Source organism: Acanthopagrus latus, chromosome 13 (genome assembly GCF_904848185.1).
Source record: "Acanthopagrus latus isolate v.2019 chromosome 13, fAcaLat1.1, whole genome shotgun sequence".
NCBI classification, from domain to species: Eukaryota; Metazoa; Chordata; class Actinopteri; order Spariformes; family Sparidae; genus Acanthopagrus; species Acanthopagrus latus.
Genome location: NC_051051.1, coordinates 11,085,726 through 11,203,543, shown reverse-complemented (window position 1 = coordinate 11,203,543; position 117,818 = coordinate 11,085,726). Strand labels below are relative to the sequence as shown.

At 45.2% G+C, this 117,818-nt stretch overlaps 1 protein-coding gene across 2 annotated transcripts; it reads right to left on the bottom strand.

Annotated features, from left to right (window-relative positions):
- Positions 1 to 25,476: 25,476 nt before the first annotated feature.
- LOC119031516 (protocadherin-16-like) lies at positions 25,477 to 113,945 on the bottom strand. 2 transcript variants are annotated; one of them, XM_037120050.1, is made up of 29 exons: positions 113,304 to 113,945; positions 96,895 to 97,743; positions 96,599 to 96,796; positions 95,649 to 96,422; positions 47,984 to 48,172; positions 45,672 to 45,903; positions 45,058 to 45,294; positions 43,097 to 44,155; positions 42,676 to 42,863; positions 42,368 to 42,464; positions 42,088 to 42,245; positions 39,664 to 40,101; positions 38,858 to 39,153; positions 38,604 to 38,719; positions 35,390 to 35,629; positions 34,738 to 34,863; positions 34,432 to 34,641; positions 33,635 to 33,891; positions 33,303 to 33,509; positions 32,807 to 33,203; positions 32,571 to 32,684; positions 32,244 to 32,455; positions 31,963 to 32,114; positions 31,506 to 31,636; positions 31,122 to 31,408; positions 30,491 to 30,632; positions 30,204 to 30,375; positions 29,712 to 30,121; positions 25,477 to 29,604 (listed from the first exon to the last, which is right to left on the bottom strand). In XM_037120050.1, exons 2-29 carry the CDS (start codon positions 97,723 to 97,725, stop codon positions 27,560 to 27,562), a joined length of 9,915 nt encoding a protein of 3,304 aa, XP_036975945.1. In that variant the 5' UTR covers positions 97,726 to 97,743; positions 113,304 to 113,945; the 3' UTR covers positions 25,477 to 27,559. The 2 variants fall into 2 exon arrangements, with proteins under 2 accessions (XP_036975945.1, XP_036975944.1); XM_037120049.1 differs by lacking the exon at positions 113,304 to 113,945 and adding an exon at positions 104,022 to 104,104.
- Positions 113,946 to 117,818: the final 3,873 nt, after the last annotated feature.

The following is a 117,818-nucleotide window of genomic DNA, read 5'->3' as shown; positions in this document are numbered from 1 at the left end:
AACGACAAAGAGGGCTGCTTTTCTCCGGATAAATGCGCCACTTATCAAACGCATATTCAACCTTCCCAATCCACACAAGAGGAAAAAAAAAAAAAGAGCAACAAATCGCAAAACAGCTGCGTCTCTCGTCCCAGTGAACACACCGCTGTTGGCCTCCCTTCACCTCTGTCACCCCCTCTGTACCAGCAGCTGTAGCAGCAGGCCAGATGTTTGGACATGGAGGTGCAGAAAGATCCTCCCCAGCCACCCCCAGAGACCCCCAGCTTCATTCGGTCTTCGTGTTTCAGACTGTCAGCCCCCCCGGTGCCAGGCGCCGTGCACATGACGGAGGCCTGACAGACAGACCGCCGTCACCGGTCACGGTCAGCGACGGCTGGCGGGAATGATTTGGAGGGCGATTCTTCTCACGCACGCGGGTGCATTCGCATTCTCCTGACATCGTCTTTTAGCATCCAGTATTTTTTTTTGCGCCTAGGCATTTCTTTCATTCCTTTTTTCACAGACGCTCTCACAACACACGGACGTCAACATTCCTCTGGACCATACGTGTTGCGCTAGAGACGTATTAGTCTTTTTTTTTGGCACCACAATTATCCTGTCAGTGCACGCAAAACTCAAAATCGCAAGAGATGGACGAGAAAAGATGTCTGCTCACACGCGACATCGTGCTGCAGTGCAGTGATGAGTATTTGGAAGGACCGAGTGCCGACTTGTGTTTTGTTAAATTCTGCGAGATCCCACACTCCTGCGCTTCTTGTGAGCGCATTCAAATGTTGCCTATATCCTCAGTGTCTGCATAATGGGAATTCCGTTGTGATATTTACTTTAAGAATGGTGTTTTTCCGTGTGGGCTTGGGGGGGATATCTGTTGGAGTTCGTGCAATCAGTCACGGGGCAGAATTGGTCCATTCCTCTTGGGCTCCCCCCGCCCCATCCTGAAATGCGCTGAGAGAAAAGATAGATGCCTCCAGTCCTTTTAAGCCATTAAGAGGGTGAGCAAACATCCCCTCACAGACCCCTTTAAAATGACACGTCCGTCTTCCCCTACCTGCAAAAGCAGGCAAATAACCTCTCCTGCTCCTCCTTACTTTCCTCATCTTCCGTCCTCCCGATTTCAGCGCCAACAATCTCGGGGAAAACAGCCCATAAAGCAAAAGCCAGTCGTTGACCTCTGCCTCCTAGAGCTGCCGCTGAGAGAGAGAGGCTGACATCCGTCCGCAGACACAGGATGCCGTTAATGGTTTCGAAATTATTCAGTCCAGAGAGTCAACAACAAACCTTAAAGAAGAGAAATCCATCACTTTTGCCGGCCAAAAACAACAAATATACAGCACCCGTGCAGCAGCATATAGACACAGACAGCTCACTCAGTTACCTGTCACGGGGGACCTCAAATATAATCTCGCCTGGAAGTGAATTCCTCAAGAGGGTTTAATTTATAGACAGCTTATAAGGATTTAGGTATGCGGGGGGGGGGGGGCGCCACCCAAACAGCCGCTTCTTAAGCCTCTCTTGCAGTGGATAAGACTGCTCATCAAAATGAACTTACCCGTCAAATCTTTTAAAATAAGAGGCCAACAGTGGGGCGAGCTCATTCCAGAGACTCAAAACCGTTGACCTCTGTGTCTGTGGCGCTGTGTCTGCCTCCGCCTGTCCCTCTCCTCCTGTGTGAAACTCAGGGCGAGCACATTTGCGACCCCCAGCGTGAAGTGAAAGCGAGTCAGACTTGGCACAGTAGGCCGCCGAGAGTTTTAACAGGTCAGACGCGAGCCCTCAGGCCCACCTGCTCTCTTGCAGATTTTTACGCTTTCTCCGTTTTCCCCTCCTCTCATTCTTGTATTCCCTCCAAGCCCAATTCCATGTCTCATCCCCGGACTCCTTTAAAGGAGCAGTGCGCCGCAGAGGGATCCAGAAAAGCTTCCAAAGATGAGAAATTGTTGCATTTTTCGAACATCACGGCATCCAATACGACACGATTGGATGGAGAGCGCCGCATGTGACGTTGTAAAAATGCAGAGATTGAGAAACGATACGAGGGCTTTCACCGACTCCCTTTCGGGCACTCATGCAGAGACCGAGGATTTACGCAAATGTTTTATTTGGGAGCGAGACAAGATATTTCAAATAGCAACTCATAAAAAAATAAAGTTGATATTTTATCGTACGCGGTGAAAACATATTGCACTGATAAAGCAGATTTGAGGGGGAAAAAACGCCATCTCAGTGAGTAGTTTAAGTTTTATATTCTTATTTCTGAGGCATGCACTGTATGGATTTTCTGCCAGTAACCGCTAACACTAAGATGAAAGATCATTTCACATTTGTGTATTTTTAAAAAGGAGGTCACAACAAGCGTGAATAAGGCTAAGAAGTAGTGAGCAAAGATGGATGATTTAATAAGTTTTGTGTTTTGTTCCCTCCTCCCAAAACCTTATGGGACAAATTGTAATCCTGTTGTCTTCCTATGAAAACTATAATAGAACAAACACAGTGGCAACGACATGTCTGGCTCTCTAGTCTACATTGCGTTGATTGTTCCATTCTATTGCTCTTGTTTTTTTTCCTACTTCTTCTACTTGTTTGCCTCCTTCTCTTTCTTCCTCTTCTTGTTCTTATCCTTGTTTGCCTCCTTCACTTTTTTCTTCTTTATCTTGTTCTTATCCTTGTTTGCCTCCTTCTCTTTCTTCTTCTTCTTCTGTTCCTTCATCTTCGCCTCCTCCTCCTCCTGCTCCTCCTTCTTGTTCTTGTTCTTTTTCTCCTTCTTCTTTTTCTTGTTCTTCCTCCTCTCCTTGTTCGCCTTCATTTTCTTCTTCTTCTTTGATGAACAGTTTATTAGCTATGATTTCATCATAGGCTGATAAATTGCCAATAATATACGTTTCCAATACTATATATCATGGATCCCTAGTGTTTACGTAATTTACTTAAGTAGCTCGCTAATCACTCTCACTGTCAGAATAATCTGGCAATGGCCAAAAGTATACAGTCAGAGTGTTGAACATATGTTGACATCAAAAACACATCAAGGACATCATGAAATACTCTCTCCTGGCCTCTTCTCTCTTCCCAGCCCTGAAACCCAACAATAGCCACCACATGACCCTTCACCGTCACTTGACCTGAACCGATACATAATCCCGTTTCTAACCTTCACCCCCGAGGCTCGCTTTGACCTGAAAACTGCCTCTAGTCAGGCAAAAATGTCCTTACGCACCCTCAAGGTCTAAAACTGCTTCAAAAGTACAAGTTCACACACACACACACACACACACACACACACACACACACACACACACACAGCTGCATTTGAGATTGCAGATCAGGAGACATTATGTCCTTATATGGTCCTGGTGTTATTTCTCTCCCAGAGCTGCTGGCTGGACTAAATCCCGGTGTGTTTGGAGAGTTTATGAAAACCTGTGAACTCGGGTTAGCGCAGGACTAAAAGGAGGAGAAGAGGCCGGAGCAGCTCCACCAAGTGAATCCTGGCAGCCGCCGGGGGACGATTGCGCAACCGCAAGTGTGTCATCTGAGTGCAGGGTTGCAGTCGTTCACAGCTGATCGAGACCTGTGTCACAGTCAACTTGTGGCATTTGTTTCATGTATACTCATTTGTTTCCACAGCTTAGTCATAATTAGCAAACCTCAAATCATCATTTCGTGACTTTGGGGTGTTGGAGATGTCTGAGTCCAAAATCCATCTGACCGTCCTCTTCCACGTGCCGTAAAGGTCTCACTGCGAGCGAGTGGTTTAATACTTTCTTCTTCAAGCTCAGACTTCCTCCTCTCCTCTCCGTCTTCCGAAACTCCTCAAAGAGGGGACGTTCGCTGGATCAACCGCGCAGATTAAACCACCCGACACTAGCCAGAGAACCAGAGTGAGCCCCACATTCTCTTACAAATCCTCATCCTACTACAGAAAGAAAAAAAGTTGAAGAAAAACAGCCTCAACTTTACTCTGGGCGAGCACGGCTTCTAACAGCCTTTCATTGTGGCTTACTGCGAAAGCTGCTCATCTCAGTCCTGCTGATGTTTCTGAGACATCTGTCCTTCACAGCTCAGTGTTAACTGTGCCCCCGTCCACATCAGCCTCAACAGTATATCTGGGGTAAACCAGGAAAAAAAAGGGTCTTACTATTGTGTACCCATCTGTGGAAGCTTAAGAACCACTTTAATACCTTGGACTGCTTGAAGCTCAGCTAGATTTAGACTTCGGGCTTTGAGATACAGCGAAGTGTTTTTTTTTTTTTCATCCTGAATTTTAACGAAGTAAACTTCGGCGTTCTCTGTTTAAACCCCCCCTGCGAACTCTTCCTTTCTCTACATCTCTCTGTCATTCTCAGAAATGTGTCAATTGGCCAAAAGGGAAAAATTTGAATACACATAATCATCTGTCGTGGAAAAGTTTTATCGGCTGACGAGCGCGAACGTTCCTCCGTAACTGAAAGGATGTTTGTTTCTTGGGGCCCTTCCACTCGTTCTCGCACATCATCATTCACCAGCGGATGTTTGTGTGTCGGAAAACTCTGGGATCCTCATCCTTTATCAGCTTTTCTTTCTCCTCGTCCTCCTGTTTTTCCAGATTTTTGAAGAAGTGCGTCGTGGGAGACACAAGCACGCACAGCGTGATGTATCTGTCGGTGACAGACTCAACACAAGTAACAGCCAATACAAGTTTTCCCTTTCCCGGCTGGCTGAATGTCATGAATATGAAAAACAGGTTGTGTTTTGTTGTGTTGATACTTTTGAGTCACACTTGGTAAAAATATTTGCAACCAAAAATAGACGTCTGATGAGTCCGTGTTTTTTTTTGCTTTGGCTGCATGTCAGGACGGCCAGATCTGTGACCAGTGATTGAATACTGCAGTCTCGCCTCCTCCTGCCATTTTATCCTGTTCTTATTGCTGGAAATGTGTTTAAGATGAGCCTAAACATCTATCCCATTTTAGCCCAGAGTAGGTTCAAAGTTGATGTTGAACCCTTTTGGAATATAGGGGTATAGGGGTAAGCCTACAGATGGAAATCTCAATGGGTCGTACATGTTTTACATGGTCCAAGCCCAAATAAGATAACAAAATCACTGCCTCCTGGCTAAAAATTAAAAAGATAAAAAAATGCAACTGAGATCTAAAATATCCTTGCCTGCGAATAACAGGGGTAAAAATTAATTACAGTTCTTTATTTTCTTATTGACACTAATTTTATGCATAAAAAAAAACAGGCATTTAAGTGAAAAAACAGCCTACTCAGTTTAGGAGTATTGTTATAATAAGATGATTATTGTTAGATTTGAAATCTTTATTGGCTACACAGCACATCAATCATCCAGAGGCAGGCGGGAGATTAGAAGCAAGAGAGTGCAAGTCAGTTGTCTACACGATCACTCATTGGTGGTTGTAGGCACTAGGAAGGGCATAGAAGCTCAAATCTGCTCAAATGAGCGGTCAATTCAAAATGGCTGCCGTCTCAGGATCTGCGGAGTAGAGAGATAATGGCATCTGCTGTGAAATGAAGAGTTGTTTTTGTAAGATAAGAGCATGAAAAAGTAACTTATTCATGTATATTCTTATACCGTGCTTTAGAGCAAATGTGAGACTGAAATGGATCTAGTGGATAATAGAAGAAGTTTTTTGTTTGCTTGTTTATACATTGATTTTTTTTTTTTAATTGTGAAATGATTTGGATGAATATGAGTCATGAGAATTAAAAGCTTTCTAACAATGTATGGCAGGACCTCACACCGAAATGGTGGCGTTGGCCTATTCGCTCAAAACTGTCACCTCGCTTGTCGTTTTATGCAGAATTTGACCTGTTGTGGATGACACAGAGTCCAGCACAAATGCAAATAAGATCGCACAGCAGGAGAGCTTTATATGACACAAACGTCTGGTTAAATAAATACATTTCTCGCTCCCTGTCTATTCTCCCAACAGTGAATTGTTCTTTTTTGTGTGGAAATCTGCTCTGCGTAGGATCTGGATTCAGATTGTAAAGTGAATGTGCATCTGTTTTATGTTTGTCAAAGCGCCAGAGATATCGCAGACATTTCCAAGCCAGCACTAATCCAACAAACTCCCCATAGTCCCTCATTATGCCCTGATATTCTCAGGTTTTTTTTGTGTTTTTTTGTACAGAGATTATCCTGAAGAGTGAGAGCAGCAATATATGAGGGGAGAAGGGAGGTATGTGAGGTCTTTTCTGGTATGTGATGTAGAAAAAAAACAAATGTTCAAGGTGATTTATGATTAAAAAGGAGCGTACTGGAGCAGAATTTCTTATTTCCAGTCAGTTGCTGCAATCTACACTGTGAGGTATTCAGTGCTTTTTCTGACTTTCAGCACATTTTATGCACAAATCTGGTCAAATCAGGTCACAATATTAGTTTGTTTTCTTTTCTCTCACAGTCAACCGTGTTCCTTGAGATTGCAGATCCTTTCTCAGTCCTCTTAAGCACTCTGTATTTCGACCTTTGACCTCTATACCCACATCACGCAAACCTTCATCCCCCCCGGGGGGAAAGGCCAAGCCCCCGGATTCAAATATAAAGCACAGAGGGACGAAGATAATTAAATTCAATCAAATAAAGAAACGGGACAAAAAAAGCAACAAGCAAAGGCAGGAGACTCTCGCCATTTTTTCTTCTCTTGTTGAGACACACTCGTCATTTGGTCTCTCCATTCGACATGTTTCTGTGTTCCTCAGAGGGGACTCGCTCACCTATTTGATCCGACTCCACCGGCCAGATGTGGGCTCGCTGCAGCCAACCGAGAACCCCGCAGAGAAATCCTCCTCCCTCGCGTGGTGCTAACACACAAACAAGTAAATCAATATATGCATAAATCGCTCTCCTCACCACAACTGGACCCAAAGGAGAAAACGAGGAGAGGGGAAAGAGGAGGGCAAGTGTGCATCTCTTAAAAGAAAGCCGGCGCTGAACCGCAGATGCTGGTTTTCGCTTTAATGAAGCGAGGCTGTCTCTCCGAATTAATATACGCGAGAATGAAAGTAAAGGATAGCAATCGCAACAGAGGAGCGTCGTCTCAGAGAAAAAGGCTTCATGACTTATTCATGCACCCTGTGTGGCTGGTTAGAGTCCCACGGGAAGAATTAGATGGGAGGCAGTGTACTCCATGAGGTCAGCTAGTAGGCAGACGCTCTCTGAGCGCAGTCTGCCCTCCACTGACCTGTTGTAGCAAGCCCGAGACAGCCAGTTAGACGGCACATCAGCAAACACAATTACCTCCCCATAAATATACAGTAAATGTCTCTTTGGGGCAGGCAGCCGACCACGGATTCATCATCGGCTCTTTGTTCAGCTGAAGTCGCCCCAGACCAGCGCAGACTTCAGGAGCGCTTCGTTCATTTTATGAATTATTTGTATGGACGAAGAAGTCTTTGTTCAGTGCCCAACAGCTCCACTCCCTCCCTTTGGTGTCTGCTGCTTGCAACTCAAACAAGCCGAAGATCAAAAATGGACAGTGTTTGTTTAGACAAACAAAAACATGGCCTCCGTTGGCTACGGGCCGTAGCCTGGGAGCTAGCCCAATGATTGCATTGGCTGCCGAGTGTGACAATCCAAACCGTACCACGCAGCGAGAGGCAGGGCGAGGCGGCGCGCTGGAATGACATTAGCAGATGGATATAATTCACTGTGTAGGAGCTCCCAGGGTTGACGTTGAACACACAGACACTTAAACGTGGATTCAAGCGGCTCTTGGTCCACCTCCAGCAGCACTGGAGCTGCAGCCCTGCGAGAATTTAATGGGACTCGAAATTGTGGCGTTGACTCAGTCGGATGGTTTAGTGTGGTGACTATTCATTATGGAAGTGCCCTGCGAGCCCGGCCTGCACTCAATTCGGCAATTCTGTTTGCCGAATTGATTGTCGGACTTAACGCTGCCGTGCTACTCCGTGGCCGCTTGCGCTGCCGGGAAGCGTTCAGAGTTAAAAAACAAATGTGTCTTTGATAAATGTCGTCTTGGCCGCAGAGACAAGCATTTGCATGATGCAACCTCTGAGAATAATGGTTCACTTAATCACATAATGATCCTCAAGGCACTCAAATAAAGGGATGGTAAATAATGTGTTTGTCACATGAAACATGCCTTCTATGTCCCGATTACTCATGTATCATAAAACAAACAAACTATTCAGATGTTTTTCCGCATCTGTCTTTTAGCGCATCCCCATATTGCTCCTACGCTGCTTACTGAGGAGAAAGCGAGCTATTGTTACTGACATAAAACACACATGCACAAATGCTGACAATTTAAAATGAACAATACATCAGTCACTTACTATTTATCAAGCAGGGTGATTAAAGGATAAAGAAATACATGTGATGAAGTTTTCCCTCAAGTATTTTCAATTTCACATGTACAACTGAATATTCATATTCACATGTTATCGAAAATTGTCCACCTGAAATTTACATTTTCGTGTGTGGATTACATACACAAGGGCCTCTCGCGCAGCACATTTTTATTGGCTATTCTCTTCCTGGGGCTAAGAAGGCACGAGGCCAAGAGCATTGTGGAAAACCGTACCAGAATTGAAATGGCTACGTTGGTATTCTCAAAAGTGTACTAAAATTTGAACACGAAAATAAAATGATGTCACATGTGACACCTGGGCATGATCACTTCGACTGGAAAAGCAGCTTATGTTAAATTTACACAAGTGCCGACCTCTAAAAGTTTGGGCCGAACAAGCACAGGAAGACTGATGTTAGTGTCCAGTTTGAAATCTAAGTCAAAGGTCACAATTTTACCATATTATGCTGTAGCTAAACTACTAACACCATTAAGCTACGTACGCAACATACTGTATTTACATTCAGAATGGGAGTTACAAAGGTGATACAATAATTCTAACCCAAACCAACATGTTTTCCTGAACCCAACCCACTGAAAAAGAATTCCGGTAAAGTATAGCACGCTGACATTCAAGTCAACCGTGTGAAGCTCCGTGATAGGAGACACAGCAAAAGACTCGGACAAGAGAGAAGGATGGATAGAAAGAGAAGGGCAATAAAAGTGTTGAGGAGGGATCTTTATTTAGTTTAGGACTCAGACTCTAAAGTGAAAGCAGATGGGACTCTCGTCTGGAATAGTTTCCACTTGAAGTCTTGGACGCGTGTTTGCTCGGCTCGCTCGTTTCTGAGCCCGTTCCAGTTTTCTCCAACCTGTGTTTCTGGGCCTGCAACACAAGGTTTTTTTCGAACCACACGCAGGAACACACACACAAAACCTGCCCGCGCTCACAAGGACTTAGGTACGAGCGCCGGCACACAGACGTTAGAGCGTTTCCCTGCGACGTGCGCAGAGATGCTCCGGGAGAGAAACGCTTCATAACAAGGCGAGAGTTCGCCGTGTGAGGTCAGCAGGGTGGTACTGGAAAGACCCTCCGCAGTGACAGGGCGAGCGAGCGTGAGAGAAAGCACAAAAGCAAAAACAATAAGATGTCTGGCTCGGCTAAACAATGCCGAGCGAGGTTCAGGAGGGGTCAGTTGACAGTGTTGCCGGACAATAACTTACAGTAACAGCTTACAATGCTGAGGCGGTTTATTTTGTTCCCCCCCTTCGGGTGACAAGAATGATGTTTGCGAACGCGAACATCTGCAACGTGACACAGACGAGCAGAGTCGGGGAAATAACCAACCCTCGTATTTATCTTTGTGTAAATGCAAAACGGACTCTGGCACGGAGCTGCACAAAGCGCGCGAGCCAAGTGCGTGATCTCAGCACGCAGAGATCCCGAAAAACAAGCATCTACGATATGTACTCCGTCTGCGTCCTCCGATCTGACAGGCGAGCCGCACTCCCATTCATTCACGACGCCTGAGAGTGAAGAGCGCGTGCGTGGGTGTCTCAGAGCCGGCCTTCAGTTTAGAGCCGACTGTAAAAAGATCCATATATGTATTTATAGCCGGCTGTAAATGAAGTACAATCAGCGGCTGTTGGGTTCTCTGAACGCACATATGCCGGGCCATGAGTGATTGTCCTACTCTGGAAGTTTGGGTCTCTGAAACACGCATTTACTCTATGTGCATTGTGTAGCCGCACACACACACACACACACACACACACACACACACACACACACAATGTAGGGGATGATTAAGCTGTTTTCAACATCTCTGGCTGTACTCTCTGGAGAGTCACTGTTTTGGTCACCTTCTCCATCACTTAGAGTTGTGCTTGTGCAAGTTTTATTTTTAGCCAGTGATTAATGGCACGGGCCGCTCTTTTGTGAGCGGCCTCCCCGTTTGCCCATTATTCAGTGGAAAACACTGGAGCGCGACGAGAATAAAGTATTTTCTCGTTGCCGTGCCTGAATCCGTGCAGGCCAGCTCCTTTTCACACGGTGTACTATTCACAAGGTCCGCAGACTTGGATCCGGTTCAAGCATCAACCCCATGATATGCATTTCTCACAAATCCCAGCGTCTGCTGGCCCCGAGGATTACACTGTCCCTCACCCTCAATCACTTTTTCCGTGTCAAAAGGCCAGAGTAAGTGTGATGCCAGCCTTAGTTTTAGCTGCTGCTCTGCACTTTTTAAGCTTCTGGGGAGGGAACAAGTGGAGCAATAATTGGAGTTTCTAGACAAAGAATTCAAACATTTAAAGTTTAACTAAACTAATGAGTAACTAACTTAAGTGTGTAAGTATTTTTAACTACCGGGTGGTACCTATCCAAATATGACAGGGTGTGGTATGAGCAACCAACCTGGGGTAATGAGTTGTGTCAAATCTTATAAATCCACTGTGTTTTGAAATGAGCATACATAACTACCAACAATGGAGCGACAGAGAAGACTGAAAGACAAACTACAGTTTGTGTTTTATGGTTTGGAGTGGTTTGTGCATTAGTGAAGCACAAAAAAAATTGCATATTTCTCAACACATCAAAGCTTTACACTCACAAATATCAGTCAGTGGAATACACTGTATCATGTATAGTACGTTGAAAGCTGATTCAAACTGCATGATGTTGAAACAAAGCTGCCGATTTAGACATTGGCTACCTGCAGATGTGGGAGAGGATTCACAGCGGGCAGAAAATTCTTTATGTCAAAAAAGCAGGAAGGCAAAAACTAAACAGTTTCACTCTGAGCAGCTTCTGTAATGAAATGGAATTCGCACCTCATCCATCTTATTCCAAACACTCCAACCTCCTGGGCACATTTCTCTGCCTCTCTCTCTCTCCCTCCTTCATTCAAGGCTCGCTGGCCTTGACGTCTTACTGTTCCTCCGAGTGACACGCCGCGCTGCCAGGAATCCAGTTCATCTGAGCTATGCGCGACCACAAAACCGTATTCTTTACAACCTGGACGATTCTCACAGCAGGGGGGGGCAGGAGAGGCGAGAGGAAGAGGGGGTGATAGAGCCGAAGCAAAACTCGCCTCCTGTCAAAAATCCCCCCCTGCGGTGTGTCTGAAATGTTCGGGGAGATAGTGGTTTGTATTTACTTGTATGTCTACAAATAGTAACCGCATGTGCTGAGTGTTCAGACCGCTGAGCACAGAGAGCTTAAAGGAATGTTGCGAGGCTGACAGGGAAAGTCAGGGTTGCTTTTATGCTGGAAGCACTGAGGGATACGAGAGAGAAATGGTGCCCTTTCTTGGCCACGACGATGGATTTTTAAGATCTTGCTGTTTTTTTAAAATGCTATCCTGTCAGGGTCTCAGAGTCTCCGGTTCAAACCTCTGACCTTTCAATATAGCAGATTTGTCTCTCTTTGTGAGCACATCAAAAACTGAAAATTTTGTCAGGACAAATCTGCACATGAATCAACACGCACTGCTATTGACAGACCAACTCCTTCAGTCGCACCATTTAAAAGGTGCTACTTTTTAAAATTTGCCTCGACACCAGAGGTCTACAACAATGCAGGATTTGTGGTTAGCAAGGTAACTTCAGGTCCAACCCTGAGCTTTCAGGGTAACGATGATGGTGGTGCGCTTCTTTACCGGGTACATCCTCGTGGTATTTTATGCTGCACACCTAACCCGCTTCAGATTACAGATCAGCACTTGAAAAGCACCACACACTGGCCAATCAGTTCTCTCGGAAAAAGTTGCATCGCCCCTTTTAGAAGATCCCACGGAGCCTGAAACGTAGCTCGTCAGATGATTCCATGACGCGGGCTGACTGGATATGTTGAAGCTGCCCCGTTGTAAGGGCCTCAGGACTGTTATCATGAATCAAAACACTAAATAATCCTTTCAATGAAGAGGATTTGTTGAGGAAAAGGGTTTAATGAGGTGAAAGAGTAATGTTTCCCTCCAGAGAAAGAATTCGGTTCGTCAACTGAGAAAATGAATATTCTTCCAATTTTCTCCATGTCAGCCTGACCTACGTTACATAAATGGTTTAATCAAGTATAAAATAGCTAAGTGGACCTCTGAGCACCTTGTGTCCACTCCCCTGGCACTGTGACATGTTTATGCGTTACAACAAATGCTTAAGCCAACGAAGCCTGTGTCCAAATCTCCCCTGTCTTTTCCAGGGGAAGAGTTAGCGTGCTGCCATCTTTCACACTGACACTGCTGGAAAACAAACCTTGAAGCACTGACCGGTACCATGTTTCATTACGCGAAGGTTTAACAAAAATAAACCACGGGCTAAAAGAAACCAACCAGTGTTGAGCGACTGCAGTGAATCAGGAGGAGATAAGAATGGACCAGAGCATCGCCAGCAGCACAGTCACTTGCAAAAAAAAAATACCTCCATTTTTCTTGTTACATTTTTTTTCCTTCCTTGCCTGCCGCCAGGTTCAGATAACTCTTGTTTTTCCTCAATCAGCAAGTGTTTCAGGCTGTGTTTTTCCTCGCCAGATATAATTCAAAATGACAGTGCACTGTAAGTATGATAGAGAGGGGCTTTGGAAAGGTGCAATACCCCGATGCATCTATCTAAATCTCTGTAACTATCGGCCCGGGGAAAAGGGGAGGCAAAGGGAGTCAACAGCAGAGGACACAGTAGGGGAGGTGGCAGTGATGAGAGTGAACTCTCATGCTCAGGTTACGGAGGGAGTCTGCTCTCCGGACATGACAGGAAACGTGGGAGCCATGGGGGACACCTCTAAGTTATCCACAGCGCCCCCGTAAATCTTCATCATTCACAGCTCGCTATGCCTGATATCTCTATTACGGGGTCTGCGGCTGTCATCGGTAAAGAAAGCCAAACCGATTCTTCCGGAGGTTAACCATTCATTATAAGGCTAAAAAAAAAAAAAACCCACCTCGTTTAAATCTGACTCATTTAATCTCCAGCCTCGCCACCCACTTCGACAGGGGGACAGTCCGCTCCGGTCGCCTGACCTTTCGGGCGCGTACGCGGTCGTGGAATAAGCTTCACAAGAGGCTCGGCATCGCTGTAAATCAGAGAAAGCGAGCCAGGTTTATATCAGCCAGAAAACAACATTTTTGGAAGTCGCAAAACCGTAAACCCTGTTAATGCGATTTCTCTCTCTCTCTGCTCCCTCTCTCACTCCTTTCCGTGCAAGAGAGAAGAAATGTGGTTTCATTACTCAAGTGGGCCAAAACAGATTGTCCTTTTTTTCTTTTTTCTTTTTTTTTTTTTTCGTATTTTACTCACAGAAACAGCCTGTGAGAGACACCCTGGGAGACATGTGGAGCCCTGAGACACTGGCTTATAATCAAACACAGGAACCACAGTATCCTGACTCAGCTGCTACTACTACTGACAGCTGCAGTGACTCAGCCCTGTCAAAGAAACACTTGGCTGCCATTTACGGTAATGATTTATTATATAATGAGCACTCCGCACTACTCAGTTTCCCTGCTGAGTTTCTTAAAGGTGGTGCCACATTCCAGTGTATCATCAGTCTTACCTTAATCAATACAAGGGTGACACAGAAACAAAATGTTCAAAGAACTGCGGGGGCTTTGGTAATACTCGCCAGACCTTGCCTGGGTTTAGCTTCCATGAATCATGACCACACCTACTCACTGGATGCGGACCAGCCATCCCATTGGCTCCTAAATGTCTGATTGAATCGTCAACAGCTCTACTGCTGCCACCAACACAAAATATGACAAAGAGGAAACAAAATGGCAGCAACCAGACCATATTCACAGGGCGGCCATTTTCCTTTTGACTGAGAAGGAAGCTCAATTGTTTCCAACTGTTTTACAGCCTTATAATATCACCACTTACCAGTTGATCCACAACTGAAAAGATGACAGTTATGAAATCCAGAGGGATTTGGGCCATTTTTCAAGGTAAAACAACATATTTTTGCAAACCAGCTAGCGAGAATGAGACTTCAGCCAATAGAACATTTCTGAAGTCAAGGGGTAAAGACAGCAAGAGAGTTAGTTAACTACACTGCAAGCTTGATTACATTCATTGTGTTACTTAAAGGGGTCCTGTGGAACTTCACTTCTGTGTTGTACTGGAAGCCAGTCATTAGTTTATGTTACTGAATTCCATTACTAGACTACTGTCGCTCTCTGTTAGCAGAACAAAGACAAGTTACTCAAAAATGTGCACAAGTGTAACGTGAATGGCTCCTGAAGTAAAAAACTTTACATGGGCATAGTTTTTACACTCTTGATATTCATGGAGAGTAGAAATGCTCGGTGTACTGTAAATATTATTAGACCAAGGTACTAATTTATTATTTTTCAGAACAATTTTAAATGTTAGTTTATGAATTTGTTTGTTTGCCTTTGTTTGCTTTATTTTTTATTGGATTATGTCACTGTCTTATTAACATTATTCTATTGTTACATATGTTTGATCAAACCAGAAGGTGTGAATTTTCAAAAATCCAATATAATACTAATCACAAAAACAAAGACACCCACAGTCCAAGAGTGTCTGTATTGGCAACTGAGAGATGGAGAGGGTCTAATGTTTCTCGTCACGTCAACATCGTCCAACATCTGGCCAATAAAAAAGTGACTCATACCTGGAAATTACTACAAATTGTTGCACTGAGCCTCTTTAAATAAATGTGTCCAAGATGTGGGTTATTTTTCAGAGTGAATTACTCCATTCTTTCACATTGTGTGAACGGTAAATGTTGGAGAAGAAGTCATTGATGGCTAACGTTAGCTGTTAGCATTTGTCTTTTCAGTTGCTGATCAATCAGGAAGCATAGAATTGATAACAAATTGAAGTGTATATGGTCTATGGTAAAATGTAAAAGTATTCGCTACATTACACATATTCATTATTGATAAGGATATCTTCTTCTTCTTGCTGGAACTGGCTGACCAGTATAGCTTTACTGGCTGATCCATTGAGATAAGCATTGGTTGTACTAAATGCTGTTGTACTTCCATGCTGTGAGTTTGGAAAATACTTTAAAAAGAAAAGACACCGCTGTCTTTACATGCAACCCACATAGATAATATTATAATATTTGAAGAGAAAAAATAGTGTTAGATTTTGCTCCACGGCTCAAAACTAAACTAATGCTCGTATTTTCAAACGCCAGCCAGCAGTTCACACTCTTCAGCTGACAACTCAGAGGAGCGCGATGCTCCCGCTCTGTCAGAGAGTGTCTGTCAAAAAGAAAAAAAATCCTACTGAACTTGAAGTCAATTCATTTAAGTGCATATAATGTGGATATAAGCCATCGTGCTTAGCAACACTTTTTTCTCTCCAACTTAATCTAAACAAAGTGTTGTGCACATTTTTCATGCCTGCAGTACTTAAGGAGTCCAGTGCTTTAAGCTGAGACGACAAGCATTTGGCTTGTCTCAGTGATAAGCCTGAGCCACGTCTCTTCTCGTCCAAAACCTTCCATACAACTGATCTCCCTCTTACTGTAAATACTCCCTAATTCCCTGTTTTACTTGCTCCACTTTGGGAAGACTCGTCTGAAGCTATAAGACTCGTCCGTGCTGAAGACAGAGAGATGGAGTACTTCTTGTCCAATCAGCCACAGGAGGTTTGCTGGGATTATCTTTTTGGTTAAAGACAAGCAGAAGCTGAGTGAGCAAAAGTTCTGAAACACATTCTGATCTGGAAAGTTTGTCAAAACAACAATTATTCATTTTGTTGCATAAGCAATATTCTGGATTTCTAAATGTATACGTAATCTACTGTACGTGTGTCCATTATCAACACAGAAAGGACACAAGCGCTATATTATATTGAATCAATGTTCAATTTACATACAATGCACTTTGATTATATTGTGCTAACTTTAGACAGTCTAGAGTTGTTTTGCTTTGATTAAAGACAACACGATTAACCAAAAATAACAAGGAAATGTGAATCATTGTTCACAGCACATGAACAATATCAATAACTCTGTTACTGACCTGGTCCTGTGCAGCCCTCTCCCTCTTGCTCTTGGTTGTAAGAATATCAGACTACAGCTTTGAACGCAGCCATCGAATGTAAATCACTGCAGCAAAATAGCTGCATATGAATGTAACTCGCATGAGACATGGTTTGGAGAAAGACAGATTAAGGAGCGAGAAATCATGAATAATGTGCAAAAAAAAAGGGGGGGGGGGGGGTTGGGGACAAAAAGGCATCTGCTCCAACTGACAAAAATGGCTGTAATGGTACAGTAAATCTGAATGCAAGTTAACGCTCACTAAAAGGATGTCATGAAAGTCATCCCCTATGTTATTTTTCTTTTACCCATTTTCCACAAAAACCCTAACCCTAACCCCCTGCCGTGCCTCTGATTTACTCTGACGTCCTTTTTCCTACCCAAACCATCTAACCAACCATCTAAAACAAACTCTAACCAAGCTACGTACTTTAACCAATCAAAGGGACACTGGGTGGTTCTTTGTCTGACTATTCGGGTTCCTGAATACTGGGCTGCCAGAACAATAGGCCTCCTCAAAGTAAGACAGTTTCAAAGTTAAGCTTTGTGTGGTTTGATGTAAGGCATCTCGGTGTCTCATACTGAGCGGTCTGATGTTGAAGAATTGGATATTCAAAGTTTGACTAGAAGCAGAGCACACTCCTTCACCAATGCCCAATGTTCAGTAAAGCCTAATCCAACATCAGCCTTGTATCACTCTAAAGATGAAACCACCCATAACTGCTTAACCATAATGTACTTTAAGGCCCCCAGATTAAAGATCTGCACCAAATTGTCCTCATGCATAGATACCAGCAACCTACCTACCTACCAACCTACCTACTTACCAAGCAACCAGCCAAGCAACCAGCCAACAAACCAGACATCCAACCAACAAGCCAACCAACAAACCACAAAACAACCAAACAGAAAACATAACCTTCTTGTCGGTGGGGAATAATGATTCCAGGGTGAACTACTGGCTGCGTCTCTGGCTTCTAACTTTTGACTGCCACCGTCTGTAAGAACATGCACTGTAATCCGAATCACAAAACAGCTGCACTCCTGACAGTCTCACGGAGAGACTCTTGCACCAGGCTGATGGGCACATGCTCGGAAAATGCACATGTTTAGGGAGACAGAAGCTGTTTACAAATGCGAGAGAATAAATCAAATAATTACAGAGGAATCATAATAGAACTGCATGAACAGAAGTTGCTACAAAACAACACTGCAAGCTCCTTCATTACTGGAAGCTTATTATGCATGGATTGTGTCTCCATGAATACACTCTTGTCAGATAGAAGTCATGGGAGATTAGAATAAAATGGAAAATTAATTAAAAATGAACTGGGAGAGAGCGCTGTGACTTTGAGTGACGACTTTTCTGCTATTGTTTTTTCGCTGCGCATGGCCAAAATGCAAAACAATAAGTGAACGCTCTGAGATCGGATGTCTCTGCTGATTTGCTCTGCTCTTATTGAATCCATTATGAAAGCTTGCGTGCGTGAGAGTTTGCTCAGGAGCGAGTAGCAGACGAATAATCCAGATGGAATGCCTGTTGTAACCCCACAAGTAAAGCTTGCCGTTATTGTTTTTATTCGAAAAATCTGCAGAGGATAATGCCTGATGTTTCCTTGACAGTGAGAGGTCAGCGACCTACACCTCCGTACAGAGATTCGGGATATGCTCCACACGTAGCGGCAAAACATCAGGTGTGCATGTGACATGCAGAGCCACGGGGAAATAAGTAGCCAGCGGCTGTGTTTTAAAAATGCTGAAAATGCTCGGCGCAGAATACAGAAAATGTTCCATCTGAGAAAAAGCTTGTCTCCATCAATCCATCAATCATAAATCAGCATGATGGCTTGTAATGTGAAACACGTTGGACCTCCACCACAATCACAATTTTTCCCTTTTAAAGGGCTCAGTTTAGCTCAGATTTTGTTTGCAGGGCTGGAAAGAAGTGGTTTTGTTGTCATGTTACTTTTCCTCACTGCCTGCAGTGTTGGTTTAACCTTCCTGATTGAGGGCCACGAGTGTTTTCTTAAGTTCGGTATCTGTGTCAGACCTTTGGCTCACATCTCGGACGCGAATAAAGAGGAGAGAGCGCGAGAGAGGGAGGGTGGCGGCGTCGAGTAGTAAACGGAGAAACGGTGAGCTTTCAAATCTCTATGCAGAGGGATAAATGAAAGGACGAAAAAAAAAGGCAAGTCGGGACTCTGAACCTTATCCTGAACTCAGAGAGAGCTTCTGCTGACATCCCGACAATCCGCACGGGCTAACGGGCTGACAGGCAGTCGGACCAGGACCAGCTCTCCCGCTGCAGTCGCCTACTGTAGAAACACAGATCGAGAGAGAAAACAGAGGAGAGGGGATGAAGGAGAGGGGGGTATGGAGTCCATTAGGACTTCTGCAGAGCAGGAATGATTGAATAACCTTGGCTCGCTCGGCTTCCCTCCTTTCCCTCCACACCTTCCAACTGGGTGCCATCCATGACCTCTGACCTCCGCCTCGGTCGCCACGCTCTGCAGTTCACGCAAATAAAGAATCGCTAGAAAGAAAAGGCACCCCGCCCTAAAATGTGTTGGCCCGGGCGACACCACAACCTGTGCAGGGCTGAATGGCTCATTCAAACTCGGAGCATGAGATCACGAATGAATGCTGCTGCTCTCCATTCTTCACAATCAGTAAAAGCAGTAGACGGCTGCGAGGCGGGACTTTGCTGTCAAAGGTTTCGTTTATTTCTGGTTCTGCACTGTGGTGGTGGACGTGGTTTTGTCGCTGACCTCGCTCCGTTCAATTTGCGCCACGTATGAGATGCAAAACATCAGGAAATTGTACCAGAACTTTGAACAATGATCATTCAAAGTGCTACCAAGCACTTAAAGTCTCATTATCAGTGACCATGGAAGGTTTGAGTGGCTTTGCTAATAATTTAATTTTAAGGTCACCAAGTAATTGGTGGTCTTAAGATAATGAACAGGCTTACATGTAGCTAATAAACAGCCTCAGTTGGCTAGTATCATCATTAGTCAATGAGAGCTTTTGTTAGCAAACAGGAAATGGATATTACTGTGATATTCTGGGGCCAGTCCAGTGATTCTATGACTCCTGTGTGACTAAGGCCGCGCTGTCACCTGGCACCAGCCAATGGACAGCTCAAAGAACAGAGTGCAACCAAAGTATTGAGATCCAATCCCATCACTCAGACCATTCGAAGATGGTGGCCGCACTCTCTTAGCAGCAGCTGACGTCCTCCCCACAAGAGCAAAATAAACACACGCCTGATTTCCATCTCGTTCGCTGTAATACAAATTATGTTTTTGGAAAGCCTTACCTGCCGAGATGAGCAGCAGATGTTTCAACTGATTGCCTCATTTAACTAGTAGTCACAACACATCAATACTCACTTAAATGTTGCGCAATTTGAAAAGATGTTGTACGAGGAGAATAAACTTTGGGGAAAGGCAAAGGCAAACTCTGATTCATTTGTGTCTTTCTTGTATATTCAACTTTTTTTTTTTTTTTTTTTCCTTGGCCAGGGAAGCGACTCTCACATCTGACCTGCCAACATCTAGCAGACAGATGCACCGTTAAATGCATGAAAGGTCACAACATCTTGATGATGATGCACGTGTCAAATTTGACAAATGCAGTAAACACCAGCCAATACATGTGCTACTTCTTCGTCCCCTGTGGAGAAAGTCACCCAGACTCCCTGGAAAGAGTGCGCAGTTTTGTGAGTTGTCGAGTGGAGAGGAACTCTATAAACTCTGTAGCAAATTGAGAATTATTTGGGCCTCGTTAATTCGGCAAATGTTACAGATTACCATAACTGTTTTTGTGTGTGTGTGTGTGTGTGTGTGTGTGTGTGTGTGTGTGTGTGTGTGTGTGTCCCGTTGTCCTAGCATTTTGGTAACTGCCGTTTTGGCCATCGGTTAAAGAACGACATTGTATTTGGTCTTCTGCTGACACTGAAATGTTCTATGTGTTTCTTCATATGCAGAACGGGGAAGTGAGCTCTGATCACAAGTGGTCAAAGTGGCCAAACTGCTAGCGGGTCTGTCACTATTGTGAAGTTTACTACTTGATATTTACACTCGAGCAGAAGTCCTGAGTTGAACCATAACGTTCTCACACTTGTTAAGAGTTCTTGGAACGAGTTGTGTGTAGTTCATATTTCATGTCTTGCCTGAGGCATTTTGAGCCAACAGATTGATTGACTGGCCGTAAACTGAAATGGTTGCGCACTCGCCGGAATATTTGACACCTGCACGCTCTCGCGGGGAAACGATCAGGAGCCGCAGGGATATTAGCCTTTTTATTTGGAGGCATGTTGCGTTTTCGTACATTCATGCTTTGCTTTCGCCGACTGATTGCTCTGCCCCGCAATCCGGAGAGCAATTTTTTTTTTTTTCTTCAAGATTTAAATACTTGATTAATGCCGTTATTTTTAAAACCACAATGTGCATTAAACAATCCGTCAAGGCGGCAATTAGAAAAGGCTAAAACGGCCCCGAACCCTCAGCGGAATTATTCCATTCGATTCTTGTCATTTCTGGCTAATTAAAAAATGTAGCAGAGTTCAATCACCGGCCAGTTGTTTTGGCTTTAGAAAGCACGAGTCCGACCGCACTGCCAAAATCCAGACAAGCACCGTGGTCGAGCTACGTTTAGTCTTTTCCTTGCCATCTCCACCGTTCTCCACTCCATCACACTCTCTGTTCTCCTGCTGTGTGAAGTGTGAGTGACACTAGTGAGGGAGCCCTGTAACGCAAGGTCAGCGCAAATGAGAACCAGGCTCACACTGACTCAGCTGGCTCCTCTCTCCTGTCATTTTTTTCTCCACTTGACGCCAAAGAGAAAAAAAAAAAAGAAAGAAAAAATCACTATAAATAGAAAGTCAGAGGCCCGGTGACTGTTTTTCCTCCACGAATACTGTCGGTCACATATGTGGTACAGCACCGAAGGAAAGCAGAAGTGCACTCAGTTTAAGCTGCCTCAGTTTTTGGTAAGTTTACCTTCGGACCTCGGCGTGAGAGGATTCCGCGCCTCTTTTAGCGCTTGAAACGAACGGAAAAGCAGTTGAATCGCAAGGATCAGCTGAAAATCGAGGATGATGAAAGTCGATAAGTTTACCATATGACGGTATCAACGTCCAAACAGACCAAAAAAAGCACGCAACACAGAGCACACATCTCGCTAGTGGAGGACAGTGGAGAAGCTTTTCCTTAGCCAGCGGCAATAACAACCGACAAACAGCATGGAACTGGATCTCGGCACCAGAGGTACTGCTGGGAGCCTTTGGATGTCAGTGCGTAGGGACGTATGTGTTCATGGTAATTTCCTGGGATGTGGGGGAGACAAGAGAGGGGGAACAGATTCACTGGGGGACCGACTGACCTTGGAGTCGGAGTCGTCTTAGCCAACTTCCACAGGTCCCGTTTGTAGTTCTGGGAATCTCTTCAAAGAGATTCATGGGTGAAAAGGACATTTTGAATAGATTCTTTGAATTGATTTAGTCTTATCTTTCCATACATGGGAATGTAACATTGTTGACTCAAATGAAGCGAAATGCAAAACCAAAGGACGATCTCATGACTGTGAATGCAGTCAGCAGAGATCAAATTGGTGCTCTTGATTTGATAAAAATGTCTTAGCTTTGTGGGAAACACTTCTCAGACTACGCTGTTGATGTAATATTGTACGTCCATAAAGTGAGTTGACTGACAACAGACACATTTGTAAATTTCCACTAAAGAAGAAGTAATTCTGATCCCGCGTTTCCCCACAATGCAACCAGGCCCTGCCACACCTCTACGGTTTAATGCAGGCTTTCCGATAAAAACAAAAATCTCACGCCTAAACTGGGTGTCATCCTTGTTTTGTCATACTTTGGAAAGTCCCCTCCAAGTCACAGGAGACGTGACAGGAACCAAATTTTTCATCTGTCTTTTGTCAGAAGGAATTAAGTTTTAGGTAATAAGAGGTGGATGATCCAGGCAAAATGAGTCACATATTTTAGATGCTTTTCAGTCTTCTTCATACGGAACACACACGAGAGCGCCACATGTGTGCAACAGACACCACATTTGGGTCTTATTCTAACAACACTTTTTCATTAACTCGTCTTAATGGAAACTTTACTCTTTTCTCTGACAACAGAAACAGCGAGAGCTGTCCTTATTCCTGTTCTGTTTTTGTTTTAATCATTTTTTTTTCTCCGTTTCTCTCCCTGTGTGTGTGTGTGTGTGTGTGTGTGTGTGTGTGTGTGTGTGTGTGTGTGTGTGTGTGTGTGTGTGTGTGTGTGCACTGACCTACATTCTCGAGTACTGTAGCTGGTGCGGTGCATCAATATTTGTCCCCAGTACACACTGCACAATGCTTCATACTTAACAGCTGCGTGCATGTTTTCTGATTTAGTGGCTGCACATTAATGTGCATGTACTGATTCGCCATTAACTTCATCAGAGTCAGAAGAAAAGAGCACCTGGATGCTAACTACAGCGCGGGCCAAGTCTAATACGATGTTTACAGGCCCGATTCCCAGAGAGCGCAGCTGCAGATTATCCAGACTCACTGGAAAGAAAAGGCTCTCAAACAAAGTGAGCTGTTATGGAAAGTTTTTTTTTTTTTTTTTTTCTTCCAAGACTGACATTTGTGAAGATTTATCAGTGTACATAATAGTGTTTCTCCAAAGCCTTCACGTCTTCTCCAAACTCTCAGGATGACTTTTCTGGCATTTACAATTAAACAAAGTCCAAAAGTTGTCAGTGGGAAAGCGGCGCTTGAAGTTCTGTATTTGTGTTCCGATGTGAAAGCGCAAACAGCGATAAATTCAAACGCTCCCTTGTTTGTCACTTGAAGTCTTCATCTGCCATTAACAATGCCTGTGGTGCAATTCTTTATGTGATCCCGGAGCCCAATCAAACTGAGACATGTCGCAAACACCTCACCACCCGTGAAGCCATTGTATTCCTACGGCACAGTGCGCCTTACTCGCACTCCTCTCCTGCGCCACGTGTCGTGTTTATAAGAAATGTTTTCAGCTTTTCAGCGCAAGTATCACTGCTTTTCCATTATTTACATACGATGGACAGTTGCGCACACAGCCCTCATCCACCACACTGTTTTGTCCAAAAGGATTTTCCGAGGCGGTTTTAAAGCGAACGCAACTGTTGCATCAAGTCTCCGTGTGATCGGGGCCTTGCATCGAATTCGAGAATTTACAGCAATATTTAATCTCAGCAGGTTCAGAAGGAAGACGTTAAAGTAAGAAAGTTGAGTTTTGAGTCTCTCTTTGGGGATGGTGGCCGATCTGATGTACTTTCCCAAAGCGTTAGCATTTGTTCAGTTCGAAATGAGACTCGAAATCAACGCTCTTACAAGCTGGACGTTTGATCATATTAAAACTCAACAAACTTGGTTTAAAATCTTTAGTATTTATCTTAAACATCATATATTCATCTCTCATCTCGGCCTGTATAAATGAGCCTTTTTCGTTGATAGGGGTTCGGCGAGTCTCCATCATCGTGGTGGTTATTACTTTAACACCAGATGAATACGATGTGAGGCGCTGTGTTGGGTCTTTGTAGGGGCCGCCGCTCTCTCACAGGCTTTACCCGCAAACACACACATATCATAGTGTACCAACAAGGATTTCATATGTGGCTTACAACTTCCTCAGGGGATAGACGTGCGCTCCAGATAGATTCCTCCCAGATTTTGCAACTAAAGAACCTGCCAAGTATGTGCCTGTAGGAGCTGGAGCTGAGCCAACATCAGCTGGGGAGCTTGTTGTGGGCCATGTGTGTCACTGTGTAGTAGCCTCGAAGTAGGCTATGTGTGTGTGTGTGTGTGTGTGTGTGTGTGCGCTTGTGATTTCGTGGAGTTGTGCGAGGTTAGTGAAGGAGTAGGCTGCAAAAGCAGTCTTGGGACAGCAGGCTGTAAACACAGCTGTGTGTTGAGGTGAGAGTGTAAGAGAGGGGAACAAGCTTTTTTTTTTTTTTTTTTGTTCTTTTACAGCCCAGACTATATGTTCTTAAGTTAGTCAGAATACGCTCTAAATATACGTGTAACTGATCCGTGGGTGATTTCAAATGCCACACCGTTCACCGTGTAAAGAACACAATCAAAATTCTAAATGTTTGCATTTCAAATGTGCCATTCATCATCATCTCTCATTCTGCGAGACGTGAGCAAACGGGGCTTCTGTCTCTCTCTCTCTCTCTCTCTCTCTCTCTCTCTCTTGCACCTTGTCAAAATCAATGTCCAGCTCTTTCTGTACATAACAATAACAGAAGAAACAGTGCCGGCTGTGTGTGATGACCAAATGAGGCAGAAATCCACAGCAGCTATGCAAACATGTCTGTGTTCCACATGAAATAAACATTTTGCAATTATTCAGCTACATCAACATCATACGCCTTCATATGAGCTGGGAGATCTGAAACCCACTGTTGACGGGAGCTTGGCTCCATCTCCGGTTTTGTCATTCCCACTAGATGCAAACCTTTACTGTATCCTGTGAGAGGATAAATGCTTTTTTTCCCACAGATTTACCAAATGCACATTCGAGTTTAAAGCACATGCAGGAGAGTGTTGGTTGGCTATAAGTGTTCTTTAGAATTTAAGTAATAATACTTAAGTAATAATGTATGGAATATATAAGCAACTGTCATATGTATTGGCATTTTGATTGTTCATATAAGGAGGCAAAGTCTCTTTATAACAACAATCCAGATGAAGACCTTGTTTTCGGAATTACAAAAATAGTGAATTACATTTTTGATCCTTTCTAAATTATGTCAATTTAGGACATACATTTAAGGGTAAAGAAAAAGTCAATTTGTCGTAAAGATAGTAAAATACCATTAAGCTGTGTGTTTAGCTAATATGATAATATAATGTATTAAAGCCAGATGGTGACCTGGATGTAGGTCTCTGTCTCCCGGCTCACCGTCCTCTGCTGTGATTCTGCCCAAAGCCAAGTCTGCCCCGCCCTTATAATGGTCTTCTCATAAATGACTGAGGTGAAACTCCAGTTCTTCAAAGCTACCACTCACAGCGCAGATAGCAGGAACATTGTTAAACTTTAATTGCTTTTCAGTTCTTCCCTCAAAGCCTTGGATTAACTTCCCCCCACTAAAAAAAGATGAAGTCTGACTCCAGTTTGTCAAAAGAGATCAGTAGGAATTTATTATTTGCTTTAAATACATGTACAGCTCTTTTTTATCCTGCCATCGCTCCACTGATCAGTCACTGGCAGGCATCTCAAACTGAACTCCAAATGGACGTCCTCCAATGGCGAAATGTTTCTGAAAACAGCATCATTATGAGTCGAGAGAGTGTTGTGCTGAAGTTAGGCTCATGGCATGTGTAGCTTTTAGCTGCAGTGCCAGCTTTGCATCAAGCGATTTGTAGGGTTATGTTGAACAAAGAACAGAGGTAGAAGCCATCTTTTCTTTTTTCAAAACAAGAGGACATTCCAAACACTGTAATTACCTCCAAAAGATTAAAAACAGGCCAGAAGGATAAAAAAAATCATGAAAAGACAGTTTTAAAGCCTTTTGCTACACAAGCAGATTGCTAAAACTGGATCCCAGTGAAGAGAGAAAGGAAAGAAGGTGCAGATGATGAGTTTAACACATGGAACCTGAAAACACCTCATCATGTTGGTGACAATCGTGAGTGAATCATAGCTATAAAATGCGCAGAACAGAGAGTTAACATGGAAATAAATACTGCACCGGTTTCGAAATCCCTTGTACATTCATCAAGGCTCATGCATTCAGGCTTTTTTGCTTCCCGCTCGTCTGGCTCGCGTGCTACGTTGCCACTTACACCACCTTCCTACGAGAGTCCAAGCCTGTTCTTTGCACGCTACTTTTGTTGTGCTGAGATGAACAACTTCACAGTAAAACGCATTTTAAGTTAGTGAGCGATGTAATTGACTTTTAGGAAGCACTTTCTTTCAAAGACACAGAGGTGATCAGCAAATTGAGTCGTCCCTGAATAACAAAGGGAATGTGCTGTTGTGCATAACTGCAAACCACAGCAGAGTGCTGAACTGCTGGAGAAGCAGGCATTTAGATTTATCACAGGTTTTCATTAGATTTCTGTTCTGGATTTGGGATGATCTACAGTTTGACAAAAAAAAAAAAGAAAAATCTTAAGGTAATAACACAGCGTAGCATGAGCTGTGTTTGGTTTCCTGCTGTCAAAATGTGGCAGCAAGTCCTCTTTTCATATAAATAATGCTAGAAACACAAAAGTCTCCTTCTCACTCACATCAGAACTGTCACAAGAGTCTCTAAAAACCTAGGAGACAGTACATAGCGTAGCCTGCATACATACAAATATACATATATGCAAATACACAAAAACAATAACCTCTCCATGTGGAATAATGGCATTTCTGGATCTGAAATCATAATTTCATATAAAAATATATAAAAATAAAAGTAAAAATCAAAAGAAGTGTCATCGATCGGTGAGGAAAAACAATAATCTCCATTGCTCGTCCACTTTGTGATGCATTGGCAATTCAATGAATCAGTGTCTTTGTGAGCACACAGTTTTTCTGTCCATGGGAGTCTCACACACATACACACGCACAAACACGCACACAAACACACGTCCAGAGGCCATTTTAAAAGCAGCCGCTAGATGAGTTTAATACTGGAGTGTAAAAATGTCCACAGACACAAAGAGAGGAACAGGATCCTTCGCTCTCTGGCCAGCCAGCGAGGTAACAAGAAAACTACACATCTATCTATCTACACACTAAGGGATCTCTGACTGCGGGGCATGGTAAGTGCACATTCCCATGAAGAGGGCGGTTTCCCCTCCTAAACCCCGTTCAGTTCATGAAGACCTGCGTCACTGTTCTGTTGACATTGAAGAGTGGGCTGGTCCTGTCAACCCAGGCACATGTTCCGTGTTTGTGTTTTCCTGTAACACTGCCGACCCACAGAAGTACTCCAAAGAATGCAAATATTCTACCAGGAAAGGGATAATTGTGTTTTTGTGGGTGTGTTTATCGTCCAAAATTCATATGGTCGGACACTTAAAACAAGTGTCACAATCTGGACATTTCTTCATTAAACTGTTTCTGAGAATGACAGTACAACTGATAACTCCACTCTCTGTCTTTTGTTCCATGAAAAAGAACAGCCAGAAGTATGCTTCATCATGCTTTGTTTATGTTGTCTGTCTTTTAAGTTAGTCCTTAAATAATCTTTTAATTTTTCCTTCATATTCTCATCTCGTGATCAGGACTCTGGTCCAGCGAGGGCTCCCTGGTGCTGATCATGGATGCTGAGGGCCCTTGGTTGACTCCAAAGGGTGAAACAGCTGGAGATCGAGCTGCCAGCGGGGACAGAGAAGGGGAGAAGCTGGGGGACATTGCTGCGGATGAAATGGACCCCTCGTGACTGATAGGGGACCTGCGCAGTGACGCTAAGTGCGGGAATGTCCGTCCAATCACTGGAACCTTCGGGGGAACTGACATGGCCCCCGGATGGGCCACTGATGTGATGAGTGGTGGAGGGTCGATTCTAGGTTTGGGATCCATTTTGTGCTTGGGCTGGAAGGGTTGGCGAGGGTTCTGGCTCTGCTGGGCAGTCTCGTCCTTCAGCCTGGCAATCTCTGTGAAGACATTAGCCAGAGGCTGGAACTGAGGGCACCAGTTGAGCAGGTAATCCCAGTTATAGCTTCCACGTAGCTCCTCGTCGCTGGCAACGATAGCTGTGAGGGAGCCATCGACTGACGGTTTACCATCCTCAGGGAAGGCGTAATCCTTGGGGAGGGAAATGTTGAGACCACGACCTACTCCGAGGTACCCACCTCCCTCATCTCTATAGACTGGGAGCTGGCCAGAGAGCAAGGTCCCACTGAGACTGCCTCCCAGTTTCTTTCCTTTGAACCATGTGCTGCCCTCCAAAGCTGCAGGCTCGCAGGAGATATCAGAGAGCTGGTCAGCGTCCTGCTGAATTCCGGAGTCTGGTCCTCTGGCCGAGATGTGCTCCTGCATGGACGAAGTAATGGAGGCAACGCGGGGGTACTCGTTAATCATCCTGATCTCGTCGTCCTCTGCCGCTTCAGCTGACCCTCTTCCACTGGAGTGAGAAGGATCCAGAGAACCCCCTCTGGTATAGGGACCACCACCGGCACTCTGATCTCCAGCATAGCCTGGCAACGCCTGGTGGTAGATCCTCTCTCCTCCCTGCCCTGTGTTGCACTCATCCAATTTCTGTAGAGCTGTTCCTGAGGCAACAGCTCTGTTTCCTGCATCTTGGCCTTTCTTCCTCCTGCGTGACTTGACAAGGAACACCACCACAGCCATGACCACAAGCAAAACAATAAAACCAAGCGATACAGCAATGATGCTAATCAGCAGGATGTTGACATCAGGGGCCAGGCCGAAGTTGGTATTTGTGACATCGATAGAGACTTGGGCTGTGGTGGTGCGAGATGCCTCTAGAGGACTGTGGGCCTTCACATCCAGGGTCATCAGCCTGGCTTCCCGTTTGTTCCGGCCTGATCCGCTGCTGCTACTGCTGCCTGAACCATCCAGCTTCAGGAAGATCACCCCAGTGGTTTTGTTGACGTCAAAAAATGGTGAGCTGGTGGGAAGAGAATACAGAACAATACCATCCACCCCTCCATCCTCATCATTTGCCTGGACCTGGCCGATGCTCTGGCCTTTCTTAGCTCCTTCTGGGACTTCGAAGGAGAAATCAGAGGATGTAAAGAGTGGGTCATACTCATCCTCTCCTGTGACAAACACCTGCACAGTTACAGTGGCTGAGTGGTTGCCTGAATCGACTGCCAGCGCCACAAAGTTGAAGGAGTTGATCTTCTCAAAGTCAAACGGGACTCTGCTTCTGATTTCTCCCGAGTTCTGATCCAAAATGAAGCTGTCTTTTCCTGCACCAGACCTCTCCACCATGTGGTACTTCAGCTGGCCAAAAACCCCTGTGTCATGGTCTATGGCATGTAGGACAGTCACAGCTGAGTTTGCTGGTTGGTTTTCTCTGATACTGGCTGTCAGGACTTCCACAGGGAAGAATGGATGGTTGTCATTTACATCTTTGACTTCAACAATGACTGGAGCTAGTGCAAAGTGACCCTGTCCGTCTGTGGCCTGGATGATGACAGTATGTGTGGACTGGTGCTCACGATCGAGTGCTTGCTGAAGTCGCAAGGCTCCAGTCCACTGGTCCATGGTGAACAAGTTCACCTCATCACCAGAGCTGATGGTATACTGGATCTCAGCGTTGGGAGTTGAGTCTGGATCTGGCAAAAGACAACAACAAAGTAGAAGTAAGTATTTGAGGTACATAGTAAGAAAGGAATCATGAAAAAGTGAGGTAAAAATGAGAGATAACTAGACTTTAGCCCACCTGTAGCAGTCAGTCGTATGATCTCCGTCCCAGAGACAGCTCCCTCACTCAGTGACACAGTATATTCCGCTCTGCTGAACACCGGAGGGTTATCATTCACATCACTGATGGTAATCACCGCAGCAACACTAGAGCTCCTCTGGGGCACACCGCGGTCCGACACTACCACAGTCAGGTTGTAAAGCGGTTTGGTTTCAAAGTCAAGCCCCTCCGCCAACAGCAGAGTCCCAACTGTTTGAAAGCCCCGACCTTCTAGGAACCGCACACTGCTTTCAATCTGGAATGCATTTCCTTCATTCCCGTTAGCAATTGCAAAGTCAAAGCCGCAGTTTTCTCGGGAAAGGTCACTGTCAAAGGCCTCAAAAGTCAGAACCGTTGAGCCTGGGATGGCATCCTCAGAAACTGTGGCCCTGCAGACAGAAGGACGATTACATATGAGAACAGCTGAGGTTACACCATAGTACTCCCAGCATCTAATGAATGTAGACTGACCTGTACTCTGATTGGTGGAACACGGGCGCGTTGTCATTGACGTCAGAGATTTGGACCTGGACAGTGGTGAGGGAGGAGAGTGAGGGCGAACCTCCATCACGTGCTTCGATAACAATGCTGACTGACGGGCGTTCAGGGTCAAACTCAGCTCTGTGATTGATGAACAGGGTTCCTGGATAAGGAAGACAATGAGAGTGAGTTACTTTCTGAACGTTATCAGTTGAATATGATTTTCTTTTTTGAAACTTGAATCAAACTATATCAGGAAGCAAGCCAAGGTTGTTCACCATTATTGGGGTTGATGTAGAAGCCCTCCTTTGTTGATGACATTACTCGGTAGGTGATCTTTCCATTCTCTCCCGAGTCCCTGTCAGTTGCTGTTACTGTGACAACTGCACTTCCTGGCGGCGTGTGCTCAGGCAGAGTTACCTGGGGTGCGGAGATATAAATAACAACATTTGAACATCAGGGCAAAACAAACAAGTATGCCAACAACAGATTGCAGAAATAGTGTATACTGTCTTCCCAAACTCAGGAAGTCACAAAGCACTAAACTCACAGAGGAAAAAATTTCATCTAATACTGAAGTTCCTGTTTTTCTTAAGTTTGTGCTAACTTTTTCCTGAGACAGAGGAGGAGATATTGTACATGCTCATCTCTGCAACCGTTCCCCAGTTAATATTAGGCAGTTAACATTTATGACCCACACTGTGTACATGTTGGGAATGCACGTGTGTTTTTTACAGTGTGTGCAATTTTCTCCTCCCAGGATGAAGTTGTCTGCTGGAGAGACACTGTTTCTGTAGTTATTCAATTCCTCATAAAATGTTATCAACACGCATTTAATCAGACAGAATGAATATAATGAATGCACCTGGGGAAAAAAAGTGGACCTGCTTGAATTTTAAGCCATCCTACCTGATAGAGATCATGGGTGAACGCAGGTGCATTGTCATTAATATCTTCCACCAGTATTGTTATGTTAGCCTCAGTTTGGTGCTGGGTGTCCGTGGCTCTGACAGTCAGGGTGTACCACGTCTTCTCCTCAAAGTCCAGAGGGGCGGTGAGTGAAACGCCTCCACTGTAGCGGTGAATCCCAAACTTGCCCAGGGCTGTCGGGTCCAGATGCAAAGAGTAGGCGAGGGCAGGACTGGAGTCGACATCATTACCCGTCACAAGAGTGATCTCTGTGCCGATCAACATGTCTGATTGAAAGAGAAAGACAGTGAACATGAAACTCATATTGCTGCATATAAATAATGAAGTACAAAAACACCACTCTGAATGAAATTATGTACTCACTCTCTGGGATGCGGACTTCCTTGGGCAAGGGAATTGTGGGGCTGTTGTCGTTCTGGTCAACAATGATCACTGTGAGTGTAGCGGAACCAGCCAATCGCGGACTTCCTCTATCAGTTGCCGTGACTACCAACCTGTGGGGTTTTATTTAATATAAGAGAAAATTAAAAATCTTATATTGTCACAAATGTTTTGAAAATGTTAGAGTGAACAGCAGGTGATTTACAGTGTTGGCAGTCAGATATCACTTTGCACCGGTGCTTCTACCCTCAGCAGACTATGTAAACCTCCTCAAAAAGCTATCTAAATACAAACCAGCAGAGTGAATATGATTGATGATGTGCTACATCTTGCCTGTTTGTGAATACACACTGTTACCTCCTTTTCTGTACAAGCTGTGCAGGTAAGATAAATGTGCACACAGAATTGTTTCTTGCAGAGTTTTCAGATCTGTTCTCACTTGGTCTGGGTAAAGATCTCACGGTCCATGATGGCCGACGTGGTGATGCTTCCTGTCACCGGATCAATCTTGAACAGGCCGCTCATGCCTGATGACTGGATGGAGTAGGTCACCTGACCATTCTGGCCCTGATCCACATCCTCAGCCATCACCTGGGAAAAGGTGGAGGAGGACGAAGAATAATTGAGAATAATGATCTCTACCATTCACAAAACTCCAGCAGACCTAATGTCAGTATGACTTTGTATTATTTACTGTGTGGTTTTTCTATATGGAGATACCTGGATGATTGGTGTTTCATATCCCTGTGCTTCTCTCATGTAGGCAACATAATTCTGCAGCTGGAAGCGAGGAAGGTTGTCATTGACGTCCTGCAGGATCAGGTTGAAAGCCATGAAAGACGTGGAGGACACAGTTTCCGCCTTCACAACAAGACGCAGTCTGGGGGTGTCTTCAAAGTCAAGCCCCCTGGAACTCTGCACCCTGATTTCACCTGGAAAATGAGGGCGAGGGAATTACAAAATGGCAGACTTTTTATAACCACACCACACTGACTAATCTGTTAGTTATGTGTTGTCAAAAACAGCAGCGTTTATTGTGACTTTCACCTGATGAGGAGCTGATGGTGAAGGCCTGCTTTCTGTTCCCACTGAAGAGGCTGTAGCTGATACCTCTTTGTGTGCCATCTGGGTGCTGAGCCTGCGCCTGAGCCACAGCTGTGCCTGAATTTTTTTAAGTAGACAAGAGAAAAAATATATATATTCAACTGTGACAGCAGAGAGCGGGACAAATCGACTAAGATGATGATTCCAATCCTTAAAAAAACACTGTATCAGTGTTGCACCTTTCAAGGCGTTCTCCTGTATGCTGACGTCTCTGGCGTTTCTAGAGAAGCGAATGCCGCTGTATTCCACCTCCTTCACGTAAATCACCACCACGCCCTGTGCAGACTGAGCTGGCGTGCCCTGGTCCATGGCCTCCACTATCAGGGTCCTCTGAGCCTGGGACAGTTCCCCCAGAGGCTCGGTTGCCTGGATCTCCCCAGTCAGGGAGTTGATGCTGAAGCCCTTCACTGGAGTGGCGAAACGATAAAACACAGAACCGTTGGCTCCGAAGTCCTTGTCCTCGGCCTTCATGGTGGCTAGAACCCGCTGGGAACGCCTGCTGGACACTTCAATGACGAGTGGATCCTGGATGAAGAAGGGAGTGTTGTCGTTGACGTCTAGGATGGTGACAGTCACCTAGAAGGAAGATTAAAAATATATATAGATTTACAAATATTAAAAAAAAGAACATAACAATCAGATAAGTGAACACTTGTAATCTAGCCCTTCATTTACCTGAGCGGAGGTGTTCCTGGGGGCAGCAGGTGAAAGGTCGACAGCAAACACCTGGAAGCTGTATGACGCCCACCTTTCCCGGTCCAGGGGGGCCGATGTTGTGATAACACCGGTGCTCTCATCCACTGTAAACGCTCCGTGTGCCTCTCGGCTAAGGAAATACAGAACCTTTCCATTAAGGTCATCGTCAGCATCTACAGCTGACACCTGTAAATAGATAAACACATTTTAATGATTGACACATGAAATCTTTTGTTGCAGAAGTCAGATACACCTTCTGTCGATGAGATATTCTCAACAAAGCACGTATTATGAGTCCCGTTTCCACTTACCTCCAGAACTTTGTACCCCTCTGCAGCGTCCTCTGACACCTCAACAGTGTAGCTACTTTTGCTGAAGACCGGGCTGTTGTCATTGACATCCAGCACTTTGATTTCCACTGTGACGGTGGTGCTGAGAGCAGGGCTGCCTCGGTCTGTAGCCACGATCTCCAGAGTATATTCAGCCTTTGTCTCTCTGTCGAGACCACGTGAGGTGGAGAGGGCCCCTGTGCTGGTGTGGAGGTGGAAATCTCGATCAGGGTCCCCAGCTGAATTGGAACAAAAGAAAAAATTGTCAAGAATTTTTGTGGATTGAGTGTTAAAAGAAGACAAGGGAGTGAAACTGTGCCAATTCTGCACTTAAGACACATTTTGAAAGTGCTCTAGACAGGTATATGGAATGAGCTGTAATTGAAATAATACAGAAGAATGTCAAGAACGGGCCTGTATGCAGCTCTATCTATACAGAGCTCTGTCAAAAGCAATATATACACAGGTCCGAATGCTGGATATATCCATTCCTGACTTGGGAAGACCTGCACAACTTTACATACCACCAAAAATGACGCCATTTATTTGCTTTCATCGCATACATACGCACTGAACGCACATTGTAATAATCTGTCGACAATCTGTAAAACTTTACCACTTTAAGCCTGAAAAACACCAGAAATGACAAAAATTCATTGTCTCTCCCAAGATATTTTTGTTCTCACATCCGACACGCCCTGCAACAGCAATTACAGCAATTGTGGTGAGCCAAATCGCTCTGTAAACTCATTCTAATGAAACACAACACTGTTTCCCACCAGTGATCCTGTACTCCAGCTCTCCACCGGGACCAGTATCAGGGTCTGTGGCCTTGAGAAAGAAGAGCTCTACGGGGGCCTGGTTCTCCGGCACCTCCAGCCCGTACCACGGCTTTGCAAAGACCGGAGCGTTGTCGTTCACGTCCTGCACCTCCAAACGGACCACGGCCTTGGCAAAGTTAGGAGGCAGCCCTCTGTCCCTGGCATACACTGATGAAGAGATGGAAATTGTGAAGCGGATGAGATCCCACACAAAGATTTGTGGCTACATGTGGAAATAACTTCAGCTGAGACAGTGGATGGTACCGGTGAGTGTGTAGTGGTTCTGTAGCTCAGCGTCCAGTTCCTTGGTGGTGGTGATGACTCCCGTCACAGGGTTGATGATGAAGCCCTCCTCTGTCACGCCTCCGTACGTCACTTGGCCATTAGAGCCTGCATTGAAACAGAAAACAGACCTAAGAAAAAACAAATGGCTGCGCACACTACAAAACAAGCAATAAAGTAAAAGAGGCTACGTTCAGTGACATAAAGCAGTGATATTAATGAATCCAAAGCTGCATAAATCTGCTGGCAAGCCCTAATGAAAGCTCCAGAAATATTATGCTCTGGACGATTGACTGTGACCACACGTTTTCATTAGCATGAGCTTGTGGTTTGGTTTAATGTGATTTGGTTTCTCCAAACCATTTAAATGTCTCTATTGTTTAGTTCTCTGGCCATTGATTTTTTTTGAGGCACTGTACTGTAAACCAGCTGTACACATGAACTCATTCTGCCTTTATTGAATTTTAATAACTTTCCTTATTTTATATTTTGCACTACATCCATCCAGCTCAACAAGAAGAATATATTTTCCTGTGAAGGTTCATATGATATTATGAACTTATTATTTTGTAAAAATTATCAAGCAGAGTTACTCTACTTATTGTAATTATTGAAATTAGACATTTAAACAAACCTTGGTCCCGGTCAGTGGCAGTAACTGTGAACACAGTTGTGCCCGGTCCTCGGTTTTCCATCACCTGGGCCTCAAACTCGGCTCGCTGGAACACTGGAGCTTCATCGTTCACATCGATCACCTGCACGGACAGCACCTGAGAGGTGGACAGCTGAGGTATCCCATGATCCTCTGCTACAATGGTCAGGTTGAAGACTTCCTGCTCCTCCCGGTCTAAGGCTTTAAGGATGGAGAGAGAGCCTACAAAAGAGACAACAAAGAAGTCAGTGAGGAGTGGGTGAGGAACTTCCTAAAACTTTCCAGATTACTTCACTTAAAACCTCTATTCTTAATTCGCTTTTTGTTTTGTTTTGTTTTTTTTGGACTTGAAGTGTGTGTGTGTTTTGTGAACATGTAATCTTGTGTACCTTCGAGAGGCAGTATTTGTATGCCTAGAGGGCCAGTAAAAACAAAAACCCTTTGCTTTATGAGAGTTTCCACAGTAAGTGAAAGACCACGGTTACTTCACACCAGCTATTCTGTTCTGGCTCTTAAAAGTGAATCAGTGGTGTGCTGCGCTGGTGGAAGAGGCACTCTCATCTTTTACTTCAGCACATGTAAAAATACAACAGGCAAAAAATAGTCCTGTCTTGAATTCAAAATGTAACTCACTGTCAGTAACAGTGCAGAAGTATTACTATTAAGTAAGTACTCATTATTCTGAATGGCTTCTAGCATTATAATGTTGTGGTTCATCAATGTGGAGTTGATTTTAGATACCGTCGATGTCATTAAGTAGATTTTTGATACATACATACAAGTGCATCATATCATATAAGAACAGTTATGGAATGGAACCAAGTAAATTGTGTACTGTACTTTAGAACAATTTTCAGGTACTTGAAAGTATTTCCATTTTTTGCTACTTTATACTTCAACTCCACTTCAGTTGGAGGCAAATATTGCGCTTTTTACTCCTTGACATTTACTTGAAAACACAAGTTACTGGTAACCTTGCAGCATCAGGGACAAAGCAGCACATTTTTAGATGAATTAAATTACTTAATCAGCAATCGGATTTTAAAAAATGATTCTGATAATCAGAAAAAATGCCGAATATCAGATTTGATACATTCAAGATGTCAGTAATCTGTAAACCACAGTCTACAGTATCTACATACACGTGAATACCTGTAGGATTTACTTTTACTCGTACTGTTGATAGCTAGATAAATTTGATAACAAATATTATAAGACTTTGACTCACTGATATATATATGGGTGACTCACTTTTATGAAAGTAATATTTTAGATGTCTTAACTTTTGGGTAGTTTTAACAACACTGAATAAAGAAAAAAACATAACTGTGGGTACAAGAAGTATTAAGTAGCATAAAATGTAAATACTAAAGTATATTCACACTGTACTTTTATATTGTACTTGAGAAAATTTACTTAGTTCCATTCAACCACTGGTGTGCTTCATCAGTGGACTGGTATGATTATTGCAAAGCATGAGTGCAGCCACGCAGGAAAACACATACAGGATCCAGACTTAAACCTGGAATAGCAATAAAACTACATTTTGGGCTTAACATAACAGTATCAGTTAGCATTAGTTGTGTGTGGGTGTTTTATGTAAATCGAGTTGATTCAGATAGAGGCTTTGAATCAGACCTCTACCTCTCAGCCTCTGGCTTCGGTTCCTCTCCTACCAGTGACTACAAGGAGGGTCAGCCAAAGTGAGAGGAAATATGAGTGTGTATCTTAGTGTGTGTGAGTGTGTGCTGCTCACAGCGGTGTACAACTTAAGCTGGCATGCTGTGCCTTAGAGACATGTGTAATTTATATATGCCACGGCATGCCAAACACATACATGGTGTGTTGACTGTTGGCTCAGATGTTCCTGTGAGGTTTTGCTTGCTGCCGTGTTTCAGCCAAACAGATGCAAAACATTTACTGTACTATGTTATCCTCCTCTGCAGCCAATTTAATGTTACTGATACGGTACCAACCGTATGATAAAGATGCTCTTACTGGATTAGCTTCGCTCAAACTCACATGAAATTCTATTTTGAGGCTACCGAAGATCCTGGGGTTTCCAAAGATTTAAAACATACTGAATTACATGGAAATGAGCATAATATACTGCACAAGGCACACAAATCTTTTTCATTTTAAGCAGTACTGCAGCTATAAAGACTGTGTTTAGGATTTATTTTACCTCAACACCGTAAGAAGGACATAGCTTTAAGGATGGAACAGGCAGATAATGCTCTCAAACAGCATGCATTAAATGTTTTATCTAATTTTGAAGCTACTTGTGAAAAATAAGGGATAGACATATCAGAAATATTAGGTTTGAAGGGATCAGTAAAACCAGCAGTAAAGCAGCTGTACTGAGAAATAAGTTCACGTTGGCAGCGCAGGCATATAATTCATAGGCGGTAATCAGGCTAATGATACCCCCCACATTAGCAGGGCAGTTTGGCAAATGTCTTCCCAATACAATGCTAATCTGCTTTTACAGCTATTATTAACACCGCGCAGTCTGAGAAACAAACCAGAAGTGAAATCAGCCCCTGCTAATACACCAGACATTTGACAGTAATGAAGTAAAGACTTTCTTCCATCTGGAAGCTGCATTAAGTGTCTGTCTTATGGCTCCTAATCCCATCCCAGCCAGATCTGAGCGCGCCCATACCGCCCAGCTCTGACGATGAAGAGATTACACATACACACACACATATATAAGATATCAAAGGCCGGTCACGTCCATAGTCCCAAATCGGTTCCCATGAACAAATCCGTCAAGAAAAGAAAACCAAAGCATTATTCAAGTGAAATATTGCTCCAAGGCATTGAAAGATGGTCTAGTAAAGCGGGTTATGAGGGTTATGAGTGTTTTAGCAGTTGAGCCCCCGTAGACGCAGCACTTCAGTGGGTAATTACGATCTTCTGGAAAGTTTTGTTCCAGGGGGCTTCCACGGGTGGGACGCTGATTATCTATCAATCATAAAACCCAACAGAAAAAGGCCACACCACTCCTGCTGTGTTAAATCATTCAAAGCAGGATTGTAAACGCAAGAAATGATGTGAATTCTGCCCTAATCATCTCTTGATGGGGTGTAAATTGGGTATTTATGGGAAATCCCCCGTCTGCACAGACCCTCTTAGATTATTGGAACATTACTTTATTTTTAGATGATGTGTCTCACCCTAAATATAAGCTTACCAGTGTTTGGGTTCAGACTGAAGCGACCGGCGCTGTTGCCTGCCTGGATTCTGTAAGACACTCTGCCGTTTTCTCCTTCGTCGTCATCTCGAGCCATCACGTACAAAATCACAAACCTGTCGATAAAGATACCAACATGAAAGAACGCAACAAACATGACAACCGCTTCGAGTTTTTAACTCCGATGTTCTTCGGATGGATGATATCGTCAAAGCAATGACAGTATTGTACATCAATGTACCGAAGTCACTCACCCTACAGGCTGATCTTCCATGACGCTGACTGCAGACGGTGAGCTGAAGACCGGAGCGTTGTCGTTCTCGTCTGTCACAAACACCCGGGCGGTGACTGAACCCCAGCGCCTCTGAGAGGGATCCACTGCCTGGTCCGTGGCCCGCACCACGAGGTAGAGGGATGGCGTCGACTCACGATCTAACTTCTGCCCCAGAGTCAGGACTCCGCTGGAGGGGTCAAGGGTCAGGAGATCTGGCATGTTCGGCCAGTAGTGCTCGATGGAGTAATGTAGCTCACTGTTTGGTCCGCTGCCGTCCTATAAAGGAGAAAAGAGATGATTTACAAAGCTAGCGGAGAGTTTTGATGTTGAGTGCGCTTCTGGGAACACAGCTGAGGAATGGTCTGAGGAACAAAACATAAAGCTCAAGGTGCTTGCCTGGCCGCCAAATCCCCCAGATCCCGATCTAATCGAGCACGCATGGGACGGACCAAGTCTGATCAATGGAGGCCCCACCTCACAAACCGCAAGACCGTGTCATGCCTCAATGGGTCAGAGCCAAGTCCCATCCATGGTGAGGCTACCATGGATGATGGCCAAGTATGATCCACGGAATCAGAGATGCTTGAATCAGATTAGGAACAGGAAAATTTGGAGCTGGATTTTAGGGTTTTCCAGCAGAACATTTAAGTGTATCTAGAATTAATCACCGCCACTGTCAGTGGTCTTAATGGTGTGGCTGTAGCCCTTGTTTACAATGACAACAATCATCAATCACTGGTTAACATTATAACTCTTCTTTAGCGGATGATATTAACTGTTGCCTACCTGATCCGAAGCCTGGAAGGTATAAATTGAAGCCCCTGGCTCGATGTTCTCTGGGATCACAATGGTAACAGGATCCTCTGTGAACTGGGGGGCATGGTCATTGCTGTCCTGCACGATGATATCCAGCCGCACCAGGTGGCTGCTGGGAAACGCCTGGGAGAAGTCGGACACCTCGATGTGCAGTGTGTAGCTCGACCCCTTCTCGTAGTCCAGCTCGCGCACCAGGTACACATCGCCCTTTAAACGGTCCACCATGAAGGTCCCATCTCGGTCAGTTCCCCCCACTACCAGGTAGGTCACTTGGCCTTCCAGTAAGGGTTCCTGTTGGTCATGTGGGCGCACAGAGCCAATGATGGAGCCCGGAGTGGCCCCTTCCACTGTGTTCAAGGTCATGGAGAGCATGTTGGGCTTTGGGCTGGACTTGGCGGAGCTGAGAACCTGAAGGAAAGGTAACCAGAGTCAAAGAAGCTTCAACCAATCGTATCGTAAAAGTTCTCTCTGTGAAACCATTTCGATATAAATAGTGTTATATCAATAGAAGAAAAGTGTCAAGGCCAACATGACTGGATCTGACATCCCTTGATATTCTGCAGACAATGCAGCTATATGGCTCTCTCCCAGCCTATCCCTAAACAAAACCTTGGGCTGTAGTCTGTTTCTGTTTTGTTGTTAGTACTATAATGACCCTCACAGGCATTCTCATTGTGCACGGAGACATTATGTACGATCCTTCCAGTAAATATCTCGACACTGCAGCATTCTGGCTGCAAGATGAGAGCCAGAGTTTGTGACCTGCGACAAAATAATGAAGGGTGTAATGGCAGGGAAAACTGTAAATATTCCAGTTCAAATAATGCAGAGCATTAAGCGCAGCCTCCATATGCCGCACTCCGGTCAGAAGGGAAGCGAGCGCGTGCCAGAGGGTTTTCGCCACTCTGAGCAACAGCCTCGGGGTTCAACATCGCTCTCGGACAGATCAAAGAGCTCCGAAGACAGCAAACAAAAGCAGATTTTAACAAGCTCTGGTTTCATCATCAAAAAAGAAAAAAGAATCCATACACACAGCATTCCTTGGTTTTTCGTGAGCAAGATCTGTTGCAGTGAATTGCATCTTTTCTTTGTCAAACATGAATAGCGAGGATAAAATAAAGGAGAGGAACATGCTGCGGATAATGTGCATTATTTAGCCTCATACACGCAGGCCCCATGTGCAGACATTCGACTCCCGCTTCTGTTGAAAAAGCAAGAAAAGGATCATGTCCTATTTTTCGTCTGTTTAAGTGAAATTCAGTGACTGAATGCATTTAATTGAGCTTTCTGGTGTTGCACCTACAGATGTTTGTACAGGGGCTGACAGGGCTGCAGCTTCAAGGAGTCTTGATGTTTTTAAAGTCATTTGCTCAATTACATTCCAGTGTTTCAATTACCTCGAATGCGATTCGCTGATGCTATTTGTACTTTTCCCCCGTGCATTTTCCCTTTACAAGCTGTAGCACCGTAGCACTTGTGGTGTACTGCAGTATCCCTGTGTCTGATTTTACCCACAGCTATGTGAAACGCTATCTCAAAATCATTATCTGGAAATGTTAGCTCATGAGAGTGTTTGAGTGTGTCGTTACTGTGAGCGAGCGAGCGTGTGTGTGTGTGTGTGTGTGTGTGCTTGTGTGTACGTATCGCCGCCTGCTACCGTACGGCGGTGTATTCCCTTTCTCTCCGTGTGTGATTCGACGCAGCTGGCCCTCATCAAATCTCATCTGGGAGCATTTGATTCCAAGGTGCCTGTTTCCCCTCTGTCTAATCTCAGTGTTGCACAAGCGAAATCTAAGGCAAGTACTCCCGCCGTAATTAGCATCCTTTTCCTTTCTGAAATCACATCACATAAAAACACGGCGCTCAAAGCTCCACAGTCAAAGCAAACCACCACCCTTCTCTGGCTACATGCCTCTTTGCTGTTGAATTCCTGATATTGTGTGTTGATATGCGGGATTGACCCTCCGACAGAAAGTTCAGAACAATAACTCAGTCCAGACCAGCTCCCTCCTGCTGCTCAGGGTTTCTCACCTTGGGTTTTGGTTACCCCATGAACTTTCGGAGCAGGAAACACACGCTAGATTGGATAGATGCTTTTGTTTGTTCAGGCACAGGTTCAGTTTCTCTCCTTCTCATATTTACCTCCTTTTCCAATTCCTTTGACAGTTATACTGTTCTCTTTGTGCACAGTTTGAGGAAATTACTCGCAGCGAGGAATGCAAAAGGACTGAGGTAATGTGTGGATGTGACAGTTTTGGGCTTGGTCAGCAGATTGGCTTTTGTTTCCAACTGCCTAGTGCCTCAGAAACAATTTGGAGACACAACAAATGTGTAGCAAATGTGCACGCAGCCGTGGGATGAATGAGGATACGAAAATGTTCGGCTTATGTTTACCTGTATCTGTAGCTGGCAGGTGGAGCTGAGGCCTGGTGTGCCGTGGTCAGCGGCGGTCACTGTGAAGGTGTACTCCGATCGCTCTGCCATTCTCAGGGGGGATGCTGTTCTCAGCTCGCCAGAGGACGGGTTAAGGGAGAAACGCTCTGCTCTGGGGCCTTCAGAGGATGAAACAGGTACAGTTGTCACATTAAAGTCAAGTTAAACACTAAATAAAGATACTAACACCTACATGAGTATGGAAATGTTAAGTGGGGGGGCTTTGCAGATATGCACTCACCTGATAAAGAATAGTATACGGTCCCGTTCTCTCCCTCATCTGGGTCTTTAGCTGTTACTGTCGTGAGGACTGTTCCTGATTGAAGTCCTTCCATTACCTACAATAAGATTTTATAAAATAACATTTTCTACATACAATATCCTACTATCATGTTTACCCTTTTCACTATCGTGTCTTTCACAGCAAGTTTTTCACATTATAACAAAATATATTTCAAGTTATTACAATCATGCCTCACTGGATTAAACTTTAAAACGTTCAGAACTTGCTGTTTATTTTCAAACGTTTATTGGAGAAGTCATTCTCACCTGAAGGACCAGCTCTCTGTCCGGCCTGGCGTGCGTGAAACTGGGGGCGTGGTCGTTTTCATCCAACACAGTGATATGGGCGGTGCCGGTGGCGCTGCGGGGAGGCGTACCGCCATCGTGTACGACCACAACAAGCTGGTAGCTGGACTGCTGCTCTCTGTCTAGGGCGAGGCGAGTGCTAATCTCACCTAAGGAAAAAGAGCAGGGTAGAAGTCCTCAGCTTACATTACTCGCAACAGCTACGGGGTAATTACCACAATCCTTTAATTGACAAACAGCAAATCATTATTTCCACAAGGGAAATCACGCTGGTATTAGGGGTGTTTATGAAGTAGCCACATGTCAGTCAGTGGAACACAATTAAAACAAATTTGCTTCAAGTGTACTATTAGTGTTTTCCAATTCAAACACAAGTCTTCACCTGTTTGCGAGTTAATCTGGAAGTGTCTGTCAGTGTGCAGCAGCCTGTAGGTCAGTCGAGCGTTTAGTCCTGCATCTCTGTCTGTTGCAGACACCCTGCCAAAGCCCGTCCCCGCCAGCAGGTTCTCTCTGACAGCCAGGAACACCCTCTCCTGGCTCAGTCTTGGGGAATTGTCATTTTCATCAGTAACCGTCACCCTGACCGTTGCGCTTCCGGTTCTCCCCGCTCCTCCTGGGCCTGAAGTGGCCAGGACAGTCAGCAGGTACATGTCCTTGACCTCTCGGTCCAGAGAGCTCCGGACAAAAAGCCACCCGCTATCTGGCATGATGCCAAAACCAGCAGCGTCACCATCGGGCCTGAGGCGGTAGGAAATAGAGGAGGAGGAAGAGGAGGAGGAGCTCCCACCATTCCCAGAAGCTTCTATGTTGAGTGCTCGGACCTGGAGGAAGCGTGTGTTGAGAGGTGTGTTTTCTCGCAGCTCCACGCGGTAGGTCAGGGTGTCAAAGTTGGGGCCTTGTGCGTCTTGCGCTTGGATGTGGACCACAAGGGTGAAGGTGGAGCTAAGCTGAGGCGCTCCACCATCCTTGGCAACCACTTGAAGATCGTAGCGTGGGACGCTTTCGTATGACAAACTCCCTATTAGGCGTACCTCCCCGCTGCCACGGTCAACACCAAACGTCCTCTGGCCGCTGCTGCCTGCAGCTCCGGCAGAGACAAGGTCGAAGCTGAGCTGACCGTTGTGACCGGAGTCCTTGTCGGTGGCCTGAATGGTGTAGATGACAGTCCCCATTTTGGTGATCTCAGGGAGAAGGAGGGACTCGGAAGAGGAGGGGAGGAACGTGGGGCCATTGTCGTTGACGTCTGAAATGGTTATTCGTACACGGCTGGTGCCGTACGCCGGAGGAGAGCCGGAGCGTGCCTGGATCTCCAGATCAAGACTGGAGCAAGTTTCGTGGTCCAGAGGAAGGGCGGTGCGAATAGTACCAGAGGCGCTGTCCACTGTGAAGTAACCATCAGGGTCACCGGAGGAGATGGAGTATAAGATATCCTTCGAAACACCTGCATGGAGGAGACGGAAGATGGCAAAAGAAATGGTCAGAAAAAGCCGAGCTGTAATTTAATGAGGTTGTTTAAAAAGGCATGTCACAATTGCAGAAAAACGTCAAATTATCACTTTTGAGAAGCTGGAGCGAGCAATTTGAGGCCATTTTTGTTTGCTAAACTGACAGAAATTGCCACCACATAAAAAACGCTGATGACAGATCCATAGCCACTTCATGCAGACAGCAATGCGGTGTGTTTATCTCACGTCTAAGTGTTAATGAAAGGCTGGATTCACTCAAAGTGGGTGCGGAGATGGAATCACTGAAGGCCTTGTACAGCAACACAGACAGATATAAGTGATCTTCTGCCCACTGCACCGCTGAGAACACTTTATTTTGACTCCCACTCAGAACCACAGCCCCATCCAAATCCATTTCTCCTCCACCGTTAATGCTGAGAGAGAATAAAAGTCTGGCCACGGTGAAAAAAATCCCTGGTGAAGCCCATGCTGTGTGATGGATTGGATTTCTTAACGGAGTGCACGCTCTTGTGTATTTGTGCAACTGCTTGGGTGAAAGGTAAGACATCACGAACTCTCCAGCCCATTAGTGCATTTCCATACTGGTGTTTGTCAGAAAGTTGAAACCTGTGTGAGTCACATAAAGCGGGTTCACGGCAAAAACTCAAAATCTGAGAAAGGAACATTTCAGACAGACACTGGGACTTTTTTTAGACAATTTTAGACAATTTTCTTCTTCTTCATATAAGCAAGAAAGACCTCACATTCATCGTTCATTTTCTTGTTTTTGAAGGCGTTTTCCCTCATGTTAACATACATTGATCAAGCCTGACATTACAAATAGACGCTGACAGATTAATGCCAGACTCGAGCAGACGGCTTGAGAGCACAGACTGACCTGTCTTGACAGAGGCACGGACCGCTCCCACCAGCGTCCCCCTGAGGACGTCCTCGGACACCGTGAAGAAATACTGGGCCTGTTCGAACACAGGAGACGCCACCGAGCCTGCCACCACGCTCACGTTTACCCTGGCATTGACCGGCGCCGTCAGACCCCCACCGTCCTCGGCAGATATCACCATGGAGATTACCGTGTTGGCTTTGCCGTGGAGCGAGCGCGAGAGAGAAATCACACCTGTAGGAGAAGACAGATAAGAAGACAAGATGAATTAGTCCATGTCCTTTTCACTTAACAGTTACCGCTAACCCCTGACCCTTTAAACACTCAAATGCAGGCCAGCTTTACAGCTCATCCATATTTGAATCAAGCCATTTGCAGCTAAGTGTTGACACACTTGGCTGTGGTCTAGAAATGACTCAACACAGGTCAGCCAATTCTTAGTAATGGTTGCCCATTTTGGGTAGGTTTCGGGTGTTATGGCTTGGGCTGTTTTATCTGGATTTCGACCAGCTATGGCCCATGTGTGGCACCCTGAACTTGGGCTACATGTGGCCATTACAACCAGTATTTACTTTGGATTGAACATCAGAGATGGACGGGTGAGCACTTACCTGTGTCCTTGTTGAGAGTAAAAAAAGCCGAGCCTCCTCCAGGTACCGTGCGGTAGGTCACCCTGCCGTTTTCCCCAGCATCAGGGTCATTTGCCGTTACCTTGACGACAGAGGTTCCAGGGGCACTATGGGTGCTGAGACTGACTGTGTAGAGGACCGGGTAGAAGGCGGGCCTGTTGTCATTGATGTCCACGACTTTGACCCGCACACGGGCCACTGAGGTTAAACCACCCTGAAAAAAGGGGAAAGATTCTTCCCATTAGATTTGATGCAGGACACATTCAAATATAACGTAAGCAGAGCAGGCACAAATGCTGCAAGGAATTAAGGACTTCAACTGACTAGTTTATTGAGGCAAAGGGAGGTTAAATCATGAGAATAGGTATTTGAGTCAGACCACATCCTCCCTCCCTTCCTGCACTGTATATCCCCGAAGACAACTTTCAATTTGTCTCCTAACCCTTGGTGAAAAGCGACAGACCAGGACTTTCATGTTACGAAACTGCGACAAAAGATTTATGTTAAGAAGAAGCAGCTGTAAAAGAGAGGGGAACGGATTCTCTGTTGAAGATCCCTGAAATATGGAGCCAATCAAGCGTAGTATGCATTTGTCAGTGAGGGGAAGAGTTTGCACTCATTACACTGAATCTGCGGGCTTAGTTTTACGAGCCCATTAAAGACGAGGATAGCCGAGACGGAGGGAACAGACACCAGCTGAACGGGGCTGGGAATGTGCTGGGGGGGCTGTTGGGGGTGAAGATACACTGTTGGGGCTGGGTGGTAAATTATAGACCTGAATTCAATCTGTACCTGAACTGGGGTAAATAATAAGAATAATAAGTTTGAACACGACCCAGACTAACCAATCAACATATCGACGGACTAACAGTCGTAGTTTTATTACTTTACGTAACCCTAACTCCTTGTGTGGAGTTCCAGTGCCTTTTAAATTTCAGCCAATGAGATTAATCGATTTTTCAAATGCGTATGGGTCTACTGGGATGATGTTAGAGAAACAAGTGTGTAAATGTGGTCGAGTAAATCATCATGTTTAACTAAAAAGGCATCCTACAGTCCGACCTTTTTGTAAACTGACTGTTCAAGTGGATCTGTTTTCCTACTTCTTTACCTCTCTGTTTTGCTCTGATTGCTTTGCCATGCTGCTGCGGTTCCCCCTTGATTTGTTTGAAGACGCACAGTAAGGGACAGGACGCTGTCTTCTTCAAACACGTCTCTTTGATCAGATTTATTTGAGTGCAGCTGTACACATCTTTAATTTGCCTTTAACTCGAAGCTTTGATCGGACGATGCGTTACACACTCGGTAAGCAATGTGTTTGGTCGTGGAGCAACACAAAGAAAATAGCTCTACAGAGTCCAGCGTAATTTGGTGTTGCACAAACCGACTGATGTTACCTAGCAAGGCAGTTGTGACCGTGTGATCTCGAGAATTCAACTTGCCAGGCTTTAAGTTGTGCACACGGCAGTCAGCATCCAATGACTGGTGGCTCAGATTCTGTTACATCAGAACTGAAGAGTGTTTCTTCATTGAATGGAAAGGAAAGAAAGGCACTGAAAGCTTTTCTCAGTGGAAGAGATGTTTTCACTCTCTTCCAACTGACTTAATTAGGAGTTTGTTTCACCGACATTCTCCGCCGATGGCACTCTTCTATTGATGATCAGAACTGTTCAACTTAGCCTGTGATCGAGGTGACGAACAGATGGACCGTCCAATCACCTGCCAAGTATTTTTTAAAACTCGTTGCCCTTTTCCAGACAGTTTCTAAGGATGACTTCACTGATGATTTTTTGCAACAAACCAATCGTTTTGGGGAAAAATACGCTTATTCTCTTGTCTCTTGTCTGTTGATAAATAGTTACCTCCATCCGCCAGTTAGCTTAGCTTAGCACAAACATTGGATGACTAACAAAATCCACCTACTGTCATGGTTTGGGTTTTTGGATTAGTTTTTCCTGTTTTGTTTAGTAGTTATATCATCATGTGACTTGTTGTGATTTTCCACTTCCTGTCTTTGCCTCTTTCCTGTCCTTTGTCTGTGCGCACTTGTGTTTCTAAGATACACACACTTATTTTATAGGGGATCTGTTAGCTTGCTGTGCTTGCTGTTTTACCCTGCTTCCAATCTTTGTGCTAAGCAAAGCAAACCTGCTGGCAGTAGCTTCATATTCATGCTTATCGTATACGTAATAGTGGTATCGATCCTCTTGTCTTACTCTTGGCAAGGAAGAGAAGTACTAGGCTACAACTACTTAACTGCTATTAGTACGAGTTTTAGGAGTGTGTGTTCTTACTCCATCTGTTGCAGTGACGGTCAAGTCAAACTTGTCCATTCCCTCATCCCGGTCCAGAGCCGTGCGGGTACAAAGCTGGCCAGATTCCTTGTCAATGGTAAAGAGGGACGGTGCTGTGCTTCCAGAACCAGAACCAAGGGTGTAGGATATAGAACCAAAGGAACCACGATCCTCATCTGTGGCGGACACCTGAGGAAAAAGAAACACAAGGTTAAGACACGGTCGATCCAGCAGCCGGCGAGACATAAGGATTTGCAAAAGGCAGGAATCGGCGTGAAGGAAAACCTACATGTGTCACGATTATTATATACGAGCTAAGGGGCTTACTGCTATCACAATAATGTCCCGTAATACAGTCATCGCACAGGCCCATACATCTGCACTTATCCAAATATCACACACCATAGCACTACTTGTTATGATTTCCAGGGTGCTATAAAAATCGAGCATCTGCGAGAGCGATTCGCTTTTATAGATTACAGATATAGGGTATGAAAAAGAAAGGATAGATCTCCCCTGTGGTGCATTTGAAAAGCTGGCAAAAAGACAGGTGCTATCATGCATGCAGAGGGAGGGAAGTGACAGGCAACCCTGAGTAACAGAGAGGAGAGTTTGACAGAGTTTGGTTCAGGGGTCAACAGAGGCACTTTTAAGGATGTTGGAAGGTCGAGTGACGCAAACTGGCTTTTCGCTGGGTTTTAAATAAGATACAGACTGACTGACTGACTGGGAGAGCCACTTACAAGCACACCTCAGACCTTAATCCTCACTCCATATTTCTCCTACAAGAAGACTTCAAACTGTTTACGCATGCACTCACAACAGACGGAGGTCTTGACCTAACCCTTGACCTCATTTGTCAAATCTGCCTAACATCCTTCTTTCCACTAAAAACACGCGTGCACAAACATCACATTGTACGCACCGACTACATCTATTAAAACACTCAGAAATCCCATAATACAACAAAGATTTCCTTGCAAAACACAAAAGGGAAATGTCCCCCGTGCTCCCGGGTCCTGCCTCTGACAGACATTTTACACTGGTCCATAACATTGTTTGGTGGCGTTTATGACGCTTGTTAAAAGTAGCGTTCGCCCTCAGATCTCGAAGCCTTGAATGCGAGCCAAGACCCAGGAGGCCTCACGACATCACTCCCTCTCTGTCGCATAGTCTCTCCTCATAAGGCAACGTTTTTGTTCGTTCTCTGAAAACTTTTACAGTAGTAAAGGCAGTGGTGTCCAACTGAAATGATACACCATAAACGCTATATGATAATACAGTATGCAACAAACAAAGACATTGTAGTGTGAGAGATAAAACAATAGAGCTATGTGTGTATGAGTATTATGGTCAGAGAGTTGTTTGTTGTATGATCGGAAGATTCAAGAATGAAGTTGCAGTATCATGAGAATAAATGATTGAACACAAAAAGCTTTAATATTTCAAGAATGAAGTTTGTAATCTGATGGCGTCGTGAGCTAGCACGCTGTCCTGGAAGCTAGTCTTAGTTAGTCCGTTGAAAATGTATCTAATGATACTCAGACAGATACGTTCATGGATGCGTTGAGCACATTTGACATGAGTTGTGTTCGCTGACTTCCATTCTCACTCTCTGATGTATCATTTGATGCTTCTGACAAAGTTGTGGCAACAGGAGACCAAATCAAACAGGTAAACGTTACCTTGGAAACATTTTTTGCAGATTTCTTTGGGTTTAAAGTAATTTCTTGTCGTCCTCATGTGTCATAGTATGCTATGACCGGGTATTTTTCTCGTTTTCCCTGCCTTTTGATTGTCCCGCCTAGTTTCACCTGTCCTCAATTAGCCTCCTGTGTATTTAGTCCATGTGTTTTCCCTATCTACGTTGTCAGTTGGTCTGTGTTTGTCGATGTTTGTACCTTGCGTTCCAGCCTGTGTTTCTCATGCACTTGGTTACGTTTTTGTGTGTTTTGTGTTTCCTTGGTTCTTGGTTTGTCCTCCTGATTGTTTTCTAGGTTTAAGCTGCCTGCCTGTTTTGATTTATGTTCAATCATTTATCCGGCTGGAGTCAGTAATGGTGTCCTTTTTGCTGCTACCATGATTATTCTCCATGGATGACTGTAAGATGAATATTGTTACATCGTTTTGTCTTTTTTTAAAGGTGGCCCCAGTATTGTATTGTAACATCCTCATATAGAATCCTTTTCTGACGATGCACATCCACTGATTTGCCAGCATGTTTTCCTCCCTTATGCCCTCAAAAAAAAAAAAAAGGGTTGCAGTTAGAAAATACAGATGTAAAAAAAAACATTTCGTACATCTGTGCTTGTTGTTTGATGATTTCATCTTATGTCTGAATCACGAACCACAGCCTGCTCTGGCCCTGACCCCCACAGAGCACAGGCCCGCTGTAGCAGACATCCGCCATGGACTTCCTTCCGTCCCACTGACAGATGTCTTCACCATTACATTTACCTACTGGCTATGGACAGATAGACAGAAACATACCACCTTGACTCTTACTGTTGCTCCTCTAGGATATCAAAACACGAGATATTAAACCATCTACTTCAGAGTTTTCAGTCTGAGCGTAACCGTGGCTGGACAGCTGTGGTTTTTGAGGGGTCATACTGTCCACCCGCTTTTGGTCAGTGGGGACTTTAGATCATTGCTGGGACTTCTGAGTGTTTTGTCTAACACTATCTTTGGGATCTACAGGCTCATGTCTGGCTGTTCCTCATATCTTCCTGACTGACTGTGATGGATTAGCCACCTGTGGTGATGATGAGAACTGGACGTAGGTGTAAATTCTCACACACACACACACACACACACACACACACACACACACTGAAACTTGTGTATATGATGACCCCATCCTCTTCAGTAAATCTAATTAAAGAGGCTCAAACAGCCATGACCGCCCACTTGGTCATACGGTGACTTCATCCCCACCTCTATCTTTACCCCGAAGAGTAGATCACAAACAAGGACAAAGGAAAGGGTGCTTCAGACATGACTGTGGTTGTTAGCTTTATGATATACAGGGGGTTGGAAACAGTGTACATAAATAATCTTGGAAGTAGTTTTTGAACTGGTAAGAGGCTGGGAACAAGAGGAAGAGCACAGCATTGATTCTCCACACGCTATGAAATTTAAAAAAAAAAAAAATCCTCCGCAGTATGGTATGGATTCTTCATGCTGGAAAAAAAAATATGCAAGAAAAACACTCGGTTGCGCGATGAGAACGCCTATGCAAGTGCACTTTCATGGAAACCTTGGGAGCTGTAAAATAAAAGATGTACATAGATGATTTGAGTTTCTCAACCTACAGCACAGTGGCTGTGCGGTTCTGGGCTTGAAAACACCGAAGCAGGACAAAAAACAGGAGACGGAGACAAACCTCCATGGGTGGAGTACATGACAGCGTTGTCAAAGCACAACAGCTTGAGATGTGTACAGTAGCAGAGGAAAATCGTATCAGCCCTCCTGAAGAGGCAGGAGCTTGTGAGGATCAACTCTGTCATCAGAACATTTCCTTCCTGTCAATCCATCTGACAGCGCGGCACCAATGCTCAGTCTTACACTGCGCAGGCCGGAGGGTTGGATCAAACTGTCACGCCGGCTCAAGAGCAAAAACTCCCAGGCTGTTGGCAAATTCAACATTTACGTCACTTATCTCGACCAAAATAAGCAACGGAGTTTTAAAGCCAATAAGATAATCTAGTAAACACTCCCATCTCGACGTGCCTTCTTAAATCAAGAGGCCTGGTAGGCCAGACGAGGGTGCGGGAGGAATTCCTCCCACGCCGGAGTCTGTTCTCCGATCCATGACCAGCCAGACAGCCAGACAGCCGCGGCTCTGCTCACCTATTCCTCATCTTCCTCCCCGGAGTTATCCCGCTGCGGTAAACACACAACTACATAGCAACACATACACAGACAGCAGCCCATACCTTTCAACATCTAAATCTCTCCGGCACTCGGGTGCAAGCTTGCGCAGCGCTCGTTTCCGTGATGTTTGTAGCTACAACGACATTTACACAGACTTTTGGACACAGGCGTCTTGTCGGTGGCAGGGTGGTCTAGTCATTAGGAGGCCTGTTTTTTAACTGAGGGTTCAAAAGTTTGGTTCACGTGTATCGGACCGCTGAACCTCTCCTGCGCACCGAGTCGCTTTCGGATGACGCGGCTCATACAGATACAAGAAAAGAAAAGAAGCGAGAAAAGCATTCACATCCTATGGTGGTCATTATCATATTAAAAGACCATAACGGTGGTTTTTCGCAGGCACGAACCAAAACTAATGGCCGCCTGGAAGGTGGTGAATGCCTGGAGTGTGGTTCACTTAGCAAAACGCTCTGCAGTAAAGCAAAGTACACACAATTTGTACTTAATGGGTTTAAACGTGGAAAAAAAAACCCACCAGTGTGGTTTTAATTCCATGGGAGCTCTGACACTCCACCTGATGGGGTCACGAAATGCAGCAGCGTGCGGGGGAAACGCGGCAAACGGGCACGGCAGGGAAGAGCGTCGATGCCAGCAGGCTGAGGTGACAAAAAAAAAATCAAAAGGGTCAAAATGACATATTCACTCAAGAAAAATCAGCTAGGATGATGAGAAATTAGGTGATATCCACCTTCAGCCTCTTTCACACATTATATCTGGTAGTTTCTTTATCAGGTGGACATCCTTAACATGCCCTTTTCCTCCAATGTGAATGCTTTCCTTCGCAGCACTGCCGCACCCGCAATGCTGGAAATGTTGCCAAACATTTCCACAGAAGAACGTCTGTGTGTGACAGGAACATTGCATGTGAATGATAAGTGACCTGCGGACGAATCACTTCAACTTGATAATTCTAATATGCATTACCTGATGTACCTGCTGCGTTGGCTTCCCTTTCTGATTCCGGGAAACATGTGCATTTATCAGTGGAAAACCCATCAAACGCGCTGCTTCTGTTACGCATCTGCCAACCATCTGAGCTTGTAATACATGAACCGTAAATCCATCCAGCATGCTTCCAGCTTAAGGTTTTCATGCAGTCCTTTGATTTACCTATCATGTGAGTGCATTGACCGGCGACTTCGTATCTGCTGAAAGACGCGGCCTGAGCCTCGCCCCGGCCCATGTCTGCCCGGTGAGGACTATGCGAAAAACAGCCAGGAAGAGCGTGCCGAGCGTCGGCTTCAGCCAGGACTGCAGGGCCAGGAGCTTTTTGTCGTCCACAGAGAGCCATTCATCCCTGGCCGGGACAGCGGAGGGGCAATCACTCACCGGAGCATTAGCAAAGATCCAGACCTCATCATTCATTTGCCTCACTCTCCTCAACAGCCGCTCTCTACCTTTCCACTTCTGCCTTCCTCTACCATATGCTCCTTCTGCAGGCACGGGTTAGATGGCCCTCCAAGGGTCCACTTAGATCTCAGGCACACACCTTTCCAATCTGCAATTCAATGCTCAAGTACACATCACCCGGAGCCGCCTGTCAGAGGCATTCAATGCTATCCTGTCTGTAATGGGGTGCAGATAAACAGACACTGTGTAATGATGCCAACAGGCGAACATCTACCCCAAAACCTCAAGGTCGACAGGTATGACATCAGATTACATTATTCAGATTTTTTTTTTTTTCCTTCTCCAGTCCTTCGTCACCCCTCCTCTCTGGCCTTCTCTCGTTCATTATCCTCATTGCCCCCCCCCCCTCCCTTTTTATTTTTTTTTTTTGCTGTACTCTATCTCGTCTCTCCTTCCTCTCCTCTATGCTCATTCTCTCCAGATGTGGGCGCTGGTCCAGGTGGATCCTGCTGCTCTCTGCAGTTTGTCTCTGTAAAACATCAGTTAGTGTCAGAGGGAGTCTGCACACGGCTCCTCGGACGCAGCTGCAGCTCCACTCCGCAGCGGCTCTGGACTTTTATAGCTTTCTCATGAAAGCGAGAGAGAGCGGGGAGAGATTCTATAGGCTTTCGTAGCAAAAGCCTGTAAAAAAAAAAAAAAAAAAAAAAAAGCAGAGAGTTGTCCCAGCCTAATCCACTCTTTTCTCTGATGTTTATAAAGCAATCATCATCTCCGAGGTCAAACAGGCCAAGAAGAAACCTAATATTAATGCAAATGTTGTCCAACCATATGCTGAATTAAAGGATAATTTCAGTTTATTGCGACTTGGATCTTACTTTAACAGCTTTGGCAGTCATTTCTGTCATCTATGCAGTCGGGATGACATTTCAACTTTGCGCTGATTCTCAGTTTTGTTTACTTTGATGAGATAGTTGCTCATTTAAATGATCATACTGGGTTCTTTTGCAGTTTTTCCTGCATTTTGTTCTGTTTCACTTTTGTTTGAAACCTAAATGATTGTTTACCATACTTTCTTTCCCTATCCAACTTATTTTTAGGGGATGCCACTGCAATACCAAATTAACTAAAGGAGCAAAATCGCATTATTACGGACCTAACTGGTGCCAGAAAGCACAAGAATAAGACCCGGGCTGTAATAAACCCCTTTAGAGGAGCAGCGATGACCATAAAAGAGCATGACAGACCTGGAGCTGGTGAACTGAATGCATCATTGTTGGATAATTGCACACAAGCTGAAGTTATTTACAACAAACTGAAATAGGAGTCTGGGTTTAAAGGCAATAACTGTGCTAGAGTGTCAGAGAGAGCGAAAACATTCATTTAACTTTTCCACTGACACATTCCTCTGCTCTCCAGCGGGCTGCAGTCCTCACATTAGGCATTCTCAAGACTCTGAATCAATTTCTGCCTCTCTGTCGCACATGAGTTGAGGCACTATGGGTACAATTAAGATATATCGCAGGGAAGGGGAGAAGGGAGGCGAAGGTGGGAGAGGAGCGGGGGGGGTAAATAGTTTGGCAGAGGAACAAAAGGCAGGGCTAATGATAACATGGGACCTTGAAAATGTGAACGAGGAGGGCTGAGGCTTCATCTCGCTTTTCGTTCAATCTCCGTTCCTCCCTTGACCTCCCCGTTTTTCCTTTTTTTCGAGCATCCCCCCCCCACTCCTCTTTTTCTGTCCTCTCCCTCGCCCGCTCTTTCAGCACCCTATTACGGCAAGTGCTTGTTGTCTTTCATGTGGAGTTCACGGCTGGAAATGATTAGGAACATCAAACCACTGAAGGGGAGAGAAGGGGAGGGAGGTGAAGGAGACGGAGCGAGAAAGACTGACTTCTATATTTGGAAGAAAGAATGCTAATATTATTAATGAACATAATGAGGGGTGATGGCCACTCAACGTGCCTTCCGACTTTTTTTTCGCAAATGCACATACTTCTCGATGTGTACGCACCCGGCAGGACGTGTGTGCAACACTTGGAGCTAAACAGTAAACTGTTCTATAGAGTTACAGCTTCAGCCCATGTGGTGTGCGTTAGGAAGTTTATCTTTGGGTCTGCATCTCATGTTAAAGGACACAGGAGCTGTTGATTGGGCATTTTCACAAGTCTGTCCCAAAGCTGAATGATTTTCTTCCCGCCCCCCCTTTTTTTTAAAAAAAAATCTATATATTTCAATCTTAAAACACACCCAGCAATTATGGCGGATCAGTCCCAATCACTTCTGTAGATCAGGAACAAGCTGTCATCTCTTTTCTGAGACGGGCTACGGAAGGCTTGACTGTCAATGGAGGTTAAAAGTGAGGTCGGAGGGAGATAAAAAGCCAGTTAAGGGGATGGACAGAAAGATAGGGCAACACAATAAGGGATGACATCACCTCACTGGACTCCGAATACCGATAAGAGACGCGGGGGGGTGTGGGGGGGTGGGATTTGGATGGTCTCGATCCTATCTTGCGCAAATCCCTGCGGTGTGGCAACTCTTAACCCAGGGATGCAAACGTGTGTTTGTGTGTGTTTGTATTATACCACTACCTTGTATGTGTGTGTGTGTGCCTCCCTGCCCCCTTGTTAAAGGATCTTTTCAAAGTGAATCCTGTGGGCCCTGACTGACAGCTGGCCTAATCAGCAAAGAAATCGGTCCTATTTTTTACCTTCTGTTAAATATTTATAGCCGTTTAAACCCCAGTCTCTCTCTTTTTCTCTCTCTCTCTCTGTCTGTCTGTGTCCGCGGCCTCAGCAACGCTCGCTCTGGCTGATGCAGCAGCTGCTAGCAACAGTGACTATCTGTGAAATACCAGGGGGGGTTTAACGTAGCTATTTGCTAACACTGAAGCTAATGAGGCGCCCGAGGTCAGGTGTCGAAGTTGAAGGGGTGGATGTGCATGTTCCCCACCCGCGGAGACGAATAAATTATGTCGCTTTTATATTAGGGCTAAACTACCGAACTCTTTTATTTCAAAGGTGCAAGATGTAGGACTATGTAGGACTTCAAAAATGTACCAGAGCTAGCAACAGAATGTGCAGATATAACGGCGTCAACGTCACGTCAATGTCGCATGTATATTGTGTTGCAGATATCCATTGAGGCTAGCAAGCAACTAGTGTTCTCTGTCCCGATTGGATAGATTAGGCGGGGAAGCCAGAATTTTTTTTTTTCCCTGACTTACACTGCATGAGCAGGTGGAGGCGAGACACGGGTTACTGGCCAAACACTCTATAACAGTGATTACTGTTGGACTATTGAGCTAATTAACACTAATCTCAGCGGAAATATGTCACATACAGCAGCTTTAAGTTGGCAAATGATAGAAGCAATATGGCCCACAATCATCCAAAGTCCTCAACATCAGCTGAGGAGCAGGGTCGTTCTTTTTTAAACGCGTAATTAGAGAAATCAACGTTGCGCCCTCGCAAGTGATCCTCGGTCAACAATCAAACTCAGACAAACGCGAGCTTAATGAGGCTCAGCGCTGTTACATTGTTGATGAGAAGTGCGACGGGTCTGTTTTATGTATCCTAAGAATATCAAATTACTGCAAAAGTGAAACGAACGCTGCCAAAAAACAAAAAAAAAAAGAAACAGAGAACAAAGTGTGCGAAGAGGAAAAAAAAGTTTTCTCTAGGTCATCATCTTTGATTCGCACAGCGATTGTCACTTATTGTCTCCCCCGTCGTAATTTAGCTCCAGCGACGAGGAGAAAACAGTAATTAAGGAGCGAGGGAGCACAAAGACGGGACCTCAGATGGGGGACCGCTGCCTGAGACTGTTGTGTTTGCGGATGAATGAGAGGATGAATGATTGAGAGCGAGCGGCCCACTGCTGCCTCGGGGGGACACCGCTCTGGGTAATTTCAAATCCTCTAACTGGCTAAAAGCTGCAGTGTGTGTGTGTGTGTGTGTGTGTGTTTGGGAGGGTGCATCTGCGTTTCAGCTGCAGCAGCATTCCTCCAAGCATGGAAGAAGACGTGTGTGTGTGTGTGTGTGTGTATATATATATATAAATTTTGGGCATTTCGGTGGTTTATCCAACACAAACATGACAAGGACGCAGAGAGAGTGTGGAATCTGTGCTGTTCTTTTCCGCCCCCACTGGGACACCGCAGGATTTTATTCCCTGTTCGACGAGTGTGTGACTCTGTTAAGTGTACGCTATCGGGCGCGGGCGCTTTGAGGGTTAGCATCTTGTTGACGGTTATTGTTTCTAATTTGCGTTTTATGTTTGAAGCATGTCTGCTCGGAAAGTTGGGAAGAAAGGAAAAAAGGGGGGGGAAGATGGAAGAATAAACTCATCTACTGTGTTGGTGATTTTTTTTCTGTCTGGCTTTGCAAATTGGCACATGTTGTGTTGTGACTCCTGATCTGTATATCTGTGCGTGTGTGTTTGCACGTGTGTTCTGCGGGCAGATGCGGTGAACAGTTCTGATTATGAGTATTGATCAGTCCATCTGTGGGGGCAAAAATGCACACAAAAGAGGAGATCGATGGGCGCAATTTGAACAATCCATCACGGAGACGGCTGCCAAAGGAGTGAAGAAAGCCAACGCCAGCCTCCTCCAGAGATCTGAAATCTTCTAAATAAGATCCTGTCATCGCCGAATCTTATCAAAGCGGAGACGAAAATGTTTTGACAGAGCTTAAAAGTTAAAGCTTTGAACCGGTGGTAAATTGTCGAGAAAAACGTCCGATATCGTCATGTTTACATTCTGTTGGTGAGTTCTTCTGATAGAGCTCATGTTTAACGGCCTTAAAATAAACAGCATTGCCGCCGTCACGATATCATTCCGAGATGTTTTGACAAAGCTTTCCAATCTGGGGCCAACTTTGGGAAAGAAAAACAAAACAAAACAGAACAAAAAACTGCTGCCTTCTCAATAACACGGTTCAAGTTGATACACAAATAGAGATACAGGCAATACCTTTCCAAACATGCCGCACAAAGGGTCCGAGCTTATCCCTGCTGATTGCACGGCTTCGCTCCACTTAACCAAAATAGTGTGTCTAAGCCTCTGAAGCCCTCCGCCCAGAGAGTCATGCTTCCTGGACGCGATCCCCGAGGCCAGGGGACAGTTTCGTCATGGCCCCGTCACCGGTGAGCCCTAAATCGATAAACTAATCAGCATCAACACCAGATTTTGGTCAAATAATGCATCAGCGTTTATTAGGGCTCAGTCACAATTCAGTATTCTCACCGACCGGCTTGTAGAGACAGCAGATTGTGATAATGTTTACCATCGCCGGCCACGGTCAAAAGCAAACTGCCTGTTAAATCAAGCCAGTCAGTCGCTCGAGGTTTTGGTTTTTGCACATTTGAAGGGCTTGGTCTCGTGTGGGATACGAATGTGCTGTTTTGAAAATATACCATCAAAGTAACTTGGGAATATCTGAGTGTTGACTCGCGGCACGAGACAAAAAAAAAAAAAAAAGTAGCGTATTTTCTTTTGCAAGGCAAAGCCAAACATGACTCATTGAGAAACCACAAACGTTTCTCCACCACTCCTAAAAAGCTCAAAGCACGGCAGATTAAAAAAACAAAAAAAACAAAAAACAAAAACGTCTGACCTCGTCCAAACACGGAGGTAAACTCCAAGAATGATTAGTCACTGCCACAATGATGCCTCGTATCTCACGCCTGTGGCACCGCCGCGGTCGGGGCATTGTTCTGGGCTGCCAGATGGAAGCCTTTAACTCGAAGACTTATTACATTATTTATCTATTTCTATCTCCCGCCCAGGGGCTAAGAATACAATAAATCTAGCCAAACTTGAGTTAAAGGATTCTACACTGACATGTTTCCAATTCAAACTAAATCACAGGTTTATAAAAGTAAATCTGATTGAAACCAAGTCCCCCTCTGAGGAGCAGCGGGCTCTGCTAGACGCGCACGTTCAGGCTTCCAGGCCGGTCGCGGCCTGATTTTCTCCGCGTAAACATTTATGTTTCGGTGTCATTTTATTGCTCGCTCTGTAAACCAACACGCAGGCTGTGTGGGAGGTTCCACACTATTAAGGCAGCGTGTGTTTATCATTACAAGTAAGCTGGGCTTTATTGGGGGAGAGAGTGAAGCGCCCTTTTCTGCCCTCCAGAAATGGCCCCTCAAAGGGCCGACACTCCTCTGACGGTATTGGCTTCATGGATGAGGGGGTCTGTGTGTGTGTGTGTGTGTGTGTGCCTGTGATCAAATCAGACTCTTAAAGGTCAAAGGTGAGCCAGCTGTTCCTCTCTTTCCTTGACCCCTGGAGACGAGTATTGCGTGTGTGTGTGTGCGTAACAGGTCATTCAGATGAATGCAGATGCAGATGAATGCATCACCCGACAGAATGAAAGGGGCGTACCACCTGTTGTCTTTGCACATAAGGAAAAAAGGAACGGCCTGCGCGATGTGGGCGTTCATCTGACATGGTTTTTTTTTGTTGCTTGTACTGACGAAGGACAGAGCAGCACACGGAACAGATCTGACAAGCTGTGTGTTCACTCTGCTCTCTGTCCGCCCTCTCTTTACACCTGAGCCCCTCGTCAACATCTGCACTTTCTGCGCCCTTACCCCCTGTTCTGCCTTGAGGTCACGCAGTTGGCAACCTCCAACTGCCCTCGGGGAAGTGACAATAATAAAAGATAGCAGGAGCACCCCTCTGAGCTCTGAGCGTACATCTGGTGCTGGGTTACTGTGATTGTTGTCGACTGCAGAGAGGCACAGCAGCTCCGAACCAGAGAGTCTGCCTCACTTCACTTCAAACTGTAAAGCAGTAATCCCATCGTGTCTGCGTATCAAAGTAAAGATACACTGTGCAAAGCTTTGTAAGAGTGGCAGTCTTTAAACAAGGGTGGAACACAGGTCAGCATAAATGAGTAAAAACCGCTAACAAGCCCGCATGTGGCAGCAGCTGTAACAGCTCCCCATGCAAGGGCACCCAATCAAATTTAAGTGAAAATATTTAGATGAAAGCGTTGTTCTGTTTGAAACGAGCAAAATTCAGCTGCCAGCGCAGTAAGTGGTTTTTCAATCACGATGTCTTAAAATAAGTCAACCACGAGCCTCAGAAGGGCTGATTTCAAGAAAAACTCTCGCGCAGCTTAGTTAATTGAATGAAATGCTATTTAACGGTCAATACTGGGGGGGGAGATCAAATCACTTCAAATAACATCAGTGACAAAATGAAACACAAGCACCACTCGCCAAAACCAAAGCTGCTGGCAAGACAAAAGCAAGTGGCGTTTTGCTTGAATTAGATCAGACAGTCTTACGTGGTCAGCTCCCGGATAATTCAATCTATCAAATCAAGTCCGAGCCGGTTTTAAATCTAAATACACGATCGCTCACGATCACGCGTCGTGTCCACATGCAGCCACAGAATCAGCTGTTTTAACCCAAACACGCTGATCTTTTTTTTTTTGTGTGAGTTGAGTTGAGGGCCTCATGAATAAAAACAACACCAAAACAGATGTTAATTAAATGTGAGATATTTAAATGTGCTTATTAAATTTGTTGGTGAGGAAAAAGGAAAAAAAAAAAAAGACATCTTGCAGCTCTAACTTTTGGTGATGTTCATGTTCGCAATTAATTAAAGGCCTGAATAGGAAATGATTTCAAGACATTTCTTGATAAAATAAAGAATAACAAGATGTCGCGCAGCACTCCAAGCAGGGCAGCCATTAGAGACAATAAGCTAATTGAAGTAGCATGGCACGCAGTGGCCTATGGGATGTTACGGTGAGAGATAACTGTACGCTCTGACGCTCAGTGTGACACGATTGATCCTCTGCACTGTGTAAACAAAGTGCACGTTGAGGGTCGCACAGAGGCTGTTAATGCCGGACCTCGGACCGACAATGCGGCTAAGTTGATTGCGTGGTCAGGAGCAACGGGCAGCTATGATAACTGGATTAGCCCCACTTTGACCTGGGCCTGAACCGAGGCCGGAGTCAGGGATGGGTCACCCGCACGGTGACTGTTGAGAGAAACATATAGAGGTCCTTCTGTGCGCGTTATCGCTCATTAGCGTCGGGGTCGGCGGCGAGATGATGCTTAACGTGGTTAGTAAATTTAATGTTGAGGAGGTTAAACTACTCGGGGCTCCAACGCAAGACCCTGAAGGTCGCGAACTCCAGCCGCTACACGCGATGTGTGTTGCTGAATTGAAAGGCCGACAGCCACTGCAAAAAACACACTATTCTCATCAGCGCTCGCACACACGTACGCACACTCATGCACAACATGCGCTCACACCGACACACTAACTGCTCGGTCAGCTTGCAGTCGAAGCAATCACATCTTAATGAATTCTATTGATTAACTTTATTCTGCTGAATGGTCAGGAGCCAAACGCTTGTCTGCTCTGCACACACACACACGCGCATGCACGCGCACACACACACGTGCCACCAGTGTAACCAAGCTCTGCTTAATTGAGCCACAGAGACACAAAAATCTTCCGTGTGTGTGTGTGTGTGTGTGTATAGGGGGGTTATTAGACACTGCGATTACATATTCATACACAGCCTGAGGGGGTGAGAAACTCGCTTATCCTCCTCATATTAATTTCCTGACTCTGCACATGTGGGGTGAATGTGAGGAAGTGGTGAGAAACGCAGCCCTGATTCCTAAAGCACCTGTTAAATCACAGTTCGTGTGGGACCAAAGCCCGATACCCACAACGTCTGACTGCGCTTCAGAGGAGGCAGCCAAGTTATTCTCTGGATTCTCTGGATAAACTGTTCCGTCCAACGCTCCTTCAGCCGCCCGAATCGTCTTTCTCTGTTGTTTTTCCCCCTGCATTCTGCTCCTCACGCTCTTTTCATCTGCTCTCATCACAGAGAGGGATTAAAGGTAACTGTCCCTTTGGGTCGGCAGCTCTCGCTCTCTCCCCCAATTTGTTTCTCCATCCCTCTGATTTCAGCACAAACAAAAGACGGCCGGTGTGGACAGCGACGGCTCAGCTGAGCAGCGGGGAACCTATCAGATTAAAGCGAGCACCGGAGGCCTCATAAAAACCCAAAACACACTTGTAAACCAGGTTGTCAGTGATGTAGGGCATCCATTAAAGACACATTTGTGTGCACGGGGCGAGCGCACATGTGAGCAGCCGTCCTCCCCATTATCATCCCATCCTCCACGGCTAGCTCAGCCAACTGGAATTTCCAAGAAAAACAGGTTGGCTAGGCATGATGCAGCCCCGGAGGTCAGAGACACAGCCAACTCCTGCAGGGAGCAAATCAGGCAGGGATGAAGGAAAGAGAGAGAATGTGAGAGAGGGGAAAAAAAAAAAAGAAGGGGGTTAGCGCTGCACACCTACAGACGTGTGGAAAGAAGTCCTAAATCAGCTGCACGTCCGCACTTCATCAGTCAGCTCGCTGGGAAACGGCTTCTCAACACAAAGACCCAGCGCACAGCACTGCACAGCACAGTAGTAGCGTCAAACACAAACACTGCGGACGTGAACCGGGCAGACAGGGCCTGGGCGGCTGATTACTCCACTGTCTCCAATAAAACACGGGTAAAGCGCGCCACAGGTATTCGGAGGAATGTCGAACGCTCAGGCGGCCGCTTTATCTGAATGTTGGGAAAAACTAAAAATCCTAATTGCTCGAGCAGAGGGCGAAGAAGCAGAGATAAGCTGGGGACGAAGATTAATTTGAAGCTGAACAGTCCGCACAAAGAGGGACTTCAGCGCGAAAGAAAGAAAATAATGAGTCTTCAGCGACTCCGATTAATTGAGGGGCTTTTTTTTCTAATCTCCATCACTCCATCTCTGCTGCTATCTGCATCTCGGGCGGCATGCGTTCACAGTGCTGATTCATTAACACGGCGCCCCCTGACGTCATCGGGGTAGAAAGGAAAAAAAGACTGCGCTGATTGCCTCACTCAGAAAGCTTGAGCGGATTTAAATGCTTTCCACAATAGGGTGGTAAAAGTTGGATAGATTTTGCGATCAGCAGTCGGCATGTTGGGCGTTAGAGCTGAAACGATTACTTGATGAACCGATTAGCCATCGCAAAAGAAAACCGCAAGCTATTTTGATTGTTTTGTTAACTATTCTGAGCAAATGTGTCAAACATTTGTTGGTTCCATCTTTTCAAATGTGAGGATTTGCTGATTCTCTGCATTTCATTCTTCACAAGGAGCAATTTTGAAGATGTCGCTGCGGGCCCTAATGGAACATGATCAGCTGCGCTCTTCTGGCCCGAATGCTGATGCACCTGTCACCGCCGTCCCGAGGAGAAAGAGGGAAGGAGGTGTGAACAGAGGTCCGGACCGAAAAAGGGATGAAAGAGACATCCCGCTAATGGCCGCAACGCCGAGAGACAAGGTGACGACGCTCCCCGGCTAAAGTGCTACGTACAGCATGTGTCGAGGGGAGTGGAAACTGTTATGGATAAAGACGTGTGCGTGAGGAGAGGCCGGACAGCGAGGTAGGGAGGGAGGGGGAGGGAGCCCTGCCGGACTAATGTGGTGTTTCGGAGATGTGAAACAGAGGGCCGAGAGAGACAAAGCAGAGGGGATAGAAGTAGAGTCGACGGGAATTAACACTCCGCCCAATAAAGACGATGACAGAATGTTGTGGCAGTCACGGTTCAATCTGAAGTCTGCGTGATAGAAAATACGAGTTGCGTTTCCTGCGACTCTCCCTTAGATGTCAGATGTATGTTTTGGCATCCTTCTCACTCACAAAGGAGGGGAGGACAGGCGATGAAGGTTGAGAGGTTTAGCCGGGAGTTAGAGTGTGGGGGTGGGAGGCGGTGGGGGGGGGGGGTTGAGATTAGCTTGAAGTCACGGGGTAAACAGACCTCCAACACTGTGAGCTAAGGGGTTCAAGGTAGGAGGCGCTGACTAAGATGCACTAAGCCACACAGTAATGGGAAATGATGGGGTCCCAGCCTATCACATGGCTCACGGTCACACCGAGGCTGCCTGGGAGTAGGGGTGAGAAGGGGGGGGCAGTGGCGTAGATTATTACCCAGATCAAAGCCGCGTTTGAGTGGATTTGGGTTTCACAAATGGGAGGAGGGCAGGGGCAGAGCGTGCGATGAAGGGAGGGCGGAGATCTCGAGATACACCACACAGCATTTCAAAGGGGCCGAAGCAGCCTCGTTAAATCATTAGCAGTAACGTCAGCGTTCTGTCGTCACGACCCTCAAACCTGGACTGCTGGGTGAAAATGGTCTTGCAGATGCTGCTCTTCCATTGTGATTAGCTTAGATTTGCATCTTTTCCTCACTTCATTTCTCCTTTTGTTCTTCATTTCATTTCATTTATCAAAGTAAAGAGAGCCCTTGAGGTTTTGGACTGTCAGTTGGCGAAAAGAAGCAACATTAAAGACGTCATTTTGGGGTCCCTCACAAATTGCGAGGGGCATTTTTCACCAGTTTATACATTTAACCATTCCTGTCAGCATGCACCTGCTATGACAGATTTGCATCTCACCGCCCCCCCACTTTTTTTCACCCAACCCCCACTTTGGTCCACCGCTGCCAAAAAACGGCTTCTGCCCCCTTCCGATTCCCCTCCTGCTTGCCTACCCTTTAATGTATTTACTTGACCTCTACGAGGCATCCGAACGATGATGTCCCACCCCCCACCATCAGTTTCGGGTGGCAGGGAGGCAACTTAGCCAGCAGAGCTCACCATCGCCGGGGGGTCACATTTAGCCCAGCTCAGCACTTACTGAAGAGAACGACAAAAGGGACAACTGATACAACTGCAAGAAAGAGAAAGATAGGGATGGAGGGATGGGAATGACAAAGGGATGGAGGTGTACAAAGCGTGGGGGAGGAGGAGGAAAAACAGGGGTCCCTGTTGTCTTTAGTCTTATTGGTTTTCACTTTCATTACGGACACTGTGTGGACTCTGCACACTGGCCTCCCCCCTGTGGATTAACTGCACTGCCTTCACACATGCAGTCGAGATCTAGCTCACACATACCTACTGAAACATGCATGAGTGTATATATATGTGCAAACGCATGCACCGACGATTTTGACAGCAGTGATTTAGCTCCTCTTTCATTCATGACGGCAATTAAAAAAAAGAAAACGGCGCGTTAACACGGACCGGATGCTTGTGAACCAACAGCACGCGGGGATTTTGCCTCCATGAGCGACGGTCAACATCCCTCCCGCGTCTCTTGCGAATGGGCCGTGAAAGGAGGAAAAGACAGCGGCGTCTTGGACGACGTAGAGACAAAAATGCCCCTGTGCACTTCTATCTCGAACACATTGCTCCCCGAGGGGCGCGTCCAAACAGGCCTGTCGAGCGCTGCGGACGCACAATGGCGCCTTGTGTGCTGGGGCCAACCAAAATGTTCCCCGGGTTTCTTGGCCCATCTCTGCACCGACAGGGTGTTTCCTCCCCCCCTTTAAAACCTGCTTCCGACTCAAACGTCCATTTCCCCTCTCATCACTCCCTCCTCCCCCGCTGTTCGATCCTCATCGCCTCGGCCTCACCGCCGCGGCCGCTCGCTGTGTCTACCGCTCCCGTCTGTCTTATTGACAATTTGTCTCCCTTTGCTTGAAGTCTCAAGGCTGTGCAATATTCTTAGCTGAGGGTAAAATGCGGAAAGCAGGGTAATTGCCTGTTAAACTGCAATGATTTGTTCCCCCCCCCCCACCCCCACACTGTTCAAGTTAATCTAATTCGGTGGCAGTCCATCTCTACTTTGGAATCTGCATCTCAGGTATGTGCATTTTTTTTTTTTTTTTCTGATTTTGATTTTTCTCTCCTTTGCCGCTTTGGTTCCAGTTCGCTGTCCGTTACTTCACAGACAGGGTGTGTCGCATTCATTTCGAGATGTTTTTCCTGCCACGGTCCACTCTCATTTTGGTTTTTGACCGGGAAGAGAACCCAAACATATTTCTGGTTGATTTTATTTCAGTCACTTTTGTTTCCTCTGCTGTACATTCTGAAAATTGGACAGATAATCCTCAGCGTCCCCCCAACCCACACACGGACACATGTGCAGGACTCGTATGTGTGCTTCAATCTTAATAAACATTGCTTGTTGTGCCTCTGGGCCACAGCCAGCTTTGAGAGTGGACATGGGTTTTGGTATGCGGTTTGTAAACGGACCACAGGCCAAAATTAACTACAACCTCTGCTCTTTAAAAAAAAAAAAAAAAGGAAACACACAATGGATTTCAGTGATGGACAAATCCAAATTTTTCCACAAATTCCAGCTTTGTTTCATTGTCGTCCCCACAAAAACTCCCGTCGGAACATCCTGCAGTAGCTTCGGGGTTACAGTTGCCACAGTCGTTACAGCTGCTCAAAACCGAAAGCCTCGACTCTTGTGAGCATTTTATTTCATCCGAATGGTTACATTGGACTTTTATTTCAATCTATAAGACATTAACAAGGTTGTGAAATGGCTTAGATTTACCTTTATGCGGCACGTAAGCCAACACTGGCGCAACCGATGCCATCACTAACACGAAAACGCGTGACATCATCTGGTGCTGATCGACAAGGAACGGCCAAAAAAAAAACCCCTTTAAGGCAGGAAAAACCGCGTTAAGCCTCCATTCCTTTCTCACCCCTATCCCTGCCAGGAGTTTTTATCCCCCCGTGTTTTTTTAATCTTTGTTTTTCCTCTTTTGTCTTTCTTGCTTCCCACTCCACTCCTCCCTCGTTTTCTCCACTCCCCCAGCCAGTGCCAGCCTCCGCTCCCTTTGTTCTCCGCTAGGTGTGGCCGATGACAGAAGGCTAGGGGGCAGTAAACTCCGGCGTCGCTCTGACACCGCTTCACTGATTCGCCGCTTTGATGCTCCCGCTAATCTCCAGCACTCACTGTGGCACATACTGGCACGGGGCTGCACAAGCTGTGAATACACACATGCATACATTGCCTGGCCTTTGCACAGACGAGCGCTATGAACAAAGGATAAGGACACAAACAGATTCAGGCTGTACAGTATGTACAGTGAGGCACGATCACAGACACACACACACACACACACACACACACACACACACAGAGTTCACCAGCAGGAACAATTTCTGTGCAAAACAATAAAGCAAAAAATCTGATCTTTCCATCAGCATAATGCATATGGACAACTCATATTCAGGCTTACAGCAGCAGATCGCCAGCTGCAATGCGCCTCCCATTAAAAAAAGAAAACCTGGCTCCATCAGTGGATACTGGGTTTCCCTCGCTCAGTGTTTCATCCAGAACAGCGAACTGAGCAGTGTCAGGTTCAGAAAACAAAGAATGAAGAAAAAAGCTGAGTGGACACACACGGAAAGACGCAGATGATTACTTGCTGATGATGATGATTGCTCATCTTTGTGTCTCTGATCGGCCACCATTCTACAGACTGAAACGGTACGAATCACTACGAAGACACTCACTCACACCGCTCCCCCTTATGAAGAAGGATGTGTACTTAAAGAGCGCTACTGTAGTTCTGACCCTTTCCTATAAATGTATGACTGTCACTGTTGTGAACAATGGAACAACTGTTAGCACACCATGACTGTACTGGTTTTACTGGAAAATGTGGAAGATTTGTCACAGCTGGAAGCGAAATGCATTTTTCTGAAACTGAAACTGTGTGCATGCTATGAGTCACTACTTCAGTGCCAATGGACACAAAAAGCGTCACCTGATGACATCCTCAGTTCAAGTCTTGATGGTCTAATTTGCTCTCGGGCAGACAGGAAAAATACTGCACGTACGACAAGGAGCTTTCAACCCTGTTTGAAAAATAAACAACACTGATGCCTCTGTATGACCGACATTAACAAATGAGATCATCTGGGAGAAGAGAGGCTGTTTCTAATTGTAGCTATTCTAAATGCCTGTCACCGGGTTGGATAAGGAAAAAACTACAGTCTGATTAAAGAAGCTCCTCTGTAGTCTTTCGCTGCAGCACAACACTAAAACAAAGTTTGCTTTGTGTCACACTTTTCACCTTTTGTCTGACAGGGCAGCCAGTATTAAAAACAAATCCAAATTACTTATAGCTTCTTGAAATTCTTAGCCGTTCTCCCTCCACATGCCTGATGCTTGGTTAGCATGCTTTCTTCAGTAGATGTCTCTCCGATGCAATAAATCATATTGTCAAAATTGGTATTTCTTCATATTCCGATGATAATTTTAGCTTATTTTTGAATGTTTTATACTTAACTCTTGCATATGTGTCAGCAAGGTTTTTTTGTTTGTTTTTGTTTTCATTGCATATTGAGTATCTGAACTTATTGTAAGTCCAGTATGGGTAATATCAACAGAGCCTTCCAGCCTTTACTCAGTAAACATTCCTGGTTTATAGTGTTACATATAAAAAGTTAGATTCAAAACATATTTCATACCGTCCTAGTCGTTTTGATCGCAGGCCCACCACTCAGTTCTGATGAGCCCTTTACACAATGGGGCCCGATCTTCTAAACAGAATGAAGTAATTCTAGATTTAGATTATGCCAAACGTTATGATTACATACTGTATGATGGAGGCTAAAATCATCCAGGAAGATTACACACAATCAGTGCATCACTGCTACACGGCACTGCAAGAGGGTTTTCATTAGACGCGTGTCCCCAGGCAGGATGAAACGCATGACAGAAAGAGAGTTCCAGGCAGTACAAGACAATAATAAGTCATTCCTGCTCAGGTTTAAGTCCTTGTCATTACCCCTGGGTTTACTTCTCTCCGTAACCCTGGCATGGGAGCGAGCGCTGGATGAGGAGCAGGACTAGATTAACATGTCAGCGGAGCGTAAGTAGGCCTGTCCTCCTCTGACCGGCGGCCCACAGCTAGTCCTTTGCAGCATTCATCGCGATTCCGCAGCTGCAGTAAACAAGGCTCCGGGCCAGGTGTATCAGGTGTCCCTCCCAGACGAGACCTACAGAGGGATTCAGCCTTACTGGCACGAGTTAGTTCAACAATGATGAAAACACAGCCAAAGGGGAGCGCCACGGTTTTGTCATTGTTGAGTATTATTGAATGCTTGCCTTACACAGGCTTTGAAATAAAAAACCGTAGAAAGGGGAGAAAAGGGAAGATTTGGACTAGAGGATTCAGGGCGGACCACCCGCTCTGAGGCCTTTGATCCGCGAAACATGAAGATGGGAGAGCTCTTCTTGGGATCCCTCCGCTGCAAACAGAGATGTAAGCAAGCACACCGCAGAGGAACTACCCCGCTGTTCCTGGTCACACTTTCAGCAAACCGGGCATACACTCTGTAGTGATGAGTTTTGCTTTTACAGTCTGCAGGGGCCGGTACGTTTCATGAGTAAAGGCAATTTGAATATGTGACATTTTATCATTTTTATTCAAATGCAGTGAAACAAATATAACGTGTCCTTAAGACCTGTGCATGAGACCTCATCTTCTCTTTCTACTTGACCTCAAGTGAATTGAATGAATTACAACACCGCGTGCTATTCAAATGGGAGCTACAAGGGGAATTTCTTGCCTAATGAGTGAAACCTTTGAATTATACGGTGAAAAAACACCACAAAGATGACCGGATTATGCTCCAAGGGCTGATTGTAATGTGACATGAGTTCATGCGTCCCTTTAGTTTACTGAAGAAAGAGAGAGAAGTTATTTATGGTGTATCAAATCACTAAATTCAATCTATGAAATTAAATCAGCCCTGCCTGATCCTTCAACTTTTACCCTGTCCTTGATCACCGTGGTGCCTTGGGGTTGGATTTCCAGCCCCCCTTGGACCGGATGCTGCGGTGTGAGACAGTATTAGAACCGAGACAGGAAATGATGCGATAAAGAAGGAAGTTGCCGCTATTGTTAGGACCTGCAAACGGAAGTTCTGCTTGGAACGATATGCCGAGGAGCTGGACTTCTATGCAGAGAAATCACAGAAGAAAGCACATGGAGACGCCAAACACGCACACACCTTCACACACTCTTTTCTCAGCACAACTGTGAGATATAAGTGATATATCCTCCTAAGAAACATCCTCTGAGAGCTTCAAGAAGAAGAAAATGCAAGAAAACAAATCTGTGGTTTCTGTTAGATGTGTCTGATTGATGAAAAAAAAAGAGTTTTACTGCCGCGACAGCTCTGGGTGACATATTAATTGACATTCCTTGTGCTTTGTCAGGTGGAAACACTGAGGTCATAACTTAACGTACTAATAAACAATGTTAACAATGAGTCTGTCACCACAGTGACACAGTTCAAAGCTGTGCGATCATCCAATCATGACGTTACGGTCCAAAATGAAACCCGGCCATCGGAGGGACGTCGTGTCGACATCGAAGTATGACATTAATGCGAATCAGCTTCCCCAGCTGTGCAAACTCTGGATTCAGCAGCTTTATGCATCACGAAAAAAGTGAAACTATTAAGTCAACAAAGTGCAAAGAAACTGTCTCTTATGTGAAAGTCCCAATAAAAGCAACAATGTGATCGATATTTCCTGGTTTGTAAGAGTAATACCACATTGCAGTTTTGGTGCCGGACCAGTGTTTGCTGGGAAAGTGTGAATCATAAGTATGAGAGGATGATCAAATTCGCAAAAAATCCCTTTAAAGGCCCGTGAATTATGGCTGACGACTAATACATCCATCTTCTACAGGGCAATTAGAAATGATTTGTTGAGTGTCTTTAATGATCTGTGCTGGTGATGCTGAACAGTGAAGCAGACCGCCGCTGGAGTTTTGGTCGGCCGCGACGAGCAGGTCACAAATTCGATTTTTCTCCTTCTCTCACGCAATTCCGAGATTCTTAAAAGGGTCACATGCAGTCAAACAATTACTCCCTTTATTTACTTAACCCTCCAGATTCACGATGACAACGCGGCTGTTATCCTGGTGTGACTCAACAAACGCATTTCACACCTCTCCTCCACAGATTCAATTAAACCCTTTTTACAGTAACACCCCGGGGAGAAACACGCACGGCCCTCTGTTTCCAACGCACCCCTCCGCCTCGCATCCCTCCTGTTACACACATAAAATGACTGGTGGCACAAATGCTTCTCCTCTTGCATTCAAGCCTCTGTGCTGCATGGCATTGATTTACGCATCCGAGCTGTGCTTAAACTCCTTATCAACATCCCTAATTCTCTCGCACAGAAACACAGAGACATGCGTGCGGAAAAATATGACTGGCACATTCAGCGCGGAGCCTTCGGGTGGCTCCGAGCGATGTGGCGTTTCGCGACGGTGAGCGGCGCTCTCTTTGTGCATCTTTCTCCTCGGCTCTCTTTCCGTTCACAGGACAAACCTCATTATGAACAAAATTTATTTTTTTTTAAAAAAGGACAAAAAAAGATGCTTGTCAATCACAAATTGATTAAACGGTGGTTTTCGCATGCTGCCCCGCAGTGCCAGACAAACTGTGGGCGCACATGTGTGTGCAAACGTATGGATGTATTTGTCTAAGTGAGCGCCCGACAGTGACAGCCAGACGGTACAAGGCGTCGGGGAATAGGCTTGAAAACCAATCTCTACCAGCCGTGACCAAGGCTCCATAAAATAATAAAGAAGAAAAGCTCCGCAGACAGAGGCAGAGATGAAATAGGCCTTTCATTGGTTCATTATGGGAGCCAACTCACTGGAGAACACATCTGGATTACTCATACAGCCTTAATCAAACAGCTGGCCGAGAGCGCGACCAGCTAAGAGGGAGACTACATGACTATATGTCAGCGTGCTCATACTGTAATGTGGCTAATTGTGTTATTTTGAAAGACAAGTTGGAGATGGGAGAGAGGGACCCCCTGATGTGGCCGTCTCCGCGCTTGTTACTATGGCAACATGACAGTCACACACAGAGAAAAGTCCCACTCGCAGGAGCCATGAGAGAGAAGTGGGTCAGATACTACAAGCAAATTTATTACTTTTCCTTTTGGGTGTTTGTTTTTCCCTCGTTTAGGTGCCACATGGGTTTAGAGACTAATTTGAGAAATTTGAGGATTATTTCATTTAGGGATTTGAAATCACAGTTTAGATGGTCATGATGAGATAAAATCCGAATGTCATGCTCAATATGTTTTTCAACATTATTAGCAAAAGAAAAAAACGGGCCCTGTGCTCCATGCAGCTGCTTTTCTTTTCCCTTGTTCCCTCTTGTTCTTGTTAACAGGGAAAGTGGTGGATTTGTTTGCATCCCACTGCTCTATACACTGCGTGTCCTCTTGGGATAATATTTTGACTGCTCTGTCGACAATGCACAGCACAATGCACGACCGCTTCTCACCGCATGTGATATTCCTGGACTCGGCAGCCTCTCATTTAAAGGAAGTACGAGGTTGTTTGAGGACTGATCCTCACAGTCGTGAAACTACGAGAATCAAAGAGCCACGAGATACGAGATACGGAACAGAAATGTAATGCAACTTTGATTTTGTCATTTGAAATCTTGGAACACGACGATGCTTAACTTCTCCTGACAGAAAGCTCTCTCTTTTCAGATGCCAAAAGGCAGAGCTGAACCAGAGGGAAGCAAACGCATCCAATTGTCGTCAAGAAGTCTTTGAAGCAAGGGCATTTCCAGGTAATGACTCGCCAGCGCGGTTGAGTTCAGAGAGATGAAGAGTGATCCTGGCGGTTGACTCGCCAAGGTTAGAGCACCGAGACGCACAACGCACTCTGCATAGCGCAGACGGATGCTGCGGCGAGTGGAGACGTAGCATAAACATCCAGCGCTGGTGCTCTGAAGCCCCGATGTCTGGATCTGGGAACGGTGGTCGTCTAAACTGCCCCCTCATGCCGGCACGTGATCAATAGGCCTGTAAATGCTCTAGCGCTGGCGCTACAAGCAGCATGAAATATTGAAGCGACAGAGTGTAACACAACCTCGCGGGATGAAGGAGGGATTGTGTGCACGCGTGCGGAGAGGGTGGGGGGAACACTAGAGAGCCGCTCGGCATTACAAACTACCCAATCAGTCACTCTACAGCAGTGTTTGTGTGAAGAGAGACAGGGAGGAGAGATTGTTAATGTCTGAACATCTTAGCCCCATAAAACTCCCCCTCGACCAGTTTACACTGATCTTTGAGTTTGGCAGGCGATTGATTTTTCCTGATAAGATAAACTGTATTTCAATATCAGCGTCTCATCAATAACACTTGTCTCTGTCCTCACAGAAACGCACGCGAGACTCGATGAGATTATTTGTTTATTTACGAGCCGTTACGCATCTCAAACTCGTTCAACACCCGATGACATGATTACGTTCACCCACTCCTGTTCCGCCCTCCCGCACACTTACAAACACTCCGCTCGGCTCAGGCTCCACATGATTTACTCGAATGTATATACACGGAACGGGCTCCAACCCAAACACTCCTGCTCATATATTTACCGTATGCACCGAACATGCACATATATACTTCAGGTGACTCCGACCAATTATGTGGAAGCACAGACTTGACCTCAGGTTACGCTGGGTGTTAAATGACAACCGGGCGTGACAGATGACAGAGGAAAGTGATCGCGGCTCGGCAGAGAAGACCGGGGGGGGGTGGAGGGAGATGAGGAGATTAAAAAATGGAATACTGGAAAGGAAATTCTGGTTTCTTTAAAAGTTAGATCATTTTATATCGGTTACAATAACTTCTGACATCACTACAGTGAAGTCTAGCTGGGCAAGAAACATGAGCAGACAGGTTATAAACAATCCCCCTGGTTGACCAAAGGTACTTCAAGTCTTTCTCTGTGAAACTGTTGGTGCTATCACTTCATTGAAGGTGTTTGAATGTTTTAATGTGGGAGAAACTGGAAAACAACAGTGTTTCATCCTAAAACCTTCAATGAAAATGACTGTAAATGTGTTGTTTTTGCACTTTATTTGAATCAGGATATTGTAAAATTTTAGCGTTTTGCTGTTTTTGCAGGTTACAAACAACCATCCCAACCATGTGCTGGTTTAACATGGAGAAAACAACTCCTATGATCCCAGATTACTTACATCTCTTTGTTTTGATTTGACTGAGGGACCCCGTGCCGCAGAAATTGCATACGGCGCATTTAACCTGAGAATCCTGCTCGTGTCCAAATGTGTCCCAACGTGTGGACTTCTTTGCTTGCAAAACTCTTAACCTGCGTGACACCGTGACGCCCTCCAGCAGGGACTCAGAAACACAAGCACATGTTCATCTTCTCAGAGCGTCTGAGGCACTTCGTCAAAGGTGTCAAAAGCTCGGCTCTGGTTGTGAATTTTCTTTCTTTTTTTTTCTTTTTTTTTTACGTATTAGTTGTGCTCGCTGCTGTTGCTCCTCTGTTAACAGCTCATCAGGGCAGCACTGGATGTGCTAAATGCTAATGAGACATGAAGCCCAACACTGGAGAGAGGAAATTTCACTCACGCCAACACATGACATCCTCTGCTGAATGAGTTTACAAATGAATTATGGCCACGAAACCCTAATCAGCAATCAAATGTCCGTGCAATGTTTAGATCCAAGGAAAAGCTTTAAACTTATATCATGCAACAGCAGTTTTGTCCGAAAGACTTTCCCTCTGTGTGTGTGTGTGTGTGTGTGTGTGTGTGTGTGTGTGTGTGTGTACATTATGTGAGAGAGACAGGGCTGACAGATGGCTTAGGGTCCGAACTCACCACCTTGCGTGAGTAGCGGGCCTCAGACCCAGCTCTCACCCCGGTCTCTGCCCCGGGCCCAGGCCTTAACCCAATCAGAGGGATGGATAAACCAGACACACATATGTGGATATTTACATACATCTGCTAAAGCTATCCCTTAGGGGAGACAGGATTGAGAGGACAAGGCAGACAGACAAATAGATTGACATGAGGGCTGGAACAAACCAAGACCAAAAAAGAAACTGGGAGAGTATTAATTCATAATCGCTGTCTCGCCTTAAGTTTTTCACCATCCCACGAACCAGATCAAAGACCTCTCATCTCTCTGTCCCCTCTTCTATCCTCCAATTAGCCGCGGCGAATCCAAATCAGCAATTAGAGTCATTTCCTCACAGCTGAGTCACCCTCGAGGTGGTCAGTATTAAACTGTACGCCAGATGGGAGAGTACGGTGCTGCGGCGCTGAGATCATTGTTGATAATTCACTTTTTCCCACCGTTCGAACACGGCAACAGCAACACTGAGTTATGGAACATGTGGGAGTGTTCGTGTGGCTCCGTGTGATTGCTTCCAAGTGCGAGAAGAGAAAGTGGGGCAAAAAGATGGCCGAAGAGTTCGACTGCTCATCACAAACGAGTTTTGTTACTTAAAAGGAACATTTTTTTCTCATTAAGAAAATAAACCGGCGGTGCACAAAAAAAACAAAAAAAAAAGGCTAATCTGAATCGTGACGAGCGGGAAAGCGGACGTATGGAAATAATTGGCGGTACAGCGAAACACCAGCGCTACAGAATCGAGCAGCTATGCAGCACCCTCAGCTGACACACAGCCAACATCCAGCTACACTCCCGTCAACATTCTTCATCGCAGAGAAATTAGGCGAGCAACTGCTTCACGGCCAACTTTACCGTGACCAAAATGGTCCTCGGAGATGAAGCGAGAAGACGGGTGGGTTGGGGGGGGTGCCTGGTGTGATTATCGTTGCTGTAATTGATCGGGACGTGGAAGTGAGGTCGAGGGGGGCAATGCAGTTAAAGGACAGGGAGGGGTGGGTTACATGAGATCCTGACCCTAACCTCAGAGACCCTGCAGGGATACACTACACAGACCCATGTGTGTACACAGGGACCCTGAGGTTTACTGCATGTATAAACACACCGCATACTATACTGTGTATGGGGCGGGGTGGGGGGGTTATTATTGAAGTCATGCGAGTGCTCGACGTCTGGCTCAGGTACGATAAGACAGACAAAGTGAGGGAGAAGAGCGGACGGAAGAAAAAGAACAGACCCAGAGATGCAGACAGCAGAGTGTGGACCATTTGAAACCTGTCCACAGTAAATCAGAGTAATAGTTCTCTTTGAAAAATTCCCATAAGAGAGGATCAGGAGAGGGACGCCGCCGGCCAGCTTAATAGCACAGATTAAATCTCTATAGCTGGACTATAAACGGACGGCTCTCTGTTTCCATAGGTCTGCTACAGCCTGCATCTCGCATTACCTCTGTCCTGGCTCTGTGGTCTGCCGGCTAACCGAACCTGACTTCCACGTCCAATGTCTCCCCTGCAGTAGGTGGCATTCAGATTAGAGCAGAGGTTCTTAAACTGGGGTCCAGGCAGCAAAAGGGCAGCTTGAGGGGCCACTGAGGGGTCCGCAATTGGATGAGCAAGAGTTTGTCACTTATATTTCAGTCTCTAGTGTGACGTCTTGCTTGACATTTTGGCGTGACAGTCCAAAATGCGATTGACGAGGCTCCTCTTTCACACAGAAAACAGGAAAGAGGAGCCTCGTCAGTAGTCCCGCCCTTAACTCTGTGACTTTATGACATCACGCTATTTTCACTGCAGCAATAACCATGACAGAGCTGACCAGAGAGACGGAGGGCGGTGTGTGAGCTGACCAATCAGAACAGGGTACGTGGGAGGTGGGGCCTTAAAGAGACGGAAGCTAAAAACAGAGCGTTTCAGACAGAGAGGGGAAAACAGAACTGCTGCACTGGACAGTATGAGGAAACTGATGTGTTTTTTTGAGCACTAAAGCTTGTAAACATATTTTAGTAGTGACCCAAAATAAAAATTTGAACCTGAAAATGAGCATAGTATGTGTCCTTTAATTAAGTAAGGAGCAAGGACCATGTAATTACATTTAACTAACTGCTAATGACTACAACGCATTAAAACTATCCATCTGTCTCTGTCTGTTTACCATGTTTGCCTCGTCACATTTTGCACGCTGCAGACCTTGGACTTCTGTACGGCTGGTGCCATAAACATAGAGGTCTCCTTATACCTCCATAAATGCTGACTGCAATGTCTGGCAAAATGTCAAGCAAACTCTCCATCTGTCTGATACCAGCGTGATATCTTACATCCCACATCTCGTGTCAAAACCGATACAGCGTTTACTGTAAAGACACAATAGCTGGCAACTCCCCGTCGAAACTGCGGTCTGCATTCTTTTTGCGAGCGCCCCTGTACGTCCAGCATGAATATGAATTTGGCAGTGGAAGTTGCGGCTGAGCCCCGAGGATGGAGCTGTCAGCTGTAATTCTGTCACAGGTGTTGGGACGTAAATGTGCCTTTGTCTGCTACACCTGAGAAACCTCAGTACATCTGACACACTCATCCTGTTTTGCCCAACCCCTGGCTTAGTGCAGGACACAGGGAGAACCCCGCCGCTCTTCTACTGTAGGTTTCTAAAAGTAGAAGAGACTGATGGCTAAACCAGGCTGTATGTTTACGCCCCTGATCCATGTCTCGGAGACCCGGTCTTCCATCGCTCCACCCGAGAGTGGAATCCGAGGGAGCCTGTCTCGGCTTGGGGGACAGCCCCGACAGACCACAGTTAGGTCGCATCAGAAGCCAGCTTTTCTTTTTTTTTTTCTTTTTTTTTTTATGCGTGCAAGCTCCCACCAAGGTGACCGCTCTATGAACGTTAATACACAAGCCTCTATATTTGTGAGCCTGCATGCATTTATGCATCTGTATGGGAGTGAATGTGTGTGTGAAGGTCAGCAGTGTTGGGGGAGGTGTGTGTGTGTGGAGGGGAGGGGGGGACGCACGGTGAGCACATACATACAAAAATGAGTGAATGACTGATTTATTAGGTGTATAATTGCCACAGCTCGCCGCTATCTTGGCTGTAGATCTCTGTTGGATGTTCAGCGAGTGCGCGTGCGTGTGTATGTGTGCGTGTGTGTGTGTGTGTGTGTGCGTGTGTGTGTGTGTGTGTGTGTGTGTGTGTGCGCGTGTGTGTGTGTGTGTGTGTGTGTTGGAGAGGGCAATGTGCAACATAGCAGGATTAATGGAACACTCAGCACACTAACTCCACGCAGACCACCAGCATCGCGTTAACCTCGGATACCGAGATATTGAGACAGAAAGACCATGAAATCCTGTGTACAGCTGAATATGAGCCTGTTTGCCAATCCACCTGCACGCCTGTCTGTCTCATTTTCGTCTTCCTCTCTCTTTTTTTTTTTGCGTTTAAGTGAATGCTTTCTGAATATTTTAAAACCTCAAAGTTAGATTTTCTACTCGGCTACGATCCGGGTTTTAGCTTTTATCCAGCGTCTTCTTTGTCACACTCCCTCCTGAAGAGAACGCCGGCTTAATTTTATCTGTTACCCCGGTGAGTCAATGCAGTATCTCATTTCGGGATTCCAGCCAAATGCTCTCTCCAGTGTATATCATGCCTAGCTGATGTAAGTCGAAGGAGCGAGAGAACCACTCTCAGACGCCCAGAGAGCTGCGCCAGAAGAAGTCTTATTCATCAAACCTAACCTTGTGAAAATGTGGACCTGACTATAGTCCTCTAAATCACTGGGATGAAATGGCAGGGGGAAGAAGAAGCCAAATTACTTTATTACACAGTGCACAGGCTGAGTGGTATTGGAGCCATGACCGAAAACCAAGATGAGATGACAAAAAAAAAAAAAAAAGGCTGTAAGGAAAATAGAAAGCTTAACTCCAAAAATAGGAGGGACCTGTTTTTTTTTTTAGAATAAACTGAAATCCAACTGAGGGATTTGGCTTAAACTCAGTCGCTCATTGAGGAATTGTCTTTGCCAGGTCCTGTGTTTTATTTTATGCTCATTTTCAGTTTCAAACTTTTATTTTGAATCTACTACAAAATGTTAAAAGGTTTCACTGTTAACAATTATAATTTCATTGCCGCAGCGCCTCTATTCACCCTCTGTCTCAACGCTTCGTTTTGGTGCCTGTCTCTTTAAGGCCCAGTCTGCTCCGATTGGTCAGCTCTCACAGGCCCGAGCAGGCGCCGCGCGTCATTAGTTCTGCTGGTGTTTTTTTGCGACCTTAGCCACGCTGAGAGTGGTGACTGTATAGTTGTGACATCGCAAAAACAACATCTTGAGCGAGTCTGTTAAGATCTGAAAGAAATTAGAATGTAAGTATCAATATCTCATTACTAAATATCATTATCATCCATATTGGTATATATCGCACCCCTGCCCCACACACAATTTGTCCCATGCTACACCTGCTTCAGAAAAAGAGCCACTGATTGGACGTCAGGCCAAGGTTCAAGTCCTCATTCTTCTGAGCCTTAAACCAATAAAGAGGGCTCTGAATCGTAAGCCTTAATGATGTGTCTTCGGGGGCCGTGCAGCAGGAGGACATTAATTAAGCAAAACCGCCCTTCCTTTGCAAAACATCGTGCAGTATTCATCTCGGAACAAGCAGGGGAACCGCTCCCGTGGCGCGAAATCTCGGTGTGCATTGTGCCGAGCTGCGGGCAGCCTGGACACCGCTGCAGGGTTCACATCCACTCCGCTCTGAGAGAGAGGCAGCTGGAGGAGAGGCCAGACCAATGTGTAAAATGGAGGACGTGTGACTGGACAGAGAACAGGACGTCTGCCGGGCAAATAAATATAAAAGAATAATCACCCACAGGAAAGAAAAAAAAAAAAGAAAGAAAGAAAAGAAAGCACCCACTCTATTCCTCGTTGTATGTTTCCATTCTGCAGGCAGGACCCTCCCTCCCTCCCGCCCTCCTTCCTTCATATTTCAAGGACGGGGCTGGGATGGATGGGGCTTTTCTAGTGGCACGCGGGGATTAGAAACACACGCATAAACACACATACACATGCTTGTCCTAACATCGACGCTCGTGAGGACTAGACATGCTTAGACTCACACACACAAGCAAAAGAGACTGAGGCAGCCTGTGAGGTGATTGTTACCAGATGAGGGGGGGGGGGGGTCGTCCATCCAGCCCCACTCTGTGACAGACAAAAGATTGCACTGACTTTTCCTCATCCTACTCTCGGGTGTGTGTGTGTGTGTGTGTGTGTGTGTGTGTGTGTGTGTGTGTGTGTGCACGTGTGTAAGATCTTTCAAGCACGTTTAAGTCGTTTTTCTTTTTTTGGGGGGGAGGGGGCTCGTGTCTTTAATGAATGAGGGCTAACCCCCCCCCCCCATTTCTCCATTGGGTTAGCTGGCAGCTGGCATATGTGTGTCCCATTCAAATAGAGTGACATGTTTAATTTGACAATTAAGAAAACAAAGGAGTCCATTTAGAGCCACGGTTGGAGGCTGTGTATAACGCGTGTGCTCGTCAAGAGCCTCCGCTGAATTGAAAGGGACGGAAGGGGGAAGTATTGCGGATGGAGCGGCCTCAGAAAGCTACGGCAAACCTGGACCGTCGGTTTAGATAAGCGAGGGGAGAAAAGAAGCCGTGAGCAACAGCAGGCACGAACAGAACCGACGCAAATGTACTTTTTTGGGGCTAATTCAAACCACGAGGCCTGACCTACTGCTGTGCCAGTCGATCTGGCTCATGCGCCGGGTATTTACAGTTGTGCAAAGCTGGGGCGAGCATTACCTCAGTTTACCTCAAAGCAGCGGCGGACCACAGGGATTTAAAAGGTGATGCAAATAAAAAGCCGCACATGTTGTTTCTCTTCAGCCGGCTGAGGGTCGTTAACCTCGCGTTAAGTCACATTCGAGGTGTCGGGGAGAGCGAGCTGAGGGGCTTGCGCACGTACACACACGTTATCTGTCTCGCAAATGTGCATGAAATTATGTTAAGCAAACAATCTGTACACAAAGCATAGCACGTTTCCTACACATGGAGAGCTGTCAAGCATTAGGGCCCGTTGTAGCAAGTAGATAAAGAAGTTTCTACATTTTTTTGGCAAAGAGAGTCAACCTCTGGGCACACTTATCAGGAACAAGCTGTTAAAAAGGGCAGTTGCATGTAGATCTGTGCTGTTTTTACAAGGTGGAAGGGGCTGGAGGCCCATGGGGAACAATTGCTAAGATGATGCTAACTTGAAAATAAAAACAGACTTCCACAATAGTATTAGAATTGTCCACACATTCATGTTATCTGAGTAAAACAACGCAATAATCCGATTTATTTCCAACTCATTTTCATCAGCGGTGACATGGATGGTCTTTTTTTTTATTTGATTTTACTTTTTCGTGAGGTTTCTGAAACTGAGGTTCTCTTGAGAATCATCTTGATATTATCCAAAACATTTCAACTTTTCATATGAATAACTAACATAGTGAGCCTGTTCAAACCTGACAATGTAAAATAACGCTGTAAACTTGAATATTTACACAATAGTACTATACATGTACTATATATGTTGTTAGAAATTTCAAACAGATTTTCATTCTAATATGGTCGTAGAAAGCCCATGTGAAACTGAAAATGAAAATAGATTTTTGCATTTTCAGATTCATTTTTACTCATACAACAATGAACATATATGGGGGAAAAGCCCATTCTGGAATTTCATTTTGTCCCCTACATACTTCCATGGGAGGGTATGAAAAACAGCAAGCTAGCCAAGAGTGACTGCCTCTATCTTTATCTAAAATCAATTCAGGCATTCTGAGTGGGTTGCCCACCCATCCTGACACCCAGTTTCTCTCATTCTGATCAATCGTCAGGCCGCTCCTCTTGTAGCCGCTCTTCATTTTCATTTTAACGAGCTCTAAAATTGAGTTCAATTTGTCATCTCGCCAGAAAAAAAAAACACTACCCATTCCATCTTTTCGCTCTGTGAGGTGCAGATTTACATCGTCGCTTATCGTAAGATACAGACGCCACTCCCCTCTATTCCCTCCGTCTCACCCTCTTTCCCCCCCTCCTCCTCTTCTTCTCTCTCTTCCCTCCCTGTGGTCCTGAGAGTCCTGTTACTATGGTTACCGCTGAACGATGGCTCCAGCCCCTTTTGAAAACCATCGTGCTTCCTCTTCCCCCCACCTCCACCTCCCGCCACACACGTACGCGTACACATGCTATCTCAGTGAAGTAATGGCGGTCATCCCTCACACGGGTGAGTGTTCATATGAGGAGCCCGCCTGCTCCTCTCTGTGCCCAGTTACAATAACATGACCCCACTCTCCCCTCTGACAGCCGTGAAAGATACCTTTGGATGGAAGATTCCTCCCCTGCACACTGAGCCAGGAGGAGTAGTGGGGTGGGGGGGAGGTTCCAATCTGCACTCACTCTCATATGGTCGTTTTAATTTGCAAAGAGTCCCCTCATCGAACCCACTATCGTCTAATCAATATTGTTCCTAGTGAGGCTTTGTGTCCTAGAAGATAATGTCTTACATCGACGTCAGACAGAGAATGACAGGCTGCTTAGGCGTAAACAACACTCAAAAGAAACATTTGTCTTCCTTTGCTCCATCCCCTCCGAGGAAAGTGCTGTGCTCAGACGACCCGCATGGCTGGTCTGCATCCTCCCAGTCTGCTCCACATCCAATTCTCCGCTGCGCTGCTCCACTTCTTTCATAAATACCTGCGTAGATGGGGTGCGAGGAAAAAGAGAGCGATGGCCCCCCTCCCCACGCCCTTGTTTCAAGGGCGTACCCAGACAGATAGAGGTGAAGTCACCGCGACCACGCACGCAGGAGCTGAAAAGCGGTGATGAATTGGCTCGGCCCCACCTCCCCTGACCTGCTTCTACGTCTCTCTCATCGTCATGGTAACCACCGGCACCTCGGCTGCATCCTTGCGTTCATGCTTTCACACCACATGCGGCCATCCTTTCCTCAGTCCCTCTGTCTCCCTTTTCATGTAGACCTGTATGCCGTCAAATCAAACGCGCCCAGCCCTGCTGTGCTTTTCATTTATTTGCTATCATTTATCCATATTACCCAGCACTCAGCTCCTCATCATGAAATATTGAGATGTTCATGCAAGAGCAATAATTCCTTGAGAATTCTTTGTTTCACACAGCGCCACAAAATCCTTTCTTCAAAATCCGAGTACCCTGCTTCATGACAGCGAGGGAGGAAAATAGAAGTTTCCTTTAAGAATAATTCAACTTTAAAACATTGTTTGGTTTCCTCATAATTTCACGCTGGTAAACACAATTGCTCTTTCTGGTAAAATACCAAACAGCCACAATCAATCGAGATCAGACGCTCTCAATGCATTACCATCACACGCTTCATTACGGCCTGAAGTGCAGACTGTACATTGCAGTATCATCTGTCCTGCACTTCCTGTGATCTCGATTTCTCCATCTGCACGACTTTAAAAAAAAAAAAAATAGTTTTTTAGATAAGAAAAAAAGGCCCGGGAGGAGAAAATACCCTTTGACGGATTCACATTAGCCCCTCGTATCCGGTATTAGAGCGGAGGATCCGGCACTCCAAGATTCTTGCAATCAAGCAGCTCCTCTATAATCGTCCCCCCGGGGGCAGGGCACAAAATACTCTCAACCGCCTGCCAGTGGTGTGGGTGTTTTGTCAATGCGCACATGTTTGCACATTTGTGGGGAAGCCACGTGTGCGTTGCAGTTAGTGTATGTACCGGGTGTGTGTTCATGAACACCACTTGACATCGCGAAGCACTGCCAGCTTTCTAAATTGATATTCCCCTACAGTGAGAGGGACGCTGGCCAAGACGCTAATATCTGCCTCAACCGGAGATCAAAAGAGACTGTGCATCACCAGCAGAACAGAGGTTCAAACGTTAACAGCACGGACATAGCTATAGATAAAACTAGGGGCTGCAACTAACAATTGTTTTCCTGTTTTATATAAAATGATATAAAATGGTGAAAAATGTCCTGTGATGACACCATTTCATCTTATTATGTCCAGAACCCACAGACAAGCAGCAAAGTGTCATATAAAAAATACATTAAACAAATGAATCCATTATCAAAATACTTGGCAATTCATTTAATAGCTGAAACTTAATGGGTTAATTGTTGCAGCTCTGTCTTTTTTTCTCTTTTTAAGCTTCAGTTCACTGTTGAATGCATCACCCGAGATTGGTCTTTAAAGGCGTGATATGTAACAATTGGCCAACTGCTGAATTCATACTCCAACAAACAGGGGTTAACTGTTTTTCTGTTCTGACTGTAGCCGCTATTAGCTTGTTAGCTCGGTTAGCGATGCAGCTAGCTGGACTGCTGGGGGAGTCTTGGTGTTTATACCACTACTGCAACACAGTTCACGGGCGTCTTCGGCTGCAGCTCTTTAAACATTCTGTCTGCAATTTTTGTTTATGTCTTAAAGTTTTAAGCTAAAATTCTCTGATTTGTGTATAAATCCGTGCTGGTACATCTCTCTACATGCAGACGTGAGGTTGAGTCGGTGTAGGAAAGAATACGGATTTAGATGAATCACTGAGGCAAATCCTTTCCTCGCCAAAACCTCGTTTATAAAGAAATGGCCAGGAACCAAAACCATTTTTTCCTCTCTTCTCTGTGAAAAATGAACGAGTAGGACATCGAACTGGATGAATAAGGTATCCGTTTTCATCTTGGAGCCAACCAACTGCTCCCACTTGCCACAACAGTGCTGCTCTGCTGAGCCGTGATGCGAAAACATTAAGCGAGTGGTGAGTGACAGCAGTGAGGACACCCGATGCTGACATTTGGAAGATGGCTGGTGCAACTCCCTCCTGGGGCCAAGTTCCTCTGATCCCTTTCAGGAGGAGTGGAGCAACATCCTCGAGCAGAGCGAGCGTTCGACTGCTCCGAACTCCGGACCCAAACTCGAGAGACGCGCTGCCGTTTACACTGTCCGTGCACTCTGACTCGGGGCCTTCATCTCGTAGCGCTTTTAGCGCTAAATTCTGCAAGACTGGCATGTTATTTCAAAACCAAGAGATTTATTCCGAGTAGCATAAAGAGCTTCCTAAACTGCGCGCTGCACACCAGGGTGTGTTAGGCCGCAGTAAATCTGATCCAAAACCACAGAGCTGAATTTGGGCCACATGCGCCAGAAATGTTGGTTCTCCTAAATTGACATTAAATCTGACACATCCTTACTCTACAAGTTAAATCACTTACAACAGCCAGACGAAACGCGGGCCAAGTCACATGATTTACCTAACCTCGGCCGACACCTATCGCTCAGGCCAAACGCCTGTAAATGTACTCAGTGTGAGGTTAAAACAACACGCAGCGACTACTGTTTCACGTCAGAAAAGATTCATCTTGGAGTCCTTACAAGACTCCAACACAAACACCTAATGCATGATCTGCCTGCGGAGACAACCCCGCCATCGTCCTTGCTTTAGAGCTTCATCTAAATTGCAGGGTGGGAAACACTGAAAAGGGCACAGTGACAGGCCAAGATGAGGAATCTCTTTTTCCTTAATAACGACTTACGGTATGGTCGCTGAGAAAGCGATGGACCACCCTGAAGCATTATGAAAGCGGTGCGGAGGAACGTTTTTGAACAAAGCCCGCCGCCCTGTCAAGAATGTATAAACCCGAGAGCTCAGAGAAATAATCGAAGCCGTTATTGATGAACAGCACACTCGAAGACGTGTATTTATAGGCCTGTTATTAGTGTTAATGTCAGTGGAGCGTTAAATATTACGGCGGGTTCTCATTCAAAAGGGATATGATAGCTGTTTGTGCTGACATGATGGATAAATGAGACCTCTGAGACAGGGTAGATGAAACTGCAATAAGCACGCTTTTGTGGCCAGTTTTAAAAGGAGAAAAACACTGAGGTTTATTCTTCATCCCACGGCTGCCTATTAAATTAATACTCTGCTCGTCCTGCATGGAAGGGTTCACCGAGTCCAGAGGGCTTCAGCACGGAGGGACCTCCACGGCGTGTCTGAAGATGGGACTTGGACGTGGAGCAAAAAGGCAGGAGTTTGCGACAGAGGAAAAAAAAAAATCAACAATCGAGCGCCATGAACACATTTTTCTTGCGTCGAACGATCTTCCGCGCCAAGCCGTATTTATCCCCGTCCCGATCACCTCTCCGTCGGCTGTCGTCGCTCGATCGCTCACTCCCGTCCCCGTCGCCCTCGCAGCTTTGCGAGATTTGCGAGAGTTCATCGAAACAAATCACAGCAGTTGCCCGTGCAAACACTCAAGTTGTTTCCACTCCAGTAGCCCGTCCGAGCCTGTCTGACAGACCGCAGCCAGCGACCACAAACACAAATGTACGCTCACGTGCACGGAGGCCCACAGTGGAAATAAGTCTTTGGCTTTTCTGTGGTTTTCATGCTTGAGGCCAAAAAGCTTCAGGGTCTGATGCTGTGCCTCTTTTCCTCTCTGTACACACATTTATTTTACTGTACTGTACACATCCACTTATGTCCAGTGGTGGAACGGAACCAAGCACATTCACTCAAGTACTCGAAAGTTACTCAAGGTACTTATTTACTTTACTATTCGATCGAGGTACTTGAATTTTGAGTACCTTGAATTAGTTATTAATTTTACATTTTTACATTTTGCATTTGCATTTGTATTGTTTTATGCATCCAACTGTATACATCTACTCCATCTCAGAGGCAAATACTTCTCCTTTTCACTCCAAAACGTGGTGATTTTTGGTTGGAATTTTCTGCAGTACAGGATCTAAACACTTCTCCCACCACTGATGTGGTCATATAACTGTATAAAACTGTGATCTGCTGTATAATGTACAATGAAATGCCACATTTCAGTCCAAGTATGGCTCTGAAACCAGACAGCAATCAGAAAAAAAAAGAAGGAGAAAGGGGGAGTAGTGGAAGGTTAAAACGGGCAGGTGGGATGTAGTAAGAGATTCTCTTTAAAAAAAAAAAAAAATTCCACTCGGGGGTAGTGGAAACTTTCTCTCCCTCTTTCTGGTGTTGCTCTAACCTTTAATAGACATCTCATGGTGAGAACTATCCTTATAAAAGCCCGAGTCCAAAGAAAAGACAATATGAGGTGCACGCATGACAGACGTGCAGCTGGGAGATGTAAAGAAAGCGAGAGACCTGATGTGGACCATATTGAGTATAAAGTGCTTTTTTGTTCGCCGGTGCCACGTCTGTGATCTCATACATAGCGCGGGCAGGATCAGCGGTATTGTTTAATACTGTGTCCTTTGGCACCGCGAACGCAACACTAGAATCTGGAACAGTAATGTCCCCCCCACCCCACTCCTCCCTGACCTCCGCTCAGCATCACCCCTCGTTTGAGTTCCTGAGGTGAGGAAGGAGGAGGAAGAGAGGAGACAAGTGGGATGATTAAATGGATGATTCATTTGAGAAAACAAATATCTGTAGCCGGCACAGCGTTTGACCCCTGAGAGGAAAATAAATAGCGTTGGGGAGAGCTGGGACAGACACAACAGCGGAGGAGCGGAGTCAGCCAGATAACAGCTCAGAGGCTTCTGCTGCTGCCGACACACACACACACACAAACAAGTGAAAGTCATGCCCTGGAGTGTGGATAAAGAGACAATGTCAAAATAATGAATTCAATCGCTCGAATCATTCAGATCTTTCTCGCACACTATGACGCTTGGAGAGAGAGAAAAAAAAAAAAAACATCTCTCGGTCACACCCAAACTATGACTTCAAATCTGTGTCTTTGTAAAGCCGAAAATGACAGAATCTGATACACTGGGAAACGAGCGCCTTCGCCGCCCTTCGCCCCTAACTTATCGACCACCTGCTGTCCCAAACTGCGCAGCCCCCTCCCAAAGCAAATACAATCTAGAGAAACACAGGAAGCGTACTAATTTACACCAACTTAACTCAATGTGTCATGAAATTAGATTAGTGTGACCGATGAACTGCGGAGAGCCTCGGGATCACCTGCTGCTCGCGAGTGGTGTGTGTGTGCACGTGTGTGTGTGTGCGAGTTTGCTCCCTTTCACTTTCAAACCTCCAGTGTAGGGAGAGAGAATGAGGAGCAATGAGAGATGAGACAGGGACAAAATGGAGGTCCAGGCGGAGAAAGAGAGGTCGTCTGGACTGCAGATAAGTTTGAAAAGAAAACACAATGCCAGAGCGGGCCCCAGGAGAGCTGGAATAGAGCGATAGGCTGAGGGGGGGAGGATAGAAAGAAAAGCGTGCATGTGTGGCTCCATGGAGGATGGAGGATCCTGTGCCTGCAGCTGTTTGATACCCGTCTGTTCCTCAGTCTGGCAGAGCTATCTCGGCTGTGTTCCTGCTGAAGCCGAACGTGTCCACCTTGTCAGTTTTAGATTGTGGAAAGGAAACCCGCGGCGCTACAGGCAAAGCTTCGCAAGTCGCAAACTTCTTTTCTGTACACCTTGATACATCTTTGCAGAGTTTTTACTACCATTGTGAGGCTTCGGCAGACAAACCGATGTCAAAATCAATGCAGCGAGCATCAAGACTGCGTGACATTTCTCAGCTCTGATGGTTGTAGTTGAGCAACAGAGGGACTACTTTAGCAAGTTTTATCTTTAGGATTCGTCGTCATTCGTCTGCTCTACCTTCTCCAACGTCTTGTACATAGATATGGTAGTAATAATAAAGGTCCAAAAACAAGCAAAATTCCGTACTTTTATTGAAAACTTGAAACTTAAAAAACAAACATCACCTAACAACACCTAAATCTTCCACAAAAACTAGGGAAATACACTGTCTGCTTCTATTCAGGAACTCGGGTTTCATCCTGGTGCATTTGAGCCCAGAACAGCTATTAGGGGTTCTTCATTAGGTAGAATATGTCATACGTTGCATGTTTTAGATAATTATCATTAACAACTATTGTTTGCAGAAGTCATTAATCGACCAAAACAGCTCTAAGTTTCTGTTTTCGTCCTCATAAATGAAAAGAGTCCGATAACACTGAGACGCGTTGCTAGACACGTCACCGCCAAAACAGTTGTTTTGCCATGGTGCGCCGTGCCTCGTGGGTTCTAGGAAGTTGATTATCTTAGAAAACGCTCTGCTGATGCAAAGGCTGTATTTGAATTCAGCATTCAGGAGACAGATAAATAGACAGATGTGTCACTAGACCAGGAAAGAGAATAAAATGATGCCTGTTTTGGTGCTCAGAGCGAGTGAGCAACAACAACACGCAGCACAGCCAAAAGGAAAAAAAGATATTTTCCACACTTAAACTCACTAGCCGAGGGGACACTGGTTCCATTAAAACAGCGGAGGAAAATATCAAGTTGAGTCCAGTGCTGGAGTCAGAGGGGTAAAAGCCCATGAGACGTGGGGTAAAAGGAAGAATGGAAAGCGAGATACTCACTAACAGATGAGATGAAGAAATGGAATACAAACCAGTGAGACCGGAGAGGCCACAGAAAGAAAAGAGAGAAAAGCCCCTCGCTGCCATATGGTACAGAGTATTGGGCTTAATGAGGCGTGAGGCCATCCTCTCCACAGAGGCATCGGCCAGTCTGATCACACATGAATGAACACTCTGATAGGTTTAAAACTCAGCATATGCCAACAGCTAGTGATATGGAACCAAACTACTGCTTCTGAGGGGAAGAAAGAAAGACAAAAGAGTGATTTACCCAGGCCGGGCCCGAATCCAGCAACCCGGCAATGAGCTGAGAAAAGAAATGGGTCCGATAAGGGTTTAACATTGTGAAGCTGATTGGTACTGAAAATATTCCAGCAGAAAAAGAGATCAGCGTAGAATCTGGGCTGCTACGCTGCTTGGACCCAAAAAAATTTAATAGCTTCAGTCTGCGTTGGTTTGCCAACACATGTGGTTACCGGAGGTCACAACATCAACCACCGAGGTCAGAAAACAGTCAGAAATGCAACAGAAGAAGAGCAGCTTGTGTATTTTGCCAGGCAAAACACTTACGAGTTAAAACTAAAGAGACAGTTACTGAAAACTAATCGGATGACTAGTGATAATGGATGCAGAAGCATGTTCACCATCTTAGTTCAGCACTCTAGGATGCTAACATTTGCTAAGTATTGCAGCTGTACGGACAGTTATGAATGCAAAGTATTAAATGTCGTGGCAATACATCCGATAGCTGTTGAGAGATTCACTCGAAACCTTAAATGTCAACCTCGAGGCTAAAGGAAGGTGAGGAGATCTCTAAGGTCTGCTGAATTTATCATCTTGCCACAACGGAGTGCTGCAGGAGTGACTCCGGAAGTTGTTTTCTCTTTTGATTCCTTCGTTTGGAATGAAGATGTTGAATGGATTTATGGTTGGTCAGGAATAAGATCTGTGCTTAACACAAGCTTGGGGGATTTTCATGTTTGTTTTTCTCGACATAAAATACGACAGTAGACAGTAACCCATGACCCAGTCATGAATTTTGAAGCTTTTCCTTGTCTTTAAAAAAGGTGGGTGATAACAGGTGGGTCAATGAAACCACAGATGTTGTCGGGAACACTGAACGTCATCACGCCGAGCAAGGAAACTATGGTTACTGGCTAACTATTCTAACTCTTTATATCTTTACAACTTCTAGATTTAATAGCAAAGTGTGTATTGTACAGTGCACTAGGATTTCCACTGATGGTGCTGAGGGTATGCGACTGTGGTCAACAGTAGTTCATTTATAGTCTCAAATTTCTTACTTCTTTTGATTGCACTTACACTTCAAAAATCCTGAGAAGGGGGCTAATCTGTCTTGCTGAAAAAGTCACATTTGTAGGGCCAGATTTGGAGTCTAATTCCACACTTGTCAAACACTGGTGAGATGGCGACCTACAATCCCAAAGCGTCAGTATTCGACGAGGTGAGAATGAGACTCAAAAATCATCTTTCCTTACAAAGGTTGTTTCTGCGCTAGTCCAAAATCCAATGGAACAATCCCACCGGCCCGGTCGAGGGAGCCAGGGCGACGTCCTCAAACACATATCATCCCTGCAACACTCTGAATGTCCTTCCAAATATTGTTGAGATATTCTCATCTAGACCAAAGAGGTGGATTGACAGACCAACTGAGAAACAGACTGACGTTGACATCTCAACAGCCATTCCGATAGCATGGCTAAAAATGGGGGTTCATAAATTGCAAATCTCAAGGATTGTAACCTTTACATATAAAAAAAATACATTAAAAAAACACCGTGACCTTCACCACTGTGTAAGGGAGGTTTGGGTCATGAGGGCAAAAACCAAGATGGCTCTCGTCCTCCAGTAGCAAACAGGTGATGAGTTCTCAGTAAGTGATGATTGATGTTATGAGAATAGTTCACATAGCAGACACGCCATCCCGATCCCTCGTCACACACATCCTGTCAACATCGCTTGGCAGCTGAGAGCCGAGGAGCGAGAGCGGCAGGAGGCAGAAACTCAGAACTAGAGAGAGGGAGAGTAAGCGTGTCAGAACAGGGGCCAGCTGTTAACAGCACGAAGCGATTCACCAAGTTTTTCGATCTCGCCGGTGTCTGTCCGTGTGTGTGTGCGCGAACCCCCCCCCACCATACGTCAGCGCTGATCGCCCGTGTTTGACAGTGATCGCTCCAACCTGCGACTATTGATCCTCGCAAATTAAAACACACTGACAGATTAATTAAAACACACGAGACAGACTTTCAACGGAGCATGGGCGAATTGAAGCACAGCTGCCACTGTGTGAGATCAAACGGGGGGAGAAGACATCAAGCGGGCAATAAATTTCGTCTCCTCCCAACGTTTTCAGGCTTAATAAAAACTCGAGTGTGTGAGTTTTGAGTCTGGGCTGGAGGAGAGCACGCAAGCTCCAAGTGGAAGCTGTGGTTTGGTCTGGCTCTGGTTTTCTCTGCGCGACAGCAGCAGGAGGCCGGTCCAGTGTTACAGGAAGCTGAACACCTTCCTGTTTTCAGTGCGTCACCTTGTGTCCTTGGCTCTATTGGTTTATCAAATGCGATTAGTCTGGGTGTGTGTGTATGTGTGTGTTTGAAATATGATTAGTCTTTCCTTATAGAGCCATATAGACTTTCGCCACGGGGTCCCAGACTTTGGATTTCACACCAAGAGGGCTGATTACTCTGACAGACAGACGTGTCGTGTTTATTTAAGTGGTTTTGCGGGAAGTTCGGGAGGGCTAGCTCCACCTGTCAAAAGAAAACCTGTCTCTTTTCTTGGGTGTTTTTGGTCTGTATCAGTCGACCCTCGCACCACACTCACATGATCTTATTCACTTTGTCTCGTTTTTTTTTTTTTACCTGTCTACCAGCTAGGTCTGCTCAGTGGCTGAAATAATCTGTCTGTTGTCATATTTGACTGGTCTCGACCAGAAATCCTAGAGGGTACGTTTGTCTAATTTCAGGTCAAAATATCTCATTACTCTTAGTTTAACATCCAGTCACCCCAACAGAAGCATTTCAGTGAGATATAGGACTAGCATTAGCATTACACCGCTGTAATACCAGCAGGCCGTTCTCCATGTCTTTGTAGATCTCCCAGCCGAGCACATCTGCGGTTCTGTTGAGATGATTGAGTGTCGTTTAACAGGCCTGACCAGGAAACCACATGCTGAACATCACAGGGGAGACGCATCACCTGCTGAAAGTGAGTTCTTGGCCTTAATAGTGTACACATACACAGGCAGGCACATACAGTGCAGTAAAGCACACATGCAACGCTCACTTTTACTTTTTTCTGCTATGCCTTTCTTTTATTTGACTTTCATTTGAAATGATTTTTCTTTACTCCCTAATCAGTATTTCTTCTAGCTCGCAGCTCCAATGTTGATGTCTGCCAGTGCTGCGTTTGAGTCTTGGCAAGAGGGTGCGCATCAGCGCTGGTGAGATCAGCAGTGACTTCCCAGCGGTCAGGTCATGCTGGAATCGAGCATGTCATTGGATTGGACAGACACTGTGCAAGACACAACCAGCACAAGAAGGAAAAATACGCTTAGGCTCTGAAAAACACAGATTAAGCCCAAGTGAAAGATCAAGAAAAAACTGAAAGTAATCATATCAACTCAGTGGCATCGGCACTCACTGAAACAGGCGCCTCACAGAATGGCAACTTTTGCCTCCGAGAGCAGCACTGTAAAATATACTTGACAGCCACAGTTCACATTGTTCTCATGATCTCTACCTTCTCAGGATATGAACCTGAATCAGATGGATGTTCGCACACACACACACACACGCACGCACACACACACCACACACAGACACACAAACACGCACTGACGCACCATAACCTCTCCAGCCTGGGAAATACTTTAAGGAAGCGGGGGAAGAGGAAAGCAGGGAAACCAAGAAATAAATAACTCCTTTGTGCCGCGGCTACATAAACATTGCAGCACATTACAGATTACTATAGTAGCCAGACTGATAAGAAAAACTTCCTACACACTTGCGCTGCATGTGTGCATGTGTGAGAGCGGAAGCATAAAGAGACATCACCAGAAAGATGTAAAAAAAAAAAATAATAAAGCACTAGAAAATGAACAAATAAGGAGGATGAGGTCACACATGAAAGAAAAAAAGAGCGCTTTGGAAAAAATGAAACCTGTAACAGAAAACGTTTGGGCTGAGAGGAGAGAGAGCTACTCCTTACCTCGCGTCGCTACGTGTCCCACCGCTTCAAACACTTCTGATAACATGTTTTGTTGTTGAGATATTAAACATTTGCTGATTTTTTTTTCTCCCCACATTTTTAAACAAAGTGTCCAAAATTCAAACCGAGCCAGCCTGGCAAGCACAATGAATCCTCAAGCCAAATAGTGATTGTTATCTACTGTAAATATTGGTACAATCCTGAGAACTTTCTGCCTTTCGTCTCCACTCTGCTAGGAACGTGACAAAGCCTCACAACCTGATGGTGGTGCCAGAAAACATCCCACAAAAATGTCAACTGGGCCTGCTGGACTGGACCAGCTGACCCAGTTCTTCACTTTGTCACTGTCTTGACAGAGTAAAATACCGAATGCTCCCCGATCTTGACAGCTGGTTGGCAGGCAAATGAACATACAGTGCTAATCTGGAACGGCATCCATTAGTCTATAATGGCAGGTCTAACATCATTGGGGTACGTGTGTCCAATCTGAGTGGCCACATAGTCCACGGGCCCAGGGAAAAAAAAAAAAAAAACGTTTACTCCAACTTCCATTATCCTGCAAATCACAGCCCCTGTGGGGAGACTCTTGCCCGGAGAATCTTGGCTCAGTCTGAGCGAGCCTCAAGAAACGTGCTGGAATGAGCACATCAAGACTTATTCAGTCGCTCTGGCACACTGGAAAACCACCCGTGATGTCTGGCATGGGATTATGCCTGCACCTAGTGCCAGAGTAACTGCCGGCTAGGATTAGCAAAACGACTAACAGTTGATTACAACTGTTGCAACCACTGGAATCGATGTCCAGGGGGTTCATTTCATTGGTTGAAGGATGTAATAATTCAACGGAGCAGCCTAATTAGGAGCAAATTACAGGGTTCAGTGATTCAGCAATGGACAAGCTGTATCTGTGATTGTAAAGACACCTCAGATATAAATCATGTTAAAGCTTTATTTATCCACATCCCTCTTTTTCCTTTTCTCAGTCCTTCCACAAGCCGGTCCACCTCTCTTTCTCCTATTTCTTTCATTTGCATAATCATGTCACTTCTCTTCGTTACTTCCCACCTCGACTATGTTCCCTAAAGGTTAAGCCCGCGTGCCAGTTTCCACAGAATACCAACCAGCAATCCTTTCCAAACACACGTTAAATGAAGCTGCAAGCATGTAAAATTCAACTATTTATCTAATTCCACTTCGGCTGGTATGGGGTCCAAAGCCTTTTATTAGTACCACTGCGCTTTTAAGTTCTAGCAGCAGGCTTTCTCAAAAGTGCTGAGAGCCAAAAAAAATGCTCCCTTCCCTTCTCATCCACTTCATGGCGGAGGGGTAAGACCAACCTGTAAAAACAGTCGGCCTAAATGGTGCATGATGCCAAGTTAAGACCTTGCTGGAAGACAAACAGCCAGTCATCCTTTTTCATTTCTCAGGAGAGGTCCTCCTTACACATAAGAACTGCTGGAACCGAGATAAAAGGAAGACAGCCGAAGCTGCCGCGAGATAGCGGGCCGATACCGACGGCTCGCCCAGCGCTGATGGCTCAGTTACCGTGGCAACCCCGCGAGGTGAGAGAGAGGACATACCGGCATAGAGTAAATCTCCTCGCAGTAGCTTCAGGAATGCAGGTGAAGTCTCCCTCCCTGCCGCCCTTGCTCTGTTTCTTTTTTTCTCCCACCTTTATAAATCTTTTCCTCTCTAAATGAACGCACTGAATGGTTGGACTTCTCCCCTTGTAGCCCACTTTTTATGAATCACATCACAAATGCATCAGCACTTCCAAGTGCACCATCCCTTTCTGAAATAAGACTTCTTAGGCAGCTTTTTCGCCTCAGACATGACTTTGATTTCCAGACTCATTTATATTGATGCATAAATCAGGCTTTTTCCAGGGGAGTAATCAGAGAGGGCTTAAGGGTTGGGCGAAAGCGAAAAAGGGGTTAGTGAAGAAAGAGATGAGAGAACAAGGGAGACAGTGAATACTTGGTTTTGGCTACATAAGTAGGACAATAATCTTGTGGCCAACACGCCGCAAGATGTGCGCCATGAGGATTAAAAACGGCAGTTCCCCTACCAAATAAAGACGAGTAGAGTGAAAGAGAGCTGGAGGGAAAGAAGGAGAGCAAACTTCTTAGTGTATTTTCTTACCTCTAGGAAGCAGGTCCCAGCTGGGGTGTTCTCCTTGATGGAGGCATTGTAGAAGTTGCTGGAGAACACAGGGGTGTTATCATTAACATCCTGCAGAACAATGTCCACCTTCGCCGTGGAAGACAGCGGCGGCCGACCGCTATCTGTCGCTATAACAGTCACACTAGGGGCCGGCTCTGACTCGAAATCCAGAGCCGTCGCCGTGGTTATGATCCCTGTGACCGGGTCAATGGAAAACCAATCAGAGTGAGAGTTTTTGCCCTTGAGGAGGCTATATCGGACATCCCCATTGGGGCCCTGGTCTTTGTCCCTGGCAGTCACCTGGAGAACAAAGGAGCCAGGATAGACAACCTCAGGTATGGTCTGTCTGTAGGCCTGCTGGTCGAACAGCGGTGGGTTGTCATTTATATCAGTCACCTGGATGGTGAAAGATGACTCCGCCCTGAGGGGTGGCGTGCCGGAGTCTGTGGCCATTACTCTGAGGTCATACGAATCACGTTCCTCTCTGTCCAAAACCTGGTCCACATATATCAGGTAGATGATGCTGTCCTTGGTTGTGAGAGCAAACTTCCCATCACCCCCCTCGAGGGACACATTCACATTGGCGTACTCTCCATAGTCTGGGTCGGTGACCGATATCCGAGCTACGTACTGGCCGGGTTGGGCCCCTTCAGAGATCCTCGGAGAGCCGTCCTCACTGAGGAAGATGATGGTCATAGTGGGCTGGTTGTCATTGTAGTCGCGTACGTGAATGGTGACGAATGCGTTGGTCACCTGGGAAAATGGTGCATTTTAGCGCTCAAATCATTTTGTGTCAATACAGTAGTGGACTTCTCTTAACTATTATCTGAGATATCAGTGCTGTAAGAAGTGAAACCTTTTTTTGCGGTATGTGGTGACATAAAAATTCAGAGTAAAATGTATCTAATGAATAACCATAATGCAGTTACCTCGGGGTGACTGGCGTTGTCCCTGGCCTGGACCACCAGTTCATGGACCCTTTTCAGTTCATAATCCAGGGGCCTATTCAGCGTGATGATCCCAGACTTGACATCCATGACGAAGTAGCGGTCTGGGTCACTCTGACGTCGGTTGATTTCATAAAGGACCAGACCATTATCACCATCATCCTCGTCTGTTGCAAACACCTGCAAAGAGGGAAGAGAGATTTAAATTGCCCTGGAACATCTGCATTGGGGGCAGCAAGAGTGACAGTAAGAAGTGACTATCTGACAAGACATCTCACCTGGAGGATGCTGCTGCCTTGTGGGAGACTTTCAGAGATAATAGCATGGTATCTGCTTTGATTGAAGACCGGCGCATGATCGTTGATGTCAGTCACAGTCACTTCCAGGGTCATGGATCCCATCCTTCGGGGTGAGCCCCCATCGAAGGCCTCCACGACCAGAGTGTAAAGTGACCGTTTCTCCCTGTCCAGCAGTCCGTTGACCACCAGGTCTAGATATAGCACCTTGTTAGCACCTCTCTTGGTCTCCAGTTTGAATGCCTGGCCTACATTCCCCTCTCGAATAGCGTAGCCTTGGGTGGTCAGCTGGTCCTTGTCTGCATCAGTCGCAGGCTCCAGGGAAAACCTTGTCCCCACTGCTGTGTGCTCTGGGATCTTGAGAACAGCCTTCTTTTTGGGGAACACGGGTGCATGATCGTTGATGTCGTTGACCGTGACTGACACCTCGATGGTGATTCCTGTCATTGTCACAGCGATAAAGCTATAGTGGTCCCTCTGTTCGCGGTCCAGACGGCGTGCAGTGGTAATGATGCCCGTGGTTTCATCGATGTTGAGATCGCTGCCGACGCCTTTGCCCTCATGGTCTGAGATGAAGTAAAGACTTGCGGTTTCACCGGGCGGTAACCCAGCACTGATGTCACCAACGATGGTCCCTGCAGGCTGCTCTTCGTCCAGCTGGAGCTCCAGTGCTCCTCCATGAACTGCTGTAGACTGCGCAAGAACAAGTACGATGCAGAAATAAAAGAGTGACTTCCGTCTCCAGAGACTTGAGCACACACAGGGTCCGCCGACCCAAGCCCTCCGTCTTGACCCTTTACTTGTTAACGGCATGGCTGGGTACTGCTACACCTGTGAGAGAGAAAACGAGAGGAAGAGAAAAACATCAGCCAGAGAAAAGATGTTTTTCTGCAAGTACGGATATGTTTTTATGACATGTGAATTGAGCAATTGAACAGGTTTTTTCATTTCATTCATTTGGAAACATCTTGAAAAATCACTTTCTCTCTTTGTATGAAATGAAAACAAAGCGTATCTTAAATCCTTGCATGACAACGTGCTAACACTTTTACAATCCAGAACTTATATTAAAAACACTGCCTGATGAATTTCAGCTTTTCTCCCTGTAAAATGGATATATATAACATTCTGGACAGAACTCCTCAGCTGGATCAGGAAGCATCGAAAGAGCATGAAAATGGAACTCTAAATCTGTCCAGGATCCACATTGGCTTGAAACACACTGAGGACAGAATCATAAAGTATATTTATCTGAAGGATAACACATTTTATTCACTGGGTGACAACATTGTAAAGTGTCTGGAACGGTCACAGACTGAATCCCAAGAGAATACGCATTAAAGTCACTGAAATAGGCAACAAGATCTTTCATGAGCATTTCGTTTCAGGGTAGCAAATGCTTACCAGACACACACACACACACACACACACACACACACACACACACACACACACACACACACACACACACACTCGGTCAGAAAAAGAAGGAATGCATGGGAAAGTAAGTCTATAGCTGCTTCAGCAGGGCCTTTATGGGGAAAAGCATTAATTTAAGACTGCAGGCTTATCCTTTATGTTCTCTAAAGTCTAAATCATTCACATATCCTTAAAGATAATACCATCCTCACGCAAATGCTAAATCTTTCTTATCAGTCATAAACTGAATCTTATCATCAACAGATATACATACTATAGCTGTCCACAAATTCATGCTTCGAGCAAAAAGCTGTTACTGTGTGCTTTAACTTGACTTCAGTGTGATCAGGTGACACTTGATTTCCAAGAAAGGAAATCACAACAGTTTAAAAGGCCAAATCTAAAACTCACCTGACACTGTCTGAGCTATCCTGCAGCTAAACCGACATCTGGTACTTTCCAGCAAGTTAAAACAAACACCAATAATTATTCGCAAATGGTGTTTGACCCAAGTTTGACACACATACTTTTGCACAGTACTGCCGAATTCTGGAAATACACTCACAACTGTTCTGGCAAATTTAACGTGCACGGCTGCTCTGGTAAACTCTCACGAGATAGATGTTCATTTTAGCCCTTGATGAGGTCTGCAAATATTTAGATTATATTCGAAATGAGACCAATTGTTTACGCATGTTTCTCCCGTATTTAGAGGGGAAGATTTATTGAGCATATAACTCTTCAAAACATCCTGCAACGAGGAGGACCATCTAGCTCTGACACAACCCATTCATCATGGTCGACCGGAGGGACGCCACTTTATACACTTGCGCGCTGATGAAGACAGCATTAAAAATTATTTGGCGGAATGTGAATGAGTCCTGCAGCTATTAGCCAATATTTGGGACAGGTTATCAAGACGGTAAATGTGTGGGGCAGTAGCAGACGGGAGGTGAGCTGTCAGCGGAGGGTGTTGGCCTTTGCCGTCCAGCCATATTCACCCAGACAATCACTCCCTATGTGCATGTATAATCTGGACAGTTAACTTTAGGAATGTCTCGCACCTCCAGAGAGAAAGCCAGCCTGCTGCCGGGGGCCTGCAGTGTTTGCGCACATGTTGAATTGAAGCATTCACACTCGCACCTGCGAAAAAGAAGCGTGGAGCTGAGCTTCTTTTGGGCCGATGGAAAGACACAACAGTTCGTCGTGGTGTGGTTGCGCTCCACAAATAACGCATCACTTCCCATAAGAGAGAAACAGGCAGAAATGCCTCCCCTAAAGCTACATTTGGTAGTTTTCTTGTTTCTTCTCAGTTTCATTTCAAGGCTGCCGTCTGATGAATACTTTCAGCGTAGATCAGAGTTACATGAGTAACACAAATCACTGTTCAAATCATGTGCGTTGATATTCTTGACCTGTTATTAATTTCAGATTTACTCCCGAGAGGCTATTTAGAGTGTACACAGAATATAAAGCGCATTATTTTTTATATCTAATGAATCCACCAGCAATCCCCCACCCCTCTAGCCTTTCTGCTGACCCTGACCTCCTGCGGTAGTTTATGAGACCTCTGTGGAGGAGAGATTAATAAAGTCTATAGCTCCACTGGGACAGGCAGAGGGACACCGATACTGGCCCCTCCGGTACGGTCGCTGACCTCTACATGTGGTGCAGACGGCTGCTCTGGACAGTTGCTGCACTCCTACACAAAAAAGAGGGGAATCAAAGCCGAGCCTGAGCTCACAGCCTGCATGCCCACGCCCTTCTTTTGTTTGTTTGTCAAAGACGTTGTGAGAGTTTGGTGTCTATGGGAGCGTCTGTCTCGAAACAAGGGCAGAGGGAGAGAAAAGAGAAAAGTTAAAAGAAGAGGTTCGAGAAACAATCAGGGGCGTGATGATGAAAAAGAAACCCTTGTGCTGCTGAGTCAGAGCCCTCGGAGACCCCGCACTGACAAAATGAACCCACAGCACCATACCATAATGCAGCCACTGAGAACACAAGGGAGGACAGAAAAAGAACAAAGCGAAGAGACGGAAAAAGTGGATTTAGGACACAAAAGAAAAAGTTACATTCCGGGGAGTGATTACAGTTTGCTTTGGCTCAGCGGCCTTATTGTCTTTAGGGAGCACTGAGCTGTGCAGGCAAAACCTATGATTGAAAAATGAAGTCAGAGAGGCCGCACTCTGGAGTGTGTGTGTGTGTGTGTGTGTGTGTGTGTGTGTGTGTGTGTCGTTGTACGTCCTCGTTGCTCCGGTTGAGTGTCAGTGAAAGGTTATATTGATGAACAGATCGCACGGCTGCAATCTGTCACTGTCAATGAGCGCTCGGCCCATGACATCATCTCCCTTTTGACGTGCGCCGTAATACTCCTGTGTTTACCCTGGAAAACGCGCACTGGCGAGGAATGGAGGGAGCGAGGGCTAAAATATAGCCCGTGCTGAAGGGAGCTGGCTCGAACATGTGGTCAGTGGAGTAAAAGATAACCACCTGATTCACCCCCTCTAGTGGTACTCCTTATAATATTCTGCTAATTCTGATAAATTCTGGTTCAGGTGATTTTTATTAATCTCAAATGTGAAAAAAACTGCATAAAATGCGTGTCACGGGTTATCTTTTGCCTGTGTCTTTATACGCCTGCAGAACACATGTGCAAAGCGAGCAGTGACATCATCTCTGTGCGACCACACTGACAGGCAGGGGCAGACCCAGAGGGCTCCATGCAGTCTCAGCCACATTATTATCTGGCATCGCACCCCCATAATCTGCCTCTGCTGCGCGCAAGCCTCAAAGCCTCAAATACATGGGCCTCCGCTCTCAAGTGCTGTTAACGTATAATAGAAGACCATGGTGTTTTCTATAGGAAGGGGACCATTTGAGTTGTGTTTACACTGGTGCATCTCAGTTGTGAGGAGGAACGGTCCGTTTTCCCCCCCGGCACTGCCAAATCCGAACAGGCTACTCTATCTCGCTATCCCCTCCAGCGTCTGTCCCTCCTCCTTCCCCCCAGTCCGTCCCCTCTAATGGATCGAGCAGATCTAGCCGGGCACGCCACAGCCACCCGCGGCCAAGCTAAACAGGACCCAAAGTCACGGAGCTCCAAGTCTGAAAAAAAAAAAGAAAAAGGTCCACTCCGCACCGCCTCTATCTCAACCATGTTTTCAGTGCTTTGATGGAACAGCACGGGGGTTGCGTTCAGCGAGCTCCTCAGCGGTGGAGAGGTCTGGCATCGCCTGTGGATAGTTGGCAGCCGCTCGTTCAGCCCTGCAACTGGCTTCTGTGTCACCCAGAACAAACAGCGGCCAGATCCTGTGACTGACAGCAAAAGTCGGACGGGTGGGTGGGGGGGTTGGGGGAATAAAGGGAGAGCTGTCAAAGTGAAATACACAAGTTAGCATCAGAAATATGGCTGCCATAAATACAGACGCTGGTTACAGCCTTGGCTTTGCATATTCAAAACCCCAACTGCGAAAATCAAGTTTATGGAGGAATGCGCACGGTGTCAATGCACTAGTTTTGGTGCCATTAAAAAATCTAAATCTTTTTTTTTTCCTTTTGTGACAGTTCACAGCAAGTGTACAATTACATGGTGACTGGAGCAACACCAAATCTTTAAATGACCGGGAATGAAAGGTTAGGCCAGGCTGTGGTGAAAGCAGCAGTCTGCAGTAGTAAAAAAGCTTTGTGAGAAGAGGTAGGGAGGGCTGAGTGTCTGGGATTGTGGGGGGTTAGAGGGGTGGAGGAATGCTTTGCATCTCAGTTTTCATGTCGTTTTGGGTTGTGTGTGTTTTGGGGGGGCGACAACTATGACCCTAACGCTAACCCCGTCTCCCCTCGAGTTGCCTTTCACCGGATCTCTGGATATAGACGCCCCGTTTTCCAACCCCAGCTGTCACCAGCGCTGTGAGCATGTGTCGTGCGTGTCCATGCTTTTAGGTCCCTTTGTATGCTCATAGACATACGTTTTCCTAAGTTCCTCTTTTGCTTTTCCTCCATTTAGGTGTACACTTAAGATCTCAGAGCTGCAACAATTAATCGACAGAGTCAGAATTCTCTGATTCCATTGTCTGGTTTCTTGACATTAAACTGCTGTCTGGACAGTCGCACACACACACTAAAATATACATGCGCCAAACGTGATCAATATTAATACCACTTCTATGCGCTAAGAGAGTTCGCGACTGTGACATGCAGTCGCGCTACCTCACCTCAGGGGATGTAGCTGTGAAAGCTTTCACAACATGTGAAACCCAACCCAATCTGTGGAGACCGGTAGCACCTACGTTTGAATTAATTATGACGACGCGAGGACCAGCTCCCTCCGCCACTCACTGGCTGATCTGATACAGAGTGACAGTTAATCCAGCCAGGAATGGATACTATGGAAAGGAAAAGAGGGGTACATCTTTTAATTTCACTTTTCGCTTTTCTGATCTGAATCAGTGAAGCTCTTGTACTAAGCTCTATTTTTCCCCAGTTGGGCTCAGCTCTCTGAAAGCCTTTGTTTTTAACTCTCTCCATGAAATGTTGCTCTGGAGTTTTTTATTTTATGACTTATTTCCTACATAAATGTCCACGTCAGTGACATCAGCGAGGCTGCAGAGGGGTGGGGGGTTGGATGGGGGTCTTGGGCGGGCGGGCGGGGGGGGGGACCACGTCATCGCAGGGACTAGTCGGCTCACAGCGAGAGCGAGCCTTTGTGCCAGGGGGCCAACTGAGATTTAGTTTGAGGCTCAAGTGCTCACTGTGTTTAACATGTTGCTTGTTTTTTTGCTCTTGTCTGAAGGGCAGACTAGATGGCACAAGACTTCTTTTTTGATTAAGGAAGTCTGAATGATTTTTTTTTTCCCCAAGTCCAAATCCAAAGGTATTTGGAGAGTGAAATATTTTTTTCATGGTTTGGCTCCATCCTCTCATTTGGATGTGCAACGATGCGATGAAAATGAGGTTAAAGTGGTGACTTGTTGTTTAAATTTTGTTTTATTCTCAACCATAAAACACCAGCCCTGGTCTTACAGTATGTGGCCTCATTTTGGGGTCAGCGCTATTTGAAATATTACTCAATAAAATAATCTTCTGGTATGCTGCATCCGATTGGATTACCACCAACAGGTTGTGCATTTTCAATCATCTGAGTACTGAGCTATGGGCTGTGTTTGACTCATTTATTCCATCACTTTCGCACGTAACTACTGGTTTAAGTGATAAAATTCTCTATGCGTCTGCAACAGAACTTAAAGGCATGTTACACTTACGTTTTTGCATTTCTGGACTGACATTGTTACACAGCTCCACGGGGAGCTACAGGCTGGGGGAAAAACAACAGGGGAAGACTCCGAAACTGCAGCAGCAGCATAACGATTCAAAGCTGGTGCGATGACTCAGATTTGTTTATTTACCACAGACGTCGTCAAGCTGGAATACAGTCACACACACTTACAAACTCCACCACGTCCCCTGTGACAAAACGTCCTAGATTTTGCCGCCCGACAGGCCAGGAGAAGAAAAGAGAGCGTTGCAGTCAGAAGAAGAAGAAGAACCAGAGATGCAGAAGAAAAGTTTCTGCCACAGCGATGGAGACAGAACCGTGATGGGGTTCAACGCGGTTGCGAGCGAGTGTTGAAACACACACACACACACACACACACACACATACACGTATGCAGACTCACGCAAACACATAAATAACGTACCCTCTGGGCCGTCGGTGAAGCCGCGGAACAAGTGAAAACACAGCTGGAGGTGATTCACTAACCTTCAAGGCCACGCTGCCAAGTGATTGTGCAGTGATTTTGTGTTTTTTTTTGTTTTTTTGATTTTTTTTCGTTTGTTTCTACGTGTGTTTGTTTGCAGAGAAAGTGTGGAGCAATTCAAAGAATACAGGGACAAGAAGTAAAAAAACAAAACAAAACAAAAAAGGTGAAACAGCAGCTGCCATCTACCATCACTCATCACCCCTCCCCATCAGAGCATGTTTAATATCCCTAAAGGGCGAGTTGCAAGTCCAGGACTTTCTGTCAAACATCGTTACCTCACCTCAATGGCAAAACTGAAATAAATGCACTGATAGGGGCCCGAACCAACTGTTATTTATTCGTGATTTGCATTTTGAATTCAGTCTGGGAGGAATCCCCAATATCAATACACAGGACAGTGACTGGAAGTGATTAAAAGACAGGAAATATTCTTATCGGGGTTGAATGTGGAAGGCATTAAAATGCACAAACAAGCACCTGGTGGTTTCACTTCACTGCAGGTTGTTGTGCACGTGCACCACCATCACACACAGGCGATTATGGTCATGTACTAGATAGATATCTAGGTTATTTGTCTAGAGCTGCAACGACTACTCAATCAATCGATTAGTTACATTTCGAGCAGAAATGTAAAACACGTGCTTTTCTGAGCTGGATTTGCCGGTTTTTGGCGGAGTAATTACGGCCACAAGGCTCGCAAAAGGGCAGAATGCGGTTCAGGTCACACCGGTGGATATTTGTGGGGACGAAAGCGGGTGTTTTTTTTCTTTTTTTAGGACACCTGAGAGTGTTTCCAGCTGTTTTTGTGGTGAGCAAAACCGGCTACTTATCTCAGGAAGTCAGACCATCTCCGTCCATGATTGTGTAGAGGAAAACAGGTATTTTAAGCCCAACCATGATGTTTTCTACCTCTAGCCAGGTGTTTTTTTGTGCGCAGGCCTAACCAAAGCATAAGCACAATGAAACGTATACAGCAAAGATGTATTCTGGTGATCGATTTGTAAATTACTGTTAACTAACGTACTAATTACCGTAATAATACATTAACTATTAATGAAAACAGTCATTAGTTGTAGCCCAGTATCAGACATTGTGCATGCATGAGTATGTTTCGCGCTGTAAAGTTGAGCGCTTTATGCAGCGACACTTGAGAATCATTACATTTGGATGTTAATGGGATTTAAATGCAATGCAAATAATCACCTTGATTATACCGCAGTTAAACATTCCATTGCAATGTTTATGTCAAACTACTCATTTGTTTCTGTGCATGATTGGGTGGTAGTACACACATACACACACACGCACATGCACACACTCTTAAGGAGAGTGTATTGACTTACAATAATTCCCTGTAGGGTTTCCCTAACCTTAAATGCCTAACCTCAACCTCTAACCTCATCTTAACCCCCCAAACTCATAATTTTACGTCTAAAACTCCGAAATGAACGTTGAACTTTGTCGGGACTTCTGTTTTGTTCCCATATGGGAGCTGAGTCCCAACATGTGGCAATATGAACAGACTTTTGACCGCACAATGTGATAATTACATTAACACACACACAGTACAGTATTAGAGGAATAACAGAAATTAGTTATAGGGGGAAAGGTTCAAAGACAAAACATTCAGCTGATCGCCAAAACAGGCTCAGGAGAAGAAGAAACCAAAGATCCATCCTCTAACTTAAACACACACGGGCGAACACACACTTTAATCTCCCCTCTGCATTCCACTCAATGAAATAATCAGTGACGTGACCTGACAGCCAACCAGGAACAAGGTTGTATTGGGTCATGTTATTTCTCCAGAAAACACATAAATATTAATCAAAGTGATTAAACAATTCGCTGAAAAGTTTGCCAGCCATCGTTGACTTTTTTTTTTTTTTTTTAGGTTGAAAAGAGGTCAGTATCTTCCTATGAGAAACTCCACAGGCTTAACTTCACTAGGAAAGAGTGGGAATTAGGTTCATCTTTGGCTGACAGATCTGGGAAACTGTTAAAATCTGTAATTACTCATCTCTCGCTCAGAATATGGGACAGTGTCTTGGCTTATTAGTTATTAAATTCTCCATCAACTCTCGGGTTAGTGGCGCGCCGACAGCTGTTCTCCAAGAGAATGCCTTTGGATCGTGTTACTCCATTATGTTTCTTGTGGTAAGCCTGGGAATTAACTCTGTCTGTCTTTTGTTTTAATTTGCTCTGCAGAGTAAAACAGACATCAGTGCTCATCAGTTAATAACGAGTGAATGGAATCGCGATTTAAAAAAAAAAAAAAAAAAAGACATGATGTGATGGATGTGTTTGGAGCTCAGAATCAAAGATTAACGTCCGAACTGATCAATAGCGCTTTGATCCTCTGACAGCAATATCAAACGTCTCAGAAAAAAAACAAAAAAAAACATTTCTGACCTCGCTAAAGGTCGACGCTTTCCATCACTAAGTTATCGAGAAACAAAAAAGTTTGATTTCTCACCAATTTTTATTTCTCTTCCCTCCTTTTTCCCCTTCTCACCACCCACACACATCCAGTCTCCGGATCCCTTGACTTGCATAACACGTTGCACTACCTGAGCTGCCGTGCCCTACATGCGGCTCTCCGCTCAGTGCAGGGTGTTTGAAGTTACCAGGAGCTCAGATCATCTCGCTTACTTCATTAAAAACACATGAGATGCAACGCAGACGGGCTCCCTCGCTTCCTCTCTCTATATCTCTCTCTGCCGGGGCTTGCTAGCCTCAGAGCTCAGACACTTCTCATCCATCAAGCTCCCAGATGGGCAGAAGTTACCGCATCTCATTCATCTTCACTCAGAGCCCATTTCCACATTCATCTCTTTACGTGACTAATGAAGTTAATACGTCGCTTCGTTCAGAAACATGTGTGCAGAGTGTGTGCACGTGTGCCCGCGCCGGCCCGCCCCTTCAGCGGGGAGGAATCGATGAAGAGATCAGAGAAGAAATGTCTCTGCTGAAGAACGGCCCAGGATACAGTGCTGAAACAGCTAATCAATTAACCAATTAGTGAACAGACAGAGATGCAGCCAAAAACAACTGAGACATTTGTTGAGCTAAAAAAGTCAAACACCTGCTGGTTGTTGCTTTGCAGATATGAAGACTTGTTCTGACTACATGAGTTTTTATGACTGCTTTTGAAATCAGTCTGCTTCACACACATAAAGAGTACCCTCACAGATCGTCTCCTCTCTAATCTCAAACACACACACACTTATAGACTTGATAATGACGGTACATCACACACTACAGTTTAAAATGCTAAAAATGGGTCGCCAAGTATATGTGGGCAGCCGCTAACAAGTAAAATATATGTGTGGGAGACACTGGTTTAGCATCTGTCAAAGGTAATATGCTAGCCAGTGTTAGCGTCAAGTGCTAGAGTGTTTGTTTGGCAACACGGTCATCTGCTTTATGGTGTCCTTCTCATTGGTTGTAGCGGTCCTGCATGCAAAGTACTGATACATTCATCCACATTTTAAATCCTAAAGATCCAACGTGTGTGTGAAGTTATCCCCAGATGAGTCTAGGTGTAGTTAAGGACCAGTTAAGGCCAGATCGGAAAACCCCTCAAATTCCCCCAGACCAGACCGGATTTCTCCTCCAATTGTTGGGAGGGGCAAATTGGGGTTAAACCCAACCCCACAGTCCTTTAGTCTGAGTCTGGCTTAATTTTACACCGAATACCTTTGACTTTTGGATCTTTGGCTTAACAAAACAGGCCAACAGAACCCTCCCTACTAACATGTTTAGAAAGGGTGCAGCTTAAGGAAATCACTAATAAAGTTAAAACAAGTACGAGGGGAAAAAAAGCGAAAAGTTGGGGCAAAAATAGATAAAGTGAGCAGCATCACTGTAACAGGCTGCATGCACACTAAGACAGCGGTTCCACTGGGGATTGATCCCCAGGACCCTCTGCGTGTAAAGCAGTTATGAGAACCACCTCACTATGGAACCACACAGATCTGATGGCTTAATCAATGATGGAAACAGGGCTTGCGTTCCCCCCCGATGGCATGTCTCCACAAACAACTAGTGTATCCTAAGGGCCAAACACTTGCTTGCGTACATCCATTCATGCACAGAAACAATCTCACATATTCCATCCATCTACTGCAACAACGAGAAACCCAGACGTCCAACGAGCGATTTAGCCGCGCTTTGGCACTCAGGAGCCAGTGTCACAGGTCCAACCCACAGTGGAGAATCACAGGATGGGGAAACTCGAGACAACACCAGGGTTTAGAGGACTTCCATCTGCAGCTTTCTCCAGGAATATAACAGCCCATTTCCAGCAGTCATTATCCCGGATCCTAAAGTCTGGCTATGCCGGCTAGTTTGGATCAATGGCTGATGTCGAATTCAAAGATTACACCATAGCAAGTCAAGACATTTGAAACAGCCCCTTTCTGTCCTGTACTGTATGGATGTCTTTTTTTTTTGTAGTATGGCCAGTGTCTGTAGTCTTTCCAATTCAGCTGACCTGATCATTACACTAACAGGATCCCTACTAGACAAAGACTATGAGTAACGATGAAGGCGGTTACTTCAGAACTGGGCTTCAGAACAAACAAAAATTGAATTGCAGTGTCTCAGACCTCCAGCTAGTCAATCACTCTGCGCCTGACAGCAGAGTCCAGTCATTTCCTTTTGATTGGTTGAGTCGGGCGTACAGTAATATCTTCTCCAGAGCAGCAGATTATAGATGGGTCTTCATACCGTAAGTAGGAAGGTAAGACATGTATTTCCCCTGGGGGCGGGGGGTGTACAGTGTACTGTCAGAAAATAGGTTTCTGTCCAAGCTAAAAGATGAGGTATTACTTCGGATGATTATGTATCAGGGTTTGATTCATTCTGCCAGAATGTATTTATGTGAAAATATTACTACTACAGCCGCAAATTGCGACCCTAACCCTAACCTCATAATTCAAACATTATCTCCAAGAGTTGAAGAGGCAAGCATGAAGGATACAATAAATTTGGAAAGCAAAATGGGAAAGGGGAAGGGTTTCTAGAAACAACATCTTGAAATTCCATAGTTAAAGCTCTGAGATTTCAGGCATCACTTTCTCTAGCACGCACACCACAGTCCAAATTTTACAATGCTGTAATTAAATTTCACGATCATAATCACAAGCAAGATGGCAGACTTGGTGATTACAGCTGCCATGGCAACCAAGAGGCCCCCCGAGGGGTGAAGTTAATGAAATGTGGAACAATCGGCAGAGAGGATTCCTTATCAATGGGAATCATATTTTTCTGACTCTACAACTAAAGCTATTAATAACTGCAGCCCGGCCTTCCTGTGGATGGATGATGCAAACAGTGGCTTTCCAGGAAACTCCCTCTGCAAGCTTAACACCGGTTACAGTTCACATGCTGCCTTATAAACCCAAATCACACAAAATCCCCTCGATATTGAGCCTTTGGTTTATGCTATGTCTGAGACGGTGGTCTGAGAGGTAAATAAAAACACCAACACTAACCCCAGGCATCAGCAGCGTAGTGCGGTGAGCGAGAGATGGAGGGTAAATATTTCCACTTGCTACTTGTGGTGCCAGGAAGAGGAAAACAATCTTATTTATGTTACTTTAATTCCTTTGTGGTGGTTCTCATCAGCTTCCCATTCAACACTATGGAGTGAGTGTGTGTGTGTGCATGTGTTGTATTTCCATACTTGTGAGGGCCAAAGTTTCTTTATGGCTCTCCTCGTTTTTTAAGGTGTTAATTTAGCTTTAGGTAGGGGTGAGGGTCTGAGTTAGGATGTGACGGAGCGACGGTCTCACTTGGTTTTAAAGGTGCAGAACGCAGTTTCAGAGGAGACATTTTAATCAGAAGGGAAATATTTTTTTAGGCCTAAACAAACCAAATAAACAAACCCCCTTTGTTTTCATGACTGAATAAACTGAATAAACGAACTTGACCTTAAAGGACAACACAATTTCAGACTGTCTTGCTTTGTTTACATTTGGCGGACCCTGCCACCTTTCTAGCTTCAAACAGTGTTCTGGGGACATTATTTTCCCCTGGGAACGGCTTGATTATTCAGTTATGGAAAAGATAAATATTTTTCAGTTTGTATTATTCCCTACATAGGTCCCCTTCAAGGTCCTTGTCATTAGCATCACTTAATAAGTCATTATAAGACACCAGACATATTATGTGTTAATTTGCACAGGGGCTTTGGGCGCGCTGGGAGAAAGAGGTTTTCGAGCATGGGGCTAGCTGGTTAGCACGCTAACCCTCGCTCATTAGATATGTTTTCCAACACAGACGTCTTTGACTAACATTCATGAGTGTTTTAAACAAATTTTCTAACATATCGCACCTTTCATAAAGCATTGTTCTCACTTTATGTCAAATAAATGCATAAAGCATACTTAACTTTGAGTAAATGCATAGTTAACCACTAATCAATGCATAACAATGAATGAATTCATCCTAATAAAGCAACAAAAACAGCTTGGTAAACGTTCACCGATGGCATGTAGCTGCCGATCTAAAGTGAGACAAATGGCTTGTTAGGGTTAGTAAATAATTCATTACACGCTCATTAACCTTATTAACTATGCTTTTGCTTTTAGCTTCCAATAAGCATCTTTTATAGGGGCCATATTACCACCTATTAACTAATGTTTATTAAAAGGACCTTAATATAATGCCCTACCTACCATGTGGGTACAATTGTGTGTGTGTGTGTGTGTGGGGGGGGGGGGCAGAGGGTGAAGGAGTCTGTGAGTCACTTTCCGATATTTGTACTCAGGCGCTGATTTCCCATGCACAAAAAAAACCCAGGAAAAAACAGTTCTAGGATACAATTAGACAGATTCTTGTTTGAGCTGTAACATTTGGGTGGGAAGATGCTTTCTGCCCCCCCAACACACGCACACACACACACACACTCAATTTCTCTTGCTGGCAGCACTCTGAGATTCGAGTTGATAAGCTGAAGCAGAATATTACACCAAAGCCTTCACCCTCTGCAGTCCCCTCTGCAATGCTTCGGTGCCTTTGTATTCTTAATTAACAATTCAAACATGTGAATTTGTGAAGGGGTTACAGGAAAATCGCGCGCGTAATGAAACTCGACTGAAAAAGACAAATGTTTCTTCTTATGTGGGCTTTTTGTGGGAGCCCCAAACAGGACACCGGTGTATACAGTACAAGCTGGATCTCGGCGTCAATGTGGGTGGCGAATGCGCAATTTGATTACTCTGTATATCTTCTGAGTTTCAAGTAAACTCTCGAGATTGTCTGAGATTTGCTGAAGAATAACTTGGACATTCCCTAAAGTAATACCATTAGAACAAACAACAAAAGGTCCTTACAGACAGTGGATGGCTGTATTTATATTTCAAAATGATGAAAGCTTAAACCAGGGATGTAACAGTATTTCCCAGCGAGCCTGCATGATTCAGATGTAAGATTTTAAGATTCAAGCGGGGGAATAGGATGCAGGGACCGCGCCAAGTTTGATGCCGCGCCGCTGCCAGCATGCACCCAAATAATCTGATGAACAATGACAGGGTTGTGGGGGGGGGGGGTTGGAGGGTGGAGGGTACTTTTGGCAGATGCTGTTGTCTCAGAAGTGCATGTATTTTGGCATGAGAATCAATCCCCTGATCCTGTATCGTGTTCGGCCATTCAGCTGCACTGATCCACATGAAGTTCAAGGTAAACAGCGCGGTTGTTTACTCACTGCCCCCCTGCCCCTTCCTTCTCTGCCTTGACATGGCTTGTCCCATTACAGGTAGTAATGGGAGTGACATTAATTATCACAGCTCTTCTGGTTAATTAAATGAGGATGAGGATGGATGGAATGAATAACAACTTTCACAGGGAGGTCAGGGGGTCAAGGCGGAAGTGCCAGCTGCCACACGCTGCCAAAAATCTACACTATGCTCCCAAAAATCAAACAAGAAAAAAAATGTCTTAATTGCCATGATGATTGTGAAAGCTTCCAGGGTTTCTCTCAGCCCCGCTCCTGTAAAGCAGCTGATGTGAGTAATCATATGTTGTTTGCGCAAACACAGGCTCTGCTCGGTCGCAGCTGCACCGACAGATATCCATATGGCTCCGGTTAGAAAATGTCTCGCTGCACGCCTCATCTCTTTGCGAGAGAGAAAAAAAAAAAAAAACTCTTACCGGTTGTGTGCAGACCAGAGGCTGAGGCCAGTGTACAGCACACAAGGACCGTGTAAGTGGATAGTGTAATAATGCAAAGATCCGTATCCCTGCTTAAAGCAGAAAAAAAACAGGAGTTGATGTGGCTGCCGGTGGACATCAGATATGACTGGAATAACTATTGTGGTTGGGTGCTTAAATATGCCGCTGAGTTCCCTTTGGCCATGTAAACATATACAGGCAGAACTGGCTGCTGTAAATACACTTCATGTTGAAGAAAAAAAGACTGCAATTGTGTCAGAATCTATTCGGTGGATAACAAAACTACCTAAAAAGCCTCTTGGACTTCTTATTTCGGTGTGTAATTTGGTCTTTATTGTCTACAGAGACAGTCCCTCTGCGGTCTTTTGGTTCTCTCTTCACACAAAAATAACAAGCGAGGGGGGTGCCTTGCTCAAAGGCACACAACCATACTTCAGTCTCTCTCCACGAGTGACGCCCTCGCCGTCTTCCTAAATCCCTGCCACATCAGTCGGTCTCCCCAGGAGATAGTCCAAAAGTATGCTGGCTCACTCTGTGCACTTCATGGTGTTTCCCATTAAGTGGTTCGGTTCTCCCTCCAAAATAAAGTGTATTCGCTCTTAACTGGCAACCCTGGAGAGGAAAACCACTGACTCACTCTTATTAAATAGTTCCATAAGACATAATAAGGCTTTATAATGGCCTACTAGACCAAACTCCGTTTCATGTTCAGCCTAAAAAAGGCTTTTCGCTTTTCTCTTTTTCCAATCTGGCTGCTTAGCTGGAATGGCTGTGAATAGTGCTCAATAATCAATATGAGGCCACGCTGCATCAAGATGATAAATTGATCCTGCCTCACTATTATAGTCCCTTTTATACTATGGTCTCTCCAGCAGCCCGACCGGCTGCCAGCTCATGCGTGCAAGGTGCAGATGCAGGGTGCACCCATCTACATGGAGAACCAGAAGCTTCCACGGCTCGCTTCTCCACCTTTATCACCCCGCACTGATCAGATGCATCACAGATCACATATAGGATGAGGATAAAGGACCTGTCACTTACATTCATCTGACCCGCTCTGCAGCTCTGGATGTGCGCTCTGGATATCCTCTCCAAAAAAAAAAAACGCGATTAGTATGCAAACGGGTTTCCGATCACCCCCCAAAACGACAGACAATCCACCGGGACAAAAAAAATTCTTGAATGGAGCCGTGCCGGCCAGCTGGAATGGGCTTTTCTTCTTCTTCTTCCTCTTCTTCTTCTCCCTTCTTGTTCTTTTTTACATAATATCCACACACACAAAAAAATGACACTTGCGCCAAATCCCACAAATATTCTGATCCCGTACAGCGTTACTCCTCCAGTGAAGGCTCTGTGGGTTTTTATCTTCTTCTTCTTCTTTTTTTTTCTGGTTTGTTTGTATTTTTTCTCTCTTTTTTGCGCCTCCGTTCCCGTGTCAGGTGAGCGCGTTTGGATCAGCTGGCGAGAAAGAGGGGGGAGAAAAAAAAAAGCTCCACGGAGGAAGAAAAAGGAGCTGTCTGTGGCGCTGCGGTGCTCTCCCCGGTCCCCTCTCGCCTGATCTGAAACGATTCTCTCCTCTCTTTCTCTCGCTCAGCATCCAGTCACTCACACACGGTGTGTGTGTGTGTGTGTGTGAGTGTGCTTCAGTATGTGTGTGTGCCTGTGTGTGTGCGCGCTGAGACAGAGCCGCTTCAAGGCACCGCGCACCTCACCGAGTGAAAGCCGACTCCTCCGCCACAAGGCCCGGCCCCCCCCGCTCTCCTCCTCCTCCCCTAACCGACTTGGGTTGCTAATTTATTCGGGTATAGTAGCTGCACAAAAAGGGGAGAGGGGAGGGAGGGGGGAACAGAGAAGAGGGGAGGCTGTGGAGAGAGGAGATTGGTGAGCAGACTTTGGTGCCCCCCAGCTCCGTTCAGTGGAAGTAGTCTTTGAGACAAAGGAGCGCACCATGCGCCATCCAAAGAGGAGTTGAGCCCAGCATGGAATATTATGCATGGAAATGAGTCATTAGCGATATCGTTTCTATTATACCCCCCCCCCCCCATCTCCCCTTCCTCTGAGATTAATATTATGATGTGATTTAGAAGGACGCCGCTTAAATCTTTACAAAATGATAAACGTCTCCTATAGGAATTCTGCTTTTCATCCATCCCACATCCCATAAAAAAAAATTACAATTGTACATTTGAGATGTGTGGCTTCTAATAACTGTCTGTTTGTGTGTGATTTGAATATTTATGGATGTAATAATCAAGGATGTGCACAGAACTGTGCAACATAACACTATGATTACTAAGTTAAATTATGTGGTATAAAAAGCTCAATTAAAAATGGCAAGGATTTACATCCAGGTCCTTGTAAAGAATGTTAGTTAATAGGTAATAAAGCCCTTATAATTCATTCATTGAGTCAACCTTCATTCAACAGAACAAACAGAAAGCGTTTTTCCAAAATGTAGTGTTTACCTGCGGAACTTGGAGCGATATACATCACTAGAGCTTGTTGAATAGTGACTCTGTAGCCAGTTTAATAAAGAGCTGATAAATGGTAGCATGTTGCCCCTCAGTGCTTTAAGAAGAAACCGAAACCAAAGGCTGTCATCCAACTTTTTTTTTTCGTACAGAATACAATAACAGTCACCAGTAATGAATCTGTGGGCGGAGTGATAAATGGAGTCTAGTGGAGTAAGAGTGGAGACAGAGGACACGTCTATGGATAATATCACTATAATCCAGGCAAGATAAAAATGATAGCTTCAGTGATCCATTTCCCACAGAACAAGGGGAAAGTAGTTCTGTTTCTATATAAATAGCCACATTTTTGTCTTAGCTTGCTAACAAGTGTGCTAATATCACCCAGATACCCAAATATTGGTATTCAGAAACCCTTTCAATACTGTGTTCTGTCAGAGTGGTAACATGCGCAGCAATGTCTGCAAATCTCTGGCTCTTGAGAATATCATGAATTTGGTTTCATTTTTTATTGAGGACTAACTTCTGGTTAAAAAAAAAAAAGAATCTTGCAGTTTGTCAAAAGGTTGCTGGAGAATTGTCATGGCTTTATGTGCAGTTTTAGCACAGCAGCAGAGGACTGTATCATCAGCATGAAGGTGGGCGTTACTATTTGTTATAGACGATGTTATATTGGGAATACACATTTTAAATAAGACGGGACCCAGTAATGAACCTTGCAGAACCCCTTAAGACAATGGTAAAAACATGGAACGATCATTTAAATAGGTCTTAGAAGTCCTTATAAGATGCTTATTAGCAATTATAAGAATAATTAACTCTTAATAGGTCAGTAAAAACGGTTAATAATTGCATAGTTGGCTACTTTATAATAACCATCATTCATAAATGGTTAATTACTTAAACTTTAGTTAGTTATTTCACTGTTAACAAAAAATATTTACCATCATTAACCATTAACAAAGTGTCATAAACATCAGTGGTATTGTTTGTGAACAGTAAGTAACTGTTAAATTCACATTTATTAATGACCGTTGTTACAGCAAAGTAAACTGCTCACTATACTTAGTGAACTGGAGATGCAGCTCAGCACCACTGGTTCCAAATCTTTAGCTGCTGTCATTAGCCAGGCTCAGTAGCCAGTGTGGACCAATGTAGGGTAGCTCCTCCCACCATCCCCGGTGGCCTGGGAAACCAAGGAGGTGACTGTCTGAGAGAGGTGTAGTCTGCGGACAAAGCCCACAGTTCACCACCAACCTGTTCACATTGTCTAGTACATTTTCTCCACACTCACTGAGAAACCGACTCTGGTTATTGGCAGTTCTATTTTGATAACAGTGACATTAGAGACACAGGCAACCGTATTGAAATGCATTCCTAGGGCCAGAGCTGGTGACGTGAAATAACATTTGAAACTGCCGGCTAAGGTTATTCATAAACACAGTGAGATCGTAAAACATGTTGGCGGCACTGAGTCCCGTATAGCTCTCTTGGAAGTCACTAAAATTAATGTTGAGTACGTAGTATGTTGGTGTACGTTTGCTCCGACAATGTTGGGACTCCCTGGTTTTCTCTGGGCCCCCGCCAACTCTGATGTTTAGCTGCATGTCATCTTTCAACCGCTGGCTGTCGAGGTGGTGTCCAGCAAGAAATGTGGGCTTTCTTTCCTTGTCTTATCTTTGATGTGATTTGGCGCCGTACAAATAAACATGTTATTCAACTTAACGGAATTCATAATAAGGTGTGTATAAATCTTAATAAGCTAACACAAAGGCTTGGTAAAAGCTTAATAACTACATAACAGGTAGCTTAGTTAAACTCGATGAATGTCTTTGTAGCCATATTATAAGTTATTATAAGACACTTTTTTTAATGTTCTTGGGCAGTCTATAAACTGTAATGAAAGTTTCTTTAAAGGGCTTATAAATGTGACAAGACTTGTTTATGACGACACATGATGATATAATGATGATGTAAGCATTTTATCAGCATTTAAAAGGGCCTCATTATAATGATTAACTATTAATTGCTACAAGCAGTTCAATATGTAGCGTTATCTTCAGTTCGTCAGGCTTATTACTGTAATTTAAAGTAGCTAAGTTGTAGTCAAGCTGTTTCATTTCAATAAGCTGAGAGAGGAAGCAGCAAAGCAGTCTGGGCAGAGGTTCAGACGCACACACACACGTGTATTCACACACACGCACACACACACTTTGGACTGCTAGCATCAGCAAGATGGAGTCATTCATCACCCAAGATTTTAGGTCAAGCCTCCACCTGCATCGCTGAGGCAGAGCGAGATGGGAGGGAGGTGGGGAGGAGGATCAGGAGGAGGAGGAGGAGGCAGAGATGGTGTGGATGTGGGAGGTGTGAACATGGGGAGGGGTATGTGGGTGGGTGTTGGAAGCGGTGGACAAGGACAGCAATCAATCCAAATCCCCTTCTGGCTTCAGGAGGCCACCCGACGGATGAGTGTGTATACGTTTCCGCCAATGGTTGGAAAATGGTCCATTGACACTTTAACCAGTAGTGCAGATCGACCGTGACAGGAAGACCAGACACTGTGGAGTCAGGCTCATTCAGCTCTGCAGGGGGAGTCTTTTTCAAAAAAAAACTGTGGCAACAATCCATGAAAGACAAACAAACATAATGTCTCTGTTTTCCCCTGTATTGTGACATTGGTCACTTGGGGATTGAACCATCAGTCATGGCAGTATTATGTGTCATGTGCTTGTACTTAAAATTAACAAAGTATAAAATCAGGTCCCAGGGGAGCAACAAGAAAGAGGAAGTGCAGCTTCAAGTAGGCTGTTTTCCTAAAATCAACTGGGTCAACATACAGTAAATAATCTGTAATGGTCTTCCTGTACCGCAGAGCTATACTGCATTACGGCCGAAATCTCCTTCTTTTCTGTCAAAAAGCTGTAAATATGCTACTATCAGTGTTTGTCTTATAATATTCTGAGTCGCCCTCCTTAACAGGCCGACGGCATAATTCCGAACAATATTTAACATCAAATTTATTATTGTCCCTGGTCTTTGCTGTTATCACAGCGAGTTCAACTTTATTTTCATAGGATGATGG

Coding starts and splice junctions, on each gene's coding strand:
- LOC119031516 (XM_037120050.1), bottom strand. CDS start 97,725: ATGCCGTTAACAAGTAAAGGGTCAAGACGGAGGGCTTGGGTCGGCGGA. Junction 40,102..42,087: donor CCTGCCAGCTACAGATACAG/GTAAACATAAGC, acceptor CCTTTCCTTCAG/GTTCTCAGCTCCGCCAAGTC. Junction 33,510..33,634: donor AGGGGTACAAAGTTCTGGAG/GTAAGTGGAAAC, acceptor ATCTATTTACAG/GTGTCAGCTGTAGATGCTGA.